The sequence below is a fragment of the Ylistrum balloti genome, unplaced genomic scaffold (assembly GCF_031769215.1).
Source record: "Ylistrum balloti isolate Yb309-2 unplaced genomic scaffold, AGI_CSIRO_Ybal_v1 Utg371740, whole genome shotgun sequence".
Classification (NCBI taxonomy): domain Eukaryota; kingdom Metazoa; phylum Mollusca; class Bivalvia; order Pectinida; family Pectinidae; genus Ylistrum; species Ylistrum balloti.
In genome coordinates, this window is record NW_026782874.1 from 578,678 (window position 1) to 722,856 (window position 144,179).

Genomic DNA, 144,179 nt, shown 5'->3' on the forward strand with positions numbered 1-144,179 from the left:
TATATATAGAATGTACACATACACTTACCTACAGGGTCAGCTGCGTGACTGCCTTGGTTTTCTGAGGATGACGAGATTCATTCAGATATCTATTTGAATGATGGTTAAGGAAACCACATACACTTGTCTCGCCATATCTGATTAAATACTCTTAACATTCGTGAGTAAGACATGAATTGAACTGTCGGATCCACGGGACCCTCGCCCCACCCCCTCAATAATTAACTGACATTTTACGTCACACATGTTTATGGGTCTATAGCACTTGCATCACATGCGAACGCTGGACATCATTTGTTAAGATCTATCAATAATAGGAAGATTAGGACCGTTTGTGATATCATTGACAAGTTATTTACTTTTATTACTAAAAGGTGCTCCTTAGTGGTCATTCTTTCGTTGCCGCCAAGTGCGTTCGAACGGACCTGAAGGGAGGGATATCCTTTCAGTTTATTTAGATTAAGGGAATTTGAAATTGTGACCGCTAGTTACCCTTCGAATCAATCTCAAAATTGAATATAGATAATAAAGCACCAAGAAATGCCTAAATATGAAATATGGTTACATATTTTGTCCAAATCCTAGAAACAAACGTTAATTGATATATTACATTATACTTATGGATTCCGTTGAAAAGTATGCCAGAGAATGGATGGAACAAGGGCATTCTGTGTTGGATTCACTTTCTGAGTGGGTGGAATTTATTGTGGCTATTTTTTTTCACCATGGTTACATATAGAACAATGTCATGTCATATCACTACGATTAGATATGTTACGTTTATCAAATGTATTAAACTAATATATCCTGACATTATACAATCTGTTAATGGCTTTCAACTAATTAATCTCCTGATACGCAAACTTACATCATTAGATCAGAAATGTTTACTAACTACACTTTCTGCTTTTAACAATGGTCAATACAAGTCTGTTATTTTTCTTGCTGAATTTTATAGATTGGGAACTCAATACGAAACGATCGATATTGAACGTAAACAAAACGGCATGATAATTTAGCTGTAATGGGTAAGTGATCTTTACACAATAGATATTGACAATGATAATTATCTATTTTGACGACACACGCTACATGGCACGAAAAGCTATTTAAGGACCCTAAGGACACAGGCCAAACGACTTCTAGGACTAGAGAGAAGTCTATCGATACCTACCCCAACAACACGTCCATCAGTCAGGTACTCCGAGAAAATGGTATGCATTTACTTTATACTGTTAAGTGTAGTATACAGTACAAGTTGGGCTGCTTCCCTCCAGGATGTAGACTCGCTGTTACAGAACCTTTTCGCGTCTTACAACACTGAAATACGCCCAGTTCAAGACCAGGGCCAACCGGTCCTCACCTCGATTTTATTTTCTCTGATCTCCATTAACAGTTTTGACGAAATAGCTGGAGTCATATCCGTTTCAGGAGGACTGATATTATCATGGACAGACGAAAGACTAACATGGGACCCTAATGCATTCGGCAATTTGACGGAAACCACAATTTCTCAGAATACAATATGGCGACCAAATCTATTTACTACTGATCCGTTATCGAAAGATTTCTCTGTTGGACATCAGGATTTCAAGATAAGGGTAACATCTGCTGGACACGTGAGTTGGTCTCCAGGAGGAATGCTAAGAGGACTGTGTATACCAAATGTAAGCAAATTTCCCTTTGATACCCAAACATGTAAAATAGAAGTATTTGCTTATGGATACACTCCAAATGAAGTTTCCTTTATAATGCTGTCACCTACAGTGTTACTGACATACTTCCATCAGAATAGTGAATATATTCTTACAGGATCAAAAGCCAGTGTGCAACACCTCATGTCAGATATTGCAGAATTTCACTTCATATTGAAAAGAAGATCGCTGAATGTCTTGGTGAGCATTATTTTGCCGATCATCATGTTGTCTCTGATCAATCCGTTGGTCTTCATTCTGCCATTCTCTTCAGGAGAGCGTTCCTCATACAGTATCACAGTACTGCTAGCCTTCACTGTGTACATGACTGTTGTGAGTGACAAGATGCCTGAATCTTCAGAACCAATGTCCTACCTTTCCTTCTACATACTGTCTCTTCTCGCCATCAGCACAATCATCGTCATCACGAACGTCTGTCAAATCCGAATACGAGAAAAGGAAGAAGGCTCGGTGCCACAATGGATCATCAACTTATCATTTCTGCTGAAGTCAAACAGACAAGTGCGTGATGAAATTTTGGAAGACTCTGATATGACCCAGCAAAACACTGAAATGAATCATCCATCAACCATTCAAGCCCCAATAGATGAAATTAAAGACAGGAAGGACAAGATGGCCGATATACAGCCTCCTGGAAATGTTACATGGAATAATATAGCAAAGTTTTTAGACAAAATGTACTTCATAATTTTCCAGACTCTGATTATTGTGCTAACTATAGTGTTATTTGTATTGACTGCCTCTTGAAACTGATCTCTCATTAGAAAATCGGCTAAGGTCACTATTATGAGAGACTCCTTTTCATTCCAATATGAATAGTAGTTATTCGTTTTAAACACGTGAGTATTTATAATCGTTGTATCTTTATGTAAACGTTTGGTCACTGTTCAAACAACAACTGGTTTTAGTTAGCTGCGTTCCCCCCCCCCCCCCCCCCCCCCCCCCCTCAAAAAAAAAATCATTAAAATGGAGTATCTTTTTATCCTTTTTGTATTACATGCGGCACTCTCCGGCCTTTTCCTTGTGTTTGTATCTGTGATCTAGATAATTGATTCCGTGCCTCTCTATAGACTATTAAATGGAATACACTTTCCTGGACGTCGATATTCTCATTTTCGATATTGGATGATGAAATATTTGGATGTGATTAGTGTAAAATATCCTTCTATTGTAAGCAATCGATTCTCAAGGTCTTCGTTGAAAATAAATGATAGTTTAAAACAAGATTGATATGTAATGTCAAAGTTTATTTGTGGAAATTGTTGAAAGTTTGCAATTATCATGTGTTTAAGCAGGTTAATTATAAAACACCATATATATCACACTTGTTTGTTAGTGCGTTTTCTTTTGTTTGACGTCCTTGCAACAACCCGGGTCGTGTAGATGGTTGCCACAAATAATGGAGGCATTCACAAAGCAATTTTGGAGAATAATAAAGTTTAAACGAGGAGTTTCAAAAATGGGGCGGCAGCCAACGAATTCAAAAATTGTAAAAGCGGTAGTGATATAGATGTATTGTATATTTTCTAGCTTTTACAGACTTAATATACCAAATCTACATATTGTATAATCGTATTTACTACAGACGTTAAGAGTTAATAGAATACACGATATACAATTTGTACATCACAGTAAGAAGACTGGATTGAAATCCTTTAAATACAGATGTGTGTGTTTTATTGAATTCAATCAAATACAGATATCTGTGTGTTTGATGGAATTCAGACGTTTACAGATGTGTGTGTTTGATGGGATTGAATCAAATACACACGTGTATTTGATATATGTCCGTTATATGCCGATGTGATGGTCTGATGGATTTTGTAAATCATTTATAAATAGGTGTGTGGGCTTGATAGATCTCCTTTATATATACACTTGACACAAAAAGTTAAAGATCATAAATAAACATTATTTTCTGCGCTTAAAATAGATAAAGCTTGACGCTCCTTGACTACTTTCAACGTCCAATGTATGCACGATAACATTTCGGTAACGTTTTGCCCGTGCAGCCTACAGTAACGTGCGGCAAGACATCATGTAACACAGGCTTAAATCAAACTGTCGATGGTGGTTTTATTGAAAGTCTGTGTGGACTTATCAAGTCAATAAAAATTGTGTGTCATTTTGCACATGTTTTGAACATTTGTTAGCATGATACTTTACATGACAACTGCAGAGGCTGACCAAACAGTCGGGATGCTGCAAGCAGGACTCACAACCAACCTGAGCTGCACATTTCTTTGTGTCACAGAATGTCATTTCTCGATGATGGAATCGATTTCAGATGACCGTAAACGTCACCAAGAGACCACATTGTACGACAGCCCGGCAGTATTGTTATTTTAGCATTCATCAGGTTTGCATTCGGTTTGCAAGTTCCAATAGTTGAATAGTGTCTTCCGTCCAGCAACAAGAAGAACTTCTGCACAAACAGTGAGGAATAGACTTCACAGCCCTGAATCACAGACCCCCTGTAGCCCTCGACTCACACTCCGTCACTGTATAGCGTGAGGTAGTTGAGTCCCAGGAATCAGGTTTGATGGTCGGACTGACTTGTACGTGGTTGAATGTAGTTAACCTCACAGGTTTACGGTTCCGGGATGAAACTTTCATCCAATTGTAAAACCCTTGGTGGCCTTTGTATATCGGTGCCTTTTGTCTACAGATACTTTATTGGCGACTGTTATATGTGTAGGGCTAATAGATGTCATTGATATGTATATGTGTAGGTTTGGGTTTATTTTGTTTAACGTCCTATTAACATCGATGATAATTTCACGGCCTCCCTATGTATGTATGATAGGTGTGTTTCTTTTTGAAGGCTGCGATATGTTTATGAAACCTCCTCTTGATAGTGTGGAACTGATGTGGCTTGATAGTGCTTTCACAATGAAGTCTACTGTCAAAAGCACCCAGCAGGCTACTCCACCCGAAGGCAAACAGTTTGTGTTGACCAGATGACAGTGCACAAGAAATCTTCCTCTTAGGACCTAGTGCCCAACTGAAAGCCAAAATTGAGTTGTATAGTCAATGGATACATAAGCAAATTTGTTGTTTACAATGACGAGTAATGATTATTTTAGACAATGGCGTTGGAAGCACTGGTGTGTAGTTATTATTGTACCGACCTGATGGATTCCTTTATAAGTCATTTATAGATATGTTTAGGGTCCGAGGGAAACCCTCTACCAGTAGGTGTGTAGGCTGAACGGAAGGCTTACAGGAGTAAATGTTTGACGAATCTGCTATATATAGATGTGTACGTCTGCTGAAAATCCTTTCGAAAAAGGCGTAAAAGTTAGATGGAAGTTTTTGACATATATAGGTATATAGAAAGATGTAACGTGTAGGTCTGATGAGATACTTTATAATGTGTGTTCCTAATGAAAGACTTTTACATGTACTGTATGTGTGTCGGTCACATAAAGTTCGTTTATGTATAGGTGAGTAGGCAGATGGAGGTTCTTATTGTCTATAGGTGTGTAGGCCTGGCGAAAGTCCTTTTATATAGGGGTTTTAAGGTTTGATTGAGGTCCTTTATGCTTTATGTATATGTGCGTAAGCCTAGTGGAAGTCCTTTACATACAGGTGTGTAGGTCTGTTGGACGTCCTTTATACACAGGTGGGTATGTACGATTAAAGTCCTTAATAAAGAGGTGTATAGGTCGCACGGAAGTCCTTTATATGCGTGGGTCTGATGGAAATTCTTTATAAACAGGTGCGTAGGTTGATGAACGTTCTTTATAAAGAGGTGTTTACGTCTGATAAAAGTCCTTTATAAACAGGTTCGTAGGTCTGATAGAAATACTTTATATACAGGTGTGTAGGTCACATGGAAGTCCTATATATACAGGTGTTGGTCACATGGACATCCTTTATATACAGGTGCGTAGGTCTCAAGAAAGTCCTTTATATACAAGTGTGAAGGTCACATGAAAGTACTTTATATGCAGGCGTAGCTGTGTAGGCCTATCCGACAAATCACAGGTATGCTGAAAATCCTATATACATGTAGATGATGGGGCATCATGGAAGCCCTTAATATATAGGTATGTAGTGGTGATTGACATCTTTAGATAGATATGTAGGTCTGACACACATTCCATGTACATCGCGTTAATTTTATGTTCATATCCTTGTCAGTTAAAGCAACCTGATGAACCGACCCTATCATTTCATACATCCATGCAACACAAAACAAAACACAGAAAATTGTGTGTAACTTTTTAATAACACAACTTTCACTAGAGGCCTACACTACACAGGTAATGTATCAATAAGGTTCGGGTATATACCTGTAAGAACAATTCACAAAATATTTGATGTGCATATGTAGTATGTATGTCCATGTTCATACAACCGAATACAACTGCCTATTATGTACATATTTAGATCAGGTACAAATCCTCTCCATATACTTATCTGATGTTCTCTGTATTTTCCCCAATCTCCGAAAGGTTCCGTTCTCGCTATACTTGTATCTTCGGCAAGTTGAAGGCTTGCTGTTATATGCGCTCGTATGGTTTTAAATTGACAATTAACTTATAGATAGACTGATGTGTTTCTTCTGAAGATAACACTATTTAAGGACCCTAAGGACACAGGCCAAACGACTACTAGGACTAGAGAGAAGTCTATCAATACCTATCCCAACAACACGTCCATCAGTCAGGTACTCCGAGAAAATGGTATGCATTTACTTTATACTGTTAAGTGTAGTATACAGTACAAGTTGGGCTGCTTCCCTCAAGGATGCAGACTCTCTGTTACAGAACCTTTTCGCGTCTTACAACACTGAACTACGCCCAGTTCAAGACCAGGACCAACCGGTCCTCACCTCGATTTTATTTTCTCTGATCTCCATTAACAGTTTTGACGAAATAGCTGGAGTCATATCCGTTTCGGGAGGACTAATATTATCATGGACAGACGAAAGACTAACATGGGACCCAAATGCATTCGGCAATTTGACGGAAACCACAATTTCTCAGAATACAATATGGCGACCAAATCTATTTATTACTGATCCGTTATCTGAAGATTTCTCTGTTGGACATCAGGATTTCAAGATAAGGGTAACATCTGCTGGACACGTGAGTTGGTCTCCAGGAGGAATGCTAAGAGGACTGTGTATACCAAATGTAAGCAAATTTCCCTTTGATACCCAAACATGTAAAATAGAAGTATTTGCTTATGGATACACTCCAAGTGAAGTTTCCTTTATAATACTGTCACCTACAGTGTTACTAACATACTTCCATCAGAATAGTGAATATATTCTTACAGGATCAAAAGCCAGTGTGCAACACCTCATGTCAGATATCGCAGAATTTCACTTCATATTGAAAAGAAGATCGCTGAATGTCTTGGTGAGCATTATTTTGCCGATCATCATGTTGTCTCTGATCAATCCGTTGGTCTTCATTCTGCCATTCTCTTCAGGGGAGCGTTCCTCATACAGTATCACAGTACTGCTAGCCTTCACTGTGTACATGACTGTTGTGAGTGACAAGATGCCTGAATCTTCAGAACCAATGTCCTACCTTTCCTTCTACATACTGTCTCTTCTCGCCATCAGCACAATCATCGTCACCACGAACGTCTGTCAAATCCGAATACGAGAAAAGGAAGAAGGCTCAGTGCCACAATGGATCATCAACTTATCATTTCTGCTGAAGTCAAACAGACAAGTGCGTGATGAAATGTTGGAAGACTCTGATATGACCCAGCAAAACACTGAGATGAATCATCCATCAACCATTCAAGCCCCAATAGATGAAATTAAAGACAGGAAGGACAAGATGGCCGATATACAGCCTCCTGGAAATGTTACATGGAATAATATAGCAAATTATTTAGACAAAATGTACTTCATAATATTCCAGACTCTGATCATTGTGTTAACTATAGTGTTATTTGTATTGACTACCTCTGGAGACTGATCTCTCATAAGAAAATCGGCTGAGGTCACTATTATGAGAGACTCCTTTTCATTCCAACGTGAATAGTAGTTATTCGTTTTAAACACGTGAGTATTTATAATCGTTGTATCTTTGTGTAAACGTTTCGTCACTGTTCAAACAACAACTGCTTTAAGTAAGCTTCGTTCGAACCTCCCCACCCCCCCCCCAAAAAAAAGGAGAGATTTCTATCTATCATTAAGATGGCATATCTTTTTATCCTTTTTGTATTACATGCGGCACTCTCCGGCCTTTTCCTTGTGTTTGTATCTGTGATCTAGATAATTGATTCCGTGCCTCTCTATAGACTGTTAAATTGAATACACTTTCCTGGACGTCGATATTCTCATTTTCGATATTGGATGATGAAATATTTGGATGTGATTAGTGTAAAATATCCTATTTTAAGCAATCGATTCTCAAGGTCTTCGTTGAAAATAAATGATAGTTTAAAGCAAGATTAGTATGTAACGTCAAAGCGTATAAGTTAGTTTGTGGAAATTGTAGAACGTTTGCAAGTATCATGTGTTTAAACAGGTTAATTATAAAACACCATAGATATCATACGTGTTTGTTAGTGCGTTTTCTTTTGTTTGACGTCCTCGCAACAGCTCGGGTCGTGTAGATGGTTTCCACAAATAATGGAGGCATTCACGAAGCAATTTTGGAGAATAATACAGTTTAAAAGACGAGTTTTAAAAATAGGGCGGCAGCCAACGAATTCAAAAATTGTAAAAGCGGTAGTGATACTTATATAGATGTATTGTATATATTCTAGCTTTCACAGACTTAATATACCAAATCTACCGATTGTACAATCGTAATTACAACAGAAGTTAGAGTTAATAGAATACACGATATACAATTTGTACATCTCGATTACAAGACTGGATTGAAATCCTTTAAATACAGATGTGTGTGTTTGATGGAATTCATTCATATACAGATGTGTGTGTTTGATGGAATTCTTTCATATACAGATGTGTGTGTTTGATGGAATTCAATCGAATACTGGTGTGTGTGTTTGATAGAATTCAATCAAATACATATGTGTTTGTTTGATGGAATTCATACATATATACATGTGTGCGTTTGATGGGGTTCAATCAAATACACGTGTGTGTTTGATGGAATTCATTCAGGGTTAAATCAAACTGTCAATTGCAGTTGTATTGAAAGGCTGTGTGTCAAGTCAATAAAAAAGTATTTCTTCTGAATGTCCTGTCATTTTGCATCCTGTTTTAAACATTTGTTAGCATGATACTTTACATGACAGCTACAGAGGCTGGCCAAACAGTCGGGATGCTGCAAGCAGGACTCAAAACGAACCTTGGCTGCATATATCTGTGTGTCACAGAATGTCATTTCTCGACGATGGAATCGATTTCAGATGACCGTAAACGTCACCAGAAGACCACATTGTACGACAGCCCGTCAGTATTGTTATTTTAGCATTCATCAGGTTTGCATTCGGTTTGCAAGTTCCAATAGTTGAATAGTGTCTTCCGTCCAGCAACAAGAAGAACTTCTGCACAAACAGTGAGGAATAGATTTAACAACCCCGAATCACAGACCCCCTGTAGCCCTCGACTCACACTCCGTCACTGTATAGCGTGAGGTAGTTGAGTCCCAGGAATCAGGTTTAATGGTCGGACTGACTTGTACGTGGTTGAATGTAGTTAACCTCACAGGTTTACGGTTCCGGGATGAAACTTTCATCCAATTGTAAAACCCTTGGTAGCATTTGTATATCGGTATCTTTTGTCTACAGATACTTTATTGGCGACTGTTATATGTGTAGGGCTAATAGATGTCATTGATATGTATATGTGTAGGTTTGGGTTTATTTTGTTTAACGTCCTATTAACATCGATGATAATTTCACGACCTCCCTATGTATGTATGATAGGTGTGTTTCTTTTTGAAGGCTGCGATATGTTTATGAAACCTCCTCTTGATAGTGTGGAACTGATGTGGCTTGATAGTGCTTTCACAATGAAGTCTACTATCAAAAGCACCCAGCAGGCCACTCCACCTGGAGGGATTTTACTAGTCGTTACCCTTTCAGTAGGCAAATGGAGGTTCTTATTGACTATAGGTATGTAGGTCTGGTGAAAGTCATTTTATATAGGGGTGTTAAGGCCTGATGGAGGTGCTTTATGCCGTATGCATATGTGCGTAAGCCTAGTGAAAGTCCTTTACATACAGGTGTGTTGGTCAGATGAAAGTCCTTTATACACAAATGGGTAGGTCTCTTTACAGTCCTCAATAAAGATGTGTATAGGTAAGATAAAAATCTTTCATACGCAGATGCGTAGGTCTGATGGAAGTTCTCTTTATACATTGCAAGGATCTAACGAAAATTCTTTGTATAGAGTTGTGTAAACCTTATACAAGTCCTTTATAAAAGGTTGCGTAGGTATGATAGAAGTCCTTTATAAACAAATGTGTAAGTCTGGAGGAAGACCTTTATATAGAGTTGCCCTGGTCTGATAGTTATTCTTTATAAACAGGTGCGTAGGTTGATGAACGTTCTTTATAAAGAGGTGCGTAGATTTGATAGAAGCCCTTTATATACAAGTGTGTAAGTCTGCTGGTATTCTTTACATACAGTTGTGTAACCTTATGCAAGTCCTTTATAAACAGGTACGTTGGTCTGATAGAAGTCCTTTATATACAAATGTGTAAGTCTGGTGGAAGTCCCTTATATAAAGATGCACGGGTTTGATAGAAATTCTTTATAAACAGGTGCGTAGGTTGATGAACGTTCTTTATAAACAGGTACGTAGATCTAATAGAAGTCCTTATATATTAGTGTGTAAGTCTTCTTGCTTCTTGTATTCCTTTATATACAGTTGCAGGGGTCTGATGGAAACTGTTTATAAACGTGTGTAGGTTGATGAACGTTCTTTATAAAGAGGAGCGTATATATGATAGAAGTCATTTGTATACAGGTGTTTAGGTCACATGGGAGCCCTTTATATACAGGTGTGTAGGTCTCAAGGAAGTCCTTTATATACAGGTGTGAAGGTCACATGGAAGTCCTTTATATACAGGTGTGAAGGTCACATGGAAATCCTTTATATACAGGTGCGTAGATCTCATGGAAGTCCTTTACATGCAGGCATAGCTGTGTAGGCTTATTCGACAAATCGCAGGTATGCTGAAAATCCTATATAGATGATTGGGCATCATGGAAGCCCTTAATATATAGGTATGTAGTGGTGATTGACATCTTGAGATAGCTATGTAGGTCTGACACACATTCCATGTACATCGCGACAATTTATGTTCATATCCTGGTCAGTTAATGCAACCTGATGAAACGAACCTATCATTTCATACATCCATGCAACACAAAACAAAACATAGAATAATGTGTGTAACTTTTTAATAACTCAACTTTCACTAGAGGCCTACACTACACAGGTAATGTATCAATAAGGTTCGGGTATATACCTGTAAGAACAATTCACAAAATATTTGATGTGCATATGTAGTATGTATGTCCATGTTCATACAACCGAATACAACTGCCTATCATGTACATATTTAGATCAGGTACAAATCCTCTCCATATACATATCTGATGTTCTCTGTATTCCCCCCCTCCCCCTATCTCCGAACGGTTCCGTTCTCCTTATACTTATATCATCGCCGAGTTGAAGGATTGCTGTTATATGCGCTCGTTTAGTTTTAAATTGACAATTAACTTATAGATAGACTGGTGCTTTTCTTATGACGATAAAACTAGGAGCTACATCCTAATAAAAGGCAGTAAAAATTACCCTTACGCTGCAACTCGGTTAATTTTATTTGTACCAATGAAATCGTAGATAATTCATGAATCTCAAGTATGTCAGTTAAACCCCCCCCCCCCCCACCATCGTAGTGTCTGACTTATCTAGAAATTCAAATGGTGCAGCGACAGTTACTGGCTTGTAATATGTATCGCTAAGTCAACAGACAGTCATTTTGAGACAACGGGTTCTTGCAGCAGCTGGTGGTTTCCTCACTGAACAACATACGGGAAGCCCGACGTATCTCTTTCACTGGGGGAACAAAACCACAACAGCATACGATGGTCCGTGATATCAGCTTCTTTTTTTGTGAAAAGTAAATTTCAGAGAACCCATCTCGGGCCTTCACCCATGGTTGCAAAGTCTAAAGCTCAAAAAAGGATTACGGCCCTGAGATTGAATCCCACGGATTTTGAAGATGGTGTGACCAGTTAAGTCACATTGTCACATGCGTGATTTTATATTAGAAATCATCATTTCTGGTGGATCTCTCCTGATTATGATGTGCTATTTTTATCACAGGTCAATACTGACCAAGCCTACGTGAGTACAGTAATGAATACAGCGCTATAGCCAATTAACTGGCTCACGATGAAGAGTCTTCGCTGACACGGCTGTTTGGATTCAAGGCTTGAATACCAACTTATTTTATATAACACTGTCGTATACACAGTATAAAAATACAGACAAGTAAATATATACATACCTGTTCATTTACCATGAAGGCTGACCGATGTATATACCTACTATAACTTAACACTTCAGAGCTAGGCTCAGATTTCGCACCTTTTTGAGATGTGGCCAACTTAGGGCCGAAGGGTGTGGTCGGAAGGTTTCGTGTGTACTTGTGGTCAGATAGAGGTGTGGATGGAAGCTGGCTACACAGATTGATATGCTGCCGAGTGTGGTAAAACTATTAGTATACATGTACTGAAGAGGCCTGCGTAGGATTGATACGTAACGTCAAACCGTAAGTATATAGACATATCGATTTGGTTTGTCGATCTTGTTTGTTTTTCATATTAACTCAGCAAATAATTAATAAAGCAAGATTTACTCTCTCCTGACAAAAAAAAGATGTCGAAATCATATGTAAACACTCCGTCATGGTAGACTTGTATCACGCTGTACTCTGTCACCTGTAACTCATATTTTCTAACTTTAAACTTTGTCATAAGTCAGGATATATACCGAGAGCTTATATATGTAAAAATGCGAGTATTACCTACCATGTCACTCTTTACCAGAGATAAATCCTTGAAATATATCGAATACACATGTGCTAACCTAGGGCTCAAGGGCATGTAGAGCTCACATCGTTTAGTGGAATGTGTGACTATTGTAGAGCTAAGATCAATGTCTCAATAACACACATACATACGGGCCGCGGCGCTTTTTATCACATATGCCCGCATACTGAAATAGCCGTTTCCGTAACTACCGATATTTGTCTACACGTACTTCTTTCCGAAAATGGTTTGACAACTGTTATAGCCTCGTAGGAGTTCGTACCCTGTCGAACTTCAACCGTCTTAAAAATATCTTATCTAACATGCTTCAACTGTGTCGGTAATCATTCTGAATCACAAAGATATTGACAAACTTTTTCTTCAGAATATATATTCGACTCTAACACCAGATAAATTTGAAGTTCTTCTTAAGTGACACATTTATGATAGGACAGCCATAAATACAAAGACATGTTTTTTTTTTTATTTACAACATTGCATTTAGTCTTCATTTTATAGAATTTAATTGTTTTTTCTTGACCATAGTGAACATGAAAATATATAATGAAATTCCTCGCCTACTAGTATCTGGATTATTACATACAAAATGTTGTAACAGACTTTCTCTGTACTGTAGAGAGATTTGTTTTAGGCCTTCAAACATCCCTGGTTATTATATACTACATGCTTTGAGTAGCACACATTACAATTATCCCCTTTGAGATCTAACGATCTCTACTTCGAGTCTCCCCAATGTCTCGTCATTAGATATGCCAGTGAGAGCAAAACATCATCATTACACAATACACAACCCATACTGGTTGTTTACATACACAGTACTACAATACAGTAGTCGTATATATAGATATAAAATATATGCAAATGAGATGTCTGATACCTTTATGAATCATCTTGTATACTTATATCTTGTATACGTTTTATGATATATCACACTAGATACACTACGTGTTGACAAAGGCCCAATTATACATAATTTACGTGTGTAGGCAGCTGGTACTTCTTGTGATTTACACTGTTACCCTGTTTAACCACCGTTGGAAGAGGAAGGGAGAGGCGGTATTGAAATGAGATATATATATATTAAATCACGATTATCTATCTCAAGGAAGATTTAAATTATGAATTTAACAGGATTTAGTTCCTTCAGTTTTTTTTCAGATATCGGGTTAAGTAAGCATGTTGATGTTGGAGACTGGGAAAATGTTAAAGAAAGTGAGTGTAGTAATAGAAATTGATTATGTGATTCATCGATAGAGGAATTACATTTTAACTTATGTTTTTAATCATTAATTCATTGTTAAGAAGGACGTGTAAAGGATGTCTCCGGTGTCCGAATACATCCTACAATCACGGGTACGAAGGTATTTACATTTCTACAGACGTACCAGAACAGGTCAACCTCGTTACGTCACATAGCCTGCGGAGGTGACCTGACAACTAAAACTATTGTGATTACAAATGTTACAAAAACATCTTCCGATAAGGAGCTTATCCGTTGTGTGTCCAGTTTCACTGACTGCAAGACAGATAAGATAATACAAATACGACAATAACTTCCCTATACGGCACTAGACGAAGAAATGTATAAGATACATACACAATGCCCAGACTTACTTTCGCGCAAGTTCTGCATATTCTAAATGGAAACTTTGAACATTTTAAACGGTTGGTAAATTATAGTCGAAGAATGCAATGTCTTATAAGCCTAGTTACATGTAGAACAGTAGAGAAATACGGAATTAAGCACAATATTAGTATAAATGATGATTTTCTGATACCTATATTTTAAATATGCGATAACGTACAACATAAGTGTAAGTGAATAGGGCGGGGGAGGATATATATGATTTGCAGTAACGACGGTGGAGAGGAGGTGTAACAGTGACAAGGATGGAGAGGGGTCGCGGTACGAGGGTGGAGTGGAGTAACAACGACGAAGGTAGTGGGTGTAACAGTGACAAGGCCGAGGGCAGGTATGCAGTAGCGAGGTTGTATGCGATGTGGTGCAGTGAAGAGGATGGGAGAAGTGCAGTGAAAATTGTGGGGGAGGGGCGCAGTTGCGATGTGGGATAAAGTGTACACTGAAGGGGGTAAGAGAGGAGGTGCAGTAACAAGAGTTGGGAACGAGGTGCAGTGACGAGGGTAGCGAGGAAATTCTGCAGTTGCAACGACGGGAAATAAGCAGTGACGACGGGTAGTGGAGAGGATGTGGAAAGACAGAGGTGGTGGAGAAGTGGTTGCGAGAGTGGAGAGGTGGTGCAGCGACAAAGGCGGGGGAGGAGGTGGAGTGACGAGTGTAGATTGAAGATACTGCAGCTGCAAGGACGGGGAAAGCAGTGACGAGGGATAGTGAAGAAGATGCGGAAAGACACGGGTGGCGAGAGTGGTTGAAAGATGGAGTGACAAGGGCGGGGGAAGAGGTGAAGTGACGAGGGTGAGAAGAGTGTGCAAAAACGAGGGCGCTTGAGAACACGCAGTGACGAGAGTATTGGAAGGCGTGCAGTGACATGCGACGTTACACCTATAATCCCCGGACTTGTAAATCAGTGCATGTTTTGTTACGCATGTGGACACGACATCCTAAATGACATTTTCATCTTTTCAGACGACCTATTCGATTTTACCTTAATGCCAATCACTTTAAAACATACCTATTTTTGAAGGAGTTTAGTTCGTGTCAGTCAGGAACTCGCATGACGAAGAGCTCACATATAACGTATGTGACAGTCAAATGCTTTTTGACTTTGTTCGGATCAAGACTTTATGAGATGGAGAACATTCAAGAGTCCTGATGGCAGACCAATGATGAGATTTCAGTGCGATATCAAATTATTGCGTAATTTTAAAATCAAAACACTCTTACAGTGCGTGTTTTAATGTCTATTCCATGTTCTGATAAATCATTTTCTATTATTGTAGGAAAACAAACAATGGATAAAATTGTTTTGAAGACTATGCACACAAGGCTACGTACACAATCTATTTACCAACCATCTGTTCGAGAGGTCTCCGAGGACGGTGACTTTACTAGCCTCAGAGAGGCGCGCAAGGTTTGCCATTTTAATTTTAAGTTCACGAAAATACGTTTATCTTAAATTGATCATATATGAATATATGATGACTATTTAAGTATGAATAATGATAATAATCAGAAAAAAAAAGAAAAAACGCACTTTACGGCATTTAGATGATGTCCGTTATGAAGGTCTCTTCGAGGTCTAATAGAGGTGGAAAGGGACTGAAGTTGGTACAGATATTATTGTGTTCATGGCCATGTAAATGCATTTTCCCTGCTAGTTTAAGTTATGATCTTGGAAACTTGCTGTGGAAAGCGACTTTTTACAAATAACTCGACACAACAAATGATCATACCGGTAGTTGTACAGCAGGTAACGAAAGATATATGTTATTATATTAGCTCATTAATTTCCTTTGTTCGACCAGGCCCATGCACGAGAGAGAGCACAAAAGAGGCAGAGAAGTGAAATCAAAGAAGATGAAAAAGAAGAACAGCAACAAGAGAAATCTTCAATAGACGCATCACTTAAACCTACACCGAAGGACGAGAGCCATGAAGAGATCAGAGTAAAATTATTTAATGCTATAGAGAATGGTTCTATTCCAGAGGTCACCTCTTTACTCGCTCAGACAAGGAGTTGTGTCAATTTACACCACAACGACATGTTAGATCCGTCCAATAGACAGAACGTGTTACATCTAGCGTTAAGTCTCCCCCGATTGGATGTCGTTGACGTTATTCTGAGCGATAAAGAAAACGATGCATTATTACATCAAGTATTTCAAGTTCCCCAAAGTACAAGATCGGTTTTACATCAAATTACAGAGCTGAACAGTTTGCCATTAGCAAAGAAGGTCTTGGAGAAGTTTTCAACAAGAAGCGAGAAAATAAAGGCTATCGAAATGGAAACCCGTGTTGTCGTTGAAGGTCAAAGACCAAGAGTATTCTCTTCGTATCACTTCGCAGCCTTCATGGGTTTTACCGATTTGGTTAATCTGTACCTTGACACAGGCGTAGATATTGATTTACTCAACGTGAAAAAGGACACGGCGTTACTATGGGCAGCAAGGTGGGGTCACATAGAAACCGTGAACTGTCTTCTTGACAGACGTGCAAATGTTAGTTTAGAAAACGACAAGAAATCTACCGCTCTGTACTGGGCTGTGCGCTACCAGAAATACGACATAGTTAGACTACTTCTAGAAAAGGGAAAGGCAAATCCCAACCAGACCAGGCTACTGGGATTGGTGGCACCCATCGTCATAGCTTCGGCCTTAGGAAATAACATGATTATCAAGGAACTCATTAATTATGGTGCGGACGTGAACACAGTCATTCGCGGAGGAGAGATGCCACTTCACCACGCGGCTAAAGAGGGCCACGTTGACGTTGTCCAGACACTCCTGAAAGAAAATTCAATACTTACGGCTCAGGATGAGAGGGGTGACAGTGCTCTAATCCTGGCGTCACAAAACGAGCATGCAGACGTCGTCAAGCTTCTCCTAGATAAGGGTGCGGACATGTATCACAAGAATCACTTTGGTATTGATGCTTGGCATAGCGCTATAACACAAGGAAGTGATGAAGTTCTTCGAGTATTGACAAAACATTACAATAAGCTATACGACAAAAACAGAACATTGAAGTCACCTTTATGCATTGCTGCAAGCCTAGGAAGATGTCGGAAAATTGAGACTCTGATTACGATGGGAGCAGATCCTGAGCATCAAGACGAGGATGGAAACACCATTCTACACCATGCTGCTGCTAATAACAAGGACGACGTAATCAAGATGTTTCACAACATTGTTGACATCAATGCTCTGAACAACAAGGGAGAGACTGCTTTACACATAGCATGTAGAGATGGTCATCATAAAGCAGTTTTAGAACTGATAGATAAAAAGGCAAAATCTAACATTGGGAACACAGATGGGGAAAACGCTCTTCATACTGTGGCTTTATCCCCAGCCACAACACCCGACATCGCTCGCGCTCTGGTTGAGCACACTATCAAGTCTCATGACTGGGAGAGCGTAAATGCAGTAGATGCTCAAGGCAACAATGCTCTTCACCTTGCAGCGCGATTTGCATCTCCGAATGTGCTTTGGGAATTTCGGTTTGTAAGATTTAGAGACACTGATGTTGATGGAAACACACCTCTCCACGAAGCTGTGATTCCTGGGAAGGAAGACATACTAAAGACAGCCCTTGACATCTACGAAGATATGCAGAGAGATGCTGACATAAACACACTAAATAGAAATTCTGAAAGTGTGCTTCATCTGGCTGCTGACGCGGGGTTCTCAGAGAGTGTGTCAAGACTAGTGTTTTACGGTGCTGACCTTACATGTGCCGATGGAGACGGTAACACCGTTCTTCACAGACTGATCAGGTCCATAACAGAGGACAAAGGCATGAGCGAGGTTTACATGAAAGTTGTGGAGACTATTTTGCATGATTCAGTCAGATGGTGGAGCACCATGCAAAGAATACCTTATCCAGCAGAGAACAAAGGACTCTTCAAAGAAATGCAGCGAGAAGCGCTAGTTTCATTGACCAACGACTACAAAAACAACGACAACCTGTCAGTCTTGGCGTATGCGTTTAAACTAGGATCAAATATATTTCTGGATCGTTTTCTGATGATGCCCGATATCATGATGTTTAAACGTGGCGAGGAAGTCTACTTTGATGTTTCATATTTGACACCATTGACAAGCCGGACCTCCAACCGATGTTGTGATATTGCAACAAGCGAACATGTGAACTCCAATATTGAGCTTTTGGTGTCTTTGGAAACCAAAGACCGTGCATCACTTGTCCTTGACGTACCGCCCGTTAGGCGGATGGAACAGATGTATACTTCCATATGTGCTTGGGCCTATGCCTTCTTTATGTTAATACACATAGTATATATGAGTTTGTTTTCCTACCTGGGTGTGTCGGTGGCAGACAAATTTCGCAACATGCACAACGGTGTTCCTTTGGTTAACACAGACTCCGTGTTGGTAGCAGTCTACGTAGTTGTTCCAATAGAGCCGATCGTAGCTATTGCATACACGGCGGGGATTATTTGCACGACCCTGTACAGGAAAGAGTCGCTCCAGGTGTACTCAATCATTTCCATGCTTTTCCTTGCTCTGTTCGCCTGTTTGACCCTTGCATGGATCGGAATGGTTGCCCAACGAGACCCTAACCAGGATTATGTTTTGGCAGTAAGTTTGTGTCTTGGCTGGTTGAGCTCAATAGCGCTGACGAGGGGCTTTAAAGGTATTCACTACTTTTTCAAAATGTTAGTCAACATGGTCGTCAGAGATGTCCTGCGTTTCCTCGTTGTGTTTTCGTTCGTACTTCTCGCATTTGGTTTTGCTTTGCACGTGGTATTTCAGATATCTTCCGATATTGTGGACACTTACTCGGACCCAATGGAAACCCTTTTCATGACATTCAACCTTATGATTGGAATGGCAGAACTATTTGATGACAATTTTGAAACCGGAATGTCAGGGGTTGGTCGTTCAGCAACATTTGCTAAAGCAATTTATCTTATCTATATATTGTTATCGACAATTGTTTTGTTAAATCTGCTCATAGCTATGATGAACGACTCCTATTCAGATATCTTACAAAATCAAAAAGTCTCTTGGCGAGTGGAATCCATTCAAATAGCCCTTGGCGTTGAACATCTTTTCCCATGGTTTCCATCTATTTTTGGTAGGATAAAAATCAAGAAAGAACTTCACGGTGAGAAATTTGCAGAAAGAGAGAGATGGTATTTGGTGACAACTGCAAGTGATCTTTTGAACTACACTTCAGAGTCTACCAATACTGACACAAATGAACGGATAACTATAACTACAAACTTCGATGAAAAACTTAATGAATTTGAAACCCGCATACAAAGTATTGAGCAGCAGGCCCATGAATCAAATAAGAAAATGGAAGAGATTAAAGAACTAATTCAGAACATAAACCACATCCTTAAAAAATGATTTTTTTTGCAGTTTTCAGTGGAAGTAAATTTATGAATCTGCTTGTTACTATATTGCTGTTTTTCATTTTTATATTTTCAGACCAGACATTTGAAAGCATTTCTGCTTAGTAAAAAATCGAACTTCCATCCCTACTTGAACAGTTATTACCCCAACATTAAGTGCTAAGTTAAGTGTGGGTTGGTTACAATGAAAATATACTGAAATATCTATGCTGGGTATGGTTTTAAGTGCATGAAGTGATTTTACTTATAATATCACATACAGTTATATTATCTAATCACCTATACACTTTTCTACTAATATCATGATATGTTTGTTGAATATCTTCCATTAATATTTGTGATCACAAAATATACCAAGGAAGAGACCAGTAGAGGAAGAGGCCAGAAGGGCAATTTGTAGTCAATAAGGTACTAGTGAGATTGTTGTGTTATTGAACTATGGAACAAGAAATCCAAAGTTATTCTTTAGGAAGGTTCTCCATTGTACCACTATTGAAATGTCAATCCATCCATAACCCTACTGCGATTGATCTTTTATGTATCTAAGGTCTGATGTTTTTGTTTTTCTGTAGCTTGGATTTTTTTGTATTGTTGTATAAAAAAAACCCACCTGAATAAGAAATATTAGATTAGGATTCAATTTATTGAATAAAAATCAGTTAAATTAAACATAATATTGATAAAAAAATACCTCATAACAAACAACTATTATATTGAAAATTCACTGCTTTAGACATATTGTTCTTCCATACTAAAAGAAATATACAGCAAATATACTGTAAACCTGCCTCAGGTCTTTTTAAATGAAATTTTCTTTATTTGGTAAGCTTACATGTGTTTTTATCAACACACTGTATATCTAACAAATCACACATATACTTACCAGTATTACTAATTATATTGATAGTACAATCATGACCATTATTTTTTTGTTCTCTGAAGCAGAAGTGAAAGTGTTTTTTGATACACAAGTGAAAGATACATGTATGTAGTATTCAAAAGGAGATCAATGATATTTTCTATTGATCATACTTTGAAAGCATGGAGACAGAAATGCTACATCATAAATACCTAACAATCTCTCATTAGATTAAGCTTAACATGGCTTTGAATCACTGGTTTTATGCTATATCGGTTTATCTGTGTTAAAAAAATTGTCAAACATGTGTATGTATATACAAAGTAAACTATGAATGTTTTTACAGCAACTGAGAAACCATTGATATCACGTTATCAGTTATTGCTGTTGGCTCGGAGGAAGTGGATGAAAAAAAGTCAGAGTACCTTGCAAAAAAGCAAGTGGTTGATTATGGGGTGAATCCATGCTTCTTAATGTTGGATCAGGGAATTTAACCTGTTACCTAAGTAAACGTGCCTTATTACTGCACTAAATTACCATATAGTAAATAAAAATATTTATTATTATAATCATGTTCCCTTCCTTTTTTTTTCATTTTAGTCTCTTTTTCTTGAAATAGAGATCTATGGTGAAAAATGTGCAGATACAGTACAAAATAGTAGAAACAGACAACACTCAAGTCATATTTACAAACCAGTATCAGTCAAATAACACAAGGCTAAAATTTCATTCTTACACAACAGTTTCTTTGACATTACAACCAATGAATATAAATTAACCTTTGTCTGGGAACTTAAAAAAAATAATGAAAAAAATAGGGGTCAAGATAACAAGAAAACATTTTACTTGAGTGTTATAAGAGATAGAATAACCTTTCTGCATGCAAGTAGGTAAACAAATGTTGTTGAAGGCATGTATTATTACTTTGACTGAGATTATTAGCTCTAGATAGATTAAATTCTTCATTAGCCATGACAAAAAAATTTCTATATTATGTACAGAAAATGTTGCACTTGGGATTAATTCTACATCACTCCAGACCATCATACCAGAAACTCATTCATTATGATAGATGACAGAACTGTTGTAGACAAATCCAGAACACCATATTGTAATGTGTAATTAATGATGTTGTATTGACCTTGCAGAAGATGCTTTGAAAACCATTCAGAATGTTATCATTGTATTACAAGCACAAAAGTATATCTCCATAAGTTGGATGTTGATATGACAATGACAATATCAAATTTAAATGAACACACATGACAACATCCTACCGAGGTTTACCATGCTATGACACATATATGGCACTTTACCATGGCAGTGGTCATTAAAAGTCTTAAGAAAGTATTTCTAAGTTGTAACAACTTATGGTCCTTAACATTCTATGGAATGCCTTTCTAAGTTATTCTCATGTTTAATCCCCTCTTCCAAATTGAACAAATGAAATAAATCCACACAATTTTAACAATAAACACTCATTACAATTCCAAATCACACACATACCACACAGGTAAAACCAGTCATTTATAGTGTTATCACATTTCTTACCAATAAATACTCACTTCTCATATACTTCATATAAAATTATCAAATAACACGGAATGTATATCATACTAACACCAAGAAAATGGTGTTACAACCATCAACCAAAAAAAAAAACCCTCACATTTTTATAAGTGCATTTCCCCTCAGAGGTAGTTTGGTAAATCAGGACTATTTTCTGGGGGTTTTGTGGGGCTGAATATTGGCCCCATTCCCAATTAATTTTATTTCAAAATATGGTCAAAGTATACAATTCAATCCTAAAATTTCTTTCCCAATTGATCAATTTTCTTCCCAAAACGGGATAAAAAAGCTATATTACAAATGAATAGAAAAAAGTCTTTTCATTCATTAATTTTGTAAAGGGCAACATCAGGTTATATTTATGTATAACCAACATCTATAATCTTACATCATGTCTACAGCTTGGACTGCTGAAACATTTGACATATCACAGGTGAAAAGTACTTTAAATACCAGGGTAGTCTTTTTTTTAAGGAAAACAATTTGACATAGAATTACACTTAAACCTCCCCCACCCAAACAGTAGAAAAATTATGTCCCATCCTGATCAAATCAAATATGGACTAAAGATAACACAGCGAGGACGGCATTGTTTTGGAGAATGAATGAGACTCCAGATTACATGCACAGGACGGAGTAACACAGGCACTACAGCAGAATTCCAACACTGACCACCTCAGAAGCGGGCGACTGGGCAGAGTGCTTCATTAGCTAATGAAAACTTGAGTTCATATATACCCATATGGAAACTGGACACACATAAACTGAAATAAAAACAAATCAAGTTCATACAAAGTATCCATTATACTGTTATTCTAGCTTGTGTAGTTTCTTGCACAATCTTAATAATATAATAAGGTTTTAAAGGCAACACAATAAATAACTATGACCACACCTGAACAAACTTTCACTCTTTATGATGTTTTAAACACATACGTGTTAATCATTTATATACATATTTTTTTAAAGTATTGAAATCATCTTCTTGTTAAAGCTAACTGAAAGTGGAAATGGAGTGAAGATGGAGTGAAAATTGATTTTTTTTGATGAATATACAACAGATTTATCAGATGGTATTAATATGTAAACACCTGAAGTACCAACGTCACATTTCATCATTTACTAGTCAGCCATGACAGTTTCTACAGGAATATGAATAATATTACAACTTACCTACTATCATCATAACATATTAAAGATGTGAGAGGACCAGATCCACTGAGTGAAGTGTCTGTGACACACTCTGAAAACAAACAGTTTCCACATCACTGTAAAAATTTAATATTACAAAGTGAAATTTTAGACATCCTTGTGAGATCAGTCATCTTATGAATTCTCTATGTGTATCATCTTTAATTTCAAGGTATCCATTTTCCTTGTTATATTTCATCCTCAAAATACAGAAAAATAGAACACCTCAAAAATTACAATAATAACAGTAACTGTAACAAAATTATACCTTTGGTATCCCTGTCCCAAATCCGCACAGAACAATCCCTTGAGGCAGTAGCTATTAGGTTTCGTCCACTAAATGGCAAGAATATGCAGGACTCAATGGCTTCCCTATGACCTTTAAACTCATGCACTATTTTCATAGATCTTAGGTCATAAAGCTGCAAAGATTAAAATACAATAATAACAATTTTTGTATGATTGTTAATAATAAGTATAATGACTACCAGGATCTTATTTACACAAATACTGCATTACTCTGTAAAATTATCTGTACATTATCTGTAGAAGGGGTTTAAAGTTATCTAAATTTTAATTTTTTAATTATAATCCAATCACATATTTTCTTTATTTTATATTCATCTTTAAAGCAGAGATGAACCTTTAAATGGAGGTAATTTTTACTATCTAGAAAACAATTTCCTGGTTTTCAGATCTACATTATATAATCTGTATGTAAAACGTTAATATCAGTCCACTCACTGTGGCTTCACAGCCATTGCCACCAAACCCATTACTACAGGTGAGGCAGTAGTTACCATCACTGCTGACATCACAACACATCTGTATATACTGCTTCTTAGGAAAAGTGTGTGTTACAAGCAGGTTATGGGTTTCAAAAATCCTGTCAAAAAAATTGTTGGGAACTTATCAGTGAACAGACATGCAAATAATTAATTTTTAAAAACATTTTATTGCAAAAAATGTTTTCTGTTGTACATGTTCATAAACATTGTTCAAAATAGAGCAACAATGCTATTAAGCTTAATCCATAGTAAATAGCAAGTATGAATCTTGTGTGCCATGTCAAGACAGCTAACATTTATCTGATACTAACTGCTCTACTGAAAATCTCTGCATTTAACAGGCCACATGGACACTTGTGTTTAGTATTATTAAAACTCTAGTCCGAGCATAAATGATGAAAAACAAGACTGCCTACCCTTCATGTTAAAGCATGTTATAATTGTGAGCAAGCTGTATAAAGGAGTCTGTGACACTGTGATGAGAAAAGGACACCTATGGTAGGATGTGATAAAGACATACCTGATGTGTTTGTCTTCTCCAGTCTGTACCAGATTGTTTGAATTGGGTATAAACTTCACATCTGTTACCTGTATTCAAACTTCTATTTCAGTCTCTCTTGAATCAGTTTAGTTTTGTTTTATCAGTATATATAAACACAGCTGAGTGAAAGTAACTTTTTCCTTCAAATGCTCAATATATATCATAAAGACTGTAACAACTTGATTTTTCTACAGTTCAAGATAGAAGTGTTTCATAATCAAATAAGAAATGTTCTCTAATAGTAAATAAAGAGATTCTAAAATATTTACCAAATTACGATGGATATTGTTTTCAAGGAGACATTCGCCTTTTTCGACATCCCACAGACGTACAGTGTTATCTCTGGACCCAGTGCACAGTAACCGACTATCTGTAATGTTACATTTGTTGATTTACTTCAAGACAACACTATTGGTATACTTTATAATATAACAAGAATAAATTAATTAACTTCTATGGTTTCATGCAGCTTGACTTCAACTTCAAATATTACGGACATTTATTTCAGAGTCTAAATGATGTCTCCTATTTTGAGAATTCTGAAAAAAATATACTACCATTGCTGATGTGAAGAGCCGTGACTACGAGATCATGTCCAGTAAAGGTTTGTACAGGTGAGGGACTACCACGACGCCACATCCGAACTGACTTGTCGCGAGACGCACTGAAATGTCCTTCACAGTTTGGTCCATAACATACCTTCAAGTTTAAATGTTATCTGATTTAGTTATTTACGAATATGCTGTAAAGCTATCAAAAGTGACTAAAAGGTGTCTGCATCGGATTAATCACATTTTTTCCTAAAATACACAAAGACATGAAAATATTCATGAGAAGAAGCTATCATTTGAAGAATTAAACATTGTTTGCTTGATTCAATTATATTCAACATTTAATGTCATTTTGAGGCAAGTTTTCTCCTGACTGTACAGGACGGTCGGTGATCTCAGCTCACTGAGAAACACAAACCACCTCAAGTAGGGATGAAACCGTAGCCTTGCATCTTTATTAAGGTATCATAAATCCAGTGCTCTATCAAGTGAGCTATCACAGCCACAAGAAGTGTAACAATAACAACAATTTACCTTACACATTGTGTTTCACTCACCTTTGTTACCTCCCTTTCATGTCCTGTCCATTTCTCCTCCAGACGATGATTGTGATAATCGTACAAAGCTACACTCTGTATTGGCAGAAAAAGTTTGAACGTGATATTAGGCGATGAATGAATATTTATCAGAAAAAAATTATAAACACTGATTAATGCTTAAAATCCTGCATCTGTTTTACCACAAATAGAAAGAAAGAAAGCTTGAAGGTCTTTCTATAGTTAAGTATATATATATAACAGAAGATAACTGGTGTCAAGAAATGTTATGTTGAAAATCAAACAGACCAGTGTTAAATAGTTAAATATACTGAATGTTTAAGAATACCCCATCCTTATATACAGCTGTATAAGTGAGAGAAAAAAAGACTTTACAGTTACCTCTACACATACACCTTACCCTGTCTTTACTGTCAGATAGACATTTACCTCTACACATACACCTTACCCTGTCTTTACTGTCAGATAGACATTTACCTCTACACATAACAACTTACCCTGTCTTTACTGCCCGATAGACATTTACCTCTACACATACACCTTACCCTGTCTTTACTGCCCGATAGACATTTACCTCTACACATACACCTTACCCTGTCTTTACTGCCCGATAGACATTTACCTCTACACATAACAACTTACCCTGTCTTTACTGCCCGATAGCCCGATAGACATTTACCTCTACACATAACAACTTACCCTGTCTTTACTGTCAGATAGACATTTACCTCTACACATACACCTTACCCTGTCTTTACTGTCAGATAGACATTTACCTCTACACATAACAACTTACCCTGTCTTTACTGTCAGATAGACATTTACCTCTACACATAACAACTTACCCTGTCTTTACTGCCCGATAGACATTTACCTCTACACATACACCTTACCCTGTCTTTACTGCCCGATAGACATTTACCTCTACACATAACAACTTACCCTGTCTTTACTGCCCGATAGACATTTACCTCTACACATACACCTTACCCTGTCTTTACTGCCCGATAGACATTTACCTCTACACATAACAACTTACCCTGTCTTTACTGTCAGATAGACATTTACCTCTACACATAACAACTTACCCTGTACTGCCCGACAGACATTTACCTCTACACATAACAACTTACCCTGTCTTTACTGCCCGATAGACATTTACCTCTACACATAACAACTTACCCTGTCTTTACTGCCCGATAGACATTTACCTCTACACATACACCTTACCCTGTCTTTACTGCCCGATAGACATTTACCTCTACACATACACCTTACCCTGTCTTTACTGTCAGATAGACATTTACCTCTACACATAACAACTTACCCTGTCTTTACTGTCAGATAGACATTTACCTCTACACATAACAACTTACCCTGTCTTTACTGCCCGATAGACATTTACCTCTACACATACACCTTACCCTGTCTTTACTGCCCGATAGACATTTACCTCTACACATAACAACTTACCCTGTCTTTACTGCCCGATAGACATTTACCTCTACACATACACCTTACCCTGTCTTTACTGCCCGATAGACATTTACCTCTACACATAACAACTTACCCTGTCTTTACTGTCAGATAGACATTTACCTCTACACATAACAACTTACCCTGTCTTTACTGCCCGACAGACATTTACCTCTACACATAACAACTTACCCTGTCTTTACTGCCCGATAGACATTTACCTCTACACATAACAACTTACCCTGTCTTTACTGCCCGATAGACATTTACCTCTACACATACACCTTACCCTGTCTTTACTGCCCGATAGACATTTACCTCTACACATACACCTTACCCTGTCTTTACTGCCCGATAGACATTTACCTCTACACATAACAACTTACCCTGTCTTTACTGCCCGATAGACATTTACCTCTACAAATAACAACTTACCCTGTCTTTACTGCCCGATAGACATTTACCTCTACACATACACCTTACCCTGTCTTTACTGCCCGATAGACAAAGTCCAGACTGAATGGCTGCCAAACTGACCACTGCATCACTGTGTACTGGACCGTAGGTTTTAATCATCTCCGGTTCCTGATTAGCAGTGTCACTGAACTCTTGTCCTCTCGCTCGTCCAAGCTGGTCAGTGTCACTGTTAGAATAAATAAGAAAAATAGTTTATTTTCAATCCATCCTTATCCAATGTTTTTATAGCTATTCATATGACAAGTATAAGTCAATTACTTTATTTAAGTGGATCAATGTGGCCATCAATTATCTTGGAACATGTTGGCATTACAAATTGAAAACAAAATACAAAGAATTTGAAAAGTGAAATCCTGACAGCAAAAATTTGTGCTATGTTTACACTTTCCAAATCTAAGACAAATTCTGAAATTGCTTATTGTTGTGGGGTCAACCTGAAAGCCATTCACAAATCCTCATAGTTAACATGATGAATCCTACTGTTACTGAGAAAATATTAATTCCATGGCAAATGCTAAACTACAAAATTAAAATATACATACTTCACATACAGACTTATGCTATATATACACATGTAATTCAATAAGTGAGAAACCCTCTTTCCCTCCTCCCTAATATCTATTTCTGCTCAGCCCACAGGGATTCCCAATAAATTCCTAACCCAGGTCAATATATATATGTATCATAGTGACAAGGGGTGTAACTCGTGAGAAGGAAAAACTGAACATTTGGTTCTTTGATATTCTAGGGGCTGCAGATCTTGATAACATATACCTTACCTTGAAGAGAAATGTTTTATCTTTCTAATGAGCATTTGATGAACAAGATTAATCAACTATATGAACCATGGGTCCATGCCAAATCCCTGTGCTTCAGTCAATATGTCTATTGCTGTTCAATGGAGACAAAAGGCCCTATCTATTTATTGCTGTTCAATGGAGGAGACAACAAGCCTCCATATCTTTTAGTACTAGTAGAAACAATTATTCCACATATCTATTTCTGTTAAATGGAAACAATAAGCCCCCATATCTATGTCTGTTAAATGAAGACAAACAGTCTTCATTTCTATTGCAGTTCTATGGAGACAATAAGTCCCCAAATCTATTCCTGTTCAATGAAGACAGCAAGCCTCTATGTCTTTTGTTCTTTAATGGAAAGAATAAGCATTCATATCCACTGTGATTCTATTGAGACAATAAGCCCCCAAATCCATTCTTGTTGAGAGGAGACAAAAAGTCTGCATGTCTATAGCTGTTCAATGGAAAGAGTAATATTCCTTATCTATTGTGGTTCCATGGGTTGAAATTCACAATACATGCTATTTTATTATCTTGTAACAACCCCTTAATATTTTGAGTGGCAGGTAGTGTGTAAGTCCTGCTAGCATACAGCAGAGTATACAGAGAATATATAAATACTGTACCTACAATGAGAAAAAATAAAAAGAAGTTGATGTGACTCCGCAAAAATGCAACAACTGCCAATCATGCTATGAGGATTACAGAAACATAGATAATTGGAAATCAGACAGATTTCTCTAAAATTACAATGACGGACTGACCGTCAAAATGAACTTTAAGACTCAAAGAAATATGAGCTTACAGAAATATCCACATTGTAAATTTAAACAACATAGCAAGCAAAGTCACATGGTCACAATGAAGATACTTTGTAACATGCTTGAAGCAAGCAGTTTCAGGAGAAATTATAAACAAGTGTATATGATATGTATATGTACTCGGTAATTCAAAATGAAGTTTTTGTATGTAAATATCAAACAGCATACTTCCATAGCATATTCTATACTTTGTTGGGAAAATCTTGATATAGTTGTAAAAGGTATATCTGATTATTTAATATCAATAATACCTTTATTCAAATGAAGAAAAACTCTATACATTTTTCATTATTCAAACAATTTACCTGGTAATTCTTTCTAAAAACAGCTTCCTGAATGACACCTACATGCACACTAGGTTTTTTTCGTTTTTAGTGGGTGGATAGACAGAGGGATTGCTTTTACAAAACTTGTAAATTCTCTCCACCTATACTCAAACTACAAATGAACAATGAGTGTATATCATACAGTATAGCACATATAAGTACATACTTTTTACTTTTTATTCCAGAAAGCGAAGACAAATGGTAGCCAGAATAAATCTTTAACAATATATAGTGAATGAATTTTTACATGTTCAAACAAATGCTCTGTAACATCATTCTTAAATATTTCAGAAAGATAATTATTATAAAATATCACATATTGAAGAAAAATCTTGTTGTTAATCTGAGTTTGTTGTAGGAGTAATATATAGATAAATATGGTGGTGGTGGGGAGGACTTTAAGAAGAGTGTTGAGAAATGTAGAAATGCAAGTCTATTACAGTGTAATATCTAATAACAGAATAAACATACAATGTATGAAATAGTTAAAGACCAGGCACTGATTATATGCAATTTGCAACCTGTTGAAAATGAATATGGCAAAAAAAATAATTGTAAAAAGTCTTCAAAACATTGACAAAATTCTCAAAACACCTTCTTGGCACTTCTATAACAAAACACATTCAGTTTTTAACCAGTGAAACATCTGTTGAAAGATTGAACTTTATACTGCTGAACGATAGACTTCTAGTGCCACATGTAAAGTGATTTGAGGGGAAGCAACTGTGTGTATGTACATGTATCAACCACTTAGGTGATGTATCATAATCCAACAGAGATTACAGCAGCAGTGATTTTTGGGAATGGGATATCAGAGTCCAGGACTCATGCTTTACCTGTGGGACTCGCCCAAACTTTTGGATCCGACCATAAATAATGGGGGTTTCAAATTGGTGTTTTAGACTCACTTGGAAAATCCTACAAAAATTACTGAAGCAGCTTTATATCCATGTAATGAGTGTATATTGCATTTTAGAATATGATATTTTGTATGTATATGTGCTATATTTATTTCCTTTTTTTCTTTTTGAATTAGACAAAAAAATGGCTTGATTTGAACAGAAATTTTTTTATGGATTGATTTGAACAGAAATTTTTTTTTCTCAACATATATTATTCAAGTTATCAAATTTAAGCACAAAGAGTGTGTGTTCTACATCAATGAAAAGAATTTTCTAAATAACTTTTAATTTCTTCAAGACATTACTTCTCCTGTGATACTGAAAGTTCAGCAATACAAAGTTTACCTGTTAATGGGTACACTTGATTCCAATGATTTGCTAGACTTATCGCCATCACAGAAACCTGATTTGTTGTGTTTGTTCGATATTCCAGACATATAAATGTACTAGATAGTGGGTTGGAATCAAATACACCCAATTACCAATGTACAGCAAACGTTTCATTGCTTAAAAGCTGTAACTGATACCGATGTTTTGTTAATATTTTTTTCATGATATGGGTTAAAGTTTTGGGATGGGCATTAAGTAGGATTAAATATAATATGTCAGTGACTTGACTCAGCTTTGGAATCCTGAGAGTTGGTAAGACTTTGAAATTTAAGTAAACTTTAAGTGAATGTCTTGAATGTTTTGGGTGTTAATCATGGATACAATGTCTTCTTGCCCTTAAACATACTGAAGGGAACTTACCCTTTATATCGACCCCATAAATCACGTACCACACCAGTAACAAACTCCATTATGAATAAATCACGTTGAAGACCTTTTGAGGAAACAAACACAGTTTCAATAATAATTGCTGCTCTGTGAAAAATTCTTAGCACACTGCATTGCTGCCTTGATTACATACATCACCCTGCTTTGTCCAGATTTTGAGTAAAGTATCACAGAACATTTGTACACCATGGGTAAAACATCAACAGGGTGCTTTTAATATTGAAGTAATATAGCATTATCTCATGGGCATGTAACACAATACATCTGTTGCATGTGATCCATATATATATATAGAAATAAATTGAAACAACATATAGATGTTAGCATTTTATGCTACTCTGAATCTTTCTCCCATTATAGGTACTGCAGCAGATACATACACGAACATGTACTGTCGTGCCTGCTCAATTATGATTTGAGCCATAATTAAAACAACAAGTTTTTATATGTACATATGCTAGTAGAAATTTAGCTACAAGTATGGTGCAGTCATGATGACAGTATTTTATGACCATCGGTTTTGGAATTTTAAGTGTGTTGAATTCAAATTTAAAGCGATTATGGACCCACTTGAATCATGTAAACCATATTTACCCCATTGACATTGAAAAAAGTTAGGCCTTCGTACAAATTTGTTTGTCCTGCAGATGCCAAAACATGCAAATCTTATAATAGAAAATAGCCATTTTAAAAATTATTTTCATGGTTCAATTAGAACAAACAGTACAGGGTAGAATTTGAAACAGGTATTCATATATTCATAATATTTCATTCAATAAATGACACAAAAGATGCAGATTTTGTTAACAGTTGAGCCTTTTGTTTGCACGAAAATCGACAAGGTATATAGGTTATACGCCAGTCATGATTGACAGTAAAGAACCAAAACTGGTGTCCCGACGATACACGTACTTGAGCTGTTGAGGTAGCTACATTTACTCAATTTAACAATACCACTACATATCGCACCTGTAATCTTTATCTTTGCTGCAACAATCACCCATCAGGAAAAATGATGCAATTAATGAAGTGACTTATAAAACTTCTCACATATCTGATATTCATTCAATAGACCTATATAATAAGCGTTGTCAACAATCCTGACGTCCAAGATTCCGACCTCCAGACGCAGGAGAGCTCTAACTCTCCTAACTCGTTAGTTGTCGTTTGTACCATCCATATCTTCCTGTTAAACTTAGTTGCAATGCATATGTGATCCAACGCTCAACAGGGATACAAATAAGAAATTATCATTGCAATTGTGATTGTTTTTTTCTCGTTTTTATCTGATATTACGTTTAAGTAGTTTGCCATTCAAAGCAGGCTGTGGGGTTAAGATTTATGATAGATAGAAATGCAGTACTTCTTTGCACGTCTGCACGGACTCGGCGGATTTTTGTCAAATTCAGTAAGAAACAGCATTTAGTTGGAGGAAGGGGGTTACTTCCTTTCAAGGAATCATTGGCTGAAAGGGAACATATTTTATATAGACTGTGTGGGCGGTACCCAACAAGGGAAAATAGAGCAAACTATCTAAATCTCGCTTCTGTAAAAATGCCAGGGTTCTGTTCCAATTTTGTTTGAAACATCCTTGATTGACAGAGACATCTGTATAGATGATTTGGCTGACCCCATGAGGTAGAGGGATGGGTTACAAGGGTGAAATACATGTGTAGAAATAAACCCTTAGAACTCATTTTTCTTCATTTTGGATAAAGTAATTTCAACCAAATCCAAGACAGCAATGCATGTCATGTTTGCCTCTTTTTTTTTTTTTTTTAAATAGCGATATCCTTTTCCTGACTAGCGATGCCAATTGCATTAACTTCTTGTAAGCAGCTCTGTTAGTTTAAATACACTCATCTTTCTTGTATGATATGCCCTTTAAGTTTCATATCATTATACATGATTTTATACAACCCTCCGTACTTTTCAAGTTGATCCAATACTTAAGTATTCTAATCTTTTGGTAAATGACCAAATCTGCCTGGTTCGTAGTTGACTGTGATCAGTGATATTTACGCATTAGGTATTTTAAAAAGGGAAAATCAATTATGGTTTGTCATCACACATAAAATATCTATATAGCAGCGGTACTTCCAAACTCATGGACAATTGCCTGATTTTGTGTTTAACAAAGTGTTCCACTTTAAATATAATGATATGATATCTGACGTTTTACCATATGTACCATCTCTCATCACCAATTCGACCTATTTACAAAATTTTATTTGTAGTCAATAAAATCCAAATATGACCTACTTTCCACGTTCAAAGCCTGTGATGTGAATATTGAATCAATCGTTGACAGATTTCTTTCTTAATCCATATCGTGCATTAGCAGTTTTATTATACCCTTTCTCAAACTGTACCAGTTGTTGATTAAGCTTAGCAATAAATGATATTCAGTGTCTTACCATTATGACGTCAGCACTCTGTTGACAGAAAAGTAACGACAGTTCGCCGGCAAATCGGTGGTTACACCAGGGACGTATATATCACATACGTCCCTGGTTACACTTTATTGGATTGCACTGTTGAAATTTTGTATATACTTTGTATAGTAAGACAACGCCGAAAGAGAATGAACATACAGACACAAACAAGGGTTTGCCTTCATAACTCTGTCATTTAATAATCCAATAAATGCCACAATGCAGGTCAACTTTTGTCTAGCTGTGTATGATTCGCCAGAAGCATTCGCCAGGCTGTTAGTGGAACAGTTTTTTTTTATTCAGGTTTTTATCAATAGTCACATACATCAATCACATCACATGCATAACTACACGTCATACATTGTACTTGTATCTAAAATTAATGCATATAATATAAAATATTACAGTGCATATGAAAACAAAAAAGTACATACTTGTTGACACTGTGTTAACAATACGTTGGAATACGATAATTCACTAATTTATTAACTGATTAATAAAGATCCATTTGTTTTGAATAATTTCTTGTTTTCTAAGGCTGTATCTATATAACCCAATGTCCTCTATTCTTTTGTATTGAGAAATATATTTCTTGCATTCAGAAATAGTTACAGTTTTATTTTTTAATTTACACAAAAATATAAAGTATTTCATAAGAAGCATTAAAAAATTGATTTCATATCTGTGTTCTATTTCTACTACACCAAGAACAAAGACTTCTGAATTTCTAGGTAAAGACAATTGGTGTTTGTTTTCTAATAATTCTATTAACCAAAACCAAAGTGTTTTAACAACATTACATTCCCAAAACAGATGTATAATCGTTTCTCTTTCATTTGTACAGAATGTGCATCTTTCGGTTTCTGCAAGTTTACATTTCATTAACTTTGTATTTGTATACAATATTCTATGTAATATTTTATACTGAAAAGTTAGAAGTTTTGTATCATCAGTTATCTCCCTTGATATTAAATAAATTAACTCCCAAGTGTCTTCACTAATGTCAGTATTAAAATTTTCTTGCCATTTTCTTTGACTATTTGTAGGTTTCTCAGAAACAGATTTAATAAAAATTTGATAGAAGTACTTTGTGACTTTGTCATGTGTGTTAAGGTAATCAATTAACCTATATTGAACATTTACCATAGGTACTTGAACATTTACATTCTGCAGAATTACTTTCCCTTTCCAGTGGAACAGTTCTACTGTAACCACATAACCCTAGTTATATTGAATTTGAGTTTGGGTTAAGATTATGTCGACATGCTGGTATTTTTTAAAGACTCGGGTATTCTCTCTATCAGGGGAACTGAACCTAAAGCCTTCCTCACAACTCCAAAACTGAGACAGTGTCAAAGGAGATATTTTACATCAATGAAAAAGGTCGTCAAAACCACTTGTTCCCCAAATCTAGAGGGAGAAAAAGTTACGTGATTGTAAGAAATCGACGGCAAATTTCAATCGGTTTCTTTTTCTTCAAATCGACAAATGCTCTATTCCCGACTTCTCTCTGAGCCGGTGCAAAGTTTGGTTTGGGTGTTAGCGTGGCGTACACCATTTTCGATACTCTAGAAGTTACGTTCACTCTTGCTCTCAATCATTTTATGGCAAGATTGAAGATACAACCGAAGTGATTTGATTGGTGCATAGAGTGGGCTTCGGGAGGAAAAACATTACCAGTCACAGACTTCTTCTCTCCTTTGAAGAAGATTACATAGTAGTGACACTCAGCTTCAAAGAGAGTACTACACACCGTTGTGCAATCATGAGATTCGGCGATGTTCATCAGGGGATCAAACTTGTCTTCTCGTCTTAACCACCAGGTGTCGTACATAAAACCTTCAATTTTGCCACGAAATGTTTCAGGGACCCAGAGAGTGATAGTGATCGTAACCCCTGGAATATCGAGGATGGGCGTACACCAAACAAGACAAGCGCTCGTGAATTTACATGGATAAACTATGAAAACAAATTCGATATACAATGTATATATATTGATCTATATTTACCATTTTGTGTTTGTGTTTAATGTAACGTTTCCAGAACTGACTAAAATTGTGATACTGAATGATAGATCGTGCATCGAAAATGTGACATTTCGTGTCCAGAATACCTTTTTTTTTGCATATCTCATTCAACTACAGAGTCTATTTCTGAAAAGGAATTTTGCTATAATCAGAAATTCGAAATAGTATGTGAAATCGGGGATGTTTCGTTGCTCCTTGTCTTCGAAGTGGCCACCACCATATTTGTATGATACCAGATCAGTTCGATCCCACTTCACTTCCTGTTCATTTGCTGGCTGCCTTATCCCTCAGTTAGATCACATGTACAGATGCTGTTTATAGAGTTGGGGATTATCACTTAAAAAGTGTCTCTGCAATCTGATTAAAACCACAATTTAATTTACCACGATTCCTTCCGTATTAGGAGAGAATCGAAGTAAATTAAGATCTGGTTATAATCAGATTGCTGTTCTCAGAGATTTGATTAAAGTTCGGTATGTGCACAACGTTTCTCATCTCCATGGTTTTTTTTGTATTCTATTTTTATGAAAGTTCCTTTCTGTAAACATTCAAATATCTTTTTCATATTCGGCAAAATATAATTCACATTTATCATTTGCCAAATGGAATTTAAAATTCAATGTTGTGCCTAGGCATTCCATATAAATTTGCTGTTTTGAATTTTTGATGTGCCGAATGCGAGCGAAATTAAGTAAAATTGGTATCGGTATGACAAGCCACGTTGGCATAACGACTAATTTTATAACATACACGTGTCATTGATTATTTGAGGAAATACAGGATCGACATTGGTCCACGGACAAGTGTCAACTTTGTTAAGTCTACCCATGTTTATCCTAATGGTCATTTGATTAAAAAAAAATAGAAAAATTAAAAAAACTGGACAGAGCACCTACATGTAGAAAACCCTTCAACGCGCCAATTTCTATAGTTCATGCAAAGACCAGCTTCTGAAGAAGAGAGAGACATTGTGCTACGAAAAGTGTAATAGGACGATGAGGCGATGGCTGCAGGTGGCAGATTGAGGAGACGGACCATATTAATGTTAGTAATGTTTACTTTTATTCTAAAAAAGATATCATGCTTGCGACAACTTTAACTTTTATCTTCTATATGAAATCAAACCTCGGGCAAAACGATTTACATGTACTTTGTTCGAGTTAACGGACAGTTTTACGGCTGTATACTGGAAATCAGAGACCAAATACTAGTTTTAGTTGTATCTATTAGGGTGCGTGTCAACATGCTGGTTGTCAGTTCAAGGAGTCTGTGACCTGTTACTGGTTATCTAGGCGTCTGTGCCCTGTGTCCAGTTACTGGTTATCAAGGTGTCTGTGCCCAGTTACTGGTTATCAAGGTGTCTGTGCCCAGTTACTAGTTATCAAGGAGTCTGTGCCAAGTAACTGGTTATCAAGGAGTTTGTGCCCAGTAACTGGTTATCAAGGAATCTCTGCCCAGTAACTGGTTATCAAGGTGTCTGTGCCCAGTTACTGGTTATCAAGGAGTCTGTGCCAAGTAACTGGTTATCAAGGAGTTTGTGCCCAGTAACTGGTTATCAAGGAATCTCTGCCCAGTAACTGGTTATCAAGGAGTTTGTGACCAGTAACTGTTTATCAAGGAATCTCTGCCCAGTAACTGGTTATCAAGGAGTTTGTGGCCAGTTACTGGTTATCAAGGTGTTTGTGCCCAGTTACTGGTTATCAAGGTGTCTGAGCCCTGTTAATGGTTATCAAGGAATCTCTGCCAGTTACTGGTTATCAAGGAATCTGTGTCCAGTAACTGGTTATCAAGGAGTTTGTGCCCAGTTACTGGTTATCAAGGTGTCTGTGCCCAGTTACTGGTTATCAAGGTGTCTGAGCCCTGTTAATGGTTATCAAGGAATCTCTGCCCAGCTACTGGTTATCTGTGAATCTGTGCCCAGCTTTCGGTTATCAAAGTGTCTGTTCTCATATTCTGGACCTAGTGATATGTGTATATGATGTCACATAGGACACCATCGATATTGAGCGAAAATGTCTCCAAGAGTGACATGGGAAATTATTTTCTGTGATATTTGCAAAATCATTTGTTCCTGTAATAAAAAGTTTCTCAAAATTGGTTCCATTTAATACGCAATTGATGAATCTGTCATCAGCTCTCTAAAATAAACATTTTGTTAAAATTTGTTTCATAAATCACAAATTAAGTATACAAAAGTATACTTTGATGATATAATGAACACAATGAACATTACCATATCAGTAGATGGTCCAAGAGATCAAAATTAATAACTCTATCAACTTGTGACCGATGTACCTGTCTCTTCCATAATTTGATGCGGCCCTATTGTGAATAGTGATGGTTTCAGAATAAAATTGCTTCTGCTCCCTTGGCAGAAAGATGCATGTCTTTGGGTAGTATCTACGATATTCAAAGAATATTTCAGCATACCAACAAATTATGATATAGATTCAGTCACGATTAATTGTAACCTTGTCTTGAAAATGTTTTGAAAATATGCCCATTGTTTATTTTCTTATGATGTGTAAAAAGGGTTGACACAAGAAAATAGTATTGTTTCATCAGATAGTAAACAAAAAACAAACCATGTGTTAATAAATTTCAACCATTTAATGGTTTAATTCTGAGCTACAAGTTCAGCTGTGTTCAGCATTATGAAATTCCTGCATAAAATGAAATACATGTATACAGTTTAAATGAATTACAAAAAAAAAAAAAACAAAAACAAAAACATACTAGGTTTCTCACACAGTATAAACACACATGGTCAAATTGATAGCACAGAGCAATGAAACTATGTGAAACAGGGCATGACAAAGGAAAACACTTTTATCAAGAAAATGGGTTGCCGGAATTATGTCTTGAACACCACTGAAACATACAATCAATCAAAAGTTAATCTGCAATTCTTCTCGTCAGGCTCAGTGAAGACATTCAATTGTTATTCTACTGTAAAATTAAAACTTTTTTGGGTACGCTTTTCAGGTTAAAAAAAAAAAAGACATTATTTGTGAGAATGAGTACATGTTGTAAAGTTTCATCTTAATTCATATGGTATGTTTCTTTCAAGGCCCATAGAATGTATTAATTAGTCCATACTTTGATATATCTATGTCCTACAGTAACATAAAAAATAACCCAATTCATAAATCATATAAGAAATAGGATCTTTTGAAGCTTTAAAATAAAAAAAAAGTTTCATCTTCATCAAAACCAAATCTGAAGCTAAAACATGTTTTTTTCAACGTTTTGTCATTCCTTTTGGAATATAATTTATTCAATAAAATCTTTTATTGAATGATTTTTTTTTTCATGTAATGTAAATCTGTTCAAAAAATGAAAAACCCGGTTCCTTTATTGTATACAATATAGATATCTGAAATTACTAACAAAAATTGCTACAAGTTAATTCTATGCCGTGCATTTTATGAAATAGTCTCTGAACCTGATACACTTTTACCTCAAGTCAATGGAGACATTGCTGTCTTGATTCACATGGGGAACAGAATTAACCAACAGTATCCATCAACTTTAACCATTCTTAACTTGAGCTAGAAATGATATCCACTAGAATACTATGAACAAAACTATTTTTCATATCCAGTGTAAACACATGCACTGGAATATTCAAAATATAACATCCCCCATTCTCACCCCATCGGCTGTCAAGCTTATCACTATACCACCAATACTGATGGAGTGAAATAAAGGGAGATAAATCTGGGAGACCAGAATGAATATCTCCTGGATTATCCAGGAGGTAATGTTTACCAGAATATCTAAGATATATCCATCCACTGGTCAAGAGCTTTCAACATTTATACATCTGTTAGACATTAACACTCACAAAAGACGACTAAACAATGTCATTGATAAGGAGATGTAACAAATTGCACTAAAATATTATGACATGTTCATTACACTTCATGTTGTTACTGGACAAAATGACAGGTACACAAACAGAGATTGGCAGTTTTAGAAGTGAAGCATTACAACAAGAACATATCTAAAAGTTAGAGATTGATTAGCACACTTGTGGGTGATAAAGTTTTCCAAGGGAAGCAACATTTTCCATCCTGCTGAACACACTATGACCATGCAGTTGTCATAAAGCTTAAATACATATGAGCAAAATACTAGAATGTAACAAATCTTATTGAATGAAAATAATATTTAGTCTATTTCTTTCACATAAACAACAGGCAAGTCATCAAACATCCTATAGGCATCAAGATCCAAACTGTACAGAGTGTTGTGTGATACATTATACAAACAGGACACACAGAAAAGCTCCACCCCTCAGATTTAGTGAGAGGAGATTGTAGACTTAGTTCGTGACTGTGAAGACATTTTAATAACTGGTTACAGGAGCCAGCTTACATCAATAAACACAATGTGATGAACTGCTTAGTATGTATATATAGCCATCAAACTATCAGATCAAATGTAAACAACATAAAATAAGTTACAAGAGGGACATTATGGACCTAGGATACATTCAGAACCAAATATATACTTAAATGTCCAAGGACATTCTTGTGAACAATTTTATATATGATTTCCAAACTATTCTAGAATGTTTAGTTCTGGATATGTCCCAGGTTTGAAAGACAAGAAATTAAGACAAATCTACATGCTGTATGTTTTCACATAAAATAAACGTACAGTATATAAAATGTATGATGTGCAGTGTACAGCAGCAGTGTTGCCGAGTCCTCCATTGAAAGGAGGAAAAACAGGAATTCAGGCAAAAATGAGATCTGAAATTACAATTTCTGTACCAAGAAAAAAAATTGAAATGATTAAAAGTTCAGTTTAGACTTTGAAGCAGCCCAAACCAAAACACACACAAAACATTAATACAAGGGGAATCACATCATAGTTTTTAACACAAATTTTCAAATTTAAACTATTTCTGAAATCAAATGTTTGGCCAGTATTTCGATGGAACAGCTGAAGTCATGTAAAGTTCCAAGATGGTTAAGTCTAAGGTTTGTCTAAATATCAGGTACACATGATGCTTTTTTTTCAATGTCCAGATACGTGAACAATCATAATGAAAAAATGTCAATAAAATTAATCTGACAGCTTATCTCGAGTAAAAAGTTATAAAGATGATAATAGAATAAGTGGGTAATTCCAGAGATAATGTAGCTTTCAACATCTACCTTGCTGACAATCTTTTTTATCTGTTTTTTTTACTTTCAAAAGTTTGAAATGTAACAAAAAAGCACATGGTCATGAATATAGGTTTATAAATAAAATAGAATACAAAAATATTAACTATAAAATGGGACTTTCCAAAGTCATTCTATCTACAATTGTATATATGTACCGTAACAGACTTTGGTTCCCTGAAGTATGCAGATATCATATTGTATAACTTAAAGTTGATGGTGCAAAGCTTGGCTGATTTAGCTAAAGAGAAATTCCCTTTAGTCCTCTTCTTATCAAACACAAATTCATTGTGTATAACCGACACATTTATTGTTTATCAACTTCAAACATATTTTCTCAGCCTTTTAAACTTTGTTTTAATGACAATATGATAACCATGGAAACCAAGGGATCTCTCCATCACATTCACAGATTCGTTTAAATTTTGAAAACTTTTTGCTTTCTTTCGGTATAGTTAGGCAAGATTGAGGAGTATCATAAGAAGACAGCTTGCAGATCAGATGAAGAATTGTTATATGTACATCGTTGTCATTGCTTAAGAATATGCACAATGATTCTCACCCGTGTAACACTTAATGATCATCACAAAATAGAGACGATAAAAGCATGCCTACATATATATATATATATATCCACACTGTTTATTTATTCCTTAATACATTCTGGGAATAGTTCTTTTTTAATTTCAAAATTCTAAAAATCTAATAATGACAAAAGAATAACATATGAACTGGTCAAATGATTCACCTAGGTATACAAGTATACAACATTGTAAAATCTGTGATACACATTATCAACTACCATTTAATTATTGCAATTAAATTTATATGATGACAATGAAAGGTCAGAAAAATTGTTAAAATGATTTATGATATTTTCTGAAAGCAAATTAAATTACAAACAGTTATATAAGTATTCTATTGTGATATAATCACTCAAAGTATCAATTGTTAAATTTATAAGAATGATAGACATGTTCTATCTTTAAGGCTGTAAAAGTTAAGTCTGTTACTGATCCAGGTTTTCCTGTGTTACAAGCCTATTTCTATATTTCCCTCAAATCACTCCCCCACGTTGTACATACACATGGACAAACTTATTTTTTCTTTCACCTCCTTCTCATCAATTTGTAAGAAATGAATTTTCTACTTGGAGGATATTTTATGATTTACTTTTTAAAACTTGTGAATAATGCATGAGAATGATAAAACAGTAACATATTCTGAAATATATATACCTGGTATATGAAATACATATATTCCACAAGAAACTGTTAAATTTTCTGTTTACTATCTTTCTATCAATTAAAGGAAAAATGCAGCAAAACGTTGATGCAAACAAATAACATATCTGTGATAGAAAGCAGTAAGTATAAGCATGTTATTAGATGTTGGATAATGATGACCATAAAAATGACAAACCTGCACCATTATGATTGAGATCCTTACATACCAGGTAATAGATTACTGTTACTGTTAGTTTGACATCATCAACCTGGTCCTTCTCTAAACCTTTTTGCTCCAATATAATAACCACTACAATACTATTATTAACCTTAATTCTGTTTTAAATTTTCTCTTCCAATTTGAAACTATCTTCAAACTGGTTCCTTCTGAAACCTTGTCTCCAATATAATACCATCACCAACCTGACCCCTTCTTAAGTCTTGTCTCTAATACATCACCAACCTGGCACCCTCTGAAGTCTTGTCTCCAATACAATACATCACCAACCTGGCCCCTTCTGAAGTCTTGTCTCCAATACAATACATCACCAACCTGGCCCCTTCTGAAGTCTTGTCTCCAATACAATACATCACCAACCTGGCCCCTTCTGAAGTCTTGTCTCTAATACATCACCAACCTGGCCCCTTCTGAAGTCTTGTCTCTAATACATCACCAACCTGGCCCCTTCTGAAGTCTTGTCTCTAATACATCACCAACCTGGCCCCTTCTGAAGTCTTGTCTCTAATACATCACCAACCTGTCCCCTTCTGAAACCTTGTCTCTAATACATCACCAACCTGACCCCTTCTGAAGTCTTGTCTCTAATACATCACCAACCTGGCCCCTTCTGAAGTCTTGTCTCTAATACAATACATCAACAACCTGGCCCCTTCTGAAATCTTGCCTCTAATACATTACCAACCTGGCCCCTTACTGAACCTGGCCCCTTCTGAAGTCTTTTCTGTCTCTAATACATCACCAACATTACCAACCTGGCCCCTTCTGAAGTCTTGTCTCTAATACATCACCAACCTGGCCCCTTCTGAAATCTTGTCTCTAATACATCACCAACCTGGCCCCTTCTGAAATCTTGCCTCTAATACATCACCAACCTGGCCCCTTCTGAAGTCTTGTCTCTAATACATCACCAACCTGGCCCCTTCTGAAGTCTTGTCTCCAATACAATACATCACCAACCTGGCCCCTTCTGAAGTCTTGTCTCTAATACATCACCAACCTGGCCCCTTCTGAAATCTTGTCTCTAATACATCACCAACCTGTCCCCTTCTGAAACCTTGTCTCTAATACAATAATTTCTTAGCTGGTACTTTCTCAATATTTTGGCTTCACCTTTTACCAGATACTTTAGTATACATTCAGACCCTTTAGGACTAGCACATTCAGACCCCCTTAGGACTAACTAAAGAGTGAAAAATAAAAGTGTGTTATCAAACTTACATTAAAACCATACTCCTCTCTGAAATTATGTTGTCATGGTATTTATATTATCAGTAAACTGTCCTTTTAGATAACCCAAAATGAATACCACAGTCATTCACAGGAGTTTTAGACTTCATCACTTTATATTCATAGACTTTTGTCTTGAGTTGGAACAGAGTGAGAAAACCCTTTCTTGACTTGTCTTGTGTCGTATAAAGTATTAACTATCTACAGATATCTGTGCATTTTTCTGTTAAGTGTTATAGATGCTTTTCAATCTAAAGATAAAAAAATACTGCAGAAAATATCTTCAATCTGATACAAAATTAATGCTGCTATTCAAATTACAAAATATCTTTATATGAAAGACCCACTTCTTTAGGATTTGTCCAGCTCTGGTCAATTGAATTAGAGAGTGTGGAAGGACCTACAAAGTGTAATGCCTCGTCCCCTTCCACTCTTTGTTTTAATCTTTAATCCACATCACATCTATACCTGTGCCATCTTTCAATTTTTCCGATATGAAAAAAAAGAGGAAGTTTTCAAATGTCTTCAAACTCAATAAAATTCTTCTGGCATTGCAGTGCAGTGGGACCCCTGAAAATCCTGTAGGGATTCATTCCATATCATGCTTACCCGAGATCCAAAGGAAGCCTGACTTGCATGAGAGATATAGCCTGACAAAGTCACCAGTTTATTTGTCAGAGAAATATTCTGAGAGTAAGAACTAACATTAAAGCCACTATGACAAACTCTTATTCATATGACACATTTTGATATTTTGTGAATATACTGAAATGTAATTGTGATGTCATCTGACTTTCCCTTTGCTGAACAAGTAACCATCAAAAAGATCATCTTTAAAGATGAAAAGTTAACATTTTATAAAATCGTTTTTGCTATGATTAAAATATATCATGAATTCCTAATCCATTATAAGAGGTATAGTGCTTTTAGTCATGATCAATATTGTGCAAACAAAATTTACTGCTGGTAAAAATGAATACAATGCCAGAACAGACTGTAAAGTTTTACAAAATCACAGGCACATTATCTGATAAAAAGGCAGCTGTATGATCAGCTGGTGTTTAATAACACTTGAAATGGCTACTGATGATGTTTGGTAGAACTATCATCACACTATTTCTTATCATGAAGTAAAGATGAATAAGATGATTAATAAAAAATTAAAGCAATAATATCCAGTATCCAATTTTGATATGCTTCAAAATTCCATTTTGTTGGGTTCTAAGCTATACTGATGACAGTTTCCATGGATACTGATAAATACATATATAAGCCACATATATCAATATTAGCGTTCCTCCTGATGATGATAGTCCTGTGATATGTGTAGCAGAAAAACTTAGATTTCTTTCATCACAATATATCTAAAGTCTTGTATTTCTTTATTTTTTTTCAAAGTTGACATTTACCTCCGATTCGAAAATTTCTTTAATAGTACACATTGTTTAATGTGTTTTATGTTGAGATATATAACCAAAATGTGATGCTAAGTATAATGAGTGTATCACAAATTATAACCATACCTATGTTGTACTATAACAGTGTGACAGGTGTTATTTAACATACATCATGGTTTAGCGACACAGCTATCTATAGCAACACACTGATGACATATTTAGCCGTTCTCATCACTAAGCACTTTAAATGAGCATGGAAAATGCTCAATGTTATTCAAACTGCTTACATAATTATGTGAAATTGATTAAGAAAGACATAACCCATAACGTTTATCTAATCAAGCACAGATATACAAGATTATAATCTGATGTCAAAAGTCTATCAAATTGATATAAATAAGCAATCTGGTTCAAGGAAAATAGATATGATAAAAAATACTGCTTCTTTTGATGTTCCGATAATTTTCAAGGAAAATCAATGGCTAGAAAAAAAATTGATATCAATTTTTTTTTTGGTAAATGATAAAATTATGCCACACATACTTACATACAATGACATGGACAATCTAAATTGAAATGCATGGACTGGGTATTCAACGTTTATGAAAAAAGACAAATAAATAACAAGAATGCACTGAAAAATATGAATGTCCTGTTGGACTGCCACGAAGTATGGGTACAGTGACCGATAGACATTCCCATCCTCGTGTGGTCCTGACTCAGGTCCACTCTCATCTCTGTCAATATGGTGGCACACTTAATGCAAGATGGCCTTATACTTTTAGTTGGAAACCTTTTCAGAAAATATTTTCATATCTCATGTATTTATGACAGGCATGAATAGTTGGAAGTCTTATTTACCAGCAAATTCCAACACATACACACTGTGTTTGTCCATGAGTACAAAGCTTGGGCGCATAATTAAAATGTGTGCTAAAATCATAGTCAAAAAGATATATATTGACGAATAGGAGGAATATCTAGAGCTTGACAACATATGGTCCGATTCCTTTGTCACCATTCAAAATATAAAGCATTGTGAGCGATTTGGTCCACTATCCAGAGTGATATGTCCTTTTGTTTTCTGTATAAGGTGGACATATCAGATTGTTGTTTCACACTTTCAGTATCAGGTAAAACTCACAGCAATATCAGCTGCCAAACCCTCTGTGGACACCGTGGACGGCCCATTATTGTCACATCCCTGTTTCATTAAAACATCCCTGTGGATCGGAATTGTCCTGTTTATGTTTTACCGACACAAGTAAAATTGTACAGGAAGCACCCTATGTATTGGAGTAAGGGGTCTCGATAACCCTTGATACGATTGGCTAACATTCCATGGCGATTTACAAACAGGCCTTGGAATAAGTAGCCAATGACTGTGTATGATTTTATTGAACATTCGTCAACTGTTCATTTCTTCTTTTTCTTTCCCTGTGTTTCTGTTGTTGGTTTGTCTGGTAAGCTAGTGCGCTGTTCCTCCAATCGCGATGACTGGACCTTCTGAATGAGGCTGAAGAAATCTTCGTCTGGCACTGTCGGAGCAGGGATGTTTGACTGTGGTAATGAACTTCTTTGGTCCTCAATCCTAGAACCCTGTGTATTGAAAAGAAACAAGTACTGAGGAAAATTAAAGAAGACAAGACAAGATTTTTATACAACATCATCACATCAAAAATCAAAATAAGAAAATAGAAATAAAGATTTATTTATAGATTATATGCCTCAAATCAATTAGTTTAAATTCTCAATCAAATATTCAACATCACTTTAAAATACTGTGTCATTATACTATGTTCTGTAACAATTTGTGTTTTCCATAAACTTTAATTACCAGGTAAAAGATATGTAGGGAACGCATTACCAGGTGTTCAAATTTAAACAAAACTGTAATAACAGGGTAGGTCTTTAAGAAGAATGTTTACAAAGTACATCACAGACAAGCAACAAACCAAAAATATCAACAATGTCATGCTCCATTAAAAAAAAAAATTGGTTAAGCACAACCGATGACAATCTAGTAAAATTCTGACAAAAAGTGAATATAGGTGTATTACATGTGGGTCCAGTGTGTCATAAACTTACAGGCAAGCAGCATGTACAATTATTTAACCTGTTTCATGAATTTAATATTTCATGGAGATCAGAGTATGTATTTCACTACTAAGGAAATTGTATGTTGGCATTTCAATAACAAAAGAATCAGCTTTTCATAAAAACCAGTTAATTTTATTTGACAGATTTTGATAATTTTAGAATTGCTGGGTCTAATTTTGAGAACACCACTGACCAATGCAGCATCGAGAAATAAACTTAGTCCGACCTGACATTACATGTAGGTGTTTTCTAAGGGTTAATCCCTCTAAATATATATACCACTTGTCAACATAGACCTAACACATATTTAACAAACCTGGTTTACATCTTCAAAACAACACTTGTAGACATAATTATAGAGTGGTTGAGTAGCTAAGGTGCAGCAAGGATGATGTATAAAAATCAAAGAGGTTGTCGAGGAATTCATACAAGGTCAAAAACAGGATTTAAAGCCACCCTATGTTAAGGTACTGTCCAGTTTCACACCATGAATCTATGATTTAACCACTCTTTGAATTCTTGACCAGCACTAATTTTTAATACTGCCTAGTAGTACTAATGCTTAGCTTAGGTTAGGATAACCAGAACATGTACTAGGAAAGCAATGTTTTACTAGTGTGTCTTTGACCTTTATAAATTCCATCGAATTGAAATAAGAATTCAGGTCACATTATTATGATCTGTGCAGTGTGTCTGTTATATTACATATGTATGGCATTCTTTGCAACAGAGTGACTTACCCACTGCCACAAATGAGGTCTGAGTGTAAAGTTGGTCACTCATAATCCTTACACAATGTTTCAATTCTAATCAAACTAGAGTCATGTATGTTGTCACGTATGGTCCTTGTAGTCTATCTATGTCATGTTGTACACAGACAGGATTTTCTGATAGTCATTCTACTGACATCAGCATGCATGCAAAAAATGTGAATTATTGTCAATATCAGTCAGTATTCCTTTATTTTTAAAAGAAATTTTCCATCAATAAATGTCACCCTCCCCTTTACCATGATTGACCCTTGATCGTAGCTCAATCATTATCAAATTATCAACCTAAGACTGTAGTACTGTCCCAGAAACATCAGCTGTAATTACAGCCTTGCACTAGTCACATGATCAAGCTATCAATACAGTCTTTCCCTTGTCACATGATCAAGCTATTAATACTGGCTTTCCCTTGTCACATGATCAAGCTATTAATACTGGCTTTCCCTTGTCACATGATCAAGCTATCAATACTGGCTTTCCCTTTTCTTACACAAGTCACATGCCATGATCAAGCTGTCATTGCAGTATTACACTAGTCACATGATCAAGGTATCATTACAGCCTTGCACTAGTCACATGATCAAGCTATCAATACAGTCTTTCCCTTTTCTTACACAAGTCACATGCCATGATCAAGCTGTCATTGCAGTATTACACTAGTCACATGATCAAGGTATCATTACAGCCTTGCACTAGTCACATGATCAAACTATCATTACAGCCTTGCACTAGTCACATGATCAAGCTATCAATACAGTCTTTCCCTTTTCACATGATCAAGCTATCATTACAGGCTTTCCCTTGTCACATGATCAAGATATAAATACAGTCTTTCCGTTGTCACATGATCAAGCTATAAATACAGTCTTTCCCTTGTCACATGATCAATCTATCAATACAGGCTTTCCCTTGTCACATGTCATGATCAAGCTATCATTATAGTCTGGCCCTAGTCATATGATCAAGCTATCATTACAGTCTTGCCCTAGTCACATGATCAAGCTATCATTACAGTCTTGCCCTAGTCACATGATCAAGCTATCATTACAGTCTGGCCCTAGTCATATGATCAAGCTATCATTACAGTCTTGCCCTAGTCACATGATCAAGCTATCATTACAGTCTGGCCCTAGTCATATGATCAAGCTATCATTACAGTCTTGCCCTAGTCATATGATCAAGCTATCATTACAGTCTGGCCCTAGTCATATGATCAAGCTATCATTACAGTCTTGCCCTAGTCACATGATCAAACTATCATTACAGTCTTGCCCTAGTCACATGATCAAACTATCATTACAGTCTTGCCCTAGTCACATGATTAAGCTATCATTACAGTCTTGCCCTTGTCACATGATCAAATTTCCATTGCGGTCTTGCACTAGTCACATGATCAAGCTATCATTACAGTCTTGCCCTAGTCATATGATCAAGCTATCCCTGCAGTTTTGCTGAAGTCACAAGATAAATCTATCATTTTAGTCTTGCATTAGTTATATGATCAAGCTATTATGGTAGTTCTGTATGCCCTTGTCACATGGTTGAGCTATCAATGAAGTCTTACACTTATCATATGGTCATATCCCTGCCTGATCACATGATCTAAGTTTTGCAATATATCTAGTCATATGGTCAAGAGTTTTCTATGGTCTATAATTAAGTAGCATAATTAAGCTATAGCTTAATACCATCCTTATCTGTCAAATTATCAGTGTAGTTTTGTTGAGAAACATTCCTTGAAAGGCCAGAATGGGAATTTCTGAAATGTGTGTATGAATTACAATTACCTCCTGTACAGATCATGTCACTGTTCTCTAGTGAATATCTAACTGTGTTGAAAGAGTTCAAACCTAGAGATCCTTACTTCTCACTCCAATAATTAATCAGAGAATGATCTGTATTGTTGACTGTTAATTTACAACTACAGGAAAAGTTCAAATAGATGTTATCGTTTTTCTGTAAACTATCCAAATAATTTTACTAAAAAAAGTAAAACATCAATTATTCTTACAAATAGAAACTGAAACAAACAGTTTGTTTACTTATTTTTTTCTGAACATAGGAACTTATAAATAGTTTGATATTAATTTTGATACGCTGATTGATATATACATGTACTGTAAGAAAGACATCCTGTATTACAATATATCATCCTGCTGCACCACTTACACAGCTACATCAATCGGGCGTAATCATACAACAACGTTGTACAATTTGTTATCAACACTTCATTGGAAATGATGTTCAAGAGCCACCCTCAAGTTGTGTCAAAAAGGTGATCACAATAAGCCACCTGACTTGTGGATATCTGTTTGCCATATTGATCTTGTTTTTTTGGTTTGTCTCAAACTGCCTGGCCGCCTGGAGATCAGTGAACTAGGAATACTTGAGTGTTGACTGGTGATATTACTTTAAATTTAGCTGGCCATGATACATGTGTCTGTATTGATAAAGCACTACACACACTAGTGGCTTAATTATGATAATCAGTTTGTGTTATCACTGTACCTGACATCTCATCAGCATTTCAAAGAAGTTGTCATCTGGAACATGGGAATCACTTCTCTGCTTCAGAAACTGGTCAATGACAGCCTGCGAGTTCAATCCAGGAAACTGTGGCAGAGCTGCTCTCTGGTCATTCATCCGTGAACTTTGAATTCCTGCCACCATGTCAAGGAACTCTTCATTTCCTTCTGATGCTTCAAGGTAAGGAAAAAAAAAAATTAAAAAAAAAAAAAAAAAAAAATGACACCGAAAAAAGTTTGGTACATGATGAATTCTAATTAATCTGTGGCATTAAACAAATATTCACTGGCTTTGTACATCAAAAAACCTTTGAACAGGAATTGCAGGATACCAACAATGATGCATAATGACAGAGAACGGTCACCTTGATTGAGCAACTGTTGAGGCTACACAATTGAAGACATTTACTATAAAGATGTTAGGGGCTAATGAAAAAAAATGGAGAATGCAGAATAACTATAATTATGTTTTTGGGATGGGCGCTTTGCTCTCTTATTTTTCAAAGAAAACAGATAAATTAGAAAGCAAATTTTTAAGAGTAAAATGTAAATTTTACGAAAAGTGCATATTAAATATTTGATTATTCTATTCAGAATGCGGCCCATGATTGGCCCTATATAGTCCACATGAAAAACCTGAACAGAGAAACATAAGCACAGGTATAAGTCTGACTTAATTGTCTGTTTTATGAACAATAATATTCAAAAACTAACAAGATTTTTTAAATCAAAAGAAACTTGTGATATTAAAAATCCTTTCCAAAATTTCACTAAAATGTTTGGAAGTTTGTTTATATCCTATTTTCATTTACCGTCCTGTGTAAAGATTTGATAAGAAGATTATTGGCTGGGTAGTTCCAGCAAAACAGACAACTGCTAGAACAATAATGGACATTTGTTAATAGCCAATCAGAAGTAGACAGAAGACTAAAGAACAGTTCACAATTCCTTATGGTATAAGGTGATGTGACCCTCTATAAGCCTGGGAACAGAACCTCCCTGTATTACCTGCTGCCACACTGGATTTCTTTGTCACCACTGGCACTGTTGGAACAGGAGGTTTAGGGGTTGGCATTGAAGGTTCTATCTTAAAAGAACATCGTTGGTCATCAATTCGCCTGCTCTGGAACTTACTGACTAGATCAAAAAAGCTGTCTTCATCTCCGTGACTTGTGTCTACAGACTGAAATGAAGTTCAATGGAAAATGTACTACAAAATTTCCATGACTTGTGTCAATGGACTGATACAAATTTCATGGGAATATGAAATTATGAAATTTTAATAAAAGGCAGTAACGCTGCAATTTAGGGATTGAGGGCCCTGCATTTAGTATACAGCACATCCCTTTAGTATGACCAACTTATATATCAAGTTTCATAGTCTTCATGAACTATGGGCAAAGTTATAGTCTGGACATGAAAATAAATAAACTGAAAAAAAATGCTTATATGACAAATTCATTTTTTGTTTTTTTTTTAAAATCAGAGTTGAGAAATTTAGAATGATTATCTAAAAATTGAATGAAAAAGTATCAGAAAAAAATTCTAATAAAAGAACTAAATCTCTTTCAAAAACAATCTTTAAGTTACTTCAGAAAACACAACTACATGTCATGATGATAAACCTTCACATGTTTCAAGGAAACATGTAAGTAATGGAGAGATCTCCTGACAACTAATTGCATGTACAGTAAATCCTGTCACCATTGATTGTTTTAAATGATTCAATTTCATATAAGAAATCTACCTTATCTTTACTCAGCTTTGGTCTGTGTTCTAGTTCTGAATTAGAAGCTATACTGGCTGCCTTTTGGAACTTGGGAACCTTTGGTCGCGCCCCTCCATTGGCAGTAGGCAGGGCACCCTGTAATGTGACACCATAATGTAAATTATATCAAAAGTTCTACTAAGGACACTGATTGGTTGGTTGGTTGTTACAGGTTTTACGTGTCATTGAGTCTACCTATCGCCAGGCGTTGTCTCACTGACGAATGTCAGAGCTCTGGCAATAAGTTTAAGGACATTATAAATAGCTATAGCCTAACCTACCAAATGGATTTCCTATATTTATATTTATCAATTAGTTCCATCATCTTTTTCTTTAAAAAAAAATTGAAATGTATACTTATTTTGAATGTTATGTAAATAAGTTAATCAACGTGAGTAGAAAAGTTTAGACAGTGAGACCTTTTTGTCAGGTGTTAGCTTCATTAGTTCCATGTTTTCCATGCTGTGTCGCCTGAAAGGTCGTCTGCCTGTGGTCGAGAAGAATGGAGTATATGATGGTATCATTCATATAAGTCAGATTGACATTAACTGTACTGTTTATAAAGATATAATCATATTCCCATAAAAAAGAATATGGAAAATTCTGTCAGTTATTTGAATATATCAATTAAAACAGAACTTGTGTTTATACCCTATATCCTGCTTACAATTATCCTATAATGTCTTTAGCCTGGTAAAATGACCATACATACTGCGATTTCTGTGTCCTACAATAAGCCAACACTTTGATATGGAGACTGAATTTTTACATCAGCTTACTGGACTTATTGCAGGAGAAATCAGGATATTTCAGCCAATCTACAGGATTAGGCCTTATCCTCAAATTTCCATTCCATTCAATAATCCTAATATGACATCATAAATTATTGCTGAGCACTTGGACGCTAGACTTTTTCCGAGGAGTTATCCCCCCTTAATGGAACTTTTTGTCTTCTGATATATTCATGTATCTGATCAGAGCTACTAATTATTACATCTAATGTACTGTAATTTCATAAAAAAAGTTCACCTTATACTATGAAGTGTTTATAAAAATATTACTTACTTATAGCAAGGTCTGTTTCATCCTTTAGATTGCCATCATGACTGCAACATAAGAACCAATATTATTAACAGAGAAACTAAAAAGTTTCCTGTAGAACACTGCTGATTACCAGTGAAAACATCCATTGATAATTCACTCTATTAGTCTGACCACTTGGCCTAAGAATATTTATAAAGGGAGACAGACTTTAACTTATCTTACTTTGCTTTCTGTTAAGTTTTGAACAAGCTCCTTCAGATCCTGTATTACTATTAGCAGGCCTGTTCTATCTTATTGTCTAACCAATCTGTCTGCCCAATCAATATGCCCTCGGAAAATTAATCTTAAGCCTCTGATGACCTTTAAAGTTGACCTGCCAGATTACTGCTACTACCAACTATTATATATATGTATAGGTGTGGGGTTTTATCTATATATGTGTTGGAGTTAAGGAAATTCTGCCTTGGGATGTAGAAATGGAACTCAAGAGTTTTAGCTGTTGGAGTTTGGACACAAACTTCTTCATCTGAGATTAAGAATTCTTTTCCCTACATCTATATAAACATCAGCTTTCTACCAACTATGTGAGAACATGTTTAAAATTGACAGGGGGGTCTAGATTAGAACATAATGGTTAAAACAACATCATGTTTTATTGGTCACTGGAAATAATTTATGACAGTATGACCAAAGTATACCATCCCTAACTGACTGAATTTGTTCTGGACTGGATGGTAATGGTTGATGATGGCCCTGTCAGACCTTTATAGGTCAGGAGAACATGACAAATATGGTCACATCACCATAAAGACTGAGGAAACTTGGTCTAATTTTGAACATAAGTGATGCTACAAGTCTAGCTATGAAAAACAGAGAAACTCCAAATTCCTAAAATCAGAGCAAACACAGAAACCCCAATTTCCTAAAATTACCAAAAATTCAATGAAAATCATTATTTAAGTTTTGTTTTGATTAAGCTACTTTGAACGGTAACTGTGTTATGAAATTTGTCGGGGTATATCATGGCTATACTGATATAATTACCTAGTTTTTTTAATTCTGCTACACATGATTCATTTAACTCAATTTGTGATACTTCCATCTACAACGTTATTGTAGGAAACCAAGAATTTTTGAACTATGAAAAATAACTTAATGTTGCTTTCAATTAAACATAACATGAAGAGTTGCGAAGGCCTCACCTAATCACCCCTGTAGTAGATTCAGCAGAGCACATGTTTATTCCCAGTACATTCCTCAGGTCTGCCAGGTTCATCTGAGCCGAAAATTGGCCATTTTCATCACCAATCTGTTAACGTTGAAATACAAAATTAAACACAAGACAATTAAGTTAAAGATCTTTCATAATGATAACTACTAAACTTACAGAACACAATGAATCAGATCTATATGAAAGTGATAAAAACAGAGTGATGATGTATGATCAGATGCAAAAAACAAAATATATTTACAATGACTTATATCTATCTCACTTAGTGTGTTGAAAAAGTTCTTATTTACTATCACAAGCTGGCTCCATCATCCAACTTGGATTTTAAGTTATGTTTTAATATTAATGAGATAGTACAAAATCTTACTTCTATTTCTGATACTATATATACATATCCTGTCATCAGGCTAATGGGCTGGAGCACATAAGCTTTGACTAAAAGTCAAGGGCTTATTAAAATACATTGAAATAGTATTGATTTGTAGTTTTAATTGATATTGGTGGGCTTATTTTCAGACATGTGCTTATTGACAGATAAATATTCATACAAATATCTCATCAACCTAAAGCAGGCAGGATAACATTATCAATATAACCAGCACATATGTATAGCACTATTTCACAACATAGAAAAAGGTCAAAGAGATTACTATGGTAACAGACTGGTCAAAACAGGTCAAAGAGACTACTAGAGTAACAGACTTGTCAAAACAGATTAAAGAGACTACTAGAGTAACAGACTTGTCAAAACAGATCAAGGAGTGGACTGGTCAAAACAGGTCAAAGAGACTACTAGAGTAAGAGACTGGTCAAAACAGGTCAAAGAGACTACTAGAGTAAGAGACTGGCCAAAACAGGTCAAAGAGACTACTAGAGTAAGAGACTGGTCAAAACAGGTCAAAGAGACTACTAGATTAAGAGACTGGTCAAAACAGGTCAAAGAGACTACTAGAGTAACAGACTCGTCAAAACAGATCAAGGAGTGGACTGGTCAAAACAGGTCAAGGAGCCTACCTGAGTAAGAAACTCGTCAAAACAGGCCAATAAGCCTACCAGACAAACAGACTGGTCAAAATAGGCCAAGAAGCCTACCAGACTGGTCAAAACAATAACATGATGACCATTTTTGTAAAATATAATTTTCTTATCTTACCTCTTTAGATATTTGCAAGTGTTTACTGGCAAATTCCAATGCTACCTCATTGTTCCCTAATGAAGAGTGAGCGTTGCCTAAACTCCAGCATGCCCTGCCCTCACCCACACGGTCATTCAGGTCTTGTGCTATTTTTAGATGCCTCATATGATATTCGATGGCCTTCTCGTAGTCCTGAAGGAGTGTGAATGTGTTTCCAAGGCTGTAGCAGGCCTGAGCTTCCAAAGCCTTGTCTCCCAACTGTTTAGCAATCTGAAGTGTTCTCCTATAAAACAAAAACATATATGTTTATGGCAACAAATAATTGTCCTTCATAAAAACAAATAAAACTTGTTAACAAATTTGTAGTAAGTTATCCTACCATAACTAGCGAAAGATATTCAGCAATCTATGATGTTCAAAATTTGTCTCAGCAGTATGTACTGTTCTCATATATAGACTAAATTCTCACCATCTTTTTCATATGTTATTAGCTTTTGGAAAGATGTTTAAATATCTAAAAATAAATGAAATAACTGAATAAATTTATCGACTATTCTAAAGATTCACCTTGTCACATCAAGAGTAGTCAGCAATCGTTTAAACTTTTCTATTATTACACACCAAGTTTTTCAGCAATGATCAATTCAACAATGTTAAGAAATTGATAGCAATATCTTAACGTGCCAAATTTCTCTATAAAACATCAAAGTCTGTTGTGATAAACAAATCACAGCGAGACAATTCAGAGCTATTACATTTTCTGAGTTGTTGTTCTATTAGTAATGTATAGATGTAGTTTTATTTCCTTTCCAACAGCGAACCTAAATTTACACTTTTCTGACATATTTGAACTGTTGTATAATTGTTATTACAAGCGTACACTTATCTCTGACTCGAAACAAAGTATCTAGATTTTTTTAACCTGTCACCTTAAACTAGATCTACAAATTAATAAAATATGCTTATACATGTGTGTATCCTAACCATATACTATTCTCTTGTTAACAAGACAGATTTTAAGCGAGACATTTAATATCCATGGTGTATTGGGTAAAAAACACCTCAACATTTACTCTCATGTCTATTATACAAGTGTACATCTTTATTCATTAACATGAAAACAAAGTCTATTAAAGACTTCTATGATCACGAACTGGATATATTTATTTCATTACTTTAATCATGTTTGTGCTTGCAAATCTTATTACTGCCTATTTACTGTCAGTTTAAGAAGGAAACAAAATAGCTATTAACTAAGAGAAAATACTATATTTCCATTATCAAAAATATCCAATTCTGGACAACACATTTAGACTTGGGATTTCAAACACCGAAACTAAAGGCTCCAGTCCAAACATGGAGATGTTGACAGGCATTACCACGGTAAAATGTATGCAGCAGATTTGTCACTGTTTGGAATGGTTCCTTGAGAGTTCTCATGTAGTGGGCATAAAAGCAAGTCCTGGAATCAGCCAGGGATTCCAACAAAAGTAAACACTTACACACACACACACACACACATATATATATATATATTCAATGCCCAGACCAGCAGCAGTGGGTAAATATAATCATAAGAAATATGACCAATATTCAGCAAGAATATCATACCTGTATTGTTCAGCTGCAACTTCAAATTCCCCAAGAAAAATATGAGCGTTGCCAAGGTTACTATATGCCCTCCTCTCAGCGGACTTGTCTCCAAATTCTTTGGCTATTGCAAGCCTCTAAAACCCAATGAAATATTGTGATGTAACTTGAGCTACTTTTGTGTACAAATTACCATGAATAAAGTTTCAAAAGAGCTTAAACAACTCAAACAATGATACCTACTTATGAATGACTGGACAGAAAGACAGACACCCTGATTCTAGTATATTTCTCTACATTCTATGTAAGGGAGTATATTAGGAATAGGACATGGTTACTGACCAATTCATATAACCATTTCCATAAAAGAGGCATAAATCCTTGATATTCTATCTGATAAACAAGAAAAAGCAAAACCACCATATGATGGGGACAAATAAAAAATGATTATTTCAATGTGTGGTTGCATAATATCAATGATGATAATCTTGACAAGGGTCAGCTTGTAAATGAATATGATGTATGTGTGTACATTTCACAGGCAGATCAGTTGTATGGGCACTTTCTTACCTCTTCGTGGTACTGAATTGCCTCACTGAAATTTCCAAGGAGATAATTGGTGTTACCAAGGTTACCACAAGCCCGACCTTGGGCTGCTTTGTCTCCGAGGTCTTTTACAATTTGTAGATTAGCTCTGCAAAATTGAAGGTGAAAAAAAATATAAGGATAGTGATTTTAAATTCAATTCTGTATGTACAATCATGTAACAAGTGAATTAATCAAGTGAAATTTGTACACTTTGCCATATTGCTGGTACATGTATTCAATATTTCATTTTATTATTAAAAACAATGTCAAGATATTTCCTACACAAAAAAAGAAGAAATCAACTTAATAATCTTTTCGACTCAATTAAATGAATTTATGCTATGAGCTGAAAAGTACTAAACATAGCAGTATTATTACTTTGTGCTTTTATCTGATTGCATTTGTCTACAAAAGTCTTATCAGATGTTAGTAAAGACAATTGATAACAAGTCAGGGTGATTATAACAAGAACTATGTGTAACTATGTCGTACCTGTCCTGTTTTGTTAGTATAGATTTTCCTGTGAAATGTAAACCTTAGTGTCTCCCCAAACATGACCCTTACTGACTATGAATAGTCAAGTAGATAATGATATATATTCTTACTCGTAATATTCAGCAGCTTTCTGCAAACATGTGCGCACTTCCTCTGGAAATTCCCCTGGATCTTCATTTGTACATCTCCCAGTGTGTTTACCTTGGGCATGGTAAACGTTGCCGAGATTATACAATGCCCGTGCCTCACTCACCTGCATTACAAATTTCCCATCAAAAGCGAATCTTTATTTAGACATAAGAAGCATTCTAAAGCAGTGATTGATGACATACCACAATGATAAACAATTTAAGATCAGACGTAAATATATTAGCAAACTATAAATAAAATGACAAAACTGAAGATCCTTGGACTCTGGAATCAATGGAATATTATATATGGCACAGAGATTGATGTATCATGTATTTATCATGTATCAGGTATCCAGCTGTTTTGCAGTTTCCATTATTAATAATAGCAATAAATTTTATCTCTAACTGGAAATCTAAGGTAAACAAAAACATTCAGCTTTTATATCAAAGTCTGAAATATTTGTTTAAAAAAGCATATGTCCATGCTCTCATGCCATTAAGTCTGATATTTATTGAAATACTGCAGCCTTGTGCTCTGCAATTCATTTCAAGATTTCAACATATCCTCTTTCTATGACCTTGAAAATAGTCAAGGTTATTCGTTTGAACAGACTTGGCTGTCATTTTACAGATTTTGACAGTCCGTCAGTCTAGCATTTTTTTTTGTTAAACATCATGATACTCAGCATTCTGGTTGTTCAGAAAAAGTTTTGTTAAATATTTTAACAAATTTTGGCCCTGTGATTTTCCGTTAGGGTCAAGTTAAATTCATTTTGAAAACAAGAAAATGTTCGTTAGACATAAATACCCTCCCTCCTTTGCAAATCAGAATCTAATACTACAAAATAAATTTGTTGAAAATTTCTGAGGTTATGACACTGAATTGGAACAAGACATAACAAAATTTGGCTGGGAATCAGAAGTAACACTTTAATATACCCTCTCCATACAATGACTTGGGCATATTTTAAACAACTTCCTGAAATTAAACCTCTTGATTATTCCAAAGATATTGTTTTAAAATTCAAATAAATCTCACTGAAGTGACCTTGAAAATAGGTAAAAGTTGTCATCCTTTATTCAGCATGCTACTGACAAATGATCACAACCTGGTATTCCAATTTATGGTGTTTTTTAAGAAACGGATGTCAAAATTAATTCTGTAATAGAAAGTTGTAACAGAAATAACGTACTTGGAAGCACAGTTTCAGGAGTTAATTAAGATTTATGTATCAATAAGAGACAAGGAGAAATTGTTCAGACAAAAATTATTATGATAATTATTAATCCATTATCCGAAATATTCCACTAATTCATAAGAAATGATAAGTGTAACAAAAAGATGTGAATCATCAGTAAGTGGTTATTGTTATAGATTCAGTTTCATTGAAATTGTCTGATGGGTGTTTAGTTGTCCATTCAAAGATTTATACATTACACACAATTTTCTGAAACAAAAGGCCTAGTGACCTTGATGGTCACCTCAGATAAGCAATATTGAATATAAAGGTTAAAGGATAGTTATCAAGTGTCATAAAACAGAAATTGTGATACTGAATATAGACAGTGTCAATACATGCATACCATCAAAACTGTCATCCTATACTGATAATTCTTACAAAGTTATTTCCAGTGGGAAATATCCAATGTTGTGCTCAAAAATGCAATTTTTCTATGAAAATTACAGTAAAGACTAAAAGACCTATTCCCCCACCCCCAGAAGAAATGTGAGACTCGTTTTGGTACTTCAAGCACCTTATGGTGCTTCCATTCATGAAGAGAATTTGATTATACCATATCACGGTTATGAGAAGATTTCTGAAATTTAAGTCAATCTGACCCCTTTTAGCCCCATCCATCAGCCCCTGGGGTCAGTCAGGATCAAAACGGGCATACCATCAGGCCGTCATCCTTCTCTCATAATTCTAAGCACATTTGAAATATGCTCAAAAATCTAGTTTTCCTATATAAACTATAGTAAATTTTACCCCCTCCCCACAGGGAAATGTGAGACCCTGGGGCCAATTTTTGTAAATCATCTTAAGATGAAGAGTATTTGATTCTACTATATCTGGGACTTGAGAAGAAGATTATTGAAATCTGATTCAATTAGACAACTTTTGGCCCCATCAACTCAGGCCCTGGGGGTTGGAGACTGCATAATTCACAATTTTGGTTCATCTTAGGCCAGGGAAGGTTACTGCAAAATTTCATTGAAATTGGATCAGGGGTTTCTGAGAAGAAATCAAAAGTGTTAAATTGTTTATGGACACAAGATGCTGGATTAAGGGTATTAGAATTAGATCATTGTGAAACTTTGTCTCAGGTGACCTAAAAAAGGGATGTAAATTCATAACAAACAATTTAAAGAAAATAAAGGTATAAATAATACCAAGATGTGTAAGGTCATAGGGTAGTCATGGTACATGAAATTTCATTGAAAATGGCTTAGGAATCTTTATGAAATTTTCATGACAAGCTTTACCAAGAAGAGGGTTGGACAGAAGAATAGATATTAGATCGATAAACTGATCCAAGCATAACTCCCCCTCCTCGCCTCCATCCTAACTGTTAGGGATATAAGTTTTCCTTGTCAAAGTAAAATTTCACGTACTTTGTGATTCACTGTGAAAATTTAATAAAGAGCATTGGATATGGTCACTTACCTTATCTCCTAACTCCTGTGCTATATCTAAGTGTCGTAAACAGCAAGCTATTGCTTCTTCAAACTTTCCCAAGACTTTGAGTGTGTTTCCAAGGTTACCACTGGCCTTTGCCTCCCCAACCTTATCACCAAGAGTTCTGCAGATAAAAAATTGTTAGACAGGTGAATGTCGAATAAAAAGGAGTGTTTGGTGTCCCTGAATAGCTCATATAACACAGCCTACACTGGGATCAGGAGATAATAGGTCAGAGGTTTTGCTAGGTGTTGATGTGGATTTGATGGATATGTGTAAATATTCCTGTCTAGATATATAGAATATCTGAGGAAATATTTTCTTTTTTTTTTTAAAGATTGGAATTTTGAATCAGTTACATCTGCTTTAAGAACACTGTAATTTCTTTATTACTGGAAAGTGAGTGAAAGAGAATGTACAGATTTCCTCTACAATACTGACACCTTACTTACATCTTACAATGTCTGTATTCATGTAATGTATACCAGTCACACACAAGCAATATGTTTAAAGGGGGACAACTCAAAGCAGGACATCTGTCAACAGCTTACTGTCTTGTGTTAAAATTTGTATGAATGATTAATGTGACTACAAGGTTTGATGGCACATTAAGAAGCATAGATTGTATTATCTGAAACTCAGACACTAGTACATGTCCACCATATCAAATGATCTATTCACCATCATTGTGTTTGTATAAAGTTCACCATCATTGTGTTTGTATAAAGTTCACCATCATTGTGTTTGTATAAAGTTCACCATCATTATTGTGTTTGTATAAAGTTCACCATCATTGTGTTTGTATAAAGTTCACCATCATTATTGTGTTTGTATAAAGTTCACCATCATTATTGTGTTTGTATAAAGTTCACCATCATTGTGTTTGTATAAAGTTCACCATCATTGTGTTTGTATAAAGTTCACCATCATTGTGTTTGTATAAAGTTCACCATCATTGTGTTTGTATAAAGTTCACCATCATTGTGTTTGTATAAAGATAAAAAAACTAAGCTACTGATTTTCAGTTTATATATTATTTTGACCGCAAATTTTATGTAATCAATTTTCAAAAATAGTTACAAGAAAAAATCTTCCCTGCGAGAAAGAATTATATCCCTGCACCTAATACCTGACTTTAAGAGGCGGTTAAACTTGGTGTTTTTATATTTCTCTCTTTTTTTTCTAAAGATCCTTCTTTTTCCTGTCTCTCTTGACGCTGTCTCACTTTATGTCCTTAGTTGAGAGTTTGCCACTTTGAGGAAGGCTTTAGGTTCTGTTCCCTGGTCGCGTCATACCTGGTCTTTAAAGGGTAGTTACTATTTCCAGCTTAACATTCAACATTATGGTAGTGTAACGACTAAATTGCCATTACTAGTATAATGTAACTGGGTGGGATGTTCTGGTGTCTTCAGCAGTATACAACACTGTTGTATCACTATAGTATAATGTAACTGGGTGGGATGTTCTGGTGTCTTCATCAGTATACAACACTGTTGTATCACTATAGAATTAGCTTCATTTCCGTGCCATCACAAGGAGTCTTACACTAACATTTTCCATGCATTCACTTCACTTAGATTGGAAGGCTGACCTTAAATGACCCTGGCTGTTGATAAAACATCAAAGAACATAAAAACATAAATCTATAGCAGATCACTTTTTGAAATTTGCAGAATTCTACAAATCTAATTGTATACTCTTACCGTGCTAGTGACAAATCAAGTTTGTGGTATTCCAGAGCCTTAGCATATTCCTGTAGGTAGAAGTAAGCATTGCCCAGTTGGCTGTAGATGGCGCTGAGAGTTTTGAGATCATCTGTGCCTGTCTGTACCGCAGCTTCAAAGAAATGAACCCCTGTACGGCAGTCACCAGCCTTACATAATCTTTCCCCCTCGAGTGCCAACTCCATACAGGTACATTCCATCTGAAAATAAATACAGTCAAAGGTCAGTTTTAGTGTAAACTGTACAGAGACAAAAAAAACACCCAAATGTAAAAGTGTGGTCAAAGGTCAGATTTGGTATAAATTGTACAAAGAAAATAAAACCCAAGTGCAAAAATGTGTAATCAATCTACAATATTTTTTTACCTACAAATTGAGATTACAACCATCTGCAACTATCACAGTGTTAAAGCTCCACCTCAATATCCACATCATTATTACATGTTATTCATAGTTCAAATATCCATATCTAAACAGGACAAACTACCAAACTTTCAACAGCTATATTTCTTCCATCCATATTATGGTTACAACTCTTTTCACTAGTAATAATGGAAGTAATTTTTTAGTAGCGCCCAAACAGAGCAATAGGAACTATTTTCTTCTCTAAAAGAAACTTTACTACACAATGTTTTTAATGGGGTTTAGACAGTAACAAGAGCATATTATTTTTCAATAGAGATGGAGTGCTATTCCACTTAAACAATTCCTGCTAAACTCCTCAGAAGGAAAGGTTAGAGATCAGGTTCATTATATGTCTTGAAAATGAATTAAATCGGTAAAAAATATAAGCGAAGCCCCCTAAGAAAGTTGAACTTGACATGGAAGGAGAAGTGATGACAACTGACGTTGGATTCTGACTGGCGTATAATATTAGGATGTATTTAATTGAACGATACATAAATTTACGGATTTCATTGGAACACTTGTTTAGAATAACCACATTTTTGCTTTGTCCTCAGATATGCTGGATGTCTAACACTTTGTCAGATTTTAAAACGTTTTTTTGATTGAAACAACTGAAAGGCATTAAGTTTAATTCTATACACTTAACTGTATTAAGTAAATCATATGATAATTATCATGGAAATATTCACTTAAAAATTTCAACTCTATGCAGACCAAATTCCACTCAGGTAACTTCAATCCCACCAGACTGAACCTCCTGTAAATCAATTGATTGAGAGTTTAATCTCAAAACGTATCCAAATGGTTCCAAATACATGTATCTGCAACGAATGTCCCTGAACAGTGAGATTTCTATTGTTCCAATGTATACATTAACTTAACAGCCATAACAATTAAGCTGTGATGTCAAATTCCCAAAAACCAACTTATGTCTTCAATGCTTCAATAGACATGATATAAATGAAAGATAATACATATGCTCTCGAGAAAATATCTCATCTTTTACAGAAACGAAAAATCCATACAAGTACAGTCGACGGTACCAACACTGTCATCACAGCTTGGGAAGATTCTGATCAGCAAGAAAATCAGAGAACAAGCATTGCTATGTCATTATTATACATCACAATCAGAGTCATGGATTTTCCTTCCCTCATAAAGAAGGCAACAGAAATAAGATGGCAGCTTGTATTTGGCTCTGAAAGAAACAGTTAACTGAAAAAAAATGGTTCTATAAATTTTAGCTTTTCAAAAGGTCCTAACTGTTAGGAATCCGGTAACCCCTGGGTGGATAGCTCATGTGTGTTCAAGTACTTTCAGCAGTATTTCCTTTTCTACATCTGACATACGATTGGAAGCCATTGATAGAGGTGACCTGACTGTAATCCTCTTAGACATGATTTGATGTGATCATGTCCTAAATATAGATGAACAAAAAAAGAGTCTTTTTATTGGTGTCTATACCGTGAAATCTGAACAGTGCTATTCCAAATGGCTCAATACTAACATAGACATGGATTAGCATATTGTCAGGGATATGTGGCAGTGTTTAACATATTGTCAGGGATATGTGGCAGTGTTTAACATATTGTCAGGGATATGTGGCAGTGTTTAACATATTGTCAGGGATATGTGGCAGTGTTTAACATATTGTCAGGGATATGTGGCAGTGTTTAACATATTGTCAGGGATATGTGGCAGTGTTTAACATATTGTCAGGGATATGTGGCAGTGTTTAACATATTGTCAGGGACATGTGGCAGTGTTTAACATATTGTCAGGGACATGTGGCAGTGTTTAACATAATGTCAGGGATATGAAGCAGTGTTTAACATATTGTCAGGGACATGTGGCAGTGTTTAACATAATGTCAGGGACATGTGGCAGTGTTTAACATATTGTCAGGGACATGTGGCAGTGTTTAACATATTGTCAGGGACATGTGGCAGTGTTTAACATATTGTCAGGGACATGTGGCAGTGTTTAACATATTGTCAGGGATATGTGGCAGTGTTTAACATATTGTCAGGGATATGTGGCAGTGTTTAACATATTGTCAGGTATATGTGGCAATGTTTAACATAATGTCACGGATATGTGCAGTGTTTAACATAATGTCAGGGATATGAAGCAGTGTTTAACATATTGTCAGGGACATGTGGCAGTGTTTAACATAATGTCAGGGACATGTGGCAGTGTTTAACATATTGTCAGGGACATGTGGCAATGTTGAATTACCAAAATAAAGAATCATTCTACATCTAGAGAAACCACAGAAAATCATATAGGAATCGATTAAGGTCCAAACAGAGGAGTTGATACTGAAGAATCAATGTCTATGTGATTTCAGCATTGCTATACTCTCTTTAACACCTGAAGTAGAACAAAGTCCAATAATTTGTAATGTTTATCTTTTTCATCAACTTCCTCATCTGATTCATTGGGCTTTATGCTGCAGGTTATTGCAGGAAGCAGAATACAAATCCTTCAAAAAATCATTCCTTTCACCCTACTTCAGGATAATGGCACAGTCTGTCCAAATGTGTATCTAATAGTAACCATGGCATAGGAGGGGTGTCAGGTTTTGTTTATACACCTGCTACTTACAACTTTATACGATCAGTTTCCGCCTCTAAAGTGTACATTTACCTACCATAGAGCTGAAAAGCGAGCCATCCAAACAGCTAAAAACCAAACTACACATGTTTTCACTTAATAAGTCATCACATGCATCTTGTGATTTGACATTAACAAATATATAGACAACCTTTAATAGACTTTTGCATTGCTAGTGCTGTGGTGCAGAACGAGGTTGGACTGCATTAACAAGTAAACTCCATTACAATAGAAAAATATTGTGGGTACAAATGCCATTCCATCTTTATCCACACCAAATCGTTTTCTGATAAAATCTCTTGATAAAATTCTGCTGAAAGTTAATAACTGAATTTAGCAGAGTGTACTTAAATAAGAGTAGACTAGACAGGATACAATTTGATATTATACAAAATCTGATATTGTATATTGAATCAAGATATATTGATTCACACAAACAAAATTTAGGAAATTCTCTAAAATGAAATCATATATACTTAACGGAACAAGAATACAAGATGAACATGAGTTGGCAACTGCAGGATTGAATTCAAAACACACATCCCATTCCAAACCAATATTTTTCATTATTTGTATCAAAATAAATACAGGTATAGAAAAGGCAGTATTGAGTCAAAATGCCAAGGGAAATTTTGATTTTGATGATGAATTAAAATATTCCAAGTTTTAGAGAGATGAGTTAAAAACTCAGAGAAGAAATCTGTTTAGACTGTGAGGACAAGATTACATTGCTGAATAAACAAAGGGCAATAACTCCTTCAAATATTGTTGAATCCAAATGCTGTTCACGTAAATGCAAGTTTCTATGTGAAGAAATTGGTTAAAAACTGAGAAATGATTTATCAGAACAAAGAGAAAATGTTAAAGCTCTGTGATGGACAGACAACTGATGCCACACCGTAATGTGTTGCACCAAAATTTTTGATAAACATAAGAAAACAAAATCTGAAATCAGAAATTGTTTGTATGGCACAAATTAAAATTCTTTGCTCTATCTTCTCTACGTCCTTCTTTAAAAATATAACAGGCACTGAACTTGGGCCAAGCGACAACACTAAATCCCATAATTAACCTATTCCACACAATTGGCAAGCATGCTATAGAATGAATGAGACATTTCAAACATAAATTTTTTTTTAAACTTATGTTACACTATTATTAATGCATTGAAATTAATTTACCATTTTCAGGTTAAAAAAACATTCAATGATGATTAATAATAATATATGACAAACCTTTTCTAGCCTTACATTTCTGGATACTGAAAAATAATTCATATTGCACGAACTGATGTCACATTGCATTCACATCTCCTTCTTCAATATACAAAAGGCTATATTAAAGACAGTAATATCAATTCCTTCTTGAATCATGATTCTGGTTTGTACAAGGTTGTGATATGTTAAAGACTATAGCTAGTCCTTCATTGACAAAGTGTTTCTTTTATAATTCTTCAACAGATACATTTGATCTGTTGGCTAGAAAATGGTATGTGCAGTTTTGACATGCTATGTTGCATATACAATATAAATCATAAGGTTAGTTGTCTCGTGCCTTCCTTGAACACTTTTAAGGGTTGAAGTTTTATTTCGAAACTGTCACGCAGCCTTGAGTCAGTAGACATATGACTTTATGTCAATGCCACATATACTGTTTCATCACAATATTTGCAGCTATGATATATTCATTATCAATATAAATATTACTTGAAAATTTTCAAATATCAACAGCTGGAATTGTGTGAATTTTGGTGACTGATAATTGAAATCAACAAAAGTAGAGTTAATTCAATTCTTCATTTAAATTCATTTGTAGTCTTTGAAAAAAAAAACCCAAATTCATTAATGCATTGAAAATAAATATACTACACGTACAATCAAATCCATGAGTTGGTAAGATTCAGAGTAAATTTTTCCTTTTGTAAAATTCCCAATCGACAATTTATAGTTTTATCTATGTATGTTGTATTGGCACCAAATGTGAACACCAGATAATGGCCACATAAACTAGACACAGGACTTTTTATCCCTAACTTGAAAACACAAATATAAGATAACATGTTTATGGAATCCCAGATTGAACATGTCGGCATAATACCACAGTATAGGAGTAAATATGGAGCCATCCTTTGATGGCTTGGCTGTCTATACTAGTCTATAATCAAGTTGTTGTCCACTAGGAGTGTATATCAGTTGTATCGAAGCAGACACTAAGTCTGGTGACCGATGCAGTCTAACTCAGTTACCGTGGATTGTGTCACACAAGGTAGTCCGCAATTAAGGCTTGAAATACTGCTGCGCACATCTCTCTATTTGCTTTTGCAGCTGCAGAATTCATACTACAAGATGTTCAAATATCATTTTTTTTATTTCTCGAACAATCTATAAAGCATTAACAAGGAAATTTAAGTTTGATCATCAGTGTTGAAAGAGACATTTTCCAAACAGATTTTTATTGATTGAAATTTTTCCATTCATCACATACATTTATTTTTTTAATCCCCCACCTCCAAAGCCAGGCATAGTTCATAAAACATGGTGTTTCTCTGAAAGTCCTTTTACTTGTCAACACTAATGAGCTACCTGTTAACAAGAGTTCAGACCACAAAGATTATAGAAATATTGAATTTTTTAACTATTATATGAAGACATGAAATTACTCATCACATGAAGCAAAAAGTAGATTGAAACAGTATCTGTGATGAGATTCAATATGAAGCATATTAATCCATTAACCCTATAAAAGCCCAAGGCTTAACCATAACAGTGTTCATATTAACTCCACATCTACTATATTTTCTAAATCTGCCAGTGGGCTTGTACATTAAAAATAGGATTGCAAGCCTCATACCAGATTAAAACTTTTCGCAAATTGAACTTGATGTTTGAAACACAGGCTAGAAAACAGAGACAAAAGGTACCATACAAGTTCAATAGAAAAAGGAGCAGTCATGTGCAGTTTTGATAAGATTCTTCAAATCATCTCTGTCAGTGTTGTACTTTATATGGTGAAGTTTAAGGTCTCTTTGTAATTTTATAGGAACATATCAAGATTAGCTTTTCATTCTACCTAAAAGCAAATTACTGGTGGAAATACAATCTATTTCTAAACATTTTGACATTTCCTTGAGATTTCAAATGTCTACCAACAGAGAGCCTTCTACAGCTTTGGTACAAGTTAATCTTCTTAATGGAAAAATGTCTGATTAGCCCAATACCTAGAAGTTATCAACGACAAGAATATGTTGATTATAATTCCAATACAATAGTTATATATTATGGATATTTATAGTACCTTTTCTCCTCCAATAACGACTGGCTGTGTAGGTCTGTTTTCGTCAATTTTGCCGAGGGTTCTGGCACGGTACCCTGGCCATGATAATCTCCGATCATGTCTTGTATACTTTGAGAACATATTGTCTGTTATTCCAGCAGCAGCTAAAGGCCAAATGAATTACCCAAGTCACATCTCCATAGTACAAGGGTCATGTCAGTGAAAACAACATCCACTCCTGTCCACTCAGAGGCAACACAACACATAAATTGACAGCTTCTCCAATACCCTCGATCGATGTTACATCTTATTTTGGAGCCAACTTACAAAATCATTACTTATATGTTAGAAGCGATGTGTCATCAGTGGAATGTATTCTGTGTAATTAGATAGACGATTACACAGAGAAAATTGGTACCAAGTTAAATCAGCTTACACGGAGAAGGAACACTGTCTGTACACAGACGTCCAACGATGTATTCAAGTAACACATTTGAAATCCAGCATCAACAGGATACAAGGCTCCCAGCACTTCTTGGGTACGTATGACTGACAGTTGGACACATTCACAAGGGGAGATCAGTAATAATGAGAAATGAACAATTGGAAATGTAATCAACTTGTGCCCAAGGATGTATGAAGAAACACTATATATGGGTACCCACGTGCCACTTGACTTGCACTCGCTGGTCAATGTCACATTCTCCTTGTTACTATTTGCGGTATAATTGTTTTTATAAGTAAATCACTTTGAATTTTTGCATTTGTAAATTATTGTCACTTTTCAGCTGATATCTGTAGTTTTACACATAATATCCTCAAATTTTATGCAAACAAAACAAAACAAAATGTTCTGAAACTGTTAAATTTTAAGAAGTCATATTAACTAAAAACATCTCCTGTATCCAAAACATTTGATACTTCTAATGATGTAACACAATATCAAAATATTGAATTCTGTTTTAGTTCTGTAAGTAATAGGTGTTGGTCCAACTTCTAAAGTATCAAAGCACAAAGTTTTATGTAGCCATGCTTGAAACACCAAAATGATGGTCGTTGTAGATGAAGTTGATAGCTTAAGTTGATAATGTGTTCACAGCGTAGATGATTATGTACATTAGGTTAAGTGTCTATCTCATCATAACGTCTGTCGATCACTAATGTACATACTACTCATTAGTGCTAATTGTCATCCATAATGTTCCTGTATCCATCTGATAAATTGTATCACCGCTGACCTCAGGGGGACTGCTTCTCTGTCATCAATACCATTACACACAAGGAGAATAAATCCCACTGGTGGAACCTATTGTACTCGAATCATTGTATCTATATACACATAGATCTAGTCGGATCTCCAGATGTAACAAAGACTGACCTCCCAGAACGCTGTCACATACAGACTACAATGTAACTACTGACAAGTCAATTATTGGTGGTGCTTCACAAAATTGAAATGGAATTTTCTACCAGAGCACAATTCTCAAAGATGTTTAAATATTAATGCTGAAGTGTAAATTAGTGCAGTGTGTGATACTCCATCTTCCCGCAGAATGATGTGATTAGCACTAGGTGAATAAAGGATCCAACCGAAACTGTACACTTGAGAAATATTTAAATTCCACTTTTGAACTAATCAATAGTAGCTTAATCTGGAATCTGAAATATTTGAAGTATAGGAATGTCCTCTGTAGGTATATTAGGATGTTTCACAAAGTAACAGAGAGCGGATCTATTATTGGAGATTTAATTTGAGAGTTGATAGTGAATAATCCAAACATGGATAACCCTTAAAAATAATTTTCAAAAAAAAATTCCAGTGCTCTAATAGTTAAAATTTGTTAAAGTTAATCAACTGAAACATTGTCTCTTTCACTGCAACAATTGTCATATTCCTTGGTTTAATCCATGGGTATAATCCATGGCTGGACATTGATCAGATTCAGGTCACAATCAGCAGTCGAAGCATCACCTTCACCGACAATGACTTTTGAAACCGTTAGCTGAAAGCTGTTGGCGAATGAATCACAGCATAAGATCGTTAAGTCAGCTTGTCAGGATGTTACAAATCTATCTCATCTTCTAGTATTGATCTATATTTAGCAGTCAGTTCTCAAAAAAAATCAAGTTTTAGATATAGGGTTACACTATCTTCAGCCTTGCTGCTGACATGATCTAGGAGTGAAAACTAATGTACATTTGTTTAGTACTAAGGAGTTACAACAGCTGCCATAGGTCAGGCAGTATAAACTGTTTTACTAGATGATTGATTTCTTACAACAGGTAGAACCAAAAGGTTTTTGTGAAGCTCTGATATGGGGTTCTTATAGTACCCAATTTTATACTGTAAAACAGAAGGACAACCTAATAACAATGTCTGGCTGAAGAAACTCCGCTGCATCAGTGTACTACCCCCTAAAATAATCTTTACAAATCACTATTTCCAGCAATTACAGATATGTGGGTATGTCACAGGACAAAGAGGCCCTGACATCTTGGGATTACAACAGTTTCAATTCAGAAACGGCAACACTCTCGCTAGTTCAGCAATCCAATCAGGAAAATACTAGCGGAGGGACACAGTGACCTAACTGTCGCCTACAGACACCACAGGGAAGACAATGGCACAGACAAATCTGAACCAAATCCGACGGTGTCAATATAATACGTCTCTCACAAGTTTGAGAACCATCCACCGCAGTAAAAACTAGTAAAACATCTAGATTGTTGTCAATTAATATTGTTTTGGAGAAAGTCTTCTATATAGCATTGAACAATTCCCTTTTTATCTATGCACAAGGACCTGAACGACTCCAATCCAGAATATATGTTGGTTTTGTAAATTCCACTAAAGCAGTGCCACCTCTGAATGAATCTGTGCTGTAGTTTGGATTGCTGCTGGTTGCTGCCAAGTCCCTGCCTTCCCTTGCAATCCTGACCCAATGATCAATACCCTCCCCAGTCTGCAATGGCACAGCATACTATGGCAACTGTTACCATTTATGTCATATAAATACCATCTGACATGACAGTGGGTCCTTCGTATAAATTGCTGTTCATTATTACTTCTTCTTTACGCTTTTCAGCATTCTCTGGGAAATATAGCTGTACTGCAGGCCACATCAGTAGTGACTTTTTTAATTGCACAATTTTTAGTCTCAATATGTTTCTTTCACAGTCACATTTCCTTTACACAAATTATAGTTCAGAGACCTACAGCACTTAAAAAAGTCATATTTCAATATTTTACGACTCTGCCACTTGCTAATTCCCTATTAGCTTCTGTCACATAATTTGCCATCTTCACTTACACAACATTAAATTGTGTCCCCCCTCCCCCCCCTCGCACAATCTTGCTTTTTTTAAAATAAATATTTCATATCTCTTTCTTTGCAAGAAATCCATTCAATCTCTTTCTTTAGAACATGAAGCAACTTGTACTACAGATTTATACATTGCACACACAATTTTCTAAAACAAAAGGCATAGTGGTCTTAATGTTCACCTGAAATAAGTGATATTGAATATAAAGGTTAAAGGATAGTTATCAAGTGTCATGAAACAGAAATTGTGATACTGAATATAGACAGTGTCAATACATGCTACCATCAAAACTGTCATCCTATACTGATAATTCTTATACAGTTATTTCCAGTGGGAAATAACCTACATTGTGCTCAAAATTGCAATTTTTCTATGAAAATTACAGTAAAGTCTAAAATAAAACATTCCTCCCCATGAATAAATGTGAGACTCATTTTGGTAATTAATGTACCTTAAGATGCTTCCATTCATGAAGAGTATTTGATTCTACACTAACTGGGTGGTGAGAAGAAGATTTAAAATTTAAGTCAATTTGACCCGTTTTGGCCCTGCCCATCAGCTTCTGTTGGCCTGTCAGGATCAAAATGTGCATACCATCAAGCTGTCATCCTTCATTCATAAATCTAACTAAGTTTGAAATATTTCCAATGGAAATTAAACAAATTATGCTCAAAAATCTAGTTTTCCTATATAAGCTATAGTTATCTTTACACCCTCCCCACAGGGAAATGTGAGACCCTTCGGGCCATCAAATTCATAACTGTTTGTAAAGTACTTTAAGATGCTTCCATCCATGAAGAGCATTTGATTCTACCATATCATGGAGTTGAGAAGAAGAATTTTGAAATCCAAATCAATTTGACACCTTTTGGCCCAACTCCTCATGGCCCAGGGGGTTGAGGACTGCATAATTCAGAATTTTGGTTGATCTTTGGCCAGGAAAGGTTCCTGCAAAATGTCATTGAAATGGGATCAGGAGTTTTTGAGAAGAAGTTGAAATTGTTAAATTGGTTACGCACGCACAACGCATGAGGTCAGATGAAGGTGATTACAATAGGTCACCATGAGACTTTGTCTCAGGTGACCTAAATAGACAAATGAACTCCAGTAAAAATGATTATATCACCTATAAAACAAATTCGCAATAAGATTTGATATATATATAGTTATCATAGGTAGAATAGACACGAGAGAGAATATGTACCAATCTATAGACCCAGCATGGTTAGGTAACGGCAAATACAAAAGTAAATACATATTGTTTTTTGCTATCACATTCCTCTTCAGTTGCACAGAACAGATATACACATACCTATACAGACTCGATAGCAATATTTTACAGTTGTGTTACAGGAAAAAGAATCACACATAATCTTTCCAAATCCCTAACCAACCAAATCAATTTTTAAACTGGACAAATTCATGATATTGAATTTTGTTTTCAAACAATTTGGTCAGTTTCTTGTGATTCAGTAAAAACAACTAAATGATAAATGTTTAGTTGTAGAAAAAAATTAGTGAAAGGAGTTATGTTACATTATGATATACTGTAACAACTAGTATGTGTTTTGTCTACACCACCAGCTGTCCAATCATTTTTGGTTTATCAATAATGTACAAAAATTTACCTGCACGTAATTATATACATGTTTTCATTGAAATCAGATATTGGCCAATGACTGACAATGAAAAGGAACATATGTTTGTCTGTTCTCAAAATATTCCTGTGACATTTATGGTTTCCTGACGTTTTCTACATCAAATGCCATCTCTGAGTCCATCACTGATTACAACATACTGCAGCATGTTTGATTACCAGCTGGTACAGTTGTACACAGTTATTTATTTTATCACAATAAAATAGTGAAAGATAAAACTGATTTCTTGCATATGATGTTGATTAGTAACAACTTGTTAGCAAAAGTATTAATTTGGCTCTTCCATGTACATATATACGATGGCAACATATGCAGGTATATATATCAGTAAGGCTTCTGGGTCATCAATTGTAGCTTAGAACCAAAAGTCGAGGCAAATCCAGTCCAGTGTGCATGAATATATTTACAACATGATTTTGTGACAAAAATGAGCTCAGTATACCAGTGCACTGACAATTGAAAGGAGGGTGTATCATACCAATTTCCATAATAATATATACCATATTCGACCTAATAAGCCCAATAACAAAATAACAAAAGGGACATGTTTAATAAAGCCATGTACAGGAAAAGCTTCATTGCAAAATCTGGATAGAAAATAGCACATAGCTTTATGTAGCAAAAACGATCCATGTAAACAATTTAATCAAATAGAATTTGCTGTTGTATAAAACTCTTCAAAATTTCATTGATGCGGCAGCTTATTTATGAAGTGTTGTCAAAATTATGAATTCTGCAACCGCGCTCCTGGGTTTTGTCAAGTTAATAGTGACTTACCCACAAACTGTGCAGGAGAGTGATTAATATTTTATCTAATATTACTTTTTGCAAAATGAAATGAAGTAAAGAGTCAGGCACTTCTATTTTGGGATTACAGGAATTCCTATGTTTGGATTTATGTGAATAATTAAGAAAGAGGTGTTTTCAAAATTCAATCTTGAAAACCAACAATAAATAGTTGATGATCCAATTGACAATAGTTATTGATTCTTAATTCAAAATTGACAAATCGATATTGGAACAGGTTTATTGTAATCTATCTAGGTATATTGTTATGCTAGTAGTTATAACTGCCGATCACTGACAGTAACAACCTCTCATTTATTGCTGGTGGTTTAAAAATAAAGTCATTGGTCAAAACCTGAAGATGAAGTAGGCAGATCATTCAGGCAAAGCATTCATTCATAGGTTTTTATTAGCAAACCCATTCTCTTTCCAACAATAAAAGTGGGGGTGTACTAACAGGGGGCACTGGCACACTTATTAGGTCAAATGTGGTAAATCTTTGTGCACTTATTAGATTTAATATGGTAAATTTTTGGCACTTATTAGGTCAAATATGGTAAATTTGTGCACTTTTTAGGTCAAATACGGTAAATTTTCCAACTGCCAACAGTAGAAATTTCAAGTCCAGCAGTTTGTATACCCAGGGTATTGATAACTCGGACAGGTGTTTATCACAAATATTTTTATGGTCTATTTATATCTTTTTAATGTCATTAGTGTGTTGGTTTGTTTGTTGCAGTTTTTTTTGTCTTAGCATGACTTCAACAAACATAGTGTTCTGGCAATGTTTGAAGTGCCTAGCAATTGTCACTGTAACGTAATATGGAATGTGATCCGGGGTTACGCAAGCTCAGTGGTCATTCTATACATAAATGTAATTGATGTTGTTGATAACAGTTATATTTGATCTACAGTAGCTAGAAGTATCACATTTTCATTGTTACAAAAGTCTCCACCCTCAAAGCTGAAGTCAAAACATGATATAAAGCAGGTACACACACACAGAGTTTAAAAAAAAAAAAAAAAACATTGGTCAGTATCCCAAGGACAAGTCAAGAATGGGATACTCTTCTTAAAGCATGTGTTTCAAGTACAACAAGGGGCCCATGAGCTTTAACGGTCATCTGACTACAAAAACTTTCAGCAAGGAGAAGGGTTATTTTTGCTACTTTTAATGAAATCTTACTAAGAAGCTGTTTTCCATGATGCAGATGGTGAGGAGTAGGTAACTGTAACAAGTGTTACCTATTATTTGACAGTAAAGTTGGAGCTCAATCCAACTTGTGAAACTTGAGAAGAAGTTTGAAATAGGTTTTGCACAGGAAAACCATGATTGCACAATCATGTAACAAAATGGATTCTCTAAAAATAACAACACTTTGTTGGCTACCTTTCCTTAACATTCCCACTAATTTATAACTCAATGGCACCACTGGAATTGGAGATGAAATTTAAAATGTTTTTCAAGATGGTGGCCATCTTGGATTTCAGACATACCAGAAAAATAACAACACTTGGTGAGGACCATCTCAGGATCATTTCATGCAAGTATGAGCTCAATCCCACCAGTGAAACTTGATAAAAAGTTTGAAATGTCCAAAGTTTAAGCACAGCGGATGACGACTGACAAAGCATCATGGCTATAGGTCATCATGACCCTTTGGGTCAGATGACCTAAAAAAAAGAAGTGATATATATAGATTGATAGACTGTTAAAATGAGAATCTTGAAAGATATTACAGGACTGACTCAGGTAGATATACTTATGATAAGTATTACAGTATGCTGATAAATTAAAGAGTTCTTGAAGAACAGTCCACCAAGCAGGTGATGTACAACCACTTGCAACGTTAAGTGGTCTATTTGCACTTGAGACAATGCAATTCAGTTCCAGGACACCTCAAAGAAAGGTACTAATCAAATCTTTCCTTGATCAATAATACCTACCTTATCAAGATAACACTGGGTGGTAAACGGCAGTGTGATGTTCACGATACAATTATCCTCGTGAACACAGGGGGGTCAGCCACATAACTGGATGAAAGGTCCTAGTTATACAATTATTCATGTTGTTCATCTGTTACAAACCCAAACCAGTAACAATTCCATTTAATCACTGACATTTCCTATCTTCACTATGGTGCCACACAACCATGACTACCACACGGTTGTCTCTGTGTCTAAGATTCCTATTAAAGTGACTCACTTACTAAGTAGAGAAATACCCACACAGTGATTTTTGGGAATCAAATATTAGAATCCTGGACTTATGCTTTTGCTATGGGAATCACTCATCTTTTGAAGAACCCATTATATTTCTAAGTTATTGAACTTATCAAAATTTTAGAAATGGGGCTCTGGACTCACTAGAAAAAAAATTAAACAAAAATGATTGCCCAGAAATATTAAGTATGATGCCACGCGATGATGGCTGCCAACCAACATAAATATAAGCTGTAGCTTCACCCTTGCTTTTTTATGTGAATGTTTTGAGGATCCATAAAAATGTACCAATGTATTTAGAATTATCATCAATTGCTATTTTACTGTTGCGCATATAAAAAGCCAAATCCTGACTTTGAGTCACAGCCTGTTATATTCTGTTTACCCATTGCTGAGCCTATCTGATGAATATGGTAACCTCACATCTACTTTGCACCAGATGAGCACAAGAAATCAAATGTCAAAATATCTATACTAGAGTAAGTTTATCTGAAGTTGAAATACACATAATCTGATTTAAGTTAGAAGATTCGGAAATTGTATGACCGATTATAGCAAGATCTACATCAAGATATGCTAATGATGGCAATAACAAAAACTAAGTACCCTGATAATAACGGCACTCAGATGTTACCCTTCTATAATATACATCTTCTATAGAGTACAAGTAAGCAAGTAAGCAGCTGTCTTTAGTATACAGAATCTACTAATGTTGACTGTCAATCAGTATCATCCTTTTCCATCCCATTTGAATATGAAATGATTATTTGTTTAGAAAAAGTTGGGTCAGAGAAAGTATTCAGCTTCTACAAGTCTTTCATTTTCTGTCCTGTCTTTATCATTTTGATTATGTTATCATCAAATGTTTAATAGACAAAATGTATTTACCCCCAGGATTTTTACCTTCCTATAATGTTTATAATACAAGCAGATTCTTTTTAAGAATGATGACAGTCATGAATATAATGAACTAAATTTGGTCTATTACAAAAGGCATCAAACAGACTACAATAAGTGTCACAAATCCTCACATTGTTTACTTCATGGACAGATGCTGATTAATTGTCTCAAACTGTTTGGGTTTAAGTGTAACCTTCTGAGACCGCATCTCAAACTGTTTGGGTTTAAGTGTAACGTTCTGAGACCGCATCTCAAACTGTTTGGGTTTAAGTGTAACGTTCTGAGACCCCATCTCAAACTCTTTGGGTTTAAGTGTAACCTTCTGAGACCGCATCTCAAACTCTTTGGGTTTAAGTGTAACCTTCTGAGGCCCCAATCTTACCTGTTTGGTTTAACTGTATCTTCTGAGGCCCAAATTTCAACTGTTTGGTTTAAGTGTAATCTTCTGAGACCCCAATTTCAACTGTTTGGTTTAAGTGTAATCTTCTGAGACCCCAATTTCAACTGTTTGGTTTAAGTGTAATCTTCTGAGGCTCCATCTCCAATTGTTAAGGTGTAAGTGTAATCTTCTGAGACTCCATCTCCAATTGTTAAGGTTTAAGTGTAATCTTCTGAGGCTCCATCTCCAATTGTTAAGGTTTAAGTGTAATCTTCTGAGACTCCATCTCCAATTGTTAAGGTGTAAGTGTAATCTTCTGAGACTCCATCTCCAATTGTTAAGGTTTAAGTGTAATCTTCTGAGACCCCATCTCCAATTGTTAAGGTTTAAGTGTAATCTTCTGAGACCCCATCTCCAATTGTTAAGGTTTAAGTGTAATCTTCTGAGACCCCATTTAAGTATGTATAAGCTTTAAACTACATTTTGCAGCATCTGGTAAAAACGCCCACATAACTGTTTTTTATGACACAATAGTTACCACATAAGAGTAAAGCTAATCCATTTCGGATTGACCCATACCACAGTCCCCTACTTCGGATTGACCTATACCACAGTCCCATACTTCGGATTGACCTATACCACAGTCCCATACTTCGGACTGACCTATATCACAGTCCCATACTTCGGACTGACCTATATCACAGTCCCCTACTTCAGACTGACCTATACCACAGTCCCATACTTCGGACTGACCTATACCACAGTCCCATACTTCGGACTGACCTATACCACAGTCCCATACTTCGGACTGACCTATACCACAGTCCCATACTTCGGACTGACCTATACCACAGTCCCATACTTCGGACTGACCTATACCACAGTCCCATACTTCAGACTGACCTATACCACAGTCCCATACTTCGGACTGACCTATACCACAGTCCCCTACTTCGGACTGACCTCTACCACAGTCCCCTACTTCCGAATTGACCTATACCACAGTCCCATACTTCGGATTGACCTATACCACAGTCCCATACTTCGGATTGACCTATACCACAGTCCCATACTTCGGATTGACCTATACCACAGTCCCATACTTCGGATTGACCTATACCACAGTCCCGTACTTCGGATTGACCTATACCACAGTCCCATACTTCGGATTGACCTATACCACAGTCCCATACTTCGGATTGACCTATACCACAGTCCCATACTTTGGATTGACCTATATCACAGTCCCATACTTCGGATTGACCTATACCACAGTCTCATACTTCGGATTGACCTATATCACAGTCCTATACAAGTTTTTCTGTTTGACGTTGACAGGCTTGTCCTTTACTGCACATAAGACTTATTTTATTTGACATTGACCTTTACAACAATCCCATAAGAGGTCTTTTTCACTGTTTGACCTTGACCTTTATTCAGTGTATATATGAATATATCAATTTCTAATATTTGTGATACAAATGATATTTATCCCAGTGACTTTGCCGAATAATCAAATGACTCTCTGAACCCCAGGGACATTTTGCAGCCAAATTGAAGGCTTCATGTGTGACACCTTTTGGATAAGACTAGAATGATTAGTTTGATCTTTTGACGTACATCAAACAAATCTCAAGGTTGCATAACAGTATGTTGTAGTGGGTTTGAAGTGTATCCCATCTGTGGAATCTTCAGAGGATGTATCAGTCTGTGATTGGTCAAATTTTCATCCTACTCTAGGCCAGACACATTACTTTGTTTGTGCCTTATTTTGCCAGGAAATGTTCCAGGGGTGCACGGATCAAAAGTGATTATAATCCCTGGAGTATCGAGGATGAAGGGTTCATTTGATTCTAGGGAACTATTATTTTGTCGTGTAGGTCATATACAATAACCATTCCTGACAATCAGAAAAAAAAATTTAACCTTGATGTTTCAACTGGTGATCTTCAAGTTGTTAGAATTCCAGAGCACTTTCGTTGATCACGTTTTAAATACAGATATTTATCAGATAAGATATGCACAGAAAAAATACTCTGACCTTGACAGTTGACGTCCTTTAAATATTCATTCTAGGTCATGTGACATTTGGGGTTCAAATGCTTTTACATCAGGACGATATTCTGGCACAAGGTCCCTTAGTGATAGAAAAGGACAAAGAGTATGAAGATGTTGATGTGCATGATGGATCAAGTGCCACCACAACTAAATTAGTCTCTGGAACGATCTGAGTGGCTGAAAAACAAAGATAGCACAGAACTTATCTGTAAACGTCAGCCATAAGACAGCGCCATAAAGGAAAGAGGAAGGGAGATCACTCTATATCTCTGTCATAATAACTCACTGGAATATAAGTAGGGCGGGATTTTTCGAATTTTTATTTTTGGGCTACAAAAATGGGTGCAGGTACTGTATTTGCACACTAAAGTTATGGTTATTATTAGTAAAATGAAAATAACATTTAAGCATATGTATAAACATATGGCAAGAGACTATAAACTTTAACTAGTATGAAACTGTCCTCATTTTATACACATCTGTTTGACAGGGAACAGAAACTAATAATGCACGACCTTCCTTATTACATGTATTCATCAATAAGTGGGTACTCAAGATTGCAGGTCAAGTATTGACAGGAGCAGCATTTAAAATCCTAAGTAAAAAATGATATACATCAACTGTGATACATTACCAAAGGTTCTGAATTGTGTGTATAAAGTTAAATAAAACTGGTTATATTTTAGAAGCATCGCAGTTGAAATAAAACATGATTTCCAGAGGCAGATAAAAGAAACAATAGAGGTCACCTGAGGTAAAGGCCTGATTTTCATCACCAAAGCAGTAAAGTATTTCTTTCTTTTTTTTCTTTTAGTGACATGTAGGAATTCATCAAAATGATGTCATCATGATGTTAAAGATAATGTCAAACTTTCTGATGACAAAGAATGTGCTATTTCCCAAACTTTTTGAACATCATTTTATGTTATATTTGGATCTAAGTGCACCTTTTTAAATGTAACGAGAAGACAATTCTCATTAAATACCATGTATATTTTACTCTTATCTCTTCTCACTCATGAGACATACTGATATTTTGTCCTACTGGTGAAATATGGTTAACATCTGATCAGTTTGAATAGGCAGGGAGCTCAAACACATGATTTTTTTCAATAAAAACACTAACTTTTTGTCTAGTGATAATTTGAACCCTTACTAGTTTGTTTCACATACATTTTCAATAGTTTGAACATATTGCGAGACTGCCTGTTTAACCACTGGCATTGGTGTTACAATAATCACTCCATGTGGTCATTATTGATATTGAGGTTAAAGATTGTGGGTAGCAGGTTGTAAATGACCACCATAACCAATTGATAGCGTCAAATTATACACATCCATGCCACTTAATTAGCACTGATGTGCAGTGTGAATTTTTCACCTCTTGCCAGAACATTGTGTATGCGCCTGCTGATGCAACTCAAGGCCCCAACTCTGTATTACTAACTAAGCGATTGGTAAATATTGGAACACTGCATGTTTCCATTTATTTTGTGAAAGAACAACATTGTTTCACTTCACATTTTGGTAAGATAATCATTCAAGACTATCTCAATAATTGAAAGATTCGTAAAGATTTTAACGAACATTAATCATAATAAGTCTCCCTCCACACTCTGCATACTGATATGTCAGTGCTCACTTCCCCCAATACACAAGCAGAAATGTGCTTTTCACGGGCTGGTTTTGCCACAGTGTATAACGTTACAAAGATCAAAATGAAACCTGTTTTTTTCGTAACAGTCAATTAACATGTTTTGCAGAAGAGTAAGTGTTTTAAAGGATTAACAGTTCTACAATCAACTCCCCGTCCCCTCCCTATTTATCATATATCATCAAATGAGACACCATCCTCTACATGTTTATATAAAGTAAGAGAAAAAGTAAATTTTTCAGGTTCTTCTTCAGGATCAGGACATACATTTATATATAAATTTATCTATCCTGTCTATAAAACATATGCTTATTTGTCTATTATTCTAAACACTTTTTAAGTTTGGGGCAATTGATCACCTCAATTTATCACAATAACAATAGGTAATCAGTAAGAACAAACAAACATCAATTTGTTATAACTAAGCCTGCACACTCACTTATTATCCAATTAATGTATATAACTAAGCCTGCACACTCACTTATTATCCAATTAATGTATATAACTAAGCCTGCACACTCACTTATTATCCAATTAATGTATATAACTAAGCCTGCACACTCACTTATTATCCAATTAATGTATATAACTAAGCCTGCACACTCACTTATTATCCAATTAATGTATATAACTAAGCCTGCACACTCACTTATTATCCAATTAATGTATATAACTAAGCCTGCACACTCACTTATTATCCAATTAATGTATATAACTAAGCCTGCACACTCATTTATTATCCAATTAATGTATATAACTAAGCCTGCACACTCACTTATTATCCAATTAATGTATATAACTAAGCCTGCACACTCACTTATTTTCCAATTAATGTATCATATTTGTTATCATCTAAAAACACTAAATCTATATATTTCAAAATATTTTTGGTAATTTTGACTGAAAAAAATTGTCATGAATGTATCTTATTCTGCAACAAAGTTTTAACTTCATAAATTGTTTATCAACATTTAAGTTGGAATTACATTAACACAATGGAATCAAGATTCTACAATATATACTTCATAAAAATTTTATCAACATGTTTGACATAGAAATTATCCATCATACATAACTGTTCATTTGTCAGCGCGGAGGTAAAGTTTTAATTTAAAAGCACCTGTATATTTATTGGAAATCAAGACGGTAACAGACTTTATTTCAAATTGCCCAGTAACCAGAGTAAATCAAATTTCTTATAAATCTGACCACACTTAAACAGCTCAATTAGAGGTAGCTAAGACAAGACAAATCCTAGCTGTTTGCAATAAGAGCATTACTAACAAACTCTAGTTATCACAATATATCCTGCTACTTATCGTTAGAATTGGAACTGACCTGCTAATGCTGTTAATGGCATGTAATTAGGGGAGATAAAACAGCTACACACATCACACACAGAAGAAACATGTACACGACACTACAGAGAATACATCTCTGTATATCGGCATTGTAACACCAACCATCCATAGTGTCTTACCTACTAAGCCATTGATGGGTAAAGATATCGCTACACCATGTGTAATCCAATCAGGTGGACAGTCCTCATCTCACTTAGATCTGGTGTCGTCCCTGGCTTCAGTTAAATATGTTGGAATGTAGGTGCATCCCTTTCCTAAATTTTATCCTCATTTACACAGTGTGTCCAGGTAGTAGTTCTACAGCTCAGAGTTTGCCTGCCAGCCTGGCCATAACCAATGGCTATGTTAACATTCTGACAAAATGTCTGAGTCAGGCTTGAGAAGAATAGGAGCTGTTCTAGCCAGGCGAATCATGCCCCACTTGGTGTGCTGTACCTAGCTACATACAGAGTGTGGTGCCTGTTAACATTGATTTTCAGAAACGGGGACCAAAATTGTGCTGTTAGTTGTGACACAACCGGAGTGCTAGCAGATGGAGACTTAATACTGCCACTAGCACCACAAGACAGTGACACTCAATTATACAAGAAAACTAAAATATCTACATATTTAATGTGTTTTGACTGTACCACACAACAACTTAATCAAAGCCTTTCAGGGTTTACCATATTGCTAACTTTTTAAGAACGTGTATTGGCATATTTAACCAACATAAGCAGAGCAAATAAATTATTACTAAAATCTAAAGTTACAGAAAAGTTCATGGAATGATATACCTTAAGTTCTTAAAGACAGACTTTGATGCTCTTGATTAAGATTAAAGGAACATTATATTTCATCAACACTTCAAGCTTAAAGCTTTTGAAAAAAATGTGATACAAAAATTAACTGCTTGCTAAGAAAATATCTACCAGTAATTACAGATTTGAGTATTGAAAAAAATGTGATACAAAAATTAACTACTTGCTAAAGAAAATATCTACCAGTAATTACAGATTTGAGTAACGGGAATGCTCTCTCTGTTTAATACATAAACATTAGTGGAATATTCTCTAGAGTAATTAACAGAATCTTACAGCAGAAGATGTTCTCAAAGGTTAACTATCTAGGGAAATACAGAAAAGTTAGCAGTTCCATGGTCTCTAGGGATTATCCACCAGAAAGGTTAGCAGTTCAATGGTCTCTAGGGTTTATCTACCAGAAAGGTTAGCAGTTCAATGGTCTCTAGGGTTCATCTACCAGAAAGGTTAGCAGTTCAACGGTCTCTAGGGTTTACCTACCAGAAAGGTTAGCAGTTCAATGGTCTCTAGGGTTCATCTACCAGAAAGGTTAGCAGTTCAATGGTCTCTAGGGTTCATCTACCAGAAAGGTTAGCAGTTCAACGGTCTCTAGGGTTTACCTACCAGAAAGGTTAGCAGTTCAATGGTCTCTAGGGTTCATCTACCAGAAAGGTTAGCAGTTCAATACTCTCTAGGGTTTATCTACCAGAAAGGTTAGCAGTTCAATGGTCTCTAGGGTTTATCTACCAGAAGGTTAAGCAGTTCAATGGTCTCTAGGGTTTATCTACCAGAAAGGTTAGCAGTTCAATGGTCTCTATGCTTTATCTACCAGAAAGATTAGCACAATGTTTCAGGGTTAATACAGAAGGTTGACAAGATAATCTTCTCCTGGATCAATAAAATCAATAAAGATAAAGTTAGAAGGAAAGTACAGAAAGGTTAGCAGAATTGTCTACCAGTATTCTCCAATGCTGTCTCAGACGTCCTTATTGATGTTAAGTCTATAATATTGTTTAAATGTAAAAAATTCATGGTCTTGACAAGCATTTATTGTGAAATTGACACCCTACTGTCATCTAATTCTGTAACTCACTGTCAATGACCTAAGTAGATGAGAGTGACATAAACAAACACACAGCATATTTTCACTAGCTCTAGATATTAGCTGCACAGAAGTACAAAATTTCCTTATTACATTATAGCATTTACGCAATACTTTGTCTTGATATAATCTTGACCTTGGAGTAAAGTCAAGTAATCATACACCATACCCAGAGTAAGGTCAAGTCATCATACAACACAGCTGGAGTAAGGTCAAGTAATCGTACAACACGGCCGAAGTAAGGTCAAGTAATCGTACAACACGGACGAAGTAAGGTCAAGTAATCATATAACATGGCCGGAGTAAGGTCAAGTAATCATACAACACAGCCAGAGTGAGGTCAAGTAATTATACACCATAGCCAGAGTAAGGTCAAGTCATCATACAACACAGCTGGAGTAAGGTCAAGTAATCGTACAACATGGTTGGAGTGAGGTCAAGTAATCGTACAACACGGCCAGAGTAAGGTCAAGTAATCGTACAACACGGCCAGAGTAAGGTCAAGTAATCATACAACACAGCCGGAGTGAGGTCAAGTAATCATACAACATGGCCGGAGTGAGGTCAAGTAATCATACAACATGGCCGGAGTGAGGTCAAGTAATCATACAACATGGCCGGAGTGAGGTCAAGTAATCATACAACACAGCTGGATTAAGGTCAAGTAATCATACAACATGGTTGGAGTAAGGTCAAGTAATCATACAACACAGCTGGAGTAAGGTCAAGTAATCATATAACACAGCTGGAGTAAGGTCAAGTAATCGAACAACACAGCTGGAGTAAGGTCAAGTAATCGAACAACATGGCTGGAGTAAGGTCAAGTAATCGAACAACATGGCTGGAGTAAGGTCGAGTAATCATACAACACGGCCGGAGTAAGGTCAAGTAATCGAACAACATGGTTGGAGTAAGGTCAAGTAATCGTACAACACGGCCGGAGTAAGGTCAAGTAATCATACAACACGGCCGGAGTAAGGTCAAGTAATCGAACAACATGGTTGGAGTAAGGTCAAGTAATAGAACAACATGGTTGGAGTAAGGTCAAGTAATCATACAACACGCCGGAGTAAGGTCAAGTAATCATACAACATGGTTGGAGTAAGGTCAAGTAATCGAACAACATGGTTGGAGTAAGATCAAGTAATCATACAACACGGCCGGAGTAAGGTCGAGTAATCATACAACATGGCTGGAGTAAGGTCAAGTAATCATACAACATGGCTGGAGTAAGGTCAAGTAATCATACAACACGGCCGGAGTAAGGTCAAGTAATCATACAACACAGCTGGAGTAAGGTCAAGTAATCATACAACACGGCTGGAGTAAGGTCAAGTAATCATACAACACGGCCGGAGTAAGGTCAAGTAATCATATAACACAGCTGGAGTAAGGTCCAGTAATCATACAACATGGTTGGAGTAAGGTCAAGTAATCGTTAAACATGGCTGGAGTAAGGTCAAGTAATCATACAACATGGTTGGAGTAAGGTCAAGTAATCGTACAACACGGACGAAGTAAGGTCAAGTAATCATACAACACAGCCGGAGTAAGGTCAAGTAATCATACAACATGGTTGGAGTAAGGTCAAGTAATCGTACAACACGGACGAAGTAAGGTCCAGTAATCATACAACACGGCTGGAGTAAGGTCAAGTAATCATACAACATGGCTGGAGTAAGGTCAAGTAATCATACAACATGGTTGGAGTAAGGTCAAGTAATCGTACAACACGGACGAAGTAAGGTCAAGTAATCATACAACACAGCCGGAGTAAGGTCAAGTAATCATACAACATGGCTGGAGTAAGGTCAAGTAATCATACAACACGGCCGGAGAAAGGTCAAGTAATCATACAACACGCCGGAGTAAGGTCAAGTAATCATACAACATGGTTGGAGTAAGGTCAAGTAATCGAACAACATGGTTGGAGTAAGATCAAGTAATCATACAACACGGCCGGAGTAAGGTCGAGTAATCATACAACATGGCTGGAGTAAGGTCAAGTAATCATACAACATGGCTGGAGTAAGGTCAAGTAATCATACAACACGGCCGGAGTAAGGTCAAGTAATCATACAACACAGCTGGAGTAAGGTCAAGTAATCATACAACACGGCTGGAGTAAGGTCAAGTAATCATACAACACGGCCGGAGTAAGGTCAAGTAATCATATAACACAGCTGGAGTAAGGTCCAGTAATCATACAACATGGTTGGAGTAAGGTCAAGTAATCGTACAACATGGCTGGAGTAAGGTCAAGTAATCATACAACATGGTTGGAGTAAGGTCAAGTAATCGTACAACACGGACGAAGTAAGGTCAAGTAATCATACAACACAGCCGGAGTAAGGTCAAGTAATCATACAACATGGTTGGAGTAAGGTCAAGTAATCGTACAACACTGACGAAGTAAGGTCCAGTAATCATACAACACGGCTGGAGTAAGGTCAAGTAATCATACAACATGGCTGGAGTAAGGTCAAGTAATCATACAACATGGTTGGAGTAAGGTCAAGTAATCGTACAACACGGACGAAGTAAGGTCAAGTAATCATACAACACAGCCGGAGTAAGGTCAAGTAATCATACAACATGGCTGGAGTAAGGTCAAGTAATCATACAACATGGTTGGAGTAAGGTCAAGTAATCATACAACACAGCTGGAGTAAGGTCCAGTAATCATACAACATGGCTGGAGTAAGGTCAAGTAATCATACAACATGGCTGGAAAAAAGGTCAAGTAATCGTACAACACGGACGAAGTAAGGTCAAGTAATCATACAACACAGCCGGAGTAAGGTCAAGTAATCATACAACATGGCTGGAGTAAGGTCAAGTAATCATACAACATGGTTGGAGTAAGGTCAAGTAATCATACAACACAGCTGGAGTAAGGTCAAGTAATCGAACAACATGGCTGGAGTAAGGTCGAGTAATCATACAACATGGTTGGAGTAAGGTCAAGTAATCATACAACATGGCTGGAGTAAGGTCAAGTAATCATACAACATGGCCGGAGTGAGGTCAAGTAATCATACAACATGGCCGGAGTGAGGTCAAGTAATCATACAACACAGCTGGGTTAAGGTCAAGTAATTGTACAACATGGTTGGAGTAAGGTCAAGTAATCGAACAACACAGCTGGAGTAAGGTCAAGTAATCGAACAACATGGCTGGAGTAAGGTCGAGTAATCATACAACACGGCCGGAGTAAGGTTGAGTAATCATACAACATGGTTGGAGTAAGGTCAAGTAATCGTACAACACGGCCGGAGTAAGATCAAGTAATCATACAACACGGCCGGAGTAAGGTCAAGTAATCATACAACATGGTTGGAGTAAGGTCAAGTAATCGAACAACATGGTTGGAGTAAGGTCAAGTAATCATACAACACGGCCGGAGTAAGGTCAAGTAATCATACAACATGGCTGGAGTAAGGTCAAGTAATCATACAACACGGCCGGAGTAAGGTCAAGTAATCATACAACACAGCTGGAGTAAGGTCAAGTAATTGTACAACATGGTTGGAGTAAGGTCAAGTAATCATACAACACGGCCGGAGTAAGGTCAAGTAATCATACAACACGGCCGGAGTAAGGTCAAGTAATCATATAACATGGCTGGAGTAAGGTCAAGTAATTGTACAACACGGCCGGAGTAAGGTCAAGTAATCATACAACATGGTTGGAGTAAGGTCAAGTAATCATACAGCATGGTTGGAGTAAGGTCAAGTAATCATACAACATGGTTGGAGTAAGGTCAAGTAATCGTACAACACGGACGAAGTAAGGTCAAGTAATCATACAACACAGCCGGAGTAAGGTCAAGTAATCATACTAACATGGCCGGAGTAAGGTCAAGTAATTGTACAACATGGCCGGAGTGAGGTCGAGTAATTGTACAACACAGCCGGAGTGAGGTCGAGTAATTGTACATCACGGCCAGAGTAAGGTCAAGTAATCGTACAACATGGCCGGAGTAAGGTCAAGTAATCATTCAACATGGCCGGAGTAAGGTCAAGTAATTGTACAACACAGCCGGAGTGAGGTCGAGTAATTGTACAAACGGGCCTAACTTTTGTTTTGTGGCTACATGGTTAGGCAATTCAAATGTGTATTATTTAGTACCAATGACAGTACCAAGATTCATTGATACTGAAAAAATACAATACTACAAATGCTGTAAATGTGATCTTCACAATGTTGAGTGGGTCTCATTTGAAATGCAGCCTTGGTAAAATTCATATTGATGACATAGTCTAACAGTAGTAGTCAATGTACTTAGCTTGGCAAGCATAACGCACTGATCCTGATTTCACCATCAGCATGTGACCTTGACCTTTAGGGTAAAAATCAGTTGGACAGTTTGATAAAGATGTCTCACCATAATAGCCAAGGTTAACATTTCCTAAAATTAAGTTTGTGATTCAAAATTTATGGTCCAGACATTGAATTGTCAGTGTGTGATTGACACCTCATTCTTGCTCTAATTTAAAACTTGAACTTTAGTATCTTTGTATGGTACTATACCTATATTTAAGTGTCTTGTCTCAGAACACATTTCTATAAAAAGATTGGATAATTACAGTCACTATGGCATGAAATGGATGTGTGAACTCAGACAGTGATTTCTTAATTTCCTCCCAATTCTGGTCTTAAATCAATTGAACAACACTCCAAATCTTTGATACAACACTTTTAAAAAAGTAAGGTTCAGTTGTAATGAAAGCAGCAGGTATATGCATGCACAAACAATGCAAAGAAAAAAATTCAGACATATTTAGTTGTTTATTTCAATATCAACAAAATGTGTTGCATGCTTGTAGTTTTAAAATTCAATATAATATGAAATATGAAAAACTTTATTAAAAATGATTAATATTGATATTTAATTCAATATATTATGGTACTTGAATTATTATTTATTTTATTTGAATTAATTAGTCAGATTCAAAAGAATAAAAATAAGTACATTTAATTTAATAATAAAACTCTGGAATTTTGCATCATGATGTGGTACATTGATTGATTTAACATAAATGTAACTAAAATTTATCCAAAATTAATGTGAATTCATTATTTTACGTAATTTTTTTAAAATCTTCAATATCAATTTAAGTGGAATTTGTGCAGAATTATGCAAAATCTAAACGAAGAATTGAGAGGTTGAAGAAAGAGCTATCAGAATCAAAGACAGATTTAATGATTTTTGAAATTAAGATTATTTAAATCAAAACCTAATTGGTGAGCAAAGATTGGGGATATCTTTCAGAGAATGCCTGAATACTGTCAGTAATGTGCACAGAATCGACTGAAGTCTTATAAAAAAATATAGCAAGTAGGTGAGGACGCATTAGTAGAGAAATATCACAGCCATCCCTGGCCACAGCTGTAGGGGTGAAGAGGTGATGACACTAGAACCACAAATACCACAGAAACCAAATCAGGATAGAAAGAATTGGATTGCATTGGTGCGGGAGGCCACATTTAAAACACACAATTGGCAGTGCAGAGACAGGAAATGTATTTCTCAATAAATCTATCGGATTTCCTCTTCTATCCTAACTTGTATGTATTGACAGGCTGGTGTTCTGTACCAGCAGGATTAACTTGAGATTAATCTCACCTCTGCCAGCAATATACTCCAGTTATTACAAAACAAGTAATATCAGTGCATTGCCATGCCGCTGCGGCTCTACCTGGGATATAGCTCACTGCCAATAACATTCAACATGATCTGCTGCAGTGAAGCAGCCTAATCTATGCACCATTCTACAGTATATACAAGATTAAATCAGTGTTATCACTAGGGATTTTATATAAACATATCAATTCCTAGCCTGCAGTAGGAGTTGACATTCTAATAAACAAAATGACCTGAAAGAATAGGTTTACAACAATTGCAGGCATTTTTTTTACATTAAATCTTGATTTGCATGTTGCAAATTGAAAATTATTAATTGAATAGTTTGTTTGAGAATTTCATTGAGCTTAGTTAATGAAAGACATCTGCCAATTAACCGTTACACATTCTGATGGGTCAGTGTACATCAATTAGTGCTAATAGTTAATCAGTTAAATGCCTAATAAAGTGATGGATAAAAGTTGTGCCATTAATAGTTTCACAACAATTACTTATGATAGGCTAGTCTCTTTATGTTTACATTACACAAAATATTTACCCAACGACAGTGATGGGCTGATTATCGCATGTAATTGGTTCATAGTCATTTTCCAATGGCAATGATTGATTTTGAACAAACACAATCTATCACTGGTCAATATATTCAAACCTGCCTTCCCTGTTTTTCCACTGAAATGTGCCCAAGGGGAAGTCACTACTGACACACCACATGACCAACATGGCAGACTCTAAGCAGAAGGTGAACAAAATCCAATTAGGTGTATAAAAATGTATAGAAAATAAAATCCCTCAACACTATTCATCATCAAATAAACCAACAAGTTAAACACAAAATCTATATTTTATAAAGGAAATGACCACACAAGATAAAGAATTCTTTGTGCCTGTCAGTTAAATAGGTAATATGCTATAAGCTATAATTCTTAATTGGTAAAATCTCCCTGATTCTCTGAGCAGCTGATTCACTGATTTTCAACACTACCTTAGAGTATATGTCCTGTCGAGCATCTGGCATTTGAAATGCACGTTTATCTATTGTTTTGTGGGAAAATAACAAAGATGTGCATACTATTTTATAGTTATATAAGCCAAGCTGGATTAAGATTTTTACATTGGTCCTCTGAATACATATTTAAGGTGTCTTAACATGATTTAAATTATGTTCAATCCATGCATCTTTTTCTTACACTGACTTCAGCTTATCACTGAGAGCTTTACTGGGGCCTGGCTGTACATCTGACGTCAGGAACCATGCAATCACTGAGATTAGAGCTTTACTGGGGCCTGGCTGTACATCTGATGTCAGGAACCATGCAATCACTGAGATTAGAGCTTTACTGGGGCCTGGCTGTACATCTGATGTCAGGAACCATGCAATCACTGAGATTAGAGCTTTACTGGGGCCTGGCTGTACATCTGACGTCAGGAACCATGCAATCATAATTCAATTATGTCTTATATTTTATATAACAGATGTTTCACATTAAACTTGAATCTTCTGCAAATTTGGAGGAAATTGGACGATACATAGGGAAGTTATTGTATGGAGCCTGGTACGATCATGACACTGGATACACAGACAGACAGACTGACAGAAAGACAGCCTGACAGACTGACTGACCAAACACTATCCTCAATTTTTCATGAACTGCAGGATAAACTAAAATGTGACTTGTTAAATATGACTCTGCTAAATACTGGAATGATGTCCAATATCAGAGGAATCTCTTAAAACCTGCAGACTACACTGATTTCCCAGAAAAAATCAATTGATTGCATAAAAAAAGTGTTGAATGCGGGACACAAAATTATACACATTCAACATGCTGGCATCCCTATTAACCATGAATCCTTCCTGGTAACTTGTGTGACCTCCAGCTGGTGGTCATAATCTTACTCCAGCATTCAAACATCACAATCTTTTTACCAGTTATAACGGAACCAAGTACATGTCCTCTAATTTAAAGATACAGGTATCGCATCATCATAGCACAGTCCACTGTACATGATGGTATTTTATAAAACACAGCAAAAAGCTCATGTTGGGCTAACTGCCAAGTAATAAGTTTATCTATGATATTTGATTTTCAGCTGAAATTCTAACCTGTAATAAGCCTATCCCCTTACTCCTGATTTGGTAGATATTTGTTGGCAAGATGGAAAAACTTCAGGATAAGTACGTAAGTAACCCTGGTCAATATAAGTTAGATGCATGTTACCATGGCTTCAGAGAACTTCTCTTTAGAATAAGCCTTAAGTAAGCTAGGCGTTTCCAGATTTGATCCTTTTAAGTGGACACTTTGAAATGAATGATGACCTGTGTTACATCCTAACAGTGACAATGTAGGCACTCAGGAATTGTATCAGTTACTTCTTAAGAATTAGTCCTTTACACCGCTGAAACCCCCGAAGACGAGAAATTTCCAGGAGGGGTATATATCCCTAGTAAACACTAGCTACAATATAACGCTTGACTCTAAATGTTGATTGACAGTAAAATGCAAGTTTTTGTTTATTTCAATGCCTTAGCTAGGATTTGAACTCAGAATCTGTGTTCACAGGATTGAGCTTTAGGAGAAGATCTCAGTACCTACCAAGCTTATACATACTGACAACAAAATAAATATACATCATAAAGGAAAAAAAATGAAAAATAATGTTTTCTTCAATATTCAGATTTCCACTAATTTGATCATGTGATAAATGTCTATTTTTAAAAGCACATGTAAATGTAATCTAATCAAGCTTGGATTGATTTTTATCAAATCAGAAATCTGTACTTTAACATTTCTATTTTGATACAGGATCCTCATGAATGATTCACCTCAAAATCATGGCAGACCACAGTATTCTTTACAATTTGTCAGTATCTGGCAAAATTTAAATTTCTTATTTGAGTAAATTGTCTTTTTCCTTTGTATCCACTTCATAAGAGATTCACAAAACTTGTCTCAAATTTTTTCTTTAATTCCAAAGATCTGTTTTGAGATACAGTTTACAGATAGGGTTGTTGCAAGCTCACTTTAATTTACATCAAAATATGTTATCTTATTACTATTGATATTTTACCAAAATGGTGCCATACCAATGCGTGATGTCATTAGGAGTCTGCAGATACGAACATTACGTTCTGATAAATAAGTGTGATGACTTATAAACCAGCTCTCAGTACATATGTAGACCACTCCGTGTTTCATTATAACTGACAGGATTTATTTTTTTTAATTCTATCGAAAGAATTTCAATTTACAAAATACCTTTTATTCATGATTGGGAAGATAGCACTGACATAGGCTTTACAAATTTTCTTTTAATTAAGTCTTCAACATTAAGGTTTACTGGTAATGAAAGTGTAAACCCAAGCCAATTCCTGCTTGGCTCATATTTTCATTATAGCCCTGAAAATGAAATATCATGAGAAACCTGTAGCCACCCTACATCTCTCTATAAAACAATCTCCTCTCCATACCAAGCAATAATGAATAGGAAAATAAATTGTAAGGAATGAAAATTTTCCATTAGACAAAGAACAAATTTTGTTTAAAGTCTTCAATTATCAGTGGCTCCATCTGATGACTATCTGATTTATGTGGTAACAGAAATGTAACAACTAATAATTTTGTTGTGAAATTTGCTGATTTTTTTTTTGTCATGCATGTAATACAGCCGTATATTATCATGCTGTATAATGTTTTTGAAATGTTCTGTGTATACAGAGCAATAGGCAGACACATCATACATAAAACCATATCCTGAGATTTCAGACATAATTATGTCCAGATATTTACTTTGAAACACGGTAGTTGTCATTAATTTGTTAAGTCTACCAACCTAGGTCTCTGATTTCTGATTGTCCATCAGCTGACATGATAAAACATATATAACACCCATATATACACACATTCAATAGTAATTGAGCACTTCAGTTGGAATATTTTTATCTCTGACTTTGTTCATCTCTATATACGACTTCCAACCTACAGCATTAAATCAATGACGTCCTTTCATTGATTTCAGTATCATTACTACATATAGATGATGTATGTTTGATATCCCAGTGTCTACACTAATTTAAAGCTACTTCCTAATTGTATTGTCAATTTTCTAAGCATGTTGATTTAATAGAGAGGAACATTTTAGTGTTTTCGTATAGAACAACAGGTATAATATTAAGGAAGCAGGCAGTTAAGACCCAGCTTTGTGGACAAAACAAAATGATGGACCAACACTACCGCTGCCTGGTTTTAATGAACCAATTCACTGACGGATGCAAATAAATGGTTTCTTAAATATATGGAACTAAATTAATGAGATGAAGGGAAAGTTAGCCTTGATGTGACAGAACAGGAAAAATAAAAACCACACTCTCTCAATTGCTATTTCTTTGACATAATTTTACTTCATAACATAATTTTACGAAACAGCTGATAATTACGATAAACAAAGCATGTTAAATGTTTGACTACTGCATACATAATGAGGACGTAACGAAGTCAGATCCTTCAAGGTCAGCTGTCCTTGTTGGAGAATGATCAATTGATCCTGAATGGTTGCACGTCACAGTTAATTTGGACCCTAATATATCTCATGCTCTCAGTTTCCATGCTAATAAAACCCAATAAATAACACATTTATTTCTTTAGCATGAACAAATTTTTACTACAAACTTTCATTTCAATCATCTTTGGTTAATAACATTTTATTGTTCAGCTGATTGAGTTTTATGGTCAAGCTTTACATAGTACACATCATTACACTGAAAATTGAAATCATTTAATATATATCATTAATGGTTTGAAATACACATCCAAACAAACATCCATATTGTCCAATGATGCATGTGTAGATTAAGTGCAATGTAATATATTTCAATGAAATTGTGTTAACAATAAATGATCATAAAACTGATATGTTACTTAAGAATAAAACATGCATTAATTGCAATTACTTAATTACCATTACGTTTCAGACATATAATTTTATTTCATCTTTCTGGGTGGGCTGATATTTGAACAATTAATAGTAATACATTTTCAAGAGAATCAAATTAAATTTGATTGTCAGGCCATAACCAATCTTCAAACAAGTGCAAGAAATCTACATTTACAACGAATTGTGTCCCTTGAGTGGTCAGTTTACAGAATTAATTGCCAATAAACCTCTGGTTTACTAAAGGAGTAACAAAACCAAGCAAGAAAATACCAGCATGTCAACTTAATAGTAAGAAACTAAACCTAAATACAATAAAAATGAAGAAAATAAAGGGTAACATGGAGACTCCTGAAAAGGTACGAAGGGAATGAGACCAGGTGTTCTAGAAGAGAAATCATCTTCTGTTTCATCAACAACACCTACCATGTAAAACGTAGGTCAATAAAAGTAAGTAATGTCACATTCTCAAATGAGGACAAGGTTATATAATATAACAACAGAACCAGCAGGTAAACTAATGAGCATCAAACTTGTCCATATTGGGTTAAGGGACTGACATAGAAGAGTCTATCAATTCTGGTGGGTATAAGCTGGATGTGGTCAATGAATTTCTTTCAAAGATAAGAAATCATCAATATGTCTGAAAGCGAAATTCAACAACTCTGCCAGGTCTTTGTGACCTGTTTTGATATGCTCTACAATAAGTTCAGCCTTGTATGAAAACAACACAATCAGCTGAGAGGCACAGTTAGTTCACATAGTTTATTATCATTATTACAGTCTTAACGGCCCGTCAACACATAAAAGGTCATAAGGGCCAAGTTCCCATAGGTATGTATGTCAATCGTCTGTTGGAAGACATTACCATGCTACTCAACAAAGATACTGTCAACCAGAAATAAGATCATTTTTATGATTTCGTCCTCTTTACATTTCTTCTTTGATTTTGATGTATTTTTCACAAGCTATACTTCAGGCTAGTTTGCAACCAAATATATGTGCTGTTGTTCACCTTTTTTTTGGCACACACAGCTCTCATAACAAGAGCACAATGGCAATCTCACACTTAAGAAAGGAGTATGGTAGTGTACAGAGTGAAAAAAATTTAATTTTTTTATAGAAGAAATGTTTTTTAAGAGTGTGTTAAAGATTAGTCAAAACATCTTTGGAGATCTTTAAAATCCACACACTATTAATCCGACATCTTTACTAACAGTATCACAATAAGATTGTAACCCAGAATTGATAGTACTATAAGAACTGTTGTTAGCAGTTTTGCCAAAGGCTTGGTTGAACAGCTAGATGAGCCAGCAATGAACTTGTTTATATGGATTCTTGTAAAGTATAGGAATCCAATATAAACGGGGGACGTCCATATCCTTAACATTAATAGGCAATCTAGATGACTGTAATATTGTTGTCAGTATTTCTTCTGTGGAAAATTTACATAATGTATAGGTGTGGTTTCCTTTGTTATCAAGCAAGTCTAATTCTTTTTTATACAGGAAGTGAAATAATGTCTGTTGACAAGGATTGAGTTATTGGATGCCTTATCTCCAGGCAAAATAACATATCTGTCATGTAAATTTCGAAAATACATTTTGCATAAGGATCGAGGAAAGCTGTGTTTTTATTTTATTGCAAATTCATTTAAGAAAGGCAGTATAACCAAAGCTAAAATGTTGTTACAATACCATGATGGATGATGAGTTCAACCTGAATTTTAGCAAGAAAGAGCTAACACTTGATCTACATATATCAAAATAGACTATTGAACATTATATAATAAACTATCACAAGAAAGTTGCTTGAAGTTGCCCTATCTTCAATAGCCATCATAAAGTTTGAAATTAATTATCAATAATAAAATACTTGAGAATCTAATAACACTGTTCCACTACCTGATTATAACCAGACAGCATGTGTTCCACGCCTCACTAGGTGTTCACAATCACACAGGCCTGTAGCAATGTTTCTGGTGGCTTGTATGGTATACTATAACTAGAAACCAACGAAATATGAAATACTAGACAGAAATTCATTGCCCTCGTAAAAGTTTTCTGGCATTCTGGCCTATACTGTTCAATCTTAACATCTTTTGTACCAAAATCATTACAAATAGAGTATATATATTAGGAAAACACAACTTAAAATACAACAGACTTAATTTATACATTTTTTCTCGCTTAGGTATCTTTCAGGTTACTGATAAATAAAAGAGGTTTTAAACCTAAACTGAATCATATGTGAATATATGTGAATATTCCTTTTCTTAATATTGTCAACAATTTGTAAACCTTTAAGAAATCTTGAATGTTACCAAGTTGCTGTACATAAGTATTATCAAGTCATTGTAAATAAATATTATCAAGTCACTGTACACTGCTATAAAATTGTTTCGGAATATTGTTCATCATAGACAAGGACTTCAAAGAAACAATAACATATATTGGTCAGATACAACACATCATATAGCAGGTTCTACCAAATGATCACAAATAAATTATCTACAAGGAAAACCACTTAAGATACTTAAGTAAGCGAAAGTGTATAAATTTAGCCTGTTTATCGACACTCTGACATTTAGGACAAATTGTGTGTTTAAGCATGCCTTCAGAAACATATTATCCACATGCATCCATGTATCTCGATATTTGGCGATATGTTTGTGTTTCTGAAAGGAATATGTACACAAATTTGATGTTTTCTGTGGTTGGTATAGAAGTATGAGAAGGAATGTCAGGGCTTGATCTGGCATTACCTTCAATAACAGGTGACTGTCTTAAAAAGAAAATCTTGAAGAATTCCTCATGATACAATGTTCATCTTCAGGAATTTACTGCTTGCCTGGTACCACTATATGCATACTGTCATGAACATCCACTGATCCTGCTAGAAAGAGCCCATGAGAAACCTTAATGGGCCTCATTCAACGTCATCAGAACACAGATGTTCATCAGTGAGACAACACCTAGAGATTGGAAGGGTCATGGAGATGAGACGGAAAACCAGTGCCCAACTAACCCATCCAACATGCTGAAAATTGTCGTAAAGAAAAAAAACACAATGATAGAGGAGTAGGGTAAATTATCAGTGTGTTATTGGCAATGATCAAATTGAATATCGACAACAGGAGTAATTTTTTATAGCTAATTATTAACCTTAGACCAAAGTCTCGCAAAACAATTCCAAATAATGAATGAATGAATGACTGATGCCATACAACTTTACACCATGGTTTCAGCCATCAAGGTCTTCTGGGACACAGCCTCGCACTGTCAACCCTTTAAATTGCTTCTGGACCAGACTCGGCTAATAAAACAGAAGAGTTCACTGCAGTTGTAGAGGGAGCATCAGCACAAGATTCAATCAACACCATGGCATGTTTTACTCCATCAGTTCAGTATCAGTGGAATCAATACATTCATATGGACCAACAAAAGTCAAGCTGTTTCATTCCATAAATGTAAGGGATTGTTCCCTCCAACACTGTTGATTCTGCAGGTCTCATTATTTTATAGGGAACATGATCACAAACACACAATTCCATTACTTCTATATTTGTCTTCTGAATTAACAAATGCAAGAAATCGTAACAGGGATTCAAATATTTAAGACCTAGATGCATTGTTTTCCTGTGGAACTAACTGAAATTGTAATTTTCCTAAGGAACTAACTGAAATTGTTATTTTCCTAAGGAACTAACTCAAATTGTAATTTTCCTAAGGAACTAACTGAAATTGTTATTTTCCTAAGGAACTAACTCAAATTTTGAGTACCCATTATATCTCTTTGTAATTGAACTCATCAAAATATTGAAAGTGATGCTCTGAACTCCTATATAAATTAGTGCTTGAAGTTTTCATACCTATCAGTTAGTGAACTTTTGAATAAAAACATCTTTCAGTTCTAATGGTTCAGTCATTATAACTAAAATAACTTTGAGTTCTCTTTTTCACAATCTCTTATTTAGAAGTGATTTCTCCTTGTCACCATCTCTTAGGAAGTGATTACTCCTTGTCACCATCTCTTAAGAAGTGATTTCTCTTTGTTCACCATCTCTTAGGAAGTGATTTCTCTTCATCACCATCTCTAAAGAAGTGATTTCTGTGTCTTTTGGCTTGTCAGAAGAAGTCGTTTTAAGGTTTTAACAAATTTGACCCCTGTGACTTTGAATATGGGTCAAGGTTATTTCTTTTCACAAAATTTGTAGGGCTTCATCCCAGCAACACAGCTGCAAAATACCTGCTGGTTATTTATTGTTGGTAAAAGTTGTTTAGATGGAAAAGTTGCCACTGGAGGGACGATGGACAAACAACATATATCATGCCACCACTATACTAAAGTGTGCTTAAGCTTATATAATACTGATTCCTCTTGGTGAACACACCAAAAATAGTTCTCTATATTTTTATCTACAACACCCTCTCACAATCTTACTGGTTCAACTGAATGAACAAAAATTGTTGCTTTAAATACAGAAAGGATAAAGAAATGCAACTTCTTTAATTGTAAAATATTTTGTATTGAATAAACATGACCATTTAAAAAGTAAGTGGAATATCTGGGTACCTTTTCTTATCCCCCAGTAAATGTTAAAAATCAGTCATCCGTAACAAAAAAACATCTGGTATGCTTAAATAACCACCGTGACTATGTTTCCTTGCAAGCAGAAGAGTTGATGACAGACAGAGATCTGGATGTCCACATATATTGTTATGTCAAGATAGGTTCTTTAGGCTTGCCAATTAACATGACAGGAGGTTAATGGCAGCTGAAATGGCTCAAAATACAATTCAGGTAACAGAATACACCCAAAAACTAACAGAAATAAATGGTGAGAGAGGCAAATTTATGTCCAAATCTCCAGTACATTGTATTGCCATTGACACCTCGATGTTGAGCATGTTGTATGCACTGTTTGACGGTACATGTGGCCAGATGTTTCCCTAGGAGACCTTGCTCAATGCTCTTCAAGGATGAATCTTGATTTATGTTATTTCGATCAGGTGGCGTCAATGTGTGTACCAGCATTGAGGAGAACATTTTCCATGGTTTATAGACACCTTCAGTGATCATGAACAGCAATTAAACAGTTATATGCTATGGAGATGAGATCCTGAGGGCTCATGTTGTGTCTTTCATTACAAGGCACCATTTGACCTTTCAGAATGATAACACTAGGCCAAAAGTTGCAAGAGTTTGTAGGGGCTTTCTTGTAACCCAGAACATTATCTTTTTGATTGGCCTCCATATAGCCCTTTATTCTCTCAAATGGGTCACGTGGGATGAATTAAACAGAAGAGTTCAGAGTTGAGAAAACATCCCAAATAACCTCCACCAAATGGCCAACACATTCACTGAAGAATGGATTAACTTGCCCCTATGGATAGTCATTGTCATTTTAAAATCCATGCCATGCAGAATTAGAGATGCTATTGCTCTTCCGGGAGGGCATACATGATATCAGGGATCCGTCTGATAAATGTCGTTATTAAAACTTTGTGTAGGGTATCGTAATTCATGACCTTATGAAGTCCTCATTTGTAAAAAATCTCAGAAAATTTGAAGACAGATGAACCATTATTCCAAGTTATGCATTTGGCATATTGCTCATAAATATAATTTTATCTGTACAGTTGAAGTTGCATTTTTTTCCCTCGTTGTACATATATAGGTTACTATTGTAGCTGTACTTAATCATTTCCTTCTATGAAGTTTAATTAGGAAATTAATCCTTTCACAAATCTCTTTGATATTTTAAGATGCAGGAATATTGCACTTTGAATTGACTGGTCCATTAATCATAGTACCACCTCTGCTTGATGAAGAAGATATACACATCACAGAAGTACAACTTATCAGGGCAGAATCACAGGAATCTAGCGAGAAAAACTCTTTCCAACAGGCATTCTTATAATTAAATCCCATTTTACTGCCCCTATATCTAATACAGTACCAGGAAACACATCCTTCTAATCAATATTACATAAGTCTACTGATTACATGCTTATTATCATAGTCCTATAATCGGGGCTGCATTGATTGCTGACAAGAATTTACTTTATATTGAAAGTTTTTATCTTTTATAGAAACAATAATCCTTTGATCTAAATGTGATATCCTTTGTTATGTTCAAGACAAATCTTCTAGAATAATAACTTAGTGAAATCATATTGAAAAAAACTGCTAAAAGCTTTTCCATTTTATGATTTTCAGAATCAGCCATAGAATGTATATCATTGTACAAGAGGATGTAAGGAGTAGTGAATACTATTATTCTGAATACATAATGATCCCATATCTAGAGTGCTTGTGCAACTATTGCACTTAATGACAAGATGGCTTCATGGGGTTTGATTCTCTAACCAAAGAAATATTTCCACAAGACCTGCCTCACACTCACAACAAAAGATTTTCTCCTTGTAACTCAGGTTTTCTCCTATATTTACTAATTAGACACCGTTCATTCCTTCGTCCTGGTGAGGCCATTAAGATTGATAAATATAATACAAGCTGAGACTGCTTTAAACCTATATAAAGTTCATTTTTAGAATAGTGTCTATTCTAGAGTATTACAGGGGCTCACCCATGATGTCAAGCAGGCCTGTATCATTAAGTAAGAATGCTGAAATACTGATGTGTGCTACAAGAGACCCAAAGGGCCTGCATCGTTCCTGTAGTATATATTTCATCTTTTAAAATCCATTTTGATGAACTTAAAAAGTGGGTTTAAAATTCATTATGTAAATGAACAAACACAAGGTAATTGGGCCTTAATGGTAATCTGAGAATAAAGAAGGCTAGAAGTTATGTAGCATGATACTGCTCAACATCATTTGAACAAACTGAAGATTGTCAGAAACGATGTAAGAATCAATGTAAAGATTCTTGAGAGGAAGTAGTTTAAATGGTTTAAAAAATTTGACCCCTGTGACCTTGAACATTAGTCAAAGTCATTTCCTATCACAACCTTCATCGGCTTTCATCCTAGGAACATTCCAGCCAAAACTAAAGAGCTAGTGTTTAAGATGTAACTATAAATAAATTATCCCCTTTATAAACAACCTTCTTTAAGAAAAGGTGATTTAATTCTAGCAAATTTATACCCCTGTGAAGATCTATTTGAAAAAATCTGTAGTATTCCATTCAAAGTACCTATTTGCAAATGATCGCAACCATTCAGTTTTCTGAAACTTGAATTGAGAATAAATTGATTCTATATTTGTTTGTATTATATTTAAGCAGTGACTTTTGAAAATAGGTCAATGTCATTTATAAGAGGAAACTATGTAGCATGCATTACCAGATACTATCTGCTTAAATATCAGGAAGTCAAGTATTGTAATGTAATTTTCTATCTTGGCAGAAAAAATATCCTAGACCATCTTTCTTGGAAAGGGTGTTCAAACTTGATCCCTGTGACCTTGAAGGTAGGCCAAAGTCATTCATGTGAACAATCTTGGTAGTCTTTTTTCCCAGTATGCTAAAGGCCCAATATTATTACCATTGGCCTTTCCCTTACTGAGAAATCATCTTTTAACACATTTGACCTTGTGACTTTAAAAGTGAGTCAAGGTTGTTCCTTTGTACAAACATGGTAGCACTTCATTCCAGCATGCTGCTGGCATAATATTAATACCCTCTGTACTTCAGTTACTTAAGAAGAAGTCGTTTGAAGATTTTCATATATTTTACCCTTGTGACCTTCAGGCCAGGTGAGCTAAAATGGAAACTCTAGAGCACTTTGTCATAAGTATTGTCTAGCCAAATATCAGGACTGATCTGGGTTATGTAAGGACTCCTTATTGGACTACAGCCAAAATACATGCTGGCATAATATCTGCACTCTGTGTCCTCTGAGACTTGTGGAGGATATTCTTAAATGTTAAACATATTAGACCCCTATAACCTTGAAAATAGATCATTGACATTTTAAAGAGGAACCATTAAAGAACTTCATTCCGGTTACTATTTGGTCAAAAAGCAGTAACTCTAAATTGGTCTTCTGAAAATTACAAAGTTTATTCTTCAATGTTATTAACAGATTTGACTTTGAAAAACGTCAAAGTCATACATGAGAAAAACTTGTATTCCAATCGTGTTACACCTAGCCCAATATCAGTCCCCAGCTTTCCAAAAGAAGTTGAGAGTTGATGGACGAATTATCCTCCACCATTAAGCTTTATGCAATGTTAGTTGATGAAAGGTGAGTATGAAACGTTGTTCTGGTGGGATGATACCAATCATAATTGAACATGACTTCACGTTTGAAACAAGAAGTTTTTCTGCATTGGTTCCAACAGTATAAAGTGTTACCACTTGGCTGATTAGTTGCTGGTATTACATATATATCACAACACCCACTGGCAACCCCCACCCACATGGTCACGAGTATGAACTTGACAATGACCTTAACACTATATATAAAATGTATTGCTTTAAGCATTTCAGATTTAAAAAAAAAAAAAAAAAAAACAATTTTCGTAATTAAATCTGAACAATGTAGTAATTAAATAATCATATTTATAAATGCTTAATTCTGTGTGCCTTTATATTAAAATCTTTTAATATAAATAAACATTGAAGTATGAGGTTAACTTGGGTTAAACCAATGATATTACTAAAATCAATTTCTTAATGCAATCACCGCACCTGGGACAGTTAAGTAAACATGATCAAATCTTTGATGGAAATAGATACAAGACTAAAAATAGCATCAATACATTCTTGGCTGGATAATTATCAAAGTGTTTTGATATTGGGCAGACAATGACGATTGGATTAAACAACCCATCCTTTCATTTCGTTCTTTGTAGCTCCAATTCCAGCCTCCAATTCTTATTAAGAAAGCAAGAAAGTCTGGCAGAGGTTTTTTGCATTAGAAACACAGTTTTGTTATTGGAAAATTCTGGCATTAGTATGTAGCCTGTGGCAATCCCAGTCCTGTTTAGATTTTCTACATACACTTGTATTGTAAGAAGGGATAAACTTAGTATGGCAGGTACAAATGATGTTCCTTAACGAAATATAACTATCTTATATGTGAGCTTTTAAGCAAGCAGATGGCACTGCATCAGAGGCATTGAAATTAGCCCTCTCGGAAACCTTCGAATTTGGCCAAGTTCCCACACAAAAATAAAGATAAACAACACGGTCAGAAGGTTATCTAGTCTATAGGTACAGAATATGGACCTTAATACTTCTGAAATAATTCTGAAAACATATGTTCCATCCTTCAAATGTTTTCATAGTATCAACCTTACAGCAGTTTTAAATCACTGAATAGATATCGATGTTATTTCAGAATTATAAGATCAGATTACAGAAATACTCAAGTTCCTCAAAAGTCATGATTGTGCCAATAAATTTGAGTTACTTCACACCAAGACATTGTTTGAAATTTTAACTTCTTGAATATTTTGAGCGGCGTAACTTTGACCTGTTCACTTTGACCTCTAACCCCTGGCAATTGATCATCAAACATTTATGTGTAAACTTTCTTTACTGATACTCTGGTATACATGTAAACTATAATCTATTAAGTTATCAAAAAGTTATCTTATGCATAAGCCATTTATTTTGAAAGTGGTCAGGTATGTGTGACCTTGATCTGTTAACCTTGACTGATGACCTCAAACTGTCAATCTTTAAGTACAAAAGGTGTAGATATAACATAAATGTTGTTAAGGAATTATGTGCACATACTAATAGAGCAAACGATGCAAAAGATGCACACACAAAAACTCAAAGTATTAATTATGATATGACCCCATCCATGTCAGAACAGTAAAGAATAAAGGCTGATTATCAATACTTTATGATACCAACACTTAATAACAACACAAAAATACTACTAGATGAATTCTATAATATACTTTTCAATTACATTGAAATTCCGATTTTCAATGTAATAAAGGATTTTGTTGGTAATATTTGACTAAATGCGAAACTCTGAGATGTTTATCATTAAGCACATTTTCCAATTATTATTCACATGGATCAATTGACAGGAAAGACTTTCCTGTGAATCAATACTTCATTTTCTATGGGGTCCCTTGGTCATTCAAAATCATGTAAAACTTGGGTAACATGATCAAGCACATTACATCACATGACAGTCGCATACACAACACATTGCATATCGTTTTTTTATTAATATTTCAGACATTTTTATGTAGAAGATGTTTTTTACAGAAGGGTTTAAGGCCAGATAGAAGAGAAATGCTACAAGGTTCACCGATGGTTTTCACATGGAAAAATAATTTAAAGTCAAAACTCTTTTAATCAATAAAAAACCAACTTTCATCAAAATGTTACAACACAAAAAGTACCTAATGATATGGAACTGTCCTCCATTGTTTTGGACAGGAAATATTCATACCTTAATTCTATTGATTCAATCTCTAAGTTTTCAAAATTGTAAACCTATTTTCACGCATAGACATATTGCAAGTTCAATAAGCCTGAAGCATTAATACTCAATCAATTTACATAAATACTAAACAAAAGATGAATTAAACATTATATGCTACATCCACTTCCGACCATTAGGATATTTTATCATTTCTGAGACTGCCATACAAGACAATACATAATACTTAATTCTGTAATGTATTTTCCCTTTTTTAGGTTATTTTCCATTAAACAGGTTTGGCATTATGTCTTAAGTGTAGTAATGGTTTGTGATAAAGTTGATAATATACAGTCCATTCTGATGAAATGTCTAAGCTAGGTACAAATGAGTCAGAAATTTCAAATCATTCCCCCCCTCCCCCCAACTCCCACAAACTTGAAATCACAGAAGAATATGATGATGCCAAAAAGTTTATAATAATCATAAGAAAATTCAAAGTCCAAGCAAATGTCCAACTAAAATGTGATAGATTACAAAAGATACATGAATGACGGAGAAAAAAAGTTAAGTGTTTTAATTCCTACCTTCAAAAAAAAAAAAATTTCAAAGCCAAAGTTCAGTATGAGTTGATATTTGGAATTGTTCATGTTAAGTTCAACACACAAAATTTACAATTAAAATCAAGGGTAGAAAAACAGTGGAAATAATTAACTGCAACTGTGAGAATCCAAGAGGGGTCACCAAGGGGAACCATCAAGGATTTCTTTTAAGATAGAACTAACAAGAATTATCTTAAGGATGGATGGTATTTTTCAGCGATCACAGTGAACAGTAATTTGAACAGTCAACGGTGGAATAAAAGAGACATTTCTACATGTAGATTATAAGACAGATCCACCAAATCTAGGACTTTTATAGTATCAAAGCATAATTTGTTATATATACCAACGGTACTTCTTTGACAACTTTTTCTGATACTGACATAATATATGTAAGTCAATATAATACTACAATAACAGACATCCCTTCAGAATTCTTACACAAACTGTTTACCAAATACTGATAGGTATGCACAAAGGCTACTTTTTACAAATTTATCAATTTAGAAACTTATTGATAATTACTGCCTGCGAGCCTAATTTGTGAAGATCTATCTTATATAAAATAGAACAAAAATGTTTTGAACTCCAATCTCAATCTATCTGAAGTACATATTGGGAATCTCATGAAATATCTGTCAATTAGACATGGAGTTGTCTTTCTTCATCCACAACCTATATAGCTAGTTAGGTGTAAGGCAACAAACTAAACTTAAATTAAAAATCTTTATATGGTAATAACTTTAGTAAAATTGACAATGAGCCATCTTTATTGAATGTGATTAAACCTATTAATGTTAAACATAAACAATAAAACAGTTTAATCTATCTCGTCATATCTGTATGTACACATAGGTAAAGTACATGTAGAAAGAGATTCAACTTCCTTGCTGTAAAATATAGAGTCTGATAAGAAATCTTTAATGTTAAACAATTTCATCCTCATGATACTTATATCATCTCCAGATTCATCATGAGGAGAGATGTAAGTGTTGACTTTTTAAATAGTAATTAGTTACTTTTTAATTATATACAAAACTATGAGTTATCAACTTAGGTTTATTCTTGAATAATGTAAAAGAAATGATATCATACTGCCTCTCTTGTTGGACAACTCTGGGAAGACACTGGAGAACTTGCAGCAAATGTAGAATTTTTTTTCCATTATATCAATTGGAGTTTCAACAATTTGATTACAGTATGCTTAAGAACAATGACAGATACAGGAGTTTGAAGAGTTGGGGCATTAATTTTCCTGTCTCTGCCATAACTATGACAAGCAATTACTACTTTGGTAATACTAGTGTCCTTGTGTTCTCCTTGACAGATAGAGATAATTGAACTGAAAGTTTATATGTTGTTGCATAATGAGTTTTGGTCAATTTTTTTTTCAAAAGTCTTTGCCCTTAAACATGAAATCTTTCAAGAAATTCTTCAATTTTGTTTATTTTCTCACAGCTGAGTGGGGATGAATAAGTAAAATTTAATGTTTTTGATGAAGGAGAAGATGCAAGTTGTGTTCATATTTGACTCCAGTTTACCAATTTTTACCAAAAATTGTGTCTATAAATGAAAGGAAAAAACAAAAATCTGATACAATGGGTTTGAATTGAAATATTATTAATAGGTGTATTATGAGAGGATTCAGGGTTATTTTGTAATCACATTTACTCAATACTGCTTGGAGAAATTTAAAAAGAAACTATGTATTTTGTATTGTTAGTGCTGTCATCAGTCTTAATAATCAACCAATACCTGAAACAGTTTACATGCACTCAGTACCTCTAAAGCCATGAAGACTGTAATGGTTGACCATCGGGGCATGTCACTGCAAAAATTCTTCATTTGACAACTATCTAATACTCTTCCATGCATTATATCAAAGAATTCAGATTGCTTAAAACTTGTGAAACAACCCATATTTACAAAATAATTCTTTGTAGATATTTAGGATATTGTATATCTATATATCTGTTTGTTGGTATTTGTCATCCTGTGAAGAGCCATGGTCATTTTGAGGTTGTATCCTTGTAATAACTGGTGGCTAGCTCAATGAACAACATAAGAGAGGCCCATTACAGTCCATCCAGAGGAATTATGGTAAAGTGTCTTGCCAAAGAACACAACCATATCCAGACTAGTCCCTTTCTCAGCTTTCTGTGATACATATACTGCCACAGGTAGTGAGCTTAAACTATCAATCTCTGACCTTCAACTGAGGTTTCATTGAGGCTATCGCTCGTTAACCAATCTACTTTTGGACATTCTATATTTTCATTACAAAATATAAAATACTGTCATTGCTTAATGGTGCACACACAAAGAATGTAATAATACAACCATTGCAATACCATGTGTAGCTATTAATATCTCAACAATAGGTATGTCAGGATGTATGACAGGTGGTAAAGACACATTCAATTAACAGCTGGATGAAAACAGAGATAATCCGATTGGAATACCTTAATGTCATTGATATATATACTCAGTGCTACTTGCTTGAATTCAATTAGTTAGGTATATATTACTTAACCATGTTACTAAATGTGTTTCACATTTCATCATGAAGAATGTATCTTTCTTAAGATGCTGTCCTAAAGAACTCAAGAAGAAATGAGATATACAGTTGAAACAATATTGGGCACTGATCATGCAGGTTTAATTGCAAGTACTCGACTGACTTTCAAAATGAAGACAAAAATGGAGTTTAATTCTTTTGAGATGTAACATGATGCTTGATTGGACATCTGACAGATGATAAACAACAGTCAACAACTTTCTGATTTTAATGCCTCGTGGCCTGGATGCACGGAATTACAATAAAATCAAGGTCTCCCCATCTGACCCAGATGATCATGTAGCAAATGATATCAGAAACATGTATACAAAGAGACATCAATGACATCCTTTAGGTAAATTCCAGTTCACTTTGAATGTTAGTACAAGTGATGTGACAAATCCTCAGAACACAGTATCTAAGATTTCTCCAAAATGTTTATCCAATTTACCATCTTCACCGCCTACTGTTAATAAAACTTAATTTTCGATACATTTAGTTAATCAAAATATACCGTGGTCAATTGAATATACTGTTGTGCATTTCAAAACAAAGTAGGGTATCACTTTGTATACTTTTATGTTTACAAGTGATGGAAATGTAATTGAAAGCACGCTCCAAATATACTAAGATATATAGAACAGTCCCAGAACATATCAGTCCCCGAATGGTGCTCAATTACTCTGACTTCCTTGTGTGAATATGACAAGGCAATAACAGAATAACATCCTAGAATCTACAATGTACTTGTCAACTTAATATCATAAATAAGTAAATACAGTAGACATATATTCCATTATCAGTAAGAACAAGCTGTAATCTGTTAGTCTGACCCTAGGTGAGTATTAAATATTTTAACTCGCGCATGTAAAGTATGTATTAGATTGAATGGTTGTGTGCAAGAGAGAGAGATCTAGAACTTTCACTAGAATCAGAAATAAAGTTGCCTCATTCAAACATAACCCCAGCAAGTCAATACAAACACTTGTATCATAAGTGACATTCAAATTCTAGATCAATTTTTTTTTTTTATTTCAAAGACATTCAAATAAAAAACTGCTAGTGAAAGATGAGACAACATATTTATCTGACATTGAGCCCACCCATGTACATATAATGATACTCGGTAGATCTATAAATGTTTCAATGCTATTTCATTGTCCTGTAATAAGCCCATCCCCTTGATTCCGAGTAAGATGTAATGAACAAATATGGAATGACTATGCAAACAGATCAGTGATTCCAGGATCTCCTTGATGTCTAAAAATATTCTGTAGAGACAAAAAGAGATTGTAATATAAGTATAAGAAATCAATTTCATACCTTCAACCTTTCTGCCATAACAATTGAGTTTTTCGTTACATGTTCGTGATCATCTTTCTGTATTGATCCACGTTGAATGATACGCCTTATAAAGATCTTGTCTCGCAACTCTCACACTGCACTGATACGTTGTTATTAACCTAAATTTAGCAGTAGTGAATAAATGTCATATAGGTGAGAAATATTGAATTTTACCCTGAACGCCTGGTAGTTAAGTGTAATAGCCTGAAAGGTTATACAAATTGTACCTTATAATCAATAATGAATTAATGCTGTACCTGTGTTACCTCCAATCACTACAATCTGGTATCAACGAATACACAAGGGCATTTATATATCTATAACACCACAAGAACCTATCAGAGTTCAGGTATGAATTAATCATGTCTGTCACCAATGCATTTTCATCAAATGCTGATGCTTCAAATTTTTCATCAAAAAAAATTTTGACTTTAGATTCTTAACCTCTTTATGTTAAAAAAATCATTTGTTGAAAGGCTGTGATATTGGATGTTAAACCCATTAAATAAATTGAAAGACATTCATCCCAAAGATTTTAATTCAATATTGTCAGAAAATCAATTTTTAAAAAAATACAAGTATTCATTATGTAAAGAGAATATTAACATCTTTATAGCTATAGATTCTTCAAGTTGGTGAACATGACAGTGCATGTCGCAAGTAGTATTAAATACTTGTTTAATGTATTTGAAAACGTATTTGAAAATGTTTTCTGCATATTGTCTATACAATGGTGTATATTCATTATAATTTTCTCACTGAATTCAAACTTGTCCCAGGTTATTTAACGTATATTTAATGTACCATGGGCTTGCTTGCCTCATACTTACATCACTGAATATTTTTGCTGTGAATGTTATTTTGAAACATTCTTATTCCTGATACTATGACAGTTATTTCCCAGTACTAGTACCCATGGGAGATACACCTGGTAATAACATATATTGACGTTCTCAAATATCCATAACGGTCATTTTATTTTAAATGTTTAAAGAACTTTTCAAAATCATAAAATATTTTAAACAACATGACAACAAATACAGAATGCTACTATTGTCTAAATATGAGGCTCTAATGATAGGTCAACATTTCCCAAGCACTTTAGAGTGATCTATGAGGAAGTATTAGCTGGTCAATGATACAGGCTCAACACATGCTTGTATAAACACATCCTACAAGATCAATAGTTTTGTATTATAACTCTGACCCTGGTCCCATATCTTCATTTCAATACAATATAAACCAATACTTCTCTCAACCAACCTCTATATATTTCAGTTGCCAGGAGATATTTGTCACAAGATAGTCATGTATAAAACTACAGAACTAAAGTCGACCTTCTTAACAGCTGTAGATTAAGTACAAAATGAATTATCATTTACCTATTTGTTAATTACCAAGTATGTATGTGTACTTTTCCAAGAAATATATAAGTCGTTTTAAGTATATATACCTTGTACATCAAATCTTCTCTCAAAGAACCCGTATCGTATGGAACTACATGTCATTAGATCTAGAGGCAACCAAATTTTCCTGGGGCCCCCAGGACCAAAGTTAGTTTTTATTTTCTGTTGTGAAGACATTAGAGAATCCACGAAGACAACAGAGAACTGCTGTATCCTGCAACATGTATATGTGATACTGCAGGAGGAGATTAAAGTTAAGTCCTCAAAAAATTGAACACAAATTTTACTTTCCCCATTGTAACTCTCAGAATATTTGCATTTTCACTTCTTTCTCATCTGCAGTTTTTTCTTTGCTTCTCACTGTTCAGGTCTCCCCCTTAACATCTGACCTCACATGACCTATGTTGTTAGATGATATTTAACTTATTAGAATCAAACAAACAAAATCATCAATATATGGTACATGTAACTATTTTCCTACATTTCAGTTATTTTCTCTTTGTTCACTTCCATGTAATAGGAGACCCCAGAAGAATCCTACCGACAACCATCATTACTAGATTTGTATTTGTTCTTTAAATGTTGGATCTTTTCCCTTAATTTCTATTGTTTTCTCTGTCAGATGGTGGGCTAAAAATTCTACAGAAATCACTATACTGATAACAGGAAACTAATTCTTATTAATTACTATTTGTTTCATAGTTCTTATATGTACCCCATATTCTCTGTTACAGGACTTTTTCTAGGGGCTCTGTAAGCTGAATATGGGCCCCATTCCCAACTGGAATTATTTCCTAATATGGCCAATTTCCTAAAAATTATATTTCAATCCTTAGACTTCCTTCTCAAGTGATCAATTTTCTTCCCAAAGTGAAAGAAGTTTCTTTTTCATATGTGTCGTAAAAAAGCTGGAACTAAACCATAGCCAACAAATACTGTAAAAACACCACATTGGGTCTGAGTGCTTGACTTGATGATCCTACTTTACAAGAGAGCAAAATTACTACAGCTAACAGTATACAGTTCATTCTCTCATCATATCTATAATCAATATTAAGTTAATTCTCCCACTATATTTATAATCAACATACTGAACTGCACGTCAGTATGCTGAACAATCATTACTACTGTTAACAGGATGAGCTCTTCATCAACATCAAATGTTTACAAAAAACTGCTCATACATATATATATTTTATACAGAATTCAATTAACTTTTTATGCTTTAGTCCTGGGCCTTACACAAGAATACAAAGAGCTTCCATCAAGAATTAAACACACTGACTGCATGTCAGCCCATATATCATTATTTGAGCGATGGATACTGAAGTATTAGATGTGCAGAAGAAATTGGAATAATTCAGGCAGATGATATTTCAACATTGATGAAGAAATTTCATGGCTATTTTAAATATGTCACAATCTTTTTAAACTAGAAATATAGAACAAATATTGCACATCACAATTCCTTCATTAATCATGATATGCATGCTTTCAATTTAAATGTCTTCATTTTTGAAAAGAAATATTTCCTGCTGTGAATGATTCCTATTAATAGATAAAGCAGACAATAGGCTATAGAGAAACTAAAACAAAACCTACCTTTTTATTAGCTTGGCTGTCCATGGTGGCCTGGCTGGAGTGCCTGTCCACTTCCTGTGTGGTCAGGTTAAGTGGACACTTGACCTTTATCTTTAATACAGGTCCTGATTCTCTGTCATTGTGATGCTGGTACTGTGATTATTCTGGTCAACCTGTTATCAGATCAATTATAAATCTGAGCTGAAGCTGGGAACTATCTATCACAAAGTTAAAACTTTCCCCAGACTATGACCATAAGTTTTGGAATTTCAATAATTAAAACAAGAACCGAAAAAATCACCATTCTTCCTCACCCATTTTGAGAAACCATATTCATATACATGCCAATCTGTTAGATCACCCATCTTAAAAAACTACTGACCATGCTTGACATAACTTTGGAACATGGCCACGATATTCTCGACCATCACTTTTTCCCAGTGAGCTTTGTCCAGAAACTTTCATAAGTTCAACCAGGTATCTTCAGCAATACACAACTATTTGTCTAGTTGTTATAGTGGTGCCACCTCTGGACTATAGAGACCCTGAGTTCCCAAACTAGTCCACAGGAACATTGTGTGTCCCATATGCTATCAGAGAGTATTCTTCAGAGTACCAGACCCATTCATTGCCATTGAATTCATTCCACTGTTGAACTTGATGAACATGACATGACACAACACTATCCCATCATACTTATTTACAAATCCAATTCACTAAGCAACTGAGCCATACTAACATGGATGTAACCATGCAAGTGTTATCCATGCCATGTAGTAGCACACAAATGGTTTTGCAGATAGTTCCTTGATAATGAGTTTCAAATCTTGACCTTATTGTGAACTTATTCACTATATAAGCATTATATTGCTTATCCGTATTCACAGGGCATAAAACGTGATGAAAATTTGTTACAAGAGACGATGTAATAATTTCTCTGCAATTACAACCAAAGATCAAATAATCAGTTTTTGAATATACAGTGTAGATTTTCTATTTAAATGTTAATTCTTATAATCAAACACTAATATAATTATTAGAGGTGTAAATCAAAGTTGACGTATCAATGTATTGCAGTACCTTTGTGATCTATAGTAATAAGTTGATAGTATATTATATACAAGTTTGTTCAACTATTGAATATTAACGAAAGCTATTTTTAACAAAATATGAGGCATCTGGGACCTGCATCACTCACCAGGCTAATACTGAGCTAATGAGTCATTTAATGAAATGTTTCAAATCTGTATAATTTCTTAGATAATTTCCCTATTGCAGCCTTTGACCTTGAAAAGGGGTCAAGGTAATTCATATCAACACACTTGGTAGCCCTTTATTCCATCATGCTTCAGGCCCAATATCAGAACCATGGGAATTTTGGTTAATGAGAAGAAATCATTTCAATGGAATGTTTAAGCAGATGATGACAGATGAAACAAAATGGCTATAAGTCCTTCTGAACCTTCAGGTCAGATGTCCTAACAAAAAGGCGAAAAAAAGGAGTAGGCAGCATTTTGGTTACATGAAAATTAATGACAAAGGGTCACAAAACTGATCACAATTAAATTCCCATTTGCATTAGATTCTCACAACAAATGTCATGGAATAGTATGTTTACATATAAAATGAATAATATGCAAACATAACCACTTCTTTTGGTAGGGCAAAACCAATGGGTAAATTCTTATATCATTACTGTCTTTTTTTTTGATGTCCAGTGAGAGTTTATATGGTTATGTGGTGGGGATCTCAACCGTTTAAAAAAAGTCACTTAAAAATTAAATCCAGAGTGGTGGAGCTTTACTTTATACTTACCAGCAAATTCTTGATGCCTAGTAATGTAACACTATATATGGTTACAGGGTTTTGAAAGATATAACCCAGAAACTAAGGCTTGGGCCCACTTTCCAGGGCTAATTCTTAAATCATGGTTATCTCTTGATGTCCAGCATTGCTATATATGGTTTAAGTGTGGGGATCTCAACTGTTTCAATGATATAGCCCCATAAACTTAGTCCCTAGGGGTGGGGCCAGACCCCAGGGCCAACCCTTACATCATGATTGTATTGACCTCCTGATCCTCAACATTGCTATATATGGTTATGGGGTGGGGATATCAACTGCATCGATGATATAACAAGGAAATGAAATCCCTGGGGGTGAGGCCACACCAACGGGCCAATTCCATCATCATGATTATGCTTATCTCTTTGTACCCAGCAATGCTTTATATTGTTATGGGATGGGGATCTCCATTGTTTTAAGGATATATAACCCCTGTCCCCTACTGAGCCCCTTCCCTCCTGCCCTAGAGGTCCAAGACCAACCATTTACTGGTATACAAAATTGATTCCCTTTCACTAAATCATACTTCAGACCAAATTTGGGTAAAATCAAATCATTCCTACAAAAGGAATCTAATTTTAAAGAATTTGCTCTATTTCCCCTACTGGGCCTTGCCCCTCTGACCCAAGGAAGCTAAGACCTATTATTTACGCAAGAATGATTCCCTTTCATCCAACAATGCTTCAGACCAAATCTAGGCAAAATCCATTGATTCCTACAAGGGGAGTAGGATTTTAAAGAATTGGTTCTATCTCTGCTATTGTGCTCATTCCTTCCTGTCCCAGGGTATCAAGATGCACTGTTCATTCAATATTGATTCCCCTTCACCCAACAATGCATCAGACCAAATTTGGGCAAAATCCCATCATTCCTACAGGAGGAGTAAGATTTTCCAATTTCCATTTTTGGGTCTCACCACTTAGGTTCCTGGGGGCTGGGACCCAACACTGATAAAACATTTGTTCCCCTTCCCCCAAGAATGCTGTTAACCAAATATGGTCAAAATCCTATCCGTTGGTGACTAATAGTGATTTTTAGGGAAAAAGTGACAGATAGATAATGCAGTATGCAAAAAAAAAAAAAAATAAAAATAAAAAAAAAAATCAGTGAATTATGGCCAATACACTATAGTTTCACAGTTCCCTACACTGGAAATAAATTATACTGATACACCAGACTTGGCATTCTGTCAATATATCATTGATATTGTAACAGAGGTCATTTTTCATCTCAATGCCTCCGCTAGGAATCGAATCTGGGACCCCTGGCTTACTAGTCGGACGCTCAACCAATCGAGCTAAAATGAAGTTCTCTCTAGCCGAGTGGTATATTGCGGCTAGTATTTTAACAGGGTTACATACTTCCCCTCCAGGAAATAACTTGTCCTCGAGTTTCCAGGGGTGACAGCGATGCTGGTGGGGCATGGCTAAGTACTATTCCCGGGTCCCTATATGGGCGCCAATGTAACAGAGGTCATTTTTCATCTCAATGCCTCCGCTAGGAATCGAACCCAGGACCCCTGGCTTACCAGTCTGACACTCAACCAATTGAGCTAAAGAGAAGTTCTCTCTAGCCGAGTGGTATATTGCGGCTAGTATTTTACCAGGGTTACAATATGTAGTAATGATATAAAGTATGATGACAAGAATTATAACTGCCATTTGCATACTGACTTTTACTATGGATAGATGTCAGACATATTTAGGATTCAATTACAATCCATTCATATTCATATTTCTCAGGCTCTGCTTCAATCATTTGTTAGACAAAACTGTGAAAGTTATATGCAAACCAGGCCATGCCAGGTGTTTTCAAGTAATGCTGTGATTGACACTAAACTCATCCATATGACAATAACTACCAAAAATTTGACCTTCGTCAATGTAATATCTTTAAGAGGGATGCATCTCTTGGTCAGTCAGCTGGTGTGTTTACACTGTATTTATATTAAGATTGCATGTGTGAAAATATTTAGTTAGAAAACAACGTATTTCAGTTGTTACCTTTCAAAACCAAATAAAATGCCTCAGATCATTGTAAAAAGGGTAATTATGTATGCATCCTTTTGATTTATAGTGTACCCTGAACAAAATCAAAAAAGGATGGAAACCACATCAAAATAACCTGCCTTGGGTTGTCAATCAGAGTCTGCTGACACTGGATTTGACCACCTGTAATTCACTTTTGGCAGGTTGTTTTTGCACAAGTTAGTAATTTTTTTCTTTTGACTGAAAAGATTTTCCCTGCAAGTTGGTAAGTTCTTGGTCATATTCCTCTTATGATATCACATCTGTTTAATGGGAAAGTCACCCATAGCCGATTAACAATCTCAATACTTGAGAAAATTGGTGATTTCGTAAATAAATATGTATAGAATGTGACTACTGATTTTGATCAGGTTTATTACATTTTCAAGTCATGAAATGAAATCTTTCTACATTAAAAATTAATTTTGCACTTACACAACTGTATGTTGACCTCTAAATGTGGCTTAAACTGATGTTGATGAATGATATGACCCCACATAGATATACCCTTCAACTTTGCAGTGTTTTGTGATTGATTGAAACTGTGTATACCATATGAAATCTTTATAAATGTACAACACGCTCTTTGTCGTGTCCCTCATATGATGTTGCATCCAGTACAATGGCAAAGTCATCCCTGACTCACAGACTGGCTTTCTGTAGACAGGTGAAAATGGCAGTTCTATATACAAATGTCTAGAAATTGTGGCAGCTGATATTGATCGTGTTTAAACCATTTTCAGGTCGTTATTTAATTAATTTGATCTTTTCACATGTAAAAAAAAAAATGCACTTGTTGATCTTAACAAACTACATTTAGAATATGTCATCCATGTTTGTTCTGATAGAAGATCAGGAACATGTAAAGGTAAGAACTGTTGAATAAGTCAAATTCTTACCTAAGATTGCTACTAAAGATATTGATCTAACAGTTGATATATGAAATGTACCTGCTCAGCATGTACTTCACTCTTGTGACTTGTGGTTAAATTTGACAGTTAGAATGAATTAGCGGTAAGAACAGTAGAATTTATTATGGCAGTACATTTTTTACAGCAATATACTGTCTGCAATCTTAGCATGACTAACATATAAAGAGGGCTTATTAATAAGGAAAAAAAGATATAATGACTCAAAAATCAATGAAATTTTCTATGACAGCAGTCCCATGCAAGTGTGTCTATATTGTGAATGCTTATTTTTTTCTTTATGTCAACATACAAACAATGGTAAATTTGAAAGTAAAACTACATTAAAATAAGTTACAATCATCTTACCTATTCCGTCCACATAGCAGAAATAGTTGTAACTGAATCTTAGAACAGTCAACACATGAAAAACTTCAGTCGTCGGTTTCAGCAGTTGGAGGGAAATCAGACATTAATATTCACGCTCAATAGTAGACCAACACTTCCGGTTAGGTCAAATTGGAATGTTTCATTATCTTCAGAGGGATAGTGGTTGTTTTCTAAGCAATATTTCATTCGTAAATCTACAAACACATAATATAATGGTATAACAACCGCATTTCTACGTTATAAAGTTCTACTTTCAGAAAGGGCGAATGTGATGGCAACATCTTCTACATTCTAAATTTAAAATTATACTCTTGCTCAACCAGTTATTTTCAAAAAATGTGCAGGTCTATCAAAGATGGCGCCCTCCATGTGAACGTGAGGCATACGACCACAATAAACTCACGTTTCGATTTGGAAGTCATCACTGAAAGAGTTTTTTACGTCTGTCAAGTCCACGTTTGCTGAAATGATAATGCCTGAGAAAAAGGAATCACAGAAAGACATTTTCTTCGTATGTAATTCTCTTAAGTATTTAATTTTTTTCTTTTGAGGCGAAAGCCTTGTATGTTACAAGATTCAGTGTAAGGAGGTTATAGCATAGACAGTTAAGTATGCAGTGAACTTAAATGGAGGAGGGAAGAAAAATGCATCCGGTTTGATGATCATGACCAGGAAATGGAGCTCCAGTAATATCCTTTTCCTTCAATACTCGCATCATGGCGGTATTGACAGACGAGATTAGTACATGTGATCAGCTTGCAACTGCAGTAATGTGAATCTGATAAGACATTAATGCGATTGGTGGACAGGTGTTAATAGTATAATACAATGTTATGATAATAAATTAACGCTACATCGTTAAGTGGATTCTGAGATCAATTGTTTATATATAGGCCTCCTATATCTTCTTATAATGTGAGGCGATAATCAACATTCAGTTTTGCTCCAGTTTATTTTCCATTTTCTTGTTTCAAGTACTGTTGCTTATGATAAATAACGAACAGGGAATCTTGTTCTAATAACAAACTTTAACATTATAGTACCAAAATTTCAAGGTAAATTATTTTCTATTTACATTAACAAATTTGAAAACAATAGCTGTGTGCTCTATAAAGTTACATGGGTAATTTAGGTTTAAATTTTCTGTAAATCTTTTCATGAACTTCCAATGGATCTTTTCAGGTGTTACTTCTGACATTATCTTGATTTTCCTGATACATGTGTACCAAATTATCACTTTACGCCTTTTCAATTTTAGGAAGATGAAGATCTTCCATATGAAGAAGATATCTTGCGGAATCCATTTTCAGTGAAGTGCTGGTTGCGATATATTGAACACAAGAAAGGTGCCCCTAAAAATGCAATTAACTTGGTATATGAGCGAGCATTAAAGGAACTTCCAGGAAGGTAAAAGCTATTGACATGTTAAATGTCTTATCTTAAAGGAGTGTGTCATGTCGCTAGAGTTGATGCTGTTTCTTCATCAAACTGTTACAATAGTAGACTTATTGTATCAATCACTGCCAGAACTTTCACATGTCTACAATATTGATAGGATATGGATATCAGATTCTATAATATTACAAGTTTATTTAGATAAAATAATATTTTGTTAAATCTCTTATATATATCTTCCATATCACCAGTATTTGTTAAAAAAAAGCCAAACACGTTATATTTACTTGTAATCTGTTTTGCTGTCTATGGTTCACCTTGTTACTATTGAAAAAATTATGAATCTATGGTAATCGCTAAGATTTTATTCATAATTTCAAACAAATGCTGAAAGAACATAGGAACAGTAGTTGTATACTGACAACTGTTCTGGTACTTTGTACATTATTATGTATGTACCTTCTATATATTTTGTAAAAAAAATTGTTAGTTTGTAAGACTTCAATATTTTGTCTATTTATTAGACTTCAATATTTTGTCTATTCGATAGACTTCACTATTTTGTCTATTTGTTGATTTCAATATTTTGTCTATTTGATAGACTTCACTATTTTGTCTATTTGTTGATTTCAATATTTTGTCTTGTTGTTAGACTTCAATCTTTTGTCAAGTGCCTGATCAACTGTTATAATTTTAATGTTTGGTGAAAAGTTATAAGCTGTGGTACAACTATCTAAAGATCCGTCGACGGCAGTGTAAGGGCCATTGCATCACTGAACCATTGTATGAGGATGCCAATAACGCACACGAACGAGCCTTAGTGTTCATGAATAAGGTACGTAAAGTAGGATGCTGGACATGACAAACTCTTTCATTTGTAAGGCCCTCTTATTTAAAGATGTCAACAGTTTAATATCTTGTCCTTTTTGTTAGTAAACTTTACACAGACTGAAATTCTTTATGTTAAAGGCTTTGTTATTAATTCAGATGCCCCGGATTTGGCTGGATTATTGCCAGTTCCTAGTTGACCAGTGTAAAGTGACCAAAACTCGACGCACATTTGACAGAGCTTTGAGGGCTCTTCCAATTACCCAACATCACCGAGTTTGGCCTGTCTACCTCAAATTTGTGTGTAAATACAACCTACAGGAGACCACTGTCCGTGTGTACAGGCGTCACTTAAAGGTATTGTCATAGGATCTTTTATGTTATTCCTTGTGTGTTAAAACATAGTGTACAACCAGTAGGAGACCACTGTCTGTGTGTACAGCATTCAAATCTCTGTAGGGTTGATTGTGTGTAAGGACATGACTTATTATATAGACTAGAAAATTATTTAAGATTTGTCTATTGTTTCTGTATGAATGTAATATTTAAGAAGTCAGTTAAATTGTTGATAACATCTTGACCTGATTAAATCCTGCAATATCCTGGAATTATCTTTCTTGTTATCACTTAAGTGACAGTTAGGAATTTTGACAATAATACAAACTGTCATACTATACGACTGCCAAATTCATCAAAATTGTTTAATGAATGGCTTGTTTGGATACACCTTTTAATCAAATTTATCAGAAATATTCACATAACAATAGAATTAGCTAAAACATAATATATTTCAACACTTTATTTTATGACTTTTCTGCTGTATAAACTTTTATTTCAATGGCTATCACCTGATGATTGACCTTTTTGATAATTGATTGGTAACTCGATTTGTGGATGAGAAAATATTTTTGTTATGAATGTATACCATGAATTCCAATATCATTGAGTTAATACTAACAAAGATAATTGTGTTATTGCTTATTTTCAGCTTCAGAAAGAGAATACAGAAGCATATATAGAATACCTAAAAAGTATAGATTGGTTGGATGAGGCAGCGACACGCTTAGTGAATATCATTAATGATGAAACATTTGTGTCTAAAGAGGGCAAATCTAAACATCAGGTAAGAAACACACACACCCTTCAGCTATTTACAGGGTAATACCCAGCAAACAAACAAAACAACCAAATGCACCTTCATCTTCATGCATTGATAAATAAGCTGTGTTAAGTATATTAATCAGGACTTCAATATGAAATCAACCATTACAGTAAACAGAAATCTGATTTTCTAGTTGTCAGGTATCATTTAAACATGAAAATCTTTGCAATTTCTGTTTCAAGCTGTGGAATGAGCTATGTGAGTTGGTTGCAAAGAATCCTGACAAGGTGACATCCCTGAAGATTGAGCCAATCATTCGTCAGGGTCTGAAGCGTTACACAGATCAGATAGGGGTGTTGTGGAACTCTATGGCTGATTACTACATCAGAGGTGGACACTTTGAGCGGGTTTGTAGTATATGTGATGAGTGGTTGTTTTGATATCGTGATTGTGTATTTAGTATTTTTAAAACTCAACACCAATTTTTTATGAAATACCACATACTGATGATCTTTGTTGGATCTTTGTGTTTCATTTGCAATTATGGTCATCTACTTGTCAACATAGATTTTAAAAAACTAAAACAATAACACCCTATCATGAGTTGTTTTTAAACCTTGACTGAGATTCCTTGACCTCCTACAGCTACAGGTAATTGTAGAATTTATAAGTAGTCTAAATTCTTCACCATTCATTAACTCACCTATCTAGCTCATGAGTATTAAACCAAAAATCTCAGTATCATGATATATGAGCATAAGGTCACAGTGGTCAACGTATCAGTCTTCATACAATTTCTGAATAACGTAGAGGCTTAGGATTATATGTCTTGTCGCCTTTAACATTCTGAGGAAAGCAGGGATAGTTTAGTTTAAGGGCAAAACATGATAGCTTTCAAAATTAACACTTTGAACAAAATTTTTTTCCTTTATGATAAACAGAACATGTGAACAAATCAAGCTTATTCAGCCTCTTGTTTTAATGTCGGCACAAATTCTTGAAATCTGTGATATCTGGAATTTAAACGTCGATATACCTAAATGATGACTGCTTTGAATTATTCCAGGTACAATTTAAGTGAATATTGTCTTAAGAAAGAACTCCTCTTGACAAATCTTAGAAACTTGTCTGTTTCAATATTCGTAAAAGTACAAAAAAATACCAGAACCATTAATAAAGGAAAAAAAAATACATTGCACACTAGTCACCAAAATGTCATATAAGATGTTTTCACCTGTTTGGTAGAAACCTGTTTAATACCAGATTGAAGGAAATGTTTCATAACATGTTCTTGATGAATGTTCCAGGCAAGAGACATTTATGAGGAGGCCATTCAGACAGTTATTACAGTCCGTGACTTCACACAAGTGTTTGATGCTTATGCTCAGTTTGAAAAAAATGTTATTGGTGCAGAAATGGAAACGATGGAGGAGAAAGGAGCTTCGGAAGAAGGTAGGAGTTTCAACATTCAGTGTTTATTTCCCATAGCGAGTCACAGCTCGTAAGTTGAAAGCTATATCACTGTTATGTATTTGGATGGGTCTCATCTCTTACTACCAGATGTGATTACAAGTTTGTATACTGTACAAGCTTGCATGGTATTTTCCAGTGAATATTGTATATTTCTTATGATTATCAAGTTTCTTTGCTGTACACAGAGTTAGCCATTTGGCAGTAGAAACTTTGTCTATGTACTTTCTTTGTATCACATTCTTAAAGGCATGTCTTACAAACTTTATATGGTGGCATTTTTTTTTCAGTGTGAAATCTTAGTTTTTTGAAGGGAAAGCAGACCCTTCCTATGAATTATCAATAACTTGATTTACCAATCTTTAAGTATTGTTTAATTGTATAAATCTTATATTTTCCACACTATTAGGTTGTTTCGCTTTTTCTGAAATTTTATATGCAAGTTTAAATGCTTCTGAAAATTTTGGCTCTCTTGGATTGTTATTAATGAATATGGTCATTTGTTCATCGTTTAACCCTTGTATGGAGGATTTCAAACTTTTCCTTTAAAACAACTCTGATTGATTGTCCTTTTGTTGTGCTTGAAATAAAAAAAAAGCTAATTTGACCTGTTTTCAGATGACCTCAATCTTGAGTTACGTTTAGCCAGGTTGGAAGGTCTGATGGACAGAAGACCATTACTTCTAAATAGGTAAGAATTAGAAGGAATCACCCACGGTAATGTTTTACTTTTTTTTGAATTGGTAACGATGTTTCTGAGAATGTATCTGGTTCAGATGTTAGGTGAAAGCACGAAGGGCCCAATGAGCTTATGCCATAGCCCGGCATCAACTTTTTCCTTTAAACAACTTCTTCTCAATAACCAAGAGACCAAATGTTTTGATGTTTGGCTGGCATGTTCCAAGAATGAAACCTGACAAAGTTTTCAAAATGTCACCTTGACTTAGATTCAAGGTCACAGGGGTCAGATTTGTTAAAAATTTTAAACAACTTCTTCTCATGAACTTAAAAGCCTAGAGGCATGATATTTTGATGATATATATATATATATATCAGCTGAGTGCAACAGGCCTTTTGGACCTCTTGTTTTTTAAGTTCTTAGTAACATAGATATCATAAAAGCAGCATGGTTTGAATATTTGAAGTAAGAAGAATATTTAATGGGGAAAGTCACTTCTTCAACCATTTTGACAGTGTTTTATTTGTTTAGCACTGTCACATTGTCATATCTGCTTGAATTTTAAACTCACATGTCCCAAAGGGCGAAGTGAGCTTATGGCGTACTGCTTTGTCCATCTGTCTGTCAACTTTTACATACAAATCGCTACTAGTCATAATCAACTAACAAGATTTTGACCAGATTTGGTCTGAAGCATCCCATAGGAAAGATATCAAATTTTGTATAAATGTGTAAATAGTGAGTCTCTTCCACCAGGGGCTTTTGGGGCGGGGCTCAAAAATGAAAATCTTAAATCCTACTCCTCATGTAGAAATGATTGGATTATGCCCAAATTTAGTCTGAAGCATTGTTGGATAAAGGGGAATCAATTTTGTACATATTTAAGGTCTAGGCCCCCTGAGATGGGAGGGGCAAGGCCCAAAAAGGGAAATAAAGCAATTTAAAAAAAAATCCTACTCCTCCTGTAAGAATGATTGGATTTTGCCCAAATTTAGTCTGAAGCATCTTTGGGTGAATGGGAATCAATTTTGTAGAAATGGTCCGGTGATCAGTGCAGGCCCCTTATTATAGAATCCATTTGTACAGCAAATAAATACTTATAAATAATTTTTTCAATTTTCAGCTGTTTTACCTTAATAAAATTTCATTTTTTAGTGTCCTTCTTCGACAAAATCCACACAATGTCCATGAATGGCACAAAAGGGTGAAACTGTACGAGGGCAAACCAAGGGAGGTAAGTGTGACAATTTTTTTTTAGAGTTTAACATTTATGATACCATCCTTTTCTATATGATGAACATTGTAATGTGTAAGGAGACAAGTTGTACTCACTGTAAACTATTCAGATAAAAATTAGAAAGTCAGAATAAATGTGATCTCCACCTTTGAACATTGCCGAGTGGAATTTATAATAAATTTGAAAAATGCTATACAATTAGGCTCTTGCAACATTTCCAATATTTTAATACAACTTCTTTATGAATCCTGATGAAACTGCCAATGTTCAGAAATAATCTACAAAAGGTATTCAGTTGTACCTTGACATTGGTTCTGCTGTACTCATGGCTTGTTGCATCAACAGATAATCAACACTTACACAGAAGCAGTTCAGACAGTCGATCCAAAGCAGGCCTCTGGGAAGCCTGGCACACTGTGGGTAGAGTTTGCCAAATTCTATGAGGCAGCAGGACAAATAGAGGATGTAAGTAAACAGATATTAATATAGTTTTCCCAGTGAAATACGGGCTAATATTTATAATGTAGAAAACCTGTATGTTTTATCAGGATACTAAAGATAGTACAAAAAACATACAAGTAAATAACACTTTCTGATACAAAAGAGTGAGAGACAGTAGTGCCAATCATTGAATGAACCCAAACTGACTGATTGGAAATGAATTTCAAACATACGTTGTTATGTGTAATTTAAAAGATATTCATCAGTTAACTGGATCTCTGTCACAGGCACGTGTGATATTTGACAAAGCTGTGAAGGTGCCTTACAAACATGTAGATGACCTGGCCACAGTCACCTGTGAATGGGGAGAGATGGAAATTCGACATGAGTGAGTTATAAAGTCTGAATAGTAATAACAGTCTAAATGTTACGATTTATAACTGTGTTATAATGATTCGTGTTATGTTGGATATTGATCTGTGTAGTACAGAGATCTTTTTAATAATCTCAAACAAAACCTGAGAAAAAAGGGGCAAGTCAAATTTTGTATTAATATTGCAACTGTTTGAGATAAAAAAAAATACACATATATAAAGCAATGTGTGATTACTATACAGAAACTATGAAGAAGCCTTGAAATTGATGCAAAAAACTACAGTACCTCCACCGCGGAAGGTGGCCTATCATGATGAGGTCAGTATGTCTCAAGTTCATTTATTTTAGTGTAGAGGTTGATTGGGTTTGTGTTTGTGAGACAAAAGTGGTCTCATATTTACTTGCTTTGAGAAATGATTGATGAAAATTTACTATGGCAGATGTGAAACATTTTCATTATTCACATTGAAATAGAGATCATTGCCAGTTTTGATAAACAACACAAACAGCCTGGAAGAGTTTGTAAGAAAACAAAAAATCTGAGGTTATGATCTTACTTTCTAGGGTTATAGAGATTTGGGCAAATGATCAGTTATCAATGTCATTCGTTATGTGTTGTTTTACATTAATTACTCGTTTCATAGAGAATTTGGTGATGTAAACTGATCAACGGTCAAGTACTTAAATTTAAAAAGAGAGGTTGATAATCTACCTGATATGATTTTACAGATATTTATATGTTGTTGTCAGAATTTAATTGTATATATATTTAGATAAAGGTAGAATTGATTGTGTTGGTATGTTTACAGAGTGAGACAGTGCAGGACCGGGTACACAAATCCCTGAAAGTTTGGTCTATGTATGCTGACCTTGAAGAAAGCTTTGGTACATTTAAAGTATGTAAACAATTTCAGTTAACTACTACTGAAAGCACTGACTTGCTTGACTCCATGTTGGATCAAACTGACAAATATATATATATATATATATCTGTCTTATATTGCATTGCTTGGTTTAAGAATTAAAATGATTACCCAATTGGAATTGGCTCAGAACATAGAGTGTTTGTACATCATCATTGTCGAATATACACTGTGCTTTACCATATATTGATAAATATGATATGGTAATTTAATTTTGCAGCCATATATTTTGTGGTTGTCCAGATTAGGGCTAAATCACAATGATTAAATTTCAATTGTGTATCAGTTAGTATCTATTTTTGCAGATGTAAAACTTTTCCGTCAATTTGATTCACTCAGAAAATGATTGTAGAATTTTTAATTTTGAAATTTCTTCAGTGATTATGAACCTAGTAAAATTTAATCCATATGAATATTACCAATTCAAAGATTATCAGACACAGTCTTACTTATTAAATAGAAGTGTAATTAGATCTACTTCTTGTCATTTAAATTTCAAATTTTGTGTAGTGTACAAAGTTAGCAGGCCCCACTTGTATAAAACATCTCAACTTGAGATTTCCTCAAGTCGAAATTTTCCTCAGCTGATATCTCCTCGAAACGGCTTGTATAAAATTTTTCGCAAGGAACAGGAGGAAGGCATCGGCTAGGATGTCCTGAAATTCCTTGAGGAATTTTCATACAAGATATTTTCAAGGAGATATCAGCTGAGGAAAATCTCGACTTGAGGAAATCTCAAGTTGAGATGTTTTATACAAGTGGGGCCAGGACTCTTTCACAAAGATACAGTAGAGGGACAGGACAATTGTATATGTAATGCTTAGTTAGAGTTGTTGAGAAAGTCAAAAATATTGTAAATTTGATACAGTGGTGTACTTTGAGAAGAAACTAATAAACATTTTAATGTTGTCTTTTTTAGACCTGTAAAGCTGTGTATGATAGAATCATTGACCTACGGATAGCAACTCCTCAGATCATCATGAACTATGGCCTGTTTTTGGAGGAAAACAACTACTTTGAGGAAGCATTCAAGGTAAGTATTTAGAAATGTAGTATTCTATCTTACTAGTGTTATGTTGTTTAGTGATTGAATCTATATACAATAACATGGCCATTTGTGTTTTAATTTTTAACAATTAAACTGTCACAGGCATTTTTTTAAAATTAGTCCGCTAACGATTTGCAATTCAGATGAAAATTCTTAAGAGATTTCATCATGAAATAAAATTTCTTTTAATGTATGATCATGTATGTTATTGTTTTATGTGATATGCTTTATTTCAGTGTCATGAAAAAAAGTAAACATTTTCATATCTTTTTCAGGCCTATGAGAAAGGTATTGCTCTGTTCAAGTGGCCCAACGTTTACGACATCTGGAATACATATTTGTCCAAGTTTATTGAAAGATATGTAAGTAAATTAATTCTCTTTATTAATATATCATTGAATAATTTACCTAAAGATTTTGATCACTGTTAAATCTTAAGACAGGGATATAAAAATCAAAAGATCTGACAAAGACAAGAAAAAGATGTCCACTTAATGTACTTTGTTATCATGAAGTAGAGTAAAAATATCTTGATACTGTTTTATCTTGTAGGGAGGGTCTAAACTCGAGAGAGCGAGGGACTTATTTGAGCAGTGCCTAGAAAATTGTCCACCAAAATTTGCAAAAGGTATGTGATTCCAAGTACTTGGCTAATTGGCATGAAGTCTGATAAACACAGGATCTTACAAGAGTTTCCATTTTGGTATGATTTTTTAAATTCCAATTAAAAATTGATCATTTAGGAAAATATTATAGAAAAAGACATTTGTATGTCAAACTTGAGTGTAATCTGTGAGAGTGCTATGTCATTTCATTATATAAACCTGACATCACAAGAGGTTATATTAGACATATATAATACACAGAAAATATTATTTGCATATTTCCTGAATAACAAGGCAATAACATGATCTAAAACAGAAAAGAACAAAAATAAAAAATCAACCACAAAAGCACTAACTGTGAACCAGTTCTTTTGATTTGTCGCGTAAAATATCAACACAAGAAACACAAGCATTATCAGTTTATGAACACATTGTTTAAAACACTCTCAATCAGCAACATTTCACAAGCTTGATATCATTTTATGTTGTTTTGTTTAGCAATTTTCCTTCTGTATGCCAAATTGGAAGAGGAGCATGGGTTGGCACGGCATGCCATGGCTGTGTATGATCGGGCAACTAAAGGAGTGTTGCCTGAAGAACAGGCAGAGGTAAGGAGTCAAATCTCAAAGGATAGAGCTGGTAAAAAAATACAAGAATGGGCTTAACAGGACACCAAGACTTATGGATAAGAATAATTTTTTTGTAATTTTCCTTGTAATGTAGCCCTAGAAATTGCAAACTGGGGATAAGATTTGTGAAGTTACAACAAAGCTGAAACTCAAAATATTCAACACCAAGTTTGTAATTTATTATTCAATATCACCCTAGAATTAATGATATCATCACACTGTCTGTTATTTTTACTGGCAACTATTTATGAATGTTATTTAATACAGCACACAATGCTTCTTTCGCAGATGTTTAATGTGTACATAAAAAGAGCAGCAGAGATATACGGTGTGACATACACAAGACCTATCTACGAAAAGGCCATAGAGGTCCTGCCAGATGAGCATTCGCGGTAAGCTCTGCCTTTTGTGTTTGGAATGATGATATGGGTTTACAGATTTACATGTAGTATAGATTTTCATATTTATTTTATTGATTTAAATATGTTTGATTTGTTCTATTGAACACATAGTACAAGTAATTGCAACTTAGAAGCAACTTCTCAACTTCCTTTATTTTAATAAATAAGTATGACTAGGAAAGGTTATTAGTCTCATTAGAATCTTTAGGAAATTAAAACTAAAACTCACAAGTATTAAGGATACTTCACTTCTATAATTGGTAATATGTATTTTACTTCTGTATATCTATGAATGATAGTATTTTTGTCTCTTTTCATGAAATATCGTGAGTTAACATTGGTTGCAATAATGTGTTTAGTCTTATCATACATGTATGTTAATCATTTTCTTCTTATTTATATTTCTGTGTCTCCAGAGAGATGTGTATGAGGTTTGCGGATCTCGAGAGAAAACTTGGCGAGATCGATAGAGCAAGGGCGCTATACTCTCACTGCACTCAGATGTGTGATCCTCGGGTAAGGGAAATAACTCTGTATCTTAGGCCAATAAAAGCGTTCAACAAATTTAATGCTAACTTGAATAAAACTGCTGTTAAATTAGCTAAAACCTTAATTAAGAAATTTGTTTGAGACTATGTACACAAATATTTAATTGATAGTTTTTGAAAGCTTCTTTTTCAGTTTTTGACATATATTCTTACAAGGAATCTAAACCACTTGATACTTATTACAGGTAGCACCACACTTCTGGCAGGTTTGGAAAGAGTTTGAGATTAAACATGGCAATGAGGACACAGTGCGGGAAATGTTGAGAATTAAACGCAGCATACAGGCCATGTACAACACACAGGTGAGAAAGGACATCAAAGCTGTGAGAGTGATTTTCTACATCATCAAAGCTGCATGCATTTGATAAAGACAAAATTTAAGAGTCCTATTTTGAAATAAAGAAGTCAATTTTCACATGCATAGCACTGAATGGTCTGTTTTAAGAAACGTTTTTATTGCATATTGCAAAGTTAATTTACAAGCATACTTTTACAAGAAAACAAAAAAAAAATATTTGAAAGTTAACAAGAAAGCACCACACAGTATTTAGCTGACAATTACCCCTTGCCTGATAATAAATCTACACATTTAAGTACTGCTCAAAGCAATTACAATTATTTCTTTGCTGTCCTGTAATAAGCCCACCTCAGACCTCGGAGCTTATTGTAAGATAAAAATTAGTACATCAGTGGAGAATGACAAAGAATGTCATTGTCGTGTAATACTTGCCCTAAGAAATATAAACGTGATTTAACAAAATTCGGAATGACATATGACAAATTTGATAATTTCTTTTCTATTCTTTTTTTGTGTCCTGATCAGAAGGTTATTGAGGTCAGAAAGTACAGTAAACAAACAATTGTTTCTTCTTTTAGGTCAACTTCATGTCCTCGCAAATTATGGCCGCACAAAGTGGAGGAAAGACAGATACTCCAGGTAAAAGTAGGATATACTATGTAGATAGCCATGTTTGTTGCTACATTGAATATCTCATTTATTTAGCTCAAAGAGACATGTACTCTAGGTAATCAAGCTTTTTATCAGTGTCAAATTTATTTCTCTTTTGTGATGATATCTATCTAAGTGGTGTTTATCTTATTCAAATTAAAATTCTATGGAAACAATTTTTACTTTCTCAAATCTTCCCTATCTATTTAGACAATGTCAGCTATTAAATTCACTTAGATGTGAAGACAGAAAATTATGAAAGCTTCCATGTTAATGAACACAACATAAAATTCAGTGTTAGTCAGTCTTCATAATGTTTGTGAAGTTGTTCTTCATATTTCAGTTTGATTGAATGTATTGATTTTACAAATTATAAAGTAGGAATCAATAATAACAATTGTTTGTATAGGATCTACCCAAAAAATATTTAGGCTGTTGAAGTGAGTCTTCTTTTCAATCTCCGTCAATATTTCAATGCTATGTCATAGACCCAAGAATGGAAAAAGATTGAAGTTTCATATAAGAATAATGAACCATGATTATGATTACAGAAACCTCAAATCCAGAGATAGATAGCATGAAGAAGTTAGAGGAACGTGCTCGGCAGCTGGCAGAGGAGGCAATGAAGGACCAGGCTAAACCAGACAAGGGCATCTTGTTTGTCAGGTAGGGAACTTACTTTGAAACATTATCTTTTATGATTTTATTTGTTGTTAAGTATTATCATCTTGCTTCAAATGATTTTCAGGCAATGCTACACAAGATTCTGCATATGTTGGGAATTCTGTGCATCTCAGTCGCATATACTCCATTTCAATTTTACTTTTGGACTGTCATCTGTATATAAAATCTGCTCACTAACAGGATTACGTATTGTCTACTTATCATTTCTTTGGAGCAAACAGAACAGATTTAATGGAATTTCACTAGGATCTTGTATCTTTATGTGTACATTGCATAAGTATATATTCTAAGACAGAGTGTTCTGTGATTTCAGTACCACCTCATACACTGTATACCTCAGTGCAAATATTCTTCACATTGGTCATATTTCTGATGAAGGTGAAGATGTAGTCATTGAAAAGTCACACATAATTTTCCAACTGCTTGTGATATAATTACATCCTGTTTGATGTAAATTACCAACCCAGAGGAAATGTTTAGTAATGCTTCCCACAATTTTCAGGAGTAACACCACAGATGAAGAGCTAGGGGAGATGACAAAGACAGCTAATCCTGATGCAATTGACATCGATGACTTTTCTAGTGATGATGAAGAAAATATTGAAGGTAGGGATGTATTAATGACTATAGATTTAAATTTTCATTTTTTCATCATTTATGGACACAAAAATGATTAAGACAATCAGGAAATACTGTATAAGAATTTATTTTAATTAAACTATAGATTTCTATATGAACCAATTACAAAATGGACACAGATATATTTTACAGCATGGGGTTGACAAAGATGCATTGTTTGAAGGTTAACTGTGGTTAGTAGTCATTCAACCTTTACATGATTTCAGAAAGATAAAAGCAATTTGAACTGACACAAAGTGTTGGACTATATTTATAATTCCAAATCATTGGTGTCAGATGTTGTCATTTAAGGTAACATATTTGTTATTTCAGAATTAGAAGTGCAGAAACAGTCTGTTCCATCAGAAGTGTTTGGGTCTCTGGCGAATGAAGACGACTGATGACCTCTATCTGAAAATAACAATCAATATACCAATAAAAGGGCGTGGACTTTGGATAGACTCTAAAAAGGAGATGACAAAATGCATTTCACTTAATAGATGTTAAATAAAACAGTGAATACAGTAGTTGTTCCTTTTCTGTTGTGGATGCATAACTATATCTTGAACTTGTATAGTTCAGATATTCATACTGAGGACTTTATTGGCAAGGAGGAGGGGGGTGGACACTTTTAAGATAAAATGTAATGTGTTTCTTAAAATAGAAGGTGAGAAGTGAATGGCAAGATCATAAATAACATGGTCAAAGTATAAAATTCAAGTACAACTAGGACAAATGTTCAGCATACCAAATAAGCTTCAGGAAGATGATTACAAACTTTAACCAACTATAATGCTATTGATAAATTTTAGAAGGCCAGCAACAGTCATCTTTGATTATAAATAAAGCCAATAAGTTCAAATAGAAGGATGCTTATGAAACACCTATACTAATCTATTCTTGTGTTTCATGGTTCTAGAGGGGAGATGGTACTAACCTGAAAATGTCAGTTTATAGCATAAAGAGCTATTATAACATTACACTAACTCAATATTGAATACTGTGAAATCATTCATTTTTTTTTAAAAATACCTGGCCCAAAAGGACTAAAATTTAATCAAATTTGGTCTGAGGCATCCTTGGGGGAAAAGAAATCAATTTTGTGTAAGTGGTGGGTCTGGCCCCCTGGGGCTAAAGGGACAGGGCCCAATAGGGAGAATCTATCAATTTCTTTAAAATCTATCTTGTTCTTCAGGAATTGCAGGTTGTTCACATTTCGTCTGAAGCATGCTTGGGTGAAGAGTAATCAGTTTTGTATAAATGTTTGGTTTTAACCCCCTGGGACCAAAGGGGCGGAGTCCAATAGAGAAAATCTCTTTATTTCTCTCAAATCTATCTTGTTTTAAGTTCATTTTGTGGGTACATTTGATCAACAAATTGATATACCGGGGGTATCTATTTGTTTAAAAAAAAAAATTCTAGTTTTATTTAGCTATATTTACACAATTATGTGTCCACGAAAAAGTTGGCTTTACTTCTTTTTTTTTTTTTTTTTTTTTGAAAACCACACAAAAATATTGGGTTTTTACAGTAAATCTCTTGTAAACTGATGTTGTATTTTGACATCTGTATATCTGTCCCATTGTGTCATTTATCTATGACTTAGTAATTCATGATTGTTTATTCATTTCAAATTTACAAATTTTATCATTTTAGTGTCTTATAACTTTATTTGGGGGAATCTAAATCTTGTGTTACATGTCTATACAGCTTCTGTAAAGGACAACTACAACAATACTACTGATTAGTTCTTGTTACAGAGTTTTAAGGCCAAGGTTACAGTTACTGTTTTTAGTTGCAGGGAGTTGCTTCATTCATTCTTAAACATTTTCTTCTGCATGTATAATATTCTCAGATTTGGGGTTTTATTTTTTTAATGCAAATCTACTTGTTTGTGGATGTGTTTGATGCAGGTTAGGTTGCCTTTTAGTTCATGTTGTTGTATACCTTGTTCTCATTTGAGAATGTGATATTACTTACTAGAGTTAAACATAATCCACATGATGGACGTCGTCAATGAAGTAGAAGACGCTTTCCACTCCTTGAACTGTATGTGTTATTATTCTTGTATGTTTTATGAGTCTCCATATAAATATTTCTTCTGTTCATATTTGCCCTATTCAGTTTGAGTATTTGATTATGATTGTGTTGACATGTTGGTATGTTTTTGTTGTTCTTTGATCATGACGAATCTTGCTTATGATTGTAACTAACATGGCACAATATTTCCACACACAAACATGTTTTCAGCGGTCATGTGACTGCTGATGTCAGAGGGTAATATGGCCACCATCTTAGCGAAGTCTTCAGGCTGTCCAATACCCAGTGGCTTTATACTTGTACAGCTTTCAACGATCTCAATGAAAAATTAACAGTAAACTATGAAGTAATTTCTGTAAAAATTAAAACTTGCATGTACCTTAAAAGTTTTTAAAAAAAGCAGTATGTTAACAATTTGTATTTGTATTGGAAAGAAACAGGGATGTTGAATATTGTCTAGATAAAGGAATCATTGTTCACAGATAAATTATATATGTTTATAACAAAGGTAGCAACCCAGACAGATGCAATATGTATGTAGTCAGTACATACTGACAGCTGGGACTGAATCTGTGAAAGCATTATAAGTATACAAAAATTAATGTCTGAGACCATTGAGATAAGCAAAGGACAAATTGATAAGCTGATGTAGAAAATATGGCCTGGATACTAGAGGAAGCAGCAGGATTCAGAAGTAAAACCAGGTTGTGAAGCATTGGAGGAGGTGAAATTTGATTTCAATTAAATCGATGGATGTAGATGAGCATGGGGGAATACTCTTAGGATACTCTGAGTGATGGAAACGAGACAAGCTTGTAAACTATTATTTGGATATATACTATGGAAACCAATCAAGCACTAGCAATATCATATGAATACACACGAGGAGCAACAGACTGTATAGAATATTGTTAAAATATGCGGAAGGAAACAATATAAGTGCGTAAAAAGTCTGGAATGACAACAGGAAGCAATGAAAGCAAGTGATTTGTTCGGATACACCAGAGGAAGAGCTACAGCACGTGCATTTGGGTCAGGATACACGAGATAAAGTAACAGAGTACATGAACTAGGGGCTGAATATACCACAGACAGTAATAGGAGAACGTGCAGTAGGGCCTGTAAATGCTAGATAAAGTAACAGGATACGGGGAATAGGGTCTGAATACACGAGATCAAATAATGGGACAAATAAATAAGGGATTGAATATATATGAGACAATAACAGGAGCATGTGAAATAGGGTATGAATACACTAGATGAACTAATGGAGCACGTTATATAGGGCGTGAATACACTAGATGAACTAATGGAGCACGTTATATAGGGCGTGAATACACAAGATGAACTAATGGAGCACGTTATATAGGGCGTGAATACACTAGATGAACTAATGGAGCACGTGAAATAGGGTATGAATACACAAGATGAACTAATGGAGCACGTTATATAGGGCGTGAATACACAAGATAAACTAATGGAGCACGTTATATAGGGCGTGAATACACTAGATGAACTAATGGAGCACGTGAAATAGGGTGTGAACACACTAGATGAACTAATGGAGCACGTGAAATAGGGTGTGAACACACTAGATGAACTAATGGAGCACGTGAAATAGGGCGTGAACACACTAGATGAACTAATGGAGCACGTGAAATAGGGTATGAATACACTAGATGAATTAATGGAGCACGTGAAATAGGGTATGAATACACGAGATGAACTAATGGAGCACGTTATATAGGGCGTGAATACACTAGATGAACTAATGGAGCACGTTATATAGGGCGTGAATACACTAGATGAACTAATGGAGCACGTTATATAGGGCGTGAATACACTAGATGAACTAATGGAGCACGTGAAATAGGGTATGAATACACAAGATGAACTAATGGAGCACGTTATATAGGGCGTGAATACACAAAATGAACTAATGGAGCACGTGAAATAGGGCGTGAATACACTAGATGAACTAATGGAGCATGTGAAATAGGGCGTGAACACACTAGATGAATTAATGGAGCACGTGAAATAGGGCGTGAATACACTAGATGAATTAATGGAGCACGTGAAATAGGGCGTGAACACACTAGATGAACTAATGGAGCACGTGAAATAGGGTATGAATACACGAGATGAACTAATGGAGCACGTTATATAGGGCGTGAATACACTAGATGAACTAATGGAGCACGTTATATAGGGCGTGAATACACTAGATGAACTAATGGAGCACGTTATATAGGGCGTGAATACACTAGATGAACTAATGGAGCACGATATATAGTGCGAGAATACACAAGATGAACTAATGGAGCACGTTATATAGGGCGTGAATACACAAAATGAACTAATGGAGCACGTGAAATAGGGCGTGAATATACTAGATGAACTAATGGAGCATGTGAAATAGGGCGTGAACACACTAGATGAATTAATGGAGCACGTGAAATAGGGCATGAATACACTAGATGAATTAATGGAGCACGTGAAATAGGGCGTGAACACACTAGATGAACTAATGGAGCACGTGAAATAGGGTATGAATACACTAGATGAATTAATGGAGCACGTGAAATAGGGTATGAATACACGAGATGAACTAATGGAGCACGTTAAATAGGGCGTGAATACACTAGATGAACTAATGGAGCACGTTATATAGGGCGTGAATACACTAGATGAACTAATGGAGCACGTTATATAGGGCGTGAATACACTAGATGAACTAATGGAGCACGTTATATAGGGCGTGAATACACAAGATGAACTAATGGAGCACGTTATATAGGGCGTGAATACACAAGATGAACTAATGGAGCACGTGAAATAGGGCGTGAATACACTAGATGAACTAATGGAGCACGTGAAATAGGGCGTGAATACACTAGATGAACTAATGGAGCACGTGAAATAGGGCGTGAACACACTAGATGAACTAATGGAGCACGTGAAATAGGGTATGAATACACTAGATGAATTAATGGAGCACGTGAAATAGGGTATGAATACACGAGATGAACTAATGGAGCACGTTATATAGGGCGTGAATACACAAGATGAACTAATGGAGCACGTTATATAGGGCGTGAATACACTAGATGAACTAATGTAGCACGTGAAATAGGGCGTGAATACACTAGATGAACTAATGGAGCACGTGAAATAGGGCGTGAACACACTAGATGAACTAATGGAGCACGTGAAATAGGGTATGAATACACTAGATGAATTAATGGAGCACGTGAAATAGGGTATGAATACACTAGATGAATTAATGGAGCACGTGAAATAGGGTATGAATACACTAGATGAATTAATGGAGCACGTGAAATAGGGTATGAATACACGAGATGAACTAATGGAGCACGTTATATAGGGCGTGAATACACTAGATGAACTAATGGAGCACGTGAAATAGGGCGTGAACACACTAGATGAACTAATGGAGCACGTGAAATAGGGTATGAATACACTAGATGAATTAATGGAGCACGTGAAATAGGGTATGAATACACTAGATGAATTAATGGAGCACGTGAAATAGGGCCTGAATACACAAGATGAACTAATGGAGCACGTTATATAGGGCGTGAATACACTAGATGAATTAATGGAGCACGTGAAATAGGGTATGAATACACTAGATGAATTAATGGACCACGTGAAATAGGGTATGAATACACTAGATGAATTAATGGACCACGTGAAATAGGGTATGAATACACGAGATGAACTAATGGAGCACGTTATATAGGGCGTGAATACACAAGATGAACTAATGGAGCACGTTATATAGGGCGTGAATACACTAGATGAACTAATGGAGCACGTGAAATAGGGCGTGAATACACTAGATGAACTAATGGAGCACGTGAAATAGGGCGTGAACACACTAGATGAACTAATGGAGCACGTGAAATAGGGTATGAATACTCTAGATGAATTAATGGAGCACGTGAAATAGGGTATGAATACACTAGATGAATTAATGGAGCTCGTTATATAGGGCGTGAATACACTAAATGAACTAATGGAGCACGTGAAATAGGGCGTGAACACACTAGATGAACTAATGGAGCACGTGAAATAGGGTATGAATACACTAGATGAATTAATGGAGCACGTGAAATAGGGTATGAATACACGAGATGAACTAATGGAGCACGTGAAATAGGGTATGAATACACTAGATGAATTAATGGAGCACGTGAAATAGGGTATGAATACACGAGATGAACTAATGGAGCACGTTATATAGGGCGTGAATACACTAAATGAACTAATGGAGCACGTGAAATAGGGCGTGAACACACTAGATGAACTAATGGAGCACGTGAAATAGGGTATGAATACACTAGATGAATTAATGGAGCACGTGAAATAGGGTATGAATACACGAGATGAACTAATGGAGCACGTGAAATAGGGTATGAATACACGAGATGAACTAATGAAGCACGTGAAATAGGGCGTGAATACACAAGATGAACTAATGGAGCACGTTATATAGGGCGTGAATACACTAGATGAACTAATGGAGCACGTGAAATAGGGCGTGAACACACTAGATGAACTAATGGAGCACGTGAAATAGGGTATGAATACACTAGATGAATTAATGGAGCACGTGAAATAGGGCGTGAATACACTAGATGAACTAATGGAGCACGTGAAATAGGGCGTGAACACACTAGATGAACTAATGGAGCACGTGAAATAGGGTATGAATACACTAGATGAATTAATGGAGCACGTGAAATAGGGTATGAATACACTAGATGAATTAATGGAGCACGTGAAATAGGGCCTGAATACACAAGATGAATTAATGGAGCACGTGAAATAGGGTATGAATACACTAGATGAATTAATGGAGCACGTGAAATAGGGTATGAATACACGAGATGAATTAATGGAGCACGTGAAATAGGGTATGAATACACTAGATGAATTAATGGAGCACGTGAAATAGGGTATGAATACACGAGATGAACTAATGGAGCACGTTATATAGGGCGTGAATACACTAGATGAACTAATGGAGCACGTGAAATAGGGCGTGAACACACTAGATGAACTAATGGAGCACGTGAAATAGGGTATGAATACACTAGATGAATTAATGGAGCACGTGAAATAGGGCGTGAATACACTAGATGAACTAATGGAGCACGTGAAATAGGGCGTGAACACACTAGATGAACTAATGGAGCACGTGAAATAGGGTATGAATACACTAGATGAATTAATGGAGCACGTGAAATAGGGTATGAATACACTAGATGAATTAATGGAGCACGTGAAATAGGGCCTGAATACACAAGATGAATTAATGGAGCACGTGAAATAGGGTATGAATACACTAGATGAATTAGTGGAGCACGTGAAATAGGGTATGAATACACGAGATGAATTAATGGAGCACGTGAAATAGGGTATGAATACACTAGATGAATTAATGGAGCACGTGAAATAGGGTATGAATACACTAGATGAACTAATGGAGCACGTGAAATAGGGTATGAATCCACTAGATGAATTAATGGAGCACGTGAAATAGGGTCTGAATACACTAGATGAACTAATGGAGCACGTGAAATAGGGTATGAATACACGAGATGAACTAATGAAGCACGTGAAATAGGGCCTGAATACACAAGATGAACTAATGGAGCACGTTATATAGGGCGTGAATACACAAGATGAACTAATGAAGCACGTGAAATATGGTGTGAATACACGAGGCAGTAGCGGGAGCACTTGGAATATGGTCTGAATATACTAGAGGAAACATCCGGAACCTGTGAAAATATCATGGGATTGATTGGAAATTTCGACAAGAAGTCGTTGGAACTCCTGGAAAGGGATTCCTTATAGCACACGTCTTGTGATAATTGCGAACTGTAGCCAAAACCGTTACTTAGTTTCAAGAGAAGACGGCTTTCATGACTGCCTTTATTACGTTACAGACTGAGAAGAAATGTCATCTACCCTGTTGCTCCATGACATAAATAATTGTATGAGTGGATTAAACAAAATAGTTGTTTTGATAGAATGCTGTTATTACCTTCACACAAATTCGGTTTTCTTCAAGTTGCTTGACAGAAGACTAATTGTATTATTTTCAATAGAAAGTGAAAATCACCTTAAATTAAGCTCAACAAGTGTTGGTATTACCTACCACAAAAAAAGTTTAAATCTTTAAAACGGTCGAGAGGTGACACTCCAACAACTTCCGCGATAAACTACGAAAACTGACAACGTCCATCGTGCATTTACCCACATAATATGAGATCAATGGCAACAGTGACACTTCTTTATCGTTTGCGTTTAGTGATCTTTAAAAGAAACTATCAGAAACAGTTTTCCACCTAGTTCTAGGAACAGCGTGATGATTTTAATTCTATATCGTTAATGTTCCATTTATGCATTACAAAAACGCTTCATCCCTATTATAGCGACTGACTCGATGTTAAATGACTTGTTCCCAGTATCACTATATTCATGCCAGATGTCGCTTGCTGAAAGATAAACTCAACTCAGTTATGAGAGAATGAGGTCGATGGATTATGGGAAATTTTTTGCGGTCGTCATGACAATCTCATTGGAAAACGTTCTTTTGATTCCTTGTGCAGTCTGAAGTTGGACGTGTAAGGTGCTCCTTGACCTCGTTTGAGAACGTGACATAACTGAATTGGATTGACCAAAATTTATACAGCTGGTGTTGTCGATGAAGCAGAAAACGCTTTCCCTTCCTTATCACCTTGTCGTATTCTCCTTGTTCATAATCAGATTTCTGTTAACATATTTCTTTTGTTTATATTATTTTGCTTTACTCGACTCTGAATTTTGTTGACATGTCGGCGTTTACTTCTTTGGTCTTATGAAACTACCATTGCATATCACCAATTCCATCATTAACGCGATTTTGAGACGCAACCCCATTGAATAAGAGCTATGAGAGATGATCAAAACACCCTAAACATTCTAACGTGATCAACAAATATAATTTTCATGTGATTACTATTGAAATTTTAGAGATAGCATTTATTGACACAGGTACACCTCAAATACAAAGTGGCGCGACTCGTAATTGTAATGATGTACATAGGATATTTGATATGGACAAAATGTATATATCCATCACAGACGATGAAGGTTGTAAGAGGTATGGCTAAATTTGTTTTCCTTTGGCGGATGTAGTTTGTAACAATGTTTCCATCAGGGATATCTTTGGGACCATGGCCAGTGAGGAGAATTAAGCGTTCGTGTCTGAAAAACAAAAGATACCACAGAAGATTGCACCATTCGGTGTTATGTTTGTTCTCTTGAACTCATTTTAACTCTAGGTAATATCTCTAGCTGCACAAGACTTATTTCCTGAAAGCTAGAGAATCGTCGCAACTTTGACTGAATGACAGGTAGCTTTCTGATTGTTTTAAAGTAAAATTGTGATATCTATTTATAGAGTTGTGATGAGAGGTACAAGTATTTACTTTATCAAAGTAGTTGAAATATGCTAAAAAAAAGACTCATTAACATTTTCATACAAATTAAACATTATATACAACATATTCATACAATGATTTTAACTGCCTCATACAGCTGTTTTGTCCTTCTAGAACTCCTCAATGATAACAAGGACCTTATCTTTGAGACGTCAACATAAAATCATAGTAGTTCTAAATTCACGTCAAAATCCAAATACAGAGGGGCAATGGCCCCATGACTCAATAAAGTTTATATCTTATTTCAAAATACAAGGATTGGATAAAGTACGTGTGTACATCCGGAACCATTCAGCTTTTTGAACATGAAAGCTGTATATGCATGCTGTAGCTGTGAGAATCACAGATTGTATGAAGATTTGGAAAAGAGATAATCTCTGGATAGTCATATTATAAAGTCCTTATTTTACCACCATTATCATCATTCATTGCTTGATATACAAATTATATCCATATACGTTTACTAGGAATATTTCTGTCTTTTTATCGCAAATCTTCTTGCTCGTTTAATAGAACTTACTATCTCAATATCTTCATAATACGCGTAACTCTCACGGTGCGACGTCTCCACATGGAAACATGATTTCACCGGTCATGTGACTACTGATGTCAGAAGCTAGCATGGCCACCATCTTGGCAATATCTTCAGGCTGTCCAATACCCAGTGGTTGTAAATTTTGCTCACGTCTGTTTTTGATGAACTGCAGTTAAAACAAGAATGCAACGAACAAGTTTTATTTGTAACAGGTACCATTATACAAGTCCCCTAAACTACCTCTGCGGTCGCAAATTATGTTTATTGTGAAATTGGAATTAAAGCTACTCCACAGCTAAGTCTATGTGTCACGTTACTGAACCATTGGGGTTAACTGTAGGGGAAAACTGTTTGCTGTAAAACAGTTTTGGTAAATTAATTGGTATTCGCCAGTTTTAAAGTAAAAAAAATATATATATATGCGTTATTTAATTCGATATAAGAAACGCGAGAAAAGCAGACACATGCATCTAAGTTAATATTGTATATACCGGTACATAAAGAAGGTGAAATGAAATGATCTCTTGATATCATAGCAGGCTTTCAGCCAACTGAATAATTATAAGAAATGATTTCTAGATGTCCTGAAAGTTAATAGAAAACAACACACGGAACAATGTACACGCGTTTAAAAAAATCACGAAAACACCAACATTGCTACATAATTACGATTCAAACTCAAATTCCATAAGACTAGGGCAAAATATTATCAAAATAAAGATTACAAGGAGACTCCTGAATGTTCCGGGAGAGTAAGCGTCTTCTGCTTCATCGACGACACCTTATATGCTAAGCATGCTTTGTAAATCATACTTTAAAATATAAAAAGACAGTGTTAAAAATGTTTAGTATCATAATTTTCGACTCGATTCAATCCGGTTGCATAGAATTATCAATCTATGTAACTTAGCAAAACTATTGTCTGATGTCGTTTTTATTCACAAACAAACGATGTCATCTATCAACTGATCTTCAAGTGTGTGCTTATACCATTTTGTCAAATACTCTCTTAAATATCTTTAGAACACAAGTCATTTCATGTTGGCAAATATGTCAACTTGTTGTGATATATGAAAACAATATTGGCATCCTCGTACTATATATATAAAGCAACACTTGATATGTGTGATTCAGGATGAAGGTAAGATTGG

The 144,179-nt window shown here is 35.2% G+C and overlaps 7 protein-coding genes across 8 annotated transcripts; 4 read left to right on the forward strand and 3 right to left on the reverse strand.

The window, feature by feature from the left end:
- The first annotated feature begins 1,211 nt into the window (after window positions 1–1,211).
- Window positions 1,212–2,462, forward strand: LOC132563469 (acetylcholine receptor subunit alpha-like). Its single transcript, XM_060228226.1, has one exon. It carries the CDS (start codon window positions 1,212–1,214, stop codon window positions 2,460–2,462), a length of 1,251 nt encoding a protein of 416 aa, XP_060084209.1.
- Window positions 2,463–6,403: 3,941 nt separating this feature from the next.
- LOC132563470 (acetylcholine receptor subunit alpha-like) lies at window positions 6,404–7,660 on the forward strand. The gene has a single exon (XM_060228227.1). The coding sequence runs from the start codon at window positions 6,404–6,406 to the stop codon at window positions 7,658–7,660; it is 1,257 nt and encodes a 418-aa protein (XP_060084210.1).
- A 7,998-nt stretch (window positions 7,661–15,658) lies between these two features.
- Window positions 15,659–19,742, forward strand: LOC132563479 (uncharacterized). The gene is made up of 2 exons (XM_060228238.1): window positions 15,659–15,778; window positions 16,173–19,742. The coding sequence occupies exons 1-2, from the start codon at window positions 15,659–15,661 to the stop codon at window positions 19,740–19,742; spliced, it is 3,690 nt and encodes a 1,229-aa protein (XP_060084221.1).
- A 702-nt stretch (window positions 19,743–20,444) lies between these two features.
- Window positions 20,445–32,436, reverse strand: LOC132563478 (WD repeat-containing protein 31-like). Of its 2 annotated transcripts, none has more exons than XM_060228237.1 (10): window positions 32,352–32,436; window positions 27,763–27,922; window positions 25,804–25,878; window positions 25,253–25,394; window positions 24,965–25,065; window positions 24,675–24,742; window positions 24,111–24,252; window positions 23,635–23,788; window positions 23,349–23,418; window positions 20,445–22,939 (listed from the first exon to the last, which is right to left on the reverse strand). In XM_060228237.1, exons 1-10 carry the CDS (start codon window positions 32,384–32,386, stop codon window positions 22,852–22,854), a joined length of 1,035 nt encoding a protein of 344 aa, XP_060084220.1. In that variant the 5' UTR covers window positions 32,387–32,436; the 3' UTR covers window positions 20,445–22,851. The 2 variants fall into 2 exon arrangements, with proteins under 2 accessions (XP_060084220.1, XP_060084219.1); XM_060228236.1 differs by lacking the exon at window positions 32,352–32,436 and adding an exon at window positions 31,356–31,420.
- Window positions 32,437–46,528: 14,092 nt separating this feature from the next.
- LOC132563481 (G-protein-signaling modulator 2-like) lies at window positions 46,529–69,328 on the reverse strand. The gene is made up of 14 exons (XM_060228240.1): window positions 69,209–69,328; window positions 62,871–63,091; window positions 61,156–61,291; window positions 58,469–58,611; window positions 57,846–57,969; window positions 57,297–57,412; window positions 55,704–55,968; window positions 54,522–54,628; window positions 53,341–53,381; window positions 52,695–52,762; window positions 52,255–52,371; window positions 51,516–51,690; window positions 50,491–50,681; window positions 46,529–46,711 (listed from the first exon to the last, which is right to left on the reverse strand). The coding sequence occupies exons 1-14, from the start codon at window positions 69,326–69,328 to the stop codon at window positions 46,529–46,531; spliced, it is 2,007 nt and encodes a 668-aa protein (XP_060084223.1).
- A 9,682-nt stretch (window positions 69,329–79,010) lies between these two features.
- On the reverse strand, window positions 79,011–113,879 carry LOC132563471 (uncharacterized). Its single transcript, XM_060228229.1, has 2 exons — window positions 113,856–113,879; window positions 79,011–79,451 (listed from the first exon to the last, which is right to left on the reverse strand). Exons 1-2 carry the CDS (start codon window positions 113,877–113,879, stop codon window positions 79,011–79,013), a joined length of 465 nt encoding a protein of 154 aa, XP_060084212.1.
- Window positions 113,880–119,368: 5,489 nt separating this feature from the next.
- LOC132563475 (pre-mRNA-splicing factor SYF1-like) lies at window positions 119,369–133,463 on the forward strand. Its single transcript, XM_060228233.1, has 24 exons — window positions 119,369–119,515; window positions 120,263–120,411; window positions 121,111–121,234; window positions 121,387–121,584; window positions 122,216–122,350; window positions 122,572–122,736; window positions 123,637–123,781; window positions 124,418–124,490; window positions 125,634–125,712; window positions 126,061–126,180; window positions 126,444–126,544; window positions 126,774–126,849; window positions 127,341–127,427; window positions 128,374–128,487; window positions 128,778–128,864; window positions 129,055–129,130; window positions 129,606–129,715; window positions 130,025–130,128; window positions 130,554–130,653; window positions 130,871–130,987; window positions 131,562–131,622; window positions 132,186–132,300; window positions 132,821–132,924; window positions 133,270–133,463. The coding sequence occupies exons 1-24, from the start codon at window positions 119,471–119,473 to the stop codon at window positions 133,335–133,337; spliced, it is 2,553 nt and encodes an 850-aa protein (XP_060084216.1). The 5' UTR covers window positions 119,369–119,470; the 3' UTR covers window positions 133,338–133,463.
- The last annotated feature ends 10,716 nt before the right edge of the window (window positions 133,464–144,179 follow it).

Coding starts and splice junctions, on each gene's coding strand:
- LOC132563481 (XM_060228240.1), bottom strand. CDS start 69,328: ATGTTCTCAAAGTATACAAGACATGATCGGAGATTATCATGGCCAGGG. Junction 53,382..54,521: donor TCTACTACAGGGGTGATTAG/GTGAGGCCTTCG, acceptor CTTATGTTGCAG/TCATGATGGCAATCTAAAGG. Junction 51,691..52,254: donor CAAAGCTGAGTAAAGATAAG/GTAGATTTCTTA, acceptor ACTTCATTTCAG/TCTGTAGACACAAGTCACGG.
- LOC132563470 (XM_060228227.1), top strand. CDS start 6,404: ATGGTATGCATTTACTTTATACTGTTAAGTGTAGTATACAGTACAAGT.
- LOC132563479 (XM_060228238.1), top strand. CDS start 15,659: ATGGATAAAATTGTTTTGAAGACTATGCACACAAGGCTACGTACACAA. Junction 15,779..16,172: donor GCCTCAGAGAGGCGCGCAAG/GTTTGCCATTTT, acceptor TTGTTCGACCAG/GCCCATGCACGAGAGAGAGC.
- LOC132563475 (XM_060228233.1), top strand. CDS start 119,471: ATGATAATGCCTGAGAAAAAGGAATCACAGAAAGACATTTTCTTC. Junction 119,516..120,262: donor CACAGAAAGACATTTTCTTC/GTATGTAATTCT, acceptor TTTCAATTTTAG/GAAGATGAAGATCTTCCATA. Junction 126,545..126,773: donor GAGATGGAAATTCGACATGA/GTGAGTTATAAA, acceptor ATTACTATACAG/AAACTATGAAGAAGCCTTGA.
- LOC132563471 (XM_060228229.1), bottom strand. CDS start 113,879: ATGGACAGCCAAGCTAATAAAAAG. Junction 79,452..113,855: donor ACAGCCAAGCTAATAAAAAG/GTAGGTTTTGTT, acceptor ACTGTGGTATAG/GTCAATTCGGAAGTAGGGGA.
- LOC132563478 (XM_060228236.1), bottom strand. CDS start 31,405: ATGGAGTTTGTTACTGGTGTGGTACGTGATTTATGGGGTCGATATAAA. Junction 25,879..27,762: donor TATCGGGCAGTAAAGACAGG/GTAAGGTGTATG, acceptor CTGCCAATACAG/AGTGTAGCTTTGTACGATTA. Junction 23,419..23,634: donor TTGGGACAGGGATACCAAAG/GTATAATTTTGT, acceptor GTTTGTTTTCAG/AGTGTGTCACAGACACTTCA.
- LOC132563469 (XM_060228226.1), top strand. CDS start 1,212: ATGGTATGCATTTACTTTATACTGTTAAGTGTAGTATACAGTACAAGT.